Raw genomic sequence first — 144,179 nt, forward strand, 5'->3', positions numbered from 1 at the left:
TAGTGTAATAGTAGTGCTATTACACTACTGCTTTAAAACAGTTTATAAAAGCAGTGGCAACTGGTGGGCCCCAGGACACACTCCATATACAGTTTTCAAACCATTTTTGAAGTGTCATATCCTGCTTGGTGTAGATGTGGCCACAGACGTACTGGAAGTCTTCAGCCAAATAATTGGCTTGTTAGTTCTCATCAGTATCTGAAATTCAAGCCCTCCATACCTTCTAATTGACCACTCAGGACTGCTAGGTCCTGACAATAGAGGAGAACCCCACAACAGCCAAACTGGCAACTTTCTTTCACTCAAAGAAGCTGGATGGCAAACGGTTTAGCTCCCTCAGCAACTGGATATTCATTGCCAGTGTCAGAAGCTTCACTACCAGGAAAAGTGCATACATTTTTATTTAAATTCTTTTTAGCTGTTTACATTGTTTTAATTTTTCTATGTTAAAATGTTTACACCGCCCAATAGCTTCATAAAAATGCAATAAATAAATAAATATTTTTATTATGTTGCATTTTGTATTTTTATGAATAAAAAGCATTACATTTGATGATGTAACTTATTATTCTGAGTAAATGAAATATATGGGAAATACAAACTTGTACATTTAGACTGAAATCCTTTATAATTCCCTTTGAAATCATTGTAGGAACTATTTCTCAGTAGATATGTATAGGATTGTGCTGTTAGTTTATGAATTCAAGTAGTATGCTATTATTAGACTCATTGTTTGCTAAGCCAAATGTTGGGGTTCCCAATTTTTAAAAAAAATTCAGAATTACAATCCCAAATTTATTTCAGGTCAAAGTTTTACTCCTTTTAAATACATATTTTTATGAAAAGCAACAACTCATAAACAATTTTACATTGTGGGAATTTAGGCATTAATCACAGTGGCAAAACCCACCAATTGTCTTTGGCCATCTGGGAAATTCTCATTCCTGAATCCTAAATGCAAAATTTTCTACAATGTTCAGGAAAGGCCAGCCAGTAGAAAGTACATAGTGAACACTAATTCTTCATGGAAGAATAGAGTACAAAATGGATCCTTGTAACTATGTCTTAACTCCACCCCCACCCCACCCATAGACTTTCTACATAAAAGGGTATGCATATGTATTGATTTTAAAATGCTGGAGCTTCTCATTGAAAGCTCACCAGTCCTATTCAGTACTGAACGGGGGAACTTTGTACTTAGAATAAGATCTCTTCTTTGTAAGCTATTGGGACTAAAAGCCTAGGAACAAGAAATATTTAGGAAATTCTATTTCCTGTTAAGCTGTTAGCAAGATTTTAGCAATACTTAGTTTAACAACAAGAAATGTTTTTAATGTCATTTTATGCAAGTTATATTTTAATATACTACTACAAATATATTTCTAATAAAAACTAAAAATGAATCAAAAGATTGTTCCCTTACTAATTCTTGTTAGTACAAATCCAAAACTAAATCCAACTAAAACTAGTTTTGGTGTGTGCTTTGTTTCAAAAGTATTAATCAGCTATGGGTAGTTTACTAGCAGCAGAAGTTTTCTTAAATACTGGAACCAGTGGAGGCTGTTGACTCTGATGTCAGTGGGGTGGTGAATCCACTCTGGATTTCAGACAGAATTCTAAAGCAGCTACCCAAGGTGTGAAGCAGCTTGGGTAGCTTTTTCAGAGTTCTGCCTGAAACCTGGAGTGAATTCACTGCTCCACTGATATCGGATCCACCAGACTCCACTGACTGGAACTATGCTTTGAAAACAATCGGCAAAAGCCAAATCCGTAGCTGTAGTCCAAAACATCTGGAGGCACCAGGTTGGGGGAGGCTGATAAGCATCTTGATTATTCCGTTTTGAATGTTGCTACTTAGAGCTCCATCAGATGAACGTTTTCTTGCACACTCGTTACTGGGCACTCATGGATTTTCATGGGTCCCTCTCACAACATTGTCTGCCTTCTTCATGCCTCACGTCCCTTATAGCCTTCTTTGCGTGACAAAAACACACCCCAGTATGAAGCAGCAGGATCAAAACAGCCCACTGAATAGGCCACATGCAAGTTGTTTACTTCCTCTTTCAAAAGAGGAAGTAATGAGGGATTAGCACGAAGGCAGAGAAGCTATGGTAAGCAAACACGATTTTCTCCTGTGTGATGACACAATTAAATGTAAATCAGAATTAAAGTTATTATTGCTAGCTATCCTCCTATCTGTAACTAACTTCAGACTGTTAGTAGTTTTTGGCATTGTGGTGGAGTGATATTTTGAAGGTCTAATTGCATTCTCAGTGAAAATTAGTTTGATAGCATAACTAGCATCTCAAGACAGCTATGAAGGAGGCATGCAGTAGCTTGTTAATAACCTCCTTTCCAAAATAGTTTTCTGTATAGAATTGAGAGAGGCAAGAAGGATAAATAGTTTTAAGTGGGTCATAGCAACGAGTGAACAAGACCAGTGTACTGCTTTCAATAGTAACTAGAAATACTAATAATATCACAGCCCTGGAAGGGGTATATTAACTAATTCAACATGCAAACAAGAAGTAAGACCAGCATAAAAACAGTGTGCACTTAAGTTTCTAATTACTGTTAGCATACCCTGTCCCAGCTGCTGCAGCTATTTAACCTGACCATACTGAAGCGCGTGCGCGCACACACACAGAGAGTTAAACTTATCTTATTTAGCATACTTAAAAGCTGTTATTACAGAATGCCACAAAATGAGCCCATCTTAGTAACAAATGTTTCCCATTGCCAATTCCATATTGCAAATATTTGCTGCCTCAGTTTTTATCAACTCCTTTGTCCTCTTCTCGCTCTGCCTGACTTTTGCTGGTAGGGCATAGGATAGGCAGAGGGCTCAGAACTGTGAACCCTCTATCAGGATTGTGTTTTAAAGGTAGCATTGTATCACATTCATGAGGACCATTTCTCAGCCATTTCACCCACCTTGAAATTGGCAGTTTTGTTTTGCCTATATTAAAGGGACAAAGAAAAGGTCTTGGGGGGGGGGGAGAGAATTGAAGTGACCACCATTTTGTTTCCCCCAGAAAGCCCTGTTCTGAGGTGCTTTTTGAATTTTGGGAAATTCAGAATGGGTGCTGTTGTAAGGGGCGGGGGAGTCTGCCTCTTTGCAACTCCTGGCCACCATTGTAGTGGACAGCAGTTTAATAACTACAGAAAAACTCTTACAGAGTGGGCGGATTATTCCTCCAGCAGCTCATTGTGTTCAAGAGGTGAAGTGTTAGAAACTCCTCCAAAGAAAAGGCAGTGACTGAAACAAGCTTGTTAAATATATATATAAAGTCACAGTGTACTTTTCCCTGCAATCCTATTTTTAAACCTGAACTGCCTGGGAAAACTTTTTTTTTTTTTTTTTACATTTGGATTTCTTTCTTTGAAATAAATATATAAATGATATCATGCAAAAAGTTGCTTTTTATTTGAAAACAGACCCAAAGGTTTAACAGGCATCCCATGCTGTTTTGGTGTGTGTGTGTGTGTGTGTGTGTGTGAGTGAGAGAGAGAGAGAGAGAGAGAGAGTGAGAGAGAGAGACTGACTGACTGACTTTTGGTGGCTCTGAGTACTCCAAGATGTTGAATCCTACATTGTGTTATGTGATATCTGCCAGCGAGCCAAAGACCTCCCCAGGCAAACTGAATAGACTGCTTTAACGATTGCCTACACCTACCAGACCTTGGAAACTACTCTTCACTTCATCACTGACTTACATTGATTGTAACGTAAGACCACTATTTTGGGCTAATTTCATACCATAATCATATCTGCCTTCAGCCAAAGAAACTGCCGGGTTGTTTCTAACCCACATTTTCCATTTTTGTGGCTGGCTGGAGGGGCTTATCTCAGATAGAGGGGCCCAATTCTCTGCCCGATTCTAGCAGGAGTTGCTAACAATATTAAAAATAGAACTCTGTCTCTCCTCTGTTCATCATCCTCCAACCGATGGGCAGATAGAACACACTAATGCTACCTTAGAACAATACCTCTGTTATCTGAATGATCAACAAGACAACTGGGTAGCCCCCTTGTCTCTGGCAGATTTGCATATAACAAGGTGTTCCTCCATGCACCAGACCTAGCCAACTATGGCTACCACCCTAAGACCTTTCCCTAGTCCCTTGGTCTGCTGCAGGGACTTCCACCAATGACTTCTTAGAGGAATTGCACTTGCTACACAACCTACACTCATGGAAGCATAGTTTTAGTATTGCTTAGCCAGCCATGTAGACAGGAATCCAATGGTTTGTTCACCTTCATTCTCTAGAGTCAAGCTATTGGGTTCCTTTGTTTACAGCCATCCTCAGTCTATCCAAAGTCATTGCCATCTGTGTTCCCTCTTGAAGTCTATAACTGCCCTTGGGACCAGTCACCCAGCAATCTTCTGAATAGTAGGACCCAACATACACAGCTGACCTGCCATGCAATTGTAAAATCCCTCTGGTTTTCCCTTGGCTCACAGCCCATTCCTTGTGATCCTGCCTAGTGCAACCATCTCCTCCTTTGACACCATACCCTTGTTTCCAGGACCTGAATTCCACTCTTGCTTTCATTACCCTGCTGCTTGGTATACTCTGATAGAGCTTCACTACCCCGTGAAACACCCATTACAACTTTCAACAGGGTTTCCATTTCAGTGGCACAGACCAATCGCATTGTGAGTTCGAAAGATCTGCCGGGACTCCCAAGGGCATTCCCTACTGCATACACAACCACAGCCTTGGGACTGCTCACCTTTTGTAGGCCTTTCAGGATTCAGGAAGCCATCCTGAGAAAGTGGTATCACTGTTATGAATAATAGAAAGTGGTATCACTGTTATGAGTTATTGACTTTAAGCACAGTGATCTACTCATCTGGTGGTCAAGCTGGGAGCGCAGGACATTGTGCTGATGTATTTCAAGGTCTCAAGCCAAGCCCCGTCTGCTTCTCTTCCTTGCCTCCTTTCCCTAAGTTCACCTGCCTCACTCCGTCTTTATTATATTCTAGATCTCTGGAACTCTGTGATTATGCCATTGCTGTGTACCACAGGCTGGAGGTCTCTGAACACACTGACACTCCTATTTGGATCCATAAACTAGAGTCTGACTGTACCCTAAGAATCTGGCAAAAACTCAGGAAAATTCCAGGCTTCACTGGCATAATCTCTAGTAAAAACAAAAACCTACTGTCCTGCAATACAAATTTCTTTCTACTTTAGTTGACTATTCAACTATACAATCCATTTTAAAGGGTGTGGGTGGAAGCTGTAAAGCCAATGAAATTTGGCTAGTTCCTTTTCTTGGGCGTGCTACATTTTAGATTTATTTCTCACAAGTGTAACAGGCTGGAGAGAGAGGGAAAGCAGAACAGGAAGCAGATTAATGAGTATGGATAAACATGGCCTCCTCAAACATGTGCTCAGAAAGCAACTGAATGCAGGAGTGAGGCATGGCTATTTTAAAGCAAGAGTTGAATTGGGGTAGTAACAAATAGCAGCTCTCCTGGCTTTCTAAATTTAGGACAGCTGTACTTGCTTTCCTGAAGACATTCAATATTTATGCAACTTATAACAATATCATTTCCTACAAATTCACTCCATGTAATTTGAAGCATGTTCCCATATATGCACAGTGCAATCATTCTGAAAGTAGACTTATTCTATTATTATTATTATTATTATTATTATTATTATTATTATTATTATTTGAATTTATATACCGCCCCATAGCCAAAGGTCTTCACCCCCATTCCCTGCAACTTATTTTTGGTATTTAGATCCTTTTGAGTATCGTTCCTTTTTGTAAGCGTGTTCCTGGAACATTTTTAAACTCATTTGTTTCAGGGTCAATTGTGCCACCACAGACTTACAACTGCAGGCAGCCGTTTTACCAATTTTGATGGAAGAAGCTTGTTTTGGTTGCCTAGCAACTCTGAGACATACACACCAACTTGGAAGTACTTGGTGAGCTTGCACTGCGGTTGAGATGATAGCCTCAATGTATTTCCTGTTATTTCCTTATCCTATCAATTCATGGCTAGAAAAATGGAAAGGAATGAAACAATATGCTAGCTAGTATTGTCTTGATTGGGGCCTATCAGTATTAAGAGAACCTGACCACCTGTAACTTGGCACCTTTCTGCAGATGCTTTGCCCTTGCATATGAGTGCCATTTTTTTAGTGAGTGAGCCAGCAGAAGCAAAGACCTGGCAAGAAAACGTTACAAACGTATATAGTCTGGCTAGTTGACAACTGTGTAGGCAGTAAGATTTAAAACAGATGGTAAATTAAATATTTTAATTCCCGAATTCTTGCTACATGCTAAACACTTGAAATAATAAAGCATTTTTTTAAAGTTCAAATGAAAACAAACGTGTTTATGTCTGTCAAAAATGGTTGTGCTGGTTGAACTCTCAGAATCTGATTCTTCTGTTGTTGAAATCAATAGAAACGTTAGGGGAGTGCCTATTAGGACAGAATTATACTCAGCCAAGAGACTATTATGTGGCATATATCCACAGAAAGATAAATATATCTGCTTTTGCAATAGTAAAAGCAACTGTGGAATTTATAAAAGGCATATTGTTAAATTAAGCAAGTATCCTCCTGTATGCCTCCCGTAGCCTGACTGCTATCTTTTTAAATATAGCAGCCAAAGGTCACAGATGCCATAAGTACTTCTGATATATGCATTATCTTTGTCTCAGGACATATCTGCAAGGGTTCCTCTTTGGGCACAGAATGTCAGATACACATACTGTCCTCATTGGCCATGTCTTTATCTCTACTGATTCCCCAGCTACCTGTTCTGCAGTTTGGACTTAACTTACCCATTTTGCCTTCTGGCAGTGTCCTTATGCCTCTTGGTTGGCCATTTCCCCTGGCCTAAAGATATAGGAACACTGCATATATTGCTATGTTTGTGCACCCCACTTCTGAGAGGTAAGAAGTTTCAGGGGTTCCAGCATTTACTCAGACTCCAATTTCCTGAGAAGGAGAATATTGGAGACTTGTTTATTCACACTGTTGAAGGTCTACAGCATTAGCAATCCAACATATCTCTACTCCCCCTGAGCAGTCTAGGGTTTTATTCTCCAGAAAGCCAAAATCAGCACTCTTCTCCATCTAATTCCCAACATTAGGGTGACCATATGAAAAGGAAGACAGGGCTCCTGTATCTTGCAGGTGTTGTTTGTATGCATGCAGCACCTGGTGAAAGTCTCTCTTCATCATTTAAAGCTGCAGGAGCCCTGCCCTCTTTTGTATCTGGTATAATAAGTTTAAAACAGAATGAAAACAAAAGAGATAACCAAGATAAAAGGCGGCAGCAGTACATAGATCTAAAAATGCCCAAACACTAACACAGTATTACAACACCGCCCCTTCCCACAAAGAGTCCAAGGAAGCACACCTGGCTGTCCTATTTTATCCTCACAACAAGCCTGTGAGGTAGGTAAGCCTGAGAGATAGTGACAGACTCAAGGTCACTCAGTGATCTCCATGGCTGAATGGGGATTTGAACCTGGATCTCCATAGTCCTAGTACAGCATTCTTTTCCAGCCTTCCCCAACCTGCTGCACTCCAGATGTGTTGGGCTGGAATTCTTATTATTACCAGACAGAATGGCCATGGTGGCTGGGGATGATGGGAGTTGCAATCCAATACATTTGGAAGGCTCTTGGTTGAGGAAGACTAGTCTAGCCACTACACCACAATGGTTTCATTTAACCATTCAAGCAATCATTCATTGGGTCTGGCCCAGTATCACTGGGTCACTTTTACGTGTTTTCTCCTCTTCTCATAAAGAATCCCTGTGTTTTATTGTAATATAACATTTCGGAGAGAGAGAGAGAAGCTTACCTCCCTTTAGAACAGAGGAGTTTTAGAATTAAGGCCCCAGAATTCAACCCTTTGCCTAAAGGGATACCTCTCTCTCTCTCGTTAGATCAGATTTTGCAATCTATTCCAGACCACAGTGCACCCAAAGCAGAGAGCACAGGCATCGAACAAATCAATAGCTCCAGGTGACTCATTCAAGTTTGCCAAGCCACATGCTGCAGGAGAAAAATAATCATCAAAGGAAGATGCAGGAATTGTACAAATGGGTTGTGGTAATTGGTGGAATATTGTAACTTTGCATGTACCTTAATTTGCATGTACCTTAATTTGTCTATAGAGAACTCAAAGCCTTTTAAGTATGTTTTTTAATTAAATTGTTCAACCAACCTGGGGCATGTCATGCATTAATTAAACTCAGCCCTTCAGACTGAAGATGCAAAGCGAGAAGGCCTGAGCACAAAACAGGTGGCAAGGAATGAGGACAACATGCTAGGATTCTTTTACCTAACACATGTCTTGACCGCATTCATTAGAAAGTGGGGTCCATAGATTTCAATACCTTTCTCTGCCTAGCATCATGACCCACAAAGTGTTTCACCAGCCAAACCTGTGGGCAACAGCTCCACAGAATTGTTAGTGCTACATGAACAACTTCTACCTGCTGAGGAGAAAATTGTTGCTGAGACTTTAATTACACACTTCACTTTTATTTGTAGAGTTCCCCCATTTAATTTTCATGCATGTAAATATATTTTCCCTACAACATCTTTCATCCCTTAATTATTTAGTGGAAGCCTGAATCCTAACTCCCAGTGCAATCCTAACACCGTTGGACTGCCATCTGAAAAATAAAGGATAGAGTGGATGTACCCCTCTGCTGAAGGAGAATAGTTCTGCCAGGGTGAGGGGGAACATTGAAGCCCCCACCACCACCACCACCACACACACACTATACCCATAGAAAACTATGTGTGCATAAACCTACTGCCAGAAGTAGACCCCAAAATAGACGTCGTCTGCCTCCTGTGTGCCTCCCGCCCCTTCTGGCCTTCCTAACGCCACAAAAAAACACCCAGAAATCTGATATATATTTTTAAATGGAAGTTGCCGCTATCTCCTGCTGTGTGCAGGAGAAGCAGCGAGATCAGAACAGCCCACTGAATCGGCCACGCGCACATTGTTTACTTCCTCTTTTGAAAGAGGAAGTATCAAGCAATGAAAGTGGGGGCGGAGAAGTGACCATCTGATGGAGCTCATATACTTGTAATGTAAGGTATCTTGGGGATGTTCATACCAATTACTCTGTGCACTTACTCCTATATCACTCCTTTCTCAATTAGCGGATAGTATTACGTAGCATTTTTATGATGGGTATAATAAACCATCTTGGGACTTCCCAAATTGAAGAGTGATGTATAAATGGATCAAATAAATAAATAAATCAGAGCTCCCACTTTTTAAAACTCAGCTACCAACACATCATCATAACTAAGTGAGAAACTTCAACCAACCCTCAGACACTGGAGAAGAATAACTAGTAGCGGCATGGATTCCAAGGAGCTTAGGCTGCAAGTCTTCTTCTGCTCATCCTCTCTTTTACATCTGTCTTAAGAAACTTAAAGAACTCATAACTGAAGATGTAAAATAAATAAATAAAAATGAACCTTAGCCTCATGCAAACAGAGTTCGCCTTCCTATACTTAGAAATGCCTTCTTTGTGCCTGGCTCTGAAATACGGTACATGTATGTTGCCAGTGGTGTATTCTTAGCCTTTTGTAAAATTCTGGCATGTTTATGAGTCCTACCCAATTCATCTTAAAACTTTTTTATATTGGAAAGAGACGTGTGGATGAAAATGTCAGCTTTATGCTTCATACAAGAAGCAAAGGGCAACTCTGTCTTTAAAAACTAGGTAAAAGAGGCAATTAGAGCGGATGACCTTGTCATACATGAATTCTGGCTGAGATGAGATACTGCTGAAAATCCTTGCTCCGTACAACTTTTAATTGAACAGTAGTCCTTGCATCTGATCATCTAGATCACAAGCAACATGCAACTAGTGTGCATCAGAGCCAAACACAGCCTAGAATTCTATATGCTCAATAAAGAAAGGGCCTTTCTCCTTCAACTAATGGACTATCATCACTTTAGTGCTATACCCTGGAATCATTTCTGTAAGAAGAGGAGATGGGCTAGACTGGAAGCAGTTCTAAATAGCGATCTTGGTAAACATTTTATGGCAGCATCCTTTCAAGCAAAGGATAAAGTTCTGATTTATTTTTGAAGGGGGTAGCAGTAGTAGTTTTTGTTTTATGCTTGATTACTTTTGCATTTTTAAAAATTGTTCATGGATTGGTTGTCAGCTGTCTCAAGTGCCTCAGAAAGTTAAAATAAAATGGTTTTTAATAAACGAACAAAACAAACAGGAAATCCCTTTATGATGTAGCGTAACAAAAGCAGGAACAAACTGGAAACCACAAACTAAAAACACGTCTTGCTAAGGGAACGCAGCCTTAAGCTGTCAGAGGCAGCAAAGACTTTGTGTAAAATAAAGTATATTTTTTTTTAAAAAATGAAAGGAACTGTTTAAATAAATTATAACAGTCTGCCTGAAGCAGCATTAATCTGACAGCAAGTTGCTGTAACTAATTTGTTTTAATTAGTAAGAATAAGGACCACCATTTATTTTGCTTCTCCAATTGGTTCACTCATCATCCTGCAGTGACAGCTTTTTAAGAACTCATCAGTGTTCGTGCTGTAGTTTTAGAATGAGAGAGAGAGAGAGAGAATGGGAATGTGTGTGCACATACTTGCATTGGGGGAATATGCATTCCAGTATTCATTGCTTTCCCCCACTGCTTCACTCCTCAGTTCCCTAGGAAACTATTTATAGAAAGGGAAGATGTTTTAACTTGTTTTTTAAAGCTTCTTTTCATCATAGTGCTGACTTCTCCCAGAGTCAAATAAATGGAGAGAACCTTCTCTTCCTCTGCTTGGATCGCATGCAAACACACACAAGAATATGTTTTAACTATGCTGTCTGCCAGGAACAGCTGCTGACTCTAAAAAGTATAGCTGCTACATGTTCCAGCCAAAAGTAGATTTGTAGGCCCAACAAGTTTCAGAATCACTACCTCCAATGATCCACCAAATGCAAGTAACATTCTAGTGACTCCTATTCCGATGGTGGATCATTGTTATGATCCATATATATATAAGTATATAAGATATACTCTGAAGCCAATCCCAGATACTGGGTAGAAACAACAGGAAACATTTTTGCCCCATGCCCTACTTGTAAGTTTTCTAGAGATATCTGGCTGGCTGCTGTTAGGAACAGAATGGAGCTAGACAAGAAAAAGGAGAAGTGTTTTCAGACAGTACCACAATATAGCAAACATGACTTCTTCCTGCACCCTGCAATTAGGTTATTGAATTAATTGCCCCAAGGTGTGTTGATGGTCACTGGGTGGGATGGGTTTAAACAGAGATAATGCTGGAGTTCAGAAGTGGGGGACTTGTAATGTTGAACAGAAGCTCCCCCACTCCAAACTCATTACAAGCCAACCCCAAATGCCAATTAAGTACAAGCCGGGCTTGTGATGTGTTTGCTCTGGTGCCATCACTTTCCTCCACCACCCCAACTGCCCTGGTGCCATCACTTTCCTCCACCACCCCAACTGCCCTGGTGCCATCACTTTCCTCCACCACCCCAACTGCCCTGGTGCCATCATTTTCCTCCACCACCCCAACTGTCCTGGTGCCATCACTTTCCTCCACCACCCCAACTGCCCTGGTGCCATCACTTTCCTCCACCACCCCAACTGTCCTCGTGCCATCACTTTCCTTTACCACCCCAGCTTCCCCAGATCTATACGTTCTGTCAAATCATTACGACCCCATCATGGTAATGCTATATCCCTCTTGAACATTTATACCTCGTAGAGCACACAATGACATTTGTTGCAGTATTTTGGATAATGTGGAATGAAATGCAGGATATAACACCATGAAAGTGGTATATGGAATGTGTAATGTGTCCCAACAGTTATCAGTGCGCTTCAATACCACTATAAAGCAATAGTGTAGATCTAGCTCTGGTGCCATCACTTTCCTCCTCCACCCCAGCTGCGCCCTTACTTTCCCCCAAAACTTACCTGGTAGGTTCTTCAGGAATAGGGAAGCCTCTGAGGACTCCATCCTGCTCTAGCATCTCTAATGGCAGCATGCTGCCAGGATGCTGGGAAAGGAGATATTTGGGTACTGAGTACTTAATCTGATATCAGGCAGTCTCAGGGTTCTGCATCTTCTCATTGAAGAAAGACAACACTGCTCTTTGGTTTTGGTGGTACAGGCTCAGACATCTGAGGCCGTTCAATCTGTTCCCTTTTCCACTACTGCTATGTAGTACACTACTTGTTGGCTCTCACCCAGTCCTTTTTGCTAATTCATATTCCAAAATGCATGGTAGCCAAATTCTGCAGGTCCTCACTGTACCCATTAACAGGGAAACAGAAGAAATGTCAAGGATGGGAAAGTCAGCCATTTCTGCTGTCTCATACTCTGGCAGAATCTGCACTACTGCTTTATAATGGTATTAGTGCACTGACAACTGTTGGGGCCCATGATTCATTCCATATACTGTTTTCAAACCGCTTTTAAAGAGCTCCATCACACCAGTGTTTGTTGGTTTTTAATATATATTTTTATTTTCTAAACTTCCCAAACAATACAAACAATTCAGTATAAAACACTACCCCATAATACACAATAATACATACTAAACAATTTAATAAACATATATTTTAACTTAATTCCATTTAATATAATCATTGATTAACATTAACATGTTCCCCCAACCCCAGGATCTTATTCTAATTTCCAAAATCTCATTACTTCCTCTGGAGGTGTTTTCCTTCTCCCCTTTAATAATACAAAATCTAAAAACTGTTTCCATATTTCTTCAAAATCATTTGTTTTTATCATTCCTCTTCTGACTCTCATATTACATGTTAATTTATCGTTAATAGCAATATCCCATATTTCTTTGTACCAATTTTCTATATGATAAAACCCTTGAACCTTCCAGTTCCTGGATATCATTAATCTAGCAGCTGTTAACAAATTCGTTATCAATTCTTTTGTCTCTTTATTACAATTCAATTCTCCATACACTGATAACAATGACACAGTTGGTGTCTCCTCTATCTCCATTCCTATAATTTCTTTTATCTCATTAAACACCATTTCCCATAATTTTTGTACAAATTCACATTCCCACCACATATGTAAATATGATCCTTTCTCTTCATAGAATCATAGAATCATAGAATAGCAGAGTTGGAAGGGGCCTACAAGGCCATCTAGTCCAACCCCCTGCTCAATGCAGGAATCCACCCTAAAGCATCCTTGACAGATGCTTGTCCAGCTGCCTCTTGAAGGCCTCTATTGTGGGAGAGCCCACAACCTCCCTAGGTAACTGATTCCACCGTCGTACTGCTCTAACAGTCAGGAAGTTTTTCCTGATGTCCAGCCGGAATCTGGCTTCCTTTAACTTGAGCCCGTTATTCCTTGTCCTGCACTCTGGGAGGATCGAGAAGAGATCCTGGCCCTCCTCCGCGTGACAACCTTTTAAGTATTTGAAGAGTGCTATCATGTCTCCCCTCAATCTTCTCTTCTCCAGGCTAAACATGCCCAGTTCTTTCAGTCTCTCTTCATAGGGCTTTGTTTCTAGACCCCTGATCATCCTGGTTGCCCTCTTCTGAACACACTCCAGCTTGTCTGCTTCCTTCTTGAATTGTGGAGCCCAGAACTGGACACAATACTATAGATGAGGCCTAACCAGGGCCGAATAGAGAGGAACCAGTACCTCACGTGATTTGGAAGCTATACTTCTATTAATGCAGCCCAAAATAGAATTTGCCTTTCTTGCAGCCATATCGCACTGTTGGCTCATTTTCAGCCTGCGATCTACAATAATTCCAAGATCTTTCTCGTTTGTAGTATTGCTGAGCCAAGTGTCCTCCATCTTGTAACTGTGCCTTTGGTTTCTATTCCCTAAATGTTGAAGTTGTCATTTATCCCTATTAAATTTCATTCTGTTGTTTTCAGCCCAGCACTCCAGCCTATCAAGATCACTTTGAAGTTTGTTTCTGTCTTCCAGGGTATTAGCTATCCCACCCAATTTGGTGTCATCTGCAAATTTGATCAGCGTTCCCTGCACCTCCTCATCCAAATCATTAATAAAAATGTTGAAGAGCACTGGGCCCAGGACTGAGCCCTGCTGCACCCCACTCGTTGCCTCTCCCCAGTTTGAGAAGGTTCCATTGATAAGTACTCTTTGAGTCTTGACAACCTCTCCAATATAATGCTGAGTTTGTCTTATTTATCATATTTAATTTCACTGGGGTTAGGTACCACCTCCAGACAAGCTTGTAATCATTTTCTTTTATCCTTACAGACATGTTTCTCAACACTCGCTGTTTCCATATCCCTTTCCAATTCAGTTGCCCTATTTGTTCCTTCAAATCATTTTCCCATACCATCCTACCTATGCTTTCCATCTCTCCCTTTTCCACTAATATTCTATATATTTCACTCGTTAGACCTTTTATTGGTTTATTTTCTCTTTTCTCATTTTCTTTTTTTAAAATCAACTCCTCAAACTTATTAATTCCTCTACACTCTCCATTATCTTTTAACCATTTCTTCATCCATTGTTCTAATTGAATACAATTTAACCATGATATATTTCCCTCTTTTAATCTCTCCTTTATTTCTTCCCTAGTTTTCATCCTTTCTAACCAGTCTCTTAACTTCATTACCTTTCCTTCTTTTAGACTTTTTCCCAACCCTTTTTTTAAATTTTCCAGAAAGTTCCTCATTATTATCACTGGTGTTATTGGAGATATACTCGGGACTAAGTCCTTTTTATATTTTCCCCAAATTTCCCAGTGATTTTTTAAAAGGGGGTTCTCTATTTCTTCCCCCCATTTTTTAGCATAATCTCTAAAAATATATATTTTCAAATTTTCATTCTATATCATCTCCCTTTCTATCTTCCAACCAATTTAAATCTCCTATTCCTATCATACTTTCTGCCACATGTCTCAACCTATTAGCTACATAATATAACTTTAAGTTTGGGAGCCCTATCCCTCCTTTTTTCTGCATTACATACCAACTTTTTTTAAAAAATTAAGTCTCGCCTTTCTATCTCCCTTACAAAAATTATTTACTATACTTTGCCAACTTTTTAATTCTTTTTCTGATATCTTTATTGGCATCATTCTAAATAAAAAAAATATTTTTGGTAAAATCCTCATTTTTATAAGGGCTATTCTTCCAAACCATGATAAATTTATCTTTTTATATTTCTCTAATTTACTCATAACTTCCTGTTTCAAACTGTTTAAATTTTCCTTTTCCATATCTTCTATATTCCTAGTGAGCCTGATTCCTAAATATTTAATTATTTCTTTAACTTTCATATTTTTCTCTTTACTCTCCCACACCAGTGTTTTTAAAACACTCTTGACATGCCTGTTGCCTGGTTTTGCAGCACGAGACTCACATGATTTCGTACCCATCCTGCTGTGATCTTGCTGTGGTCGTGCCGTTTCCCACTCCTCTTCTGTTTTATTTTTGTATGTGGAAAATTAGGTTCTTTTTGCCATGTGCGACACCATCACTGTTCCGTTCCTGTGTAATTTCCTTTTTGAAACTATTTTGGATCATCCCGATTTTTCTGCTAGGGGTGTGTCTGTGGAAGGGCATGTGTGTAAGGCGGTGTTGCTGACGAAAGCAGATGACAGGGTGGTTCTTCTCAAGCGCGCCATTTCAATTTCCTTTCCGCATCATTCTCCTTGGGAACGCCTGCTGGATTGTTGGTATGGAGTTCACTGAGTTGGTCCATCGTACTTTCAGTCTTCCAACTCGATTTATAAGGATCTTAGGTAAAGCACTGTGTGTTCTTTTTGTCCACACCCTTTCTCCTAAGTTTTACGGTGCAACAATACTGTTGAAAGGAGGATAGGTAGACCAGTCCGTGGACATGTGAGTGGTTGACTTTCCCTAATCCCTTAAGTATGCCATTGCATCATTACACCATTTCAACCTATCAGAATTGCATTTGATTGCATTTGCCAGAAATAAAAAAAATAAAACACGGGAAGATAAGATTTAGAGTGGGTAAGGAACCCACCTCCCATCAAAGTCCCTCCCAGCCACAACAACCAATGAACTGCAAGGGGAAGGAGAAGGGAGGAGACAGGGCAGTAGGTTAGCCATGCGAGCTCCCCCTTGTCCTAAACTTTACAGTGCAACAATATGACTTTCGCTAATCCCTTAAATACACCATTGCATCATCACACCATTTCAGCCTACCAGAATTGCATTCAATTGCATTTGTGCAGAAATAAAAAAATAAAACATGGGAAGGCAGGGGAAGGAACCCACATCCCAGGTCCATCTCAAAGTCCCTCCCAGCCACAGCAGCCAATGAAATGCAAGGGGAAGGAGAAGGAAGGTGACAGGGTGGTATGTTAGCCATGCGATGAAAGGATGCACCAGCTGAAATAGCGCTTAAATTGTGCAATAACGCATACACATGAAAGTGATCAGCGCTTGACGCGGTGTTGGAAGGGAGGCAGATCGTGGGAACAAACCAGGGGGAAAAACATGATGTGATGGAGCTCTTAGTGTTATATCCTGCCAGTAGTGGATGAAACCTTTGCTTAAACTGACATACCCTATATTTATTTATTTGTTACATTTATATACCGCCCCACAGCCGTGCTCTCTGGGTGGTTTACAACACTTGAAAACAGTAAACATTAAAAAAGTATACAAAATTTTAAAAACCATCAGAAACATATAGACAACAATATAAAAACATGATCCATTTAAAAACAACAGTTCTTTATCTCCTTTGTTTTCAGAAAAGATGTTTGGTGGCTTGTATTAACTGTCAATGAGATTTTAACATTTGTTTTATTTAGCTTGATTTTAAAATGACAGTTTACTGTGTGTGCCAGTTTACTCCCCCATTGTAACCTGTCTCAAGGGGAGAAGAGACTAGAAGACCAATAAATAAATGAAACTCTCTAGAGTACGTTGACAACTCTGTGCAAAGATCACTATGAAAGATCTCTTTCTGTCACCCTCAGCCTCCAACCCTACACATCTTAATTTTGATCTAGTACAAGCCAAGCACTTTTAGTTGACAGATTGATATTGGAAGCTTCACAAGGTGGGCTGTGTCCTATTGATATTGCTCTACTAGAAATGAATCATAAGTCTGGATTATTATTCCTAAATTGCTCAATTTCCCATTGTGTACACAATGTGGATACATAGGCTGTATAATATGAATGATAAAAGGCAACTGTCTGTTGACGTATACAGCGATGAATTATGTTGAAGAACCATTTTCCCCTGTTGCTTTAATATTTGTTGTATCCATAGCACTTGTCAGTTTTCTTAGCAAATAGCACTCTCATGCTGCATCCCCATGTGATTTGTCAGTCCCAGAAAAATGAAAATAATATATTCCAAGCAGAGATGTTAAGCAGAGACATTCCAATCTAGTTGGAGGCTATATTTGCTGAATAGATTTTCCTAGTGAAAATGGGCCGGTTCGCAAGACTCACCAAGCTCACCATGGGTAATTTAAGCCATGATGAGCCATGGTGTATGCCAGACACATGGGGCTGCCATTATGAATATGAAACCTCTAATGAGGTTGGAGCGTATCATTCAGAAGAGAAACTTGGAGGCTAGATTCAATCTTCACCATTGCCTTTCTCCAGCAGATAGCTGATCATTTGAGTTATAAATCCCTTTCATGTATATTATAGTCCAAGTTTGGCTGTTATAGTCAAACAACTGTTATAGTCCAAGTTTGGCTGCTGAAACTAAAGTAGGTTTAGCAATTGTGCTATCACAATGAAGTAAGCAGTTTCACAGGCTGCCTATCAACAACTACAAAAGTGAGAATATTCACACACACTGGTAACAAGTAGTCCTTTTAAAAGTCTTTGTAAATACCCAGTCAGCAGAATCTGAAGGTGAGAACATCATGTATCACTGCCATGATTCCAGTGATGGGGCTTTCTTACTGAATTTAGAAAGCAGTATGAAAAGGAAACTTAGGCCTTGTTCGGACGACACAATAACCAACGGGGTGGTTGGGTGAAATGATGCAACTGTCTGTTGAATTGATTATTGTGTCGTGGGGACACACACAATGGACACACAACTGTCAGTACATTATTTTGTTCATTTAAGCAACACAGAAAAACAACGGGCTGCTCCGTTGCTTATCAAATAATCAATTGATTAAAATGTTGTGTGGAGGGCTCCCTCCCCCGTCAAGTGCACTATTCCATTGTCCATAGAGTTCTCCAGCAGGAGTGGCCAAAAACACCCTGACTGCTCTTGTGCAGCCAGCAGAGCTTGCAATGGCTGATGGGATACGGCTGAGAGGACTGAGGGAGGAGCACCAGCAGCTCAGAAGGATGCGGGGACTTTCAGACATGCGATGGGGGGAGGGGCAACATGTCGTGTAGGGAGTACTAGCAAAATAATGCACGGTGAGTGTGCTATTCCCCCTTCTGTTGCCTAATATGTCGTCCGAACTCGGCCTTAGATTTAATATGCTTGTCAACAACCCAGAATTAATACAGTTGTTTACACAACCCTTCTATTGCATCTGTATTACTCAAGGGAATTTACAATGGTAAGTTCACAATGTTGGAATTAAATAACAAAATCAAACAAACAGAGGAAGACCCATAAATAAAACAGTCTTCAGATAAAACGTTAGCTACCTGGTAAGCCAAAATGCTGATGGGTGTTGTTTTTTAAAAGTCTTCAATAGCCAGTAGAAGACAATCAGAGAAGGGCCCCCATGAACTTCATGGAGCAAGGTGTTCCATAATATTGGTAGAGCCACCAACAATGTTCAATGTGGACAGAAATTTATTTATATGGAAGAACGTTAAGTTGGCCTTTTCCTGCATTCTAACGTGAATAATGGAGGCACAGGTTTACCAGCTTAGTCACAGTAGTTATATACTACCTCCAAGATCAGAGGCAACATGTGTCTGAATATAACTTGCTGGAAATACTCCTGTGATAGTCTACATATGAGCTCTGCTTTGTCTTCTTTCAAATAACACAGCTTAATTCTTTCATCCATCTATCCAACACTATAAAATCATGTTACAGATGGTTAAATCAGATGGTTACTGCTGCCCACAGGGAAAGCAACAGCAGCAAGCTTTTTGAAAAACTATTTTTTTCCTGAGACCTTTAGATGGCATTGTAGAGGATACCAATGAAGAAAGAAGGAATATAGCACAATGTAGGCAAAGCCATAAAAGAATACAGAAAATCCTCAACATAGGGGTAGTTCTTCAACTTCTACTCTTCAATTCCCTCTGATACAGATTTAAAGAGGTTGAAATCAAATGTAAGATTCCAGATGACGTCCCACCGCTGTTGGGGGGCCAAGGCTCTTCAAAAGCCTCTAATTATTATTTATGTTGTGTTTTTAGCTCCTGAAGGTTTTTATCTGAAACACATTGAGCTAATTAAAGAAGAATTTATTAAAGAAAAGATGGTTTTTATGAGCACCAGAGCTTGACCCTCTTTCTGCATCTGTATTGTGGTACTTTCCTCCTCTTTTTTCCTCTTCAAAAGCCTCAGCCTTCCCCAACCTGGTGCTCTCCAAGTGTTTTGGACTACAACCCCCTTCATTCCCAGTTATTAACCATGTTGGGTGGGGATGATGGTACAGTAGCTGCAGTCCAACACATCTGGAGGTCACCAGGCTGAGGAAGGCTTCTCCACCTAATAAGTTGGTTAGTCTTTAGGGTTGGTTAGTCTTTATTATTTTTATTTCACTGTGAGTGAGAACATCCCTATTCAGGGCTCCAATTGCCATTTTATAATCTCCAGAACTGTCTAAATGTAACAGGATCACCACAATTCCAAGTCCCACATATGAGCCTCATACACACACAGCTTCTGATCTTTTCTAAACGCTGCTGTTAATCTGTGGCATCCATTTTTGGTTTCCTTGCAAAATTGAGATCTGAGCACTTCACGAAGAGTGTTTCTTCTCCTGCTTTTCTGCTTCATAACCTCTTAAGTGGCACCATAGTATAGTAGAGTTGTATAAATATACTGGAGGAAATGGCACTTTCTTTCATGGTCATCATTAAATGCTGTGTTTTCCCCGCTCTAAAAACAAAACACCTCACCAGAAGTGCTGGTTAGACAGAGAAGCAAAACTGCAGGGCCATGTTGTCTAAAGAATTTGTAAATATCAGTGAGGAGGAAATGATGAGTGCACAATAAATGCCTTGTGTAGAAAAGCCCTCTGTCCATGCAGGCCATGTGTGTGTATGTAGCAAACTGCTCACTTTGTTGAAGTAAATCTATGTAGGCAGGCAAGCACCACTTAGGTACCTTATATAGTTCATCTTTTCCAAATTTGATTTACCCTGGCAGAGAACTGATTCTATAGATCCTTGGAGCGCACCCTGCAAAATTTCAGCCCCACAGCTATGGAATTTACCTCCAATTACTGTCTGGAATTCCCAGAAGAGCAGCTGGAATGCTTTAAGAGCCAGCAGATTTCAGTTTGCTGCCACCAAATAAGGCTCAGGTGTCAAAGGCAACTTCTGCTGCTCTTTTAAGGACAGAGACATCGCTTTAAAAGAGCCTCACAAACATTCATATAAAACCTTTCTTCTACCAGTATTCAAGCAAGCACATACGCAAGAGATATATTAACCTTACCAAGAGAAATAGTCTAAAAGGATGGTAATAGTTTCAAGCCATCTGTTCATCTCAAAGCTTACATGACATGGGACTGCTATACTGGATAGGGTGACCATATGAAAAGGAGGTCAGGGCTCCTGTATCTTTAACAGTTGTATAGAAAAGGGAATTTCAGCAGGTGTCACTTGTATGCATACAGCACCTGGTGAAATTCCCTCTTCATCACACCAGTTAAAGCTGCAGGAGCCCTGCCCTCTTTTGTATCTGGTCACTCTAGCTATACTATAAAAGAGGGCAGGTCTTCTTTACCAGGGAGTAAATCCAGCATGGAGTCTCTGGGAATGCACCTTCACTTCCTTCTCTGGCATCTTTGCACGGCTACACTTTCTTTCTTTTAATCAGAGGACCATTATTTGTTTTCTCCAATGATCCACGAAGGCAATTCTTATGTTCTCACTTTGCACTGATAATTCTACTCCATTCTGAGAACCAGTGTGGCACACATACCTGGTGCCATGCGATTATGGAAGTAGGTCCCACGTGTGATCTCTGCACATTCACACAAATACATGCATAGAGTTAATTTGCACAGGACATGCATATTAACTCTATATATGCATGTAGGCTCAGTAAATATTTTTGCCACCCCTCTGCCCATTGAGTAGACCCATTGAGTCATAAGTATATGTCTTAACAGGGCTCACCAAATCATAGGAATACTTTCTACACCAGTGTCTCCTGTCCTTTGGGGCTGCTGCCATTGGTGTGGAAAGTAGCCACATGATTCAGGCAGTACATCAGTTAAATAGCTGCAGCAATCATTACATGAGCAGCGACAGAATCAGCTACCCTTTCAAGAGTTTTGTGTATCAGTTTCCATAGTACCCAACCACGCTGCATTAGCAGTATATGAATCTTGAGGGATGCTATTCAATCTGTGTGATAAATTGCATAATATTAAAATAATAATTTAATAACGTCATCAGGCCAGGTGTGCAGCTGGCGAAAACCAATATTAGCGGTGTCAACATTCTGCTTCTACAAAGTGAATTTTCTTTTTGTTTCTTTTTCCTATCAGCTTTCTTCTGATGCAGCACCGATGAAACCACGGCAGGATCTACACTACTGCTTTATTATGGCTTATAATGGTTTTGACAATTGTTCATGCCCAGGACACATTCCGTATATCATTTTCAAAACGTTTTTAAAATGTTATATCCTGCTTGGTGTAGATCTGATATCAAGCAGGCTTGCTGACTTGAAAGCAGCAAAGTTGTGCCACCTAGTGGGCGAAAGTCAGAATGATTACTGTACTTCTGTGCCCATAGTGCATGCAGAAGTCCATTCATCTGAATGGGGTTTAACAGTGGTGCAGAATTACAGCCGTAATAATATGATATATTTCTACTTTCGGCATTCCTAAGGTGATACCACTTTTGAAAATGAATTTGTCCTGGGCATCAACAGTTGATTCATATATTATAGAACTGTCCCGAAGTTCAAAAGTATTAGGGAACAATATGTAGGTGCACAGGAGAGCTATGGAAGAGATGAGAGAGCAGCAGAATCTTAGCTGATGTGGTTCTGGGGATGTGGGATAGAGGGGATGCTTGACAGATCACCGGACTGAACTGTATATGGATAAAAAGGTTCTTTCCCTCGGGCGAGCCCACCCATGAAGCAGGGTAAGGCACCTGCATCAGGCAGCGCAGCAAGAAGAATGGCAAATTGCACCACTCTGCTCCCCACCACCCCTCCGCGTACCATGCGGGCCCACCACTGCGGTTCCAGCTGGTGTTCTGGAAAGTACTGCCAGCCACTTTCTTGCCATGGCATTTGCCACAGCAAGAGAGTGGTCAGTGGGGCTCTGTAGGGTTGCTGCCCACCCTTTCCTTCCGTTATCACATGCGGCCTAAAGAAATGGATGCGGAACTACACAAAAGATCACTCAGGTCTTGCAAGACCCCCACGACTGCTTTTCCTGGCTGAGCAGCTCTCCAAAGAACTGATGCAGTGGTAAAGCTAAGGGGTGCATGAGATAGTTTCCCCCCCCCCCCCTGGCAGTAGCACATTTTCTCTCTCGCCTCAGGTGACAAGCAACCTCATGCCAGGCCTATCTTCCACTCTAAGGAGGCTTTAAGAACAGGTGGTAAGAGCATGTGAAAATTATTTTTAAAGAACTAAAATAATGGTTGGACATATCTGGCCCACAAAAATTGAAGGAATAGCTGATTTGTTAGCACTTCTAAATTTGGCATTGCTAAGGGCTTTGTTTTTTTTAACTGACTATTGTTCTCATGCTTTCAAAAGCAACTTGATTTTCAGAGATGCATTGGTGATGATGCTTAAGTTATAGTGAGTTGGGAAATGCTTCACCTGCTGAATTCTACAGATCAAGCTGTTTTTAGAGGCACAGGAGCAGGCTACATCAGGACAGGGTTTGTTGTTGCTTTTCCATTGGTCATTTGGTTGCCACAGAACAGGTTGGTGAAGTATATTGACTTTCAGGAAGGGAGCCGACGATACTGGTTTTAGTGAAAAATATTCTTGCTAAAATTAGGGACACCATAGTAACTTGGTAGGTTCAATTTCCATGAGGATCTTGTAATTCCACTGGAGAAGACAATTATTTGCCTGATTCAAATTGATTTTTTTTCCATTAGGAGAAAAGAAAAGAAAAACTCAGGGATTGGGATGTACAAACTTTTGTGCCAGCTAGTCATGGGTTTAAGCATGGGTATGTGCATCCATATATCTCATTCGATAGACAGGGACATTCACTGAATGCACATCCCATTGAAAGCAATAGAGCTCTTGCATGTGAATGTCCATCTAGATTTATGCTTGCAGTTCCTAAAAAAGAAAAGAAAAGAAAAGAGGATATCTGAGACACTCTGTAGTGTTTCTATGGATATGAGAGACAATGGGATGGAAAAGCAAAGTATTTGATGGAAATAAAGGGATATCTTTTATACATCTTTCCTAAAAACAGGAAGCACATTGTTATCTTTATTTCAACATTTACTTTGGGCAGGATTACTTAACGTTAGCATAAATATATCACTTAGCATATGTGGAAATTGAGACTTCTGATCCAGGATGCATCATCTGTATATTTCGTCATCTAGAAAGAGATGTGTGATCTCTTACTGAAACTTCTTAACAATTTGAGAAACACACAATTACATTGGTTTTCTTTTCACAAATTTTCTACAAGCCTTTTAAAAAAAAAGTTTAGGGAAAAAGCAATACAAAACAATTACTTTCAGTTACTCTATTTTTTTATTTTAAGATCAAGCATTGCAAACCATCTGGCATTTACCGGTGCATTCAGTTCTGATAAATCACTGCACACATGTGCCTCCATCCGTGATTTTTATTTTTAGACCTCGCAACCTACTTCTATTTTTGATAACTGAAGCCTTGAAAATAGGGGTGAAATTGTGTGAGAAGAGAAAAGCAGGCAGCTGGAGAAGGCAAGCAGGGATAATGCAGAGATGGGATGGCTTACAGGTGCAAAGAGGTTGCTATGATTGATGGCGTATGGATTGTGCTACATATATTATATTTCATGCAGGTGGGGAAAATAATACTCCTGATAAATATATGGGTGGAACACACACATTTGGATGACAGCACTTGCTACCAATTGTAGCTCCTTTAGCAAAAGAAAAGCAATGTTAATCTCCAAAAAAACCCACCAACCCACACAATTGCAGTTTCGAAGCACCTACCATGGCAACACGTGGGAGGGATTGAAAGTGGAGTATCCGGCCCCCAAACTTGGCAGCATCAGGTTACACAGCCATTAATGCACAGTAAATAGTGACTAATGATGGGGCTAAGTATTCCCCCCCCCCCTTCTGTAATGCGCAACTACAAAGATACAGACTATTGAGTCTTGGCATTTAAAGTACATTATTTGCCATGCTTTGGTTCACCAATGGTACCTGATTGTTTCCAGGCCTACTGTTTGTAAACACTCATTTGGGTCTCGCCTCCAACCCTGCATCTTTGCGAGGCTTCGCACATGTGCAGCTGAGCAAGGTGGAGAAACATCACAGCAGTGATGGAGGTGGGATTTGCCCCCAAAGTATGCCCACTGTCCTAACCCACATTCACCCCACCAATGACACAGGCACTGGCGGTGACGATGCCCAAAGTAAACATACACAGTAAAACGCGACCACGAAAATGCGCAGCTTCAGGAGGAAAACCATGACGTGGCTGCAAATGGGTGGCTGCATCATGTGTCCAAAGGTGTGCAAATTCACAGCCATGGCAGGGCATATACCCTGTACAGATATGTCCCAAGAAACAATAGAAAATATTAAAAAGATGAATGAAACACTAGCACTTCAGATGGTAGTCAAATGTTTTTCTTTCTGATCCACTGCCATCAGAGGCATGTTTGATGGGAACCGGAGAGAGGATCTTCTTGGTGGCTGCTCCCAGATACTGGAACTCCCTGCCAAGGGAGGCTAGGGCCACAGCTAGACCTAAGGTTTATCCTGGGATCATCCAGGGTCCGCCCCTGCCTGAGCACTGGATCCCCTGTGTGTCACCTAGATGAACAGGTTTGACCTCTGGGGGACATCTACACAGCATTCCGAAGGCGCCCTGAAGCCCCTTGAGGGCGCCCCAAAAACACTCGTGTAGCACGTACCGGGCGAGCCGACGGGCGAGGAAAGGGGAGGGCACCTCCCACGCCCCTGGGACCGCGCAGGGGCCGCCGCCGCCGCCCCTTTCCTCGCCCGTCCGCCCTCTTCCCTCCCACGACCCAGCCCCGCTGCTGGGAGCTCTCGCAGGGCCTGCTGGCTAAAGGGAAACGGAGCCAGGAGCAGCCCGCCCGCAGTCTGCGCTGCCGAAGCACGCCTCCTCCTCCACCTCTTCTGGGGACGATTAAGGTACGTACTACATGAGCGTTTTCGGGGCACCCTCAAGGGGCTTCGGGGCGCCTTCGGAATGCTGTGTAGACGTGGCCCTGGACAATCCAGGGATAAACCTTAGGTCTAGCTAAGGCCTAGGTTGCCCCCCTCTCCATTCCAGCAGGCAAAAATGTGTTTGTTCTGGCTGATTCTGTGAGGTGTCCACAGGCTACTCTAACAGTACAATCCTATACATGTCTATTCAGAAGTAGGTCCAATTTATGGCGTATAGCAAGGGTGGCCAACTTGTGGTTGTCCAGATGGTTGGGCCTACAGTGCCCATCAACATAGCCAGTGATGAGGGGCAGAGAGAATTGTAGGCAAAAACAACTGCCACAAGTTGCCCATCTCTGGACTGCAGCAGAAGACAAGGTTCAATTATCAAGGCCAAGCTAGATGCTCCATGATTAAAGCTCCTAATGTTTTTTCCCCCCTGCAGTGGCAGGCTAGGGAGGCTGATTTGGAAAGGTTCCACAGTGAGACCCTCTGTTTAACCCCTTGCCCGCACACCAATTTTCTGATACACATTCTGGTTCCCGGCAAAGCGGCTATTAGCTACAGAGGGGAATATATAAAAACAAAATATGACTTTGTAGCTAATTGTATGTGTATTGGGAGAATCAGTGTGGGGCCAAAGTGTATTCCTGTTCCAAGCCAGGAATTGCTTTTTGAGAAAGAAAACAAGATCAGAACATAAAGGCACATCTAGTTTGGCACACTTTTTTTCTTTTTTCTTGAGTTCGCTCTGGGATTTAATATGAAAGACATAATGATCCTGTTCAGACAACACACTAAGCCACGGTGGTTAAGCATTTTAAGCTAAACATTATGGCTTAGTATGTCATGTGAACCATTCCTAACCATGGTGGCTACATAACCATATTTTAAGCATGTCCACTATTTGCTGCAAAAAGGCCTAACCATGACTTAGTGTGTTTTCTGAATAGGCACAAAGTAATCCCGCCCCCCCCCCTTTTTTTTGCTTCAAGACTACAGTACACAACTCCGGTATTATTTCACTTTTCCACCAGCCCCATCCAATTTCTCTCTTATAGGTATGAGAAGGGCATACCTGTTGCCATGCAGTGATAAAGATAGAATAAGTCCCATTTTGTGTTCCTTCAGAAGAGCTGCCATCTAAGCTCTCTTTATTAGTATTTAAGCACACCATTGTACATTCTTGTACTCCCAACAGTAGAGTGCACTCTTCTACAAGGGAAAAAACCACACGTATACAGGCAATATACAGGATAATATATATCTTTGGAACTGACTTCCTAGCAAGAATACTGTTTTTCAAAGTGGTTATACAGGATGCAAGGAATGAATACCGCTGTGATAGAAATGCTGTCAGAAAGTGATTTGCATGACTAAACAACCATTATACTTGTTAGACAGATTTCTGACTGCTGGGTGGTGATGTCTGTGGTTACATGCAGGGGAAGTCGCGGGCCTGCTTTCGGATCCCTTGAACTATGCCGCACTCCCACACTTGCAGCACAGGATCTCGTCCTGCTGGGTGAGGAAGCCCTTTCCCACCAGGGAGCTGGCACATTTGCTGCACTGAAAGCAGTCGCTGTGCCACTGGCGATCCTCAAACGAGATAAAATTGGCTCCACCGAGAGCTAGGAGAAGAAGACAGGAGATGAAAAGTGGGATCAGAAAGGCATTTCGCTTATGCTCTAGTAAGCAAAGTTCTTCTCTCTTTTCTCCTGGAAAACCTACCCAGATTTCAGAGCTTAAGACAAATGAACAAATGAAGTGGCCTTATATTGAGATAAATCACTGTTCTACCTTAGCTGGTATTCTATCCTCTTGCTCCAAAGCATGTGATTTAATGCGGAGCCTATGGGTCTCATGGGCATAGATTGTTCAACATTTCTGAGATAAAAGTTCCCCAAGTGGAATGAACGTTAGGGTTCAGGGTTCAGTCCAAATCACACATCCTCACCCCTCAATTCTGGCCATGTTATCAACCCAGCCTTGTACCATGTTCATCAAGGGCTTCCTCATTAAATAAAATGTTTTACTTATCATGAGCATTTTTCCCAAATGGGGAAACTAGAAATAACTCAAGAAGTTGATGCATTTGTGTAGTTAATTGAAAATCAAACTTGTTGACATGAGCTATGACACAAGATGATAATGCAACCATTTATTCAAATTCAGCAATAGTATGTTGGAACACATACCGCTTTCTTCATTTTAACACAATATGCTAATCCACATTCACAGTCATGGGTTGCCACAGTTCATTGCACTCCCTGTGCATGTTGGAGCACATGCAATAGAGTCAGGAGATGATTTTCCAGATTTCACATACTGAGTACATTCTCCCAGACATTCACTAGCACATGTTCACAGCCCCCAAACCATATAATGAGTGCAGTTGTTTGCATAAGCTGAAATGAGAGTTTCCATGCTATTTGAGAGAATATGTGCCAATATGCTATCTTTTGTCAATGGCCTGGTTCAGGCAACATGCTAAACCATGCTGCTTAACCACAAAATGGTTAAGGGTGTGCAATGCATTCCCTTAACCATTTTATGGTTAAGCAGCATGGTTTAGCGTGTTTTCTGAACCAGGCCTCTGTGTGTCTTTTTCTCCTCTACTCACTCATATACTATTTGATTTATGATTGCTAGTCCTGAAGGAAGAGTCACCAACTATGGTGTCAGAAGAGATGGGAGCAGCAGCTAGGGACAATTCAAATCCTGGGGAAGCATCCAAAAGGTTTTTGCATAAAATTGGGAGAGGGCCTTTTCCCAAAGAGAGTAACATTTGGGATTGAAAATGGGTATGAGGCTCCCCAAAGGAGCTGTGTTGAAGGAGGCAAGAGTCTTGTTTTATTGAACGTGTGGTAACATCTGCCAAAATCTCTCCCCAACTTTCTGATGTTATTGCTATAAGCATCATGACTGAGAGGGGTTCCTGGGCAAGTCCAGCCTCCTATACCATGCACTGTGTAATGTTGCCAGGTAGTATGGAGAATTTAGCTTTGTATATAGACTTCTTATTGTTGTGTATTTTAACTGAATTGTTTTAGTGGCTTGGACAGTTCAATTGTATTTTGTTATTTTATGTAAGCTGCTATGAGGATCCTTCTGAATTGATCGGTGGGGGACATCTACACAGCGTTCCGAAGGCGCCCCGAAGCCCCTTGAGGGCGCCCCGAAAACGCTTGTGTAGTACGTACCTTAATCGCAGACTGTGGGTGGGCTGCTCCAGGCTCCGTTTCCCTTTAGGCAGCAGGCCCTGCGAGAGCTCCCAGCAGCGGGGCTGGGTTGTGGGAGGGAAGAGGGCGGACGGGCGAGGAAAGGGGCAGTGGCAGCGGCCCCTGCATGGTCCCAGCAGTGTGGGAGGCGCCCTCCCCTTTCCTCGCCTGTCCGCTCTCTTCCCTCCCACGACCCAGCCCCGCTGCTGGGAGCTCTTGCAGGGCCTGCTGGCTAAAGGGAAACGGAGCCTGGAGCAGCCCGCCCGCAGTCTGCGCTGCCGAAGCACGCCTCCTCTTCCTCCTCTTCTGGGGACGATTAAGGTACGTACTACACGAGCGTTTTCGGGGCGCCCTCAAGGGGCTTCGGGGCGCCTTCGGAACGCTGTGTAGACATGGCCTTAGAAATGAAATAAGCCATGTACTATAACTTATAGAGTTGCAGTCACTGACCATAAACTTTTTGGATAGAGTGGGTTATGCATCTAAAATAAAGAAGTTAATTGTAGACTAGCACATTTTTATGGAGTCAAGTGTCTAATTGCTTGAAATTAACTTTGCCTGTTTAAAAAAAATCAGAGTCAGCTGTGATGTGGTTATGTTTGAGAGAGGGATGGGGAGACTAGATTATCATAGCAGGTTGAATTTCCCAATTTGTTTCTTCATTTCTTTCTTTGAATGGCAGGATTAGCAATTAGTTGGCAACATTATTCCTCAGAACTGGGGCAGGATGTCATTCAATTTATTTTTGAGGTCTTAAAGTAATGGTCTTAAAGTACTTTTAAAATAGCCTCTGAGTGTTTGCCAAACCTTTAATTATAAGCCATTTAAACACAAATATTTGAAGCCGCTTTTCCATAGCTGGCAAAATCTGTTCTTCAGCTTTGGGAATAAATGTTCCTACCATCAGACATACAAAATGCCTTCCATGCCTTTTTTTTTTAATCCCATATAGGGTACATAGATTTCCACCCCATCAAATTCCAGCTGCTATTAGTTGTGCTCCTCCAGTGTGTGTGTGTGTGTGTGCGTGCAAGAGAGAGAAAAATGGGAAAGGGGGATGACTCATTTACACTTTGACTTGCTTCAAACATTTCTCCATTTTGTAAGTTATTTTGATTCTCGGAGGCCTGTAACTGTAGGGTGACTATATGGAAAGGAGGCCAGGCCTCCGGTATCTTTAACAGTTGTGGAGAAAAGGGAATTTCAGCAGGCATCATTTGTATGCATGCAGGACCTGGTGAAATTCTCTCTTTGTCACAACAGTAAAAGCTGCAGTAAAAGCTTGACCAGATACAAAATGGGGCAGGGGTCCTGCAGCTTTAACTGTTGTGATGAAGAGGGGATTTCACCAGGTGCCGCATGCATACAAATGACACCTGCTGAAATTCTCTTTTATCTACAACTGTTAAAGATACAGGAGCCCCGGCCTCCTTTCCATATGGTCACCCTATTAATTGATTACCTTCATTTTGCAGTTGTACTTTTCCAGTATTGAAGCACATTTCAATGTATATCATGGGTTGGAAACCTGTGGCCCTCCAGATGTTGTTGGACTGCAACTGCCATAAATCCAAGCCAACATGGCTAATACCGAGGAATGTTGGGAGTTCCTCACCTCTGGTGTACATTAAGAACAGCAGCTTTGGGACAACTTGACAACAGTACTATTAAAGGGTGGACATATACATGCCCAACTTGTCATGGTAAGTATGTTGGTGTTATTATTATATTTGATCCCATACTTCCTCCAAGAAGCCCAGGGTGGCATACATAGGTTTTCTCTTCCTTTATCCTCACAATCATCCACTGAATAGGTGAGGTCTGAAGGCGAAATTAGACATGATGCTAAATGTGTCATTAGAAGAGGGCCTTCTCTGCAGTGGCCCCACACCTGTGGAACAAACTCGCATCATAAGTCCACCATGCACCATCCTTGCAGGCTTTTAAGAAGGCCTTAAAATATATTATGTTACTGTGGCCTTCTCATGATATGAGTACTGCTGTTGCTGCTATTATCATTGTTGTTGCTGGTTTTGTTGTTGGCTTTTATTGCTTTTAACTGCTATTTTATTGTGTTTATGTTTTTATTGCTTTTAATATTTTAACGGGGTATTTTAAAATGTATTTTATTGTTGTAAGCCACCTTGTGGGGGTTCTGCCTTGAAAGGCAGCCAAGAAATGTTTTAAATGAATAAATAAAATTGAAAGCACATCACATTTTTAAAAAATTAATAGCAGACGCAGGAGATGTTTTTCACTGGCACCACAGTCTGTGGGGAATGGAGGTTCAACCCTTCCCTCCTCTTCAACCACAATCCCAAAGAAAATCTTCCCATGCTGCTATGAGCCTTACAAAATAAACACACCCCTCTCATTGGCACCATCCATGTCTTGATAACCATAGTTGTACAACATGGGTTTGATCCATGTGTAGTCTTGTGTAAATCAATGGGACTTAGGTTACTTATGACTAACCTGCCCCATTGATTTCAAAGGGTGTACTCTAAGCATAACTAAGTCTGGATCCAACTCCATGACATGGAAGAATTCTGTTTTTTCTTTGTATGGTAGTCTTTTGTCCTGGTGTTGGAGCTAGATCAAGATTAGTAGAATGCAGAGATGGGTCATTTTTTTAATTTAAGGGCCCACCGGATAAGTTCTGTTTCCTTGGAAGATTTCTTTTAAACATATGTTTTGTTTGTTTCTTCTTTCTGGTGTCTCACAGATGAATGAAACTAAAGATAAATTGACAATGTCCTGAATATTCAGTAAAACATATTTTTAGACTACAGTCTTTAAAGCTGTCCTACCATTCTAAGTACATGTGTGGGATATAGTCTACTAAAAATAATGTAACACTCATCTGTTAAAAGGCTAAAATAAGAACCTGCTTGAATATGTATGCCTCTTTGCTGGAAGTGTAAATATCACATTGCCTAGGTGATTCTATCACCTATGGAACCAATATATAATAGCAGAAATAGAAATTAACATTTAAAGTGCTCCATTGATTTATATTTAATTAAAAAGACAATGGCATTGTGTTCTTTACTTTGAAAGCAATGCACTTGAGGTTTACTTACTTGGCTTGTCTTTGAAGTTAAAGATGATCAAAATGAATAAATAATTTCAGTTCTAAAAATTGATTCCTTCAATTGGTCAAACACAGTGGAAGTAGCTCCTTACGCAAACTGCTATCTGTGTTGAAAGCTATAGCAAAAATCCAGTGCTTGAGCTTCAGCACTGAAGCTAGAATGCCATCAGGGGGGGCAGGGGCTACCCAGTGTTTTGCTCTTGTGTCCCATGCTGGGAGGAAGCTGTGGATGAAGCCAGAACTAGATAACACAATAACTTGAAGAAAAGGGCAACCAAAATTATCAGAGGGCTGGAGCAACTCCCATGTAAGGAAAGTTCACAATGTTAGAGGGTATTTACTCTAGAAAAAGGGTAAGTCATGATAGAGGTGTGTAAAATTATGCATAGTATAGAACAGGGGTGGGGAACATATGGCCCCTCCAGATGTTTTGGCTTATAACTGCCATCATCCCTAGCCAGTATAGCTGATGGTGAGGGATGATGGGAGGTGTAGGCCAAAACATTTGGAGGGCCACAAGTTACCCACCCCTAGTGCAGAGAAATGGATTAGAGACGTGTTTCTCCTTTTCTCATAGTCCTAGAACTCAAGGTTATCCAATGAGACTGAATATTCAGGCCAGGAAAAAAAGTACTTTTCCACACAGCACATAGTTAAACTGCAGAACTCCATTCCTCAGGATATGATGACTTAGGTGGCGTTAAAAGGGGGGGGGGGTTAGACAAATTCATGGAGGATAAGACTATGGATGGCTACAAGCCATGATGGCTACATACAGTCTCCAGGGAAGGATCTACTACTGCTTTGACGTGGTTTATAATGCTATTGATAATACCATATACAGTTTTCAAAGTGTTATATCCTGCTTGGTGGAGATCTGGCCCGGGATACCAATAGCTGGGGAACAGGCATTGGGGGGTGCTATGCACTCATGTCCTACTTATGGGCTTCCCATAGCCACTGTGAGAAATGGCATGCTGGCCCAGATAGGCCATTGGTTTGATTGAGCTTATCTCTTCTTGCCAAACCCCTTATCTCATTCCTTCTTAAACCTCCATAACATGTGGTACAACTGACCCATGTCACCATGTCTGGTATATCTCCACTCCAGCACTGAATCATTTGCTGCCATTGGCAGGTCAGGTAAACACAGAATATTGTGATGTCAGATAAATTGCACTAGATGTAACAAGAGGACATAACAGCAACTACATTTTTTTGTGAAAAAAGATAATACCTCCCCCCTCCTTATTCAGTTTTTAGCTGAATCTCATTATATCCTCATAATTGTGGAAATAGTGCTGCTTCCTTGGGATCATATATAGTAGTGGTGGATATATAAGATCACATATATTACAGGGAAACATGGGATTGTTTCCCTGTTTTATAGGCGATCAGTGAATAGAGCGTTCCACCATGTTAAGGCGGAACTGGGGAGTGGGTCATTCTGCCATTCATAAAATGGAAAGTTTTCACCAATCTTTCTGAAAATAAGACCTGCCAGAAAGAAATGCTGGTTTTACATATCCTGGGACTTTCAAGAAGATTGGTGAAATATTAAGGGAAGGATGGCAGTTGAAAACACAAAAGAAATAAAAACCTCTCTGAGTCAAAATTACACTCAAAACAGCTGTTGGCGACCATTTTTTTGGCACCAGGTTGGGGAAGGGCTGCTGTAAACAAAAAAAGTTAAGTAGGTGGCCTTAAGTTGTTCGTCAACAGTTTTCCACAACCCCACAGCCACCTCTGCATATCCTATTCTCCATCCTGTCCTCATGGTTTATGTCTTCTTTGGGAGAATGAGAATTTCACTGGCACTTTCTGCCTCCTTAGGGAGGATGTGGCGTTATAGGCCTGTGAGCCTTAACTCCCAATTTCCCTGCTTTTTGGAGTTTGGTTGAAAACTGTAGAGCCTTAACATTGTTTTGTAAACCGTAGGGTTTTTGTTTATTGAATATATATATAGGAAGCCCAGGTGCCATGATCAGTGTCTCACCCTCTGTGGGGCACTGAAAACGAGTGCAATTTGGACACTTCAGGCTTTATTAGCAGTTTGCTACAGAATTTCAGTAGCAGTGAGGTAATGCTTTGCCGACCCTGGTGGTGGTGGTGGGGCATGCACCAAGGCAGTGAGGGGCACATGCTGCCCACCCTTGATATATAACGTAGTAAGAGTATTACTCTCCAGTTCATCATACATTTTTAAGGGCCCAGCCCACAAAGAGACATCATCAAATCTGAAGTAAGGAGCACAAGCGCCAACCGGGGGGGTGGGGGGTGGGGTAAAGCAAGTTTACTGGTTGTGAAAATATCAGTCATATGTCAATAACTGGATAGTTCATAGTCACCTGTAATGGGCTTGGTGCAGGCCACACACTTCTTTGCATAACGTCTGCTGAAGCAGTCGAGGCAGTATGGATGTTCATCTTTGGAAATAAACCGCTGCTCTGCAAGCTGCTTCCCACATCCAGTACATAGAAAGCATTCTTTGTGCCATGGCTGGTCATGATAAGTCACTCCGCCAGAGGTTATCACCTAATGGATGCAATAACAGCACTAGGAGCTGGATGATGGACTCAGAAATGGTTGTAGAGTGCAAAATTTACTAATTTAGGTCAGTAATGGTTAATCTTCCACGGCTGGTTTCTAAAATGAGAGATGCCTGCTTTGGAGTCAGCCCTCTGATGAGGAAAAGCTCTCTCCTACACTTTAAAACAACGGGGAGGCACTCTGTACATGCTCAGAGCATTACTTTTAATTAATGTCCTATGTTTATTTCCCCATAGGAGAATGGGTAATTTATTTGATGGGATGTCCCGTATTCTAAAGTTGATCCTTGGTACAGAAAAAGGATTTCAGAGCTCAGCCCCATGTCACCTTCCCTGATACTTCAGTTCCTACCTAATTATTTATAGAGCAGTATGAAAATATCTGGCATAAGGATGACCTATAATCCAAATTCAGATTACATGAAGACTGGGAAGAACGAAACCGGTGAATTGCACACCAGTGCAGACCAGGATTCAAGGAGGAACTCAAAGAACCTTGACACATTCAAGTCATGCTGATTCTCCCTACTCTAGTGCTGTCAGCATTGACCAGCTGATCACCTCTGCCGCGGGGGTGGGGAGATGAGCGGAGTGATTCAGTTCTCCTCCTCCCCCTTCTCTCTTGGCGATGAAATGCTTTCAAAGCTGAGGATCAGAGTCCTTGTCTTTCCCAGTGCAACAACCATCCCCACACTTTTTCCATTTGTGATCTTACCTTTTTGCAGGAGTAACAACACTGAGCAAACTGCTTCTCAAAACAAGGCACACAATAGTTGTCGTCGTCCTTGGTAATCAAAGGCTTTGTTCCTAGTGGTTGCCGACAATGTTGGCAAACGAAGCAAGCTTCATGCCAACAATTTCCTTTAAATTCCATTTTACGAGAACCTGCCAAGCCAGTCACAAATTCAGTCAGTTTACTAGATAACTGGGTGTATTTTATAAAGATGTTCCCAACTCAAGATGTGACCATTCAGACGTTCTTTCTCCATTACTCATTCCTAAGAATAGCACAGCAGCACACATACGCATCAGTACATTTTCCACTCAAGATTTTTTATTTTTTTTGCAGGGATGGGGTAGTCAAACCAAAAAGGTCAACACAAAATGAATCAAAGTTTATAAAAATATTTAGGGAAGAAAATCCACCTGGGTTTATGTACTGCCTTGGCAAAAAAGGTGATATAGAAACATTAATTAATAAATAAAATCACTTTCTACTAAGAAGGAAAATCATAATACATGTGGATGTCTCTACAGTTTACCACACTGGCTTCAAAAAAATTATTTCTATGCTTCTGATTTCCACAAATTTTATAACTTTATACAGTTTGTGCTTTCCCTAGTTAGAAAGAAGACTAAGATGACTTAGGTAAACCAGCAACATTTTGCAACTAGTTTACCTCTCCTTCAGTGAACTGCGTTCTAAGAGTAGCGTAAATAGGCCAAAATAATGCATAATGTCAACTATTTTCAGTTGAGTGAGCTCCACATTAGTTAATTGGAACTTTCCAGTACCACCTCTTCAAGGGATTGATAGGGCATTATTTGAAATTGCCGTATAAGGGATGCCTCACAACTCACAGAAAGGAGGAAGGCAGATCATGAAAACAGCTCCCTTGTGTATGTGTTAATTTAATACAGGGAGAGTATAATGAAAACAATGCGGTTCTAATCAGCTCAAAGTCCTGCAAGGCATAAAATATGGCATCTTCTTGAGTGAATTAAATGCCTTTTCAAGACTCTGGCATCGTAAACTGAGAGGGTCAATACTGCATGATTGCATTGTAGCTTCACAGTGGATCCACAAATTATCTTATTACTGTACTTTTCCTGCACCAGTAAACATTGTTAGTGAAGCCTGCTATCCTCCATTTTATTCCATTTAAAATAATAGAAGAAAATTGCCATAAATATGTTATGATCTGAAACCAACCTCTGCTCAGATATAAGCTCATTAACAATGCACTTCAAAAAGAGAGAAGTTGAGAAAGAATTCCTTTCTCACTGGATCTTTGGGAGTCCATTTTGTGGCCAAAAATAAAATAAATTCGTCATAGACATGGAAAATGCTAGAGGCTCTTTCGGATGTCTCAAAATGTTGTGCCACAGATTTCAGGGGACAATATTTGGTCTCACAATGTTTGATGAGGTAGACTTGCTGTAGGAAACAGCTATGCTATGGGCTTCTGGCGTCACCCATTTCTCACCTTGCACATTCCGCAGCATAACATGGAAACCATTGTTTTAAGTGGGTTTACAGGAAGAAAAGGCACTGCTGGGGAGGAATGGCTAGCCTTTCTGGTATTTGCAAGAAGCCATTTTGATTTGTTTTCAGCTGTGGAAGCTGTATATTTTTAATTAACTTTATATTGTAAAATAAAAGAAAGGCCATACTGGTGATCCCACTGGAATGCTAGAACAGGGAGCCCTCCGTTTTTTGAAACATAATGTTCATTAAAAATCTTTTAGAGTTTTAAACTTTAGGAAAATGCATTGAAAATGGTGTGGAATGCATTGTAGAAGAGTATGTTCATGGGGACCAGTTAAGCACAGGAATAATTTAGTGATACTAAATCAATCCATGCCACTATGGAATTGGAATGATCTCCCCAGAGAAGCTCGCTGGCCACTTACGCTGTGGTTCTTTTGGTGCTGGGTGACGATCTCTTTTTGTTTCTTTAATTGTCCAGGTTTTCTAGTCCTTTGGTTTTTAAAATCGTGTTGTTGTTGTTGTTGTTTTGATACTGCTGCTGGCTTTTACCCTGGTTTTTATTTTAGTTCTATCTTGTTTTAATTTTAAAGTTTTTATATTATTTTTTAGTACGTTATCATATCTTATGGCTTTAAGTTTTGTTTTGTGAACCACCCCTGAGAGCTTGGACTATTGGCCAGTGTAGAAATGTGCTAAATAAACAAACAAATAATCACATCCCAAAGAGCTATATAAAAAAGAAGCAGCATAAAGGAGCGTGGAATGTCACAAAGGTGGGTGGTTTGGACAGCAATCAGCAAACTCTCTGTAACTCTGTAAGGACGGCGTGATACCTGTGCAATGAAGCCATTTTCTGAACTGGGCCTTGGATCAAAGAAGACAGTTTCACCTTACTCAAGCATACTTCTGCCTGCTGAGTTCCAATAGCCAATTGCTCAAAGTTAATTAAAAGTGCCATGCAGCCCTGTTTATTTAGTTAGCAAGCAGCAGCAACAACGTTATCTTACCAGGCATAATGGTCCTCTTGCAGTGGAAGCACTTTGATGAGTACTCATTAGAATAACACTCTGTGCACAGCAGGAGCTCATCTTTGGCAGCGAAGGGTTTCTCGACCAGAGAGTGACGGCACTTGGCGCACTTGAAGCAGGCTTCGTGCCAATGGCAGCCTTTATAAGCAAGATCCTTGGAAGCAGATGAGACATGTTAATGAACACCATTTGCGTCCTTGGAAAACATCCAGTTGGATAAAATCAAATTGAAAGGCATGATGAGCCTCTGGCTTCAGAAGCGTGGTCCAAAGTGACCTGAATATTCTGACCAATGTTCTGTTGTTTGGCTCTGATTTATTTTCCTGAGTTTTTCTTCCTGATGCTGCTCTGGAGAAAACTGTATATTTGCCAGAATGAAGAAACGGATATATGGTCTGTACCCCATTGGTTCATCCTCCCAACCCAGAACTAGTTCCGCCCCCAATTTTGCTCATGAGGCAAAGTACCCCACTGCAACCCACATAGGAAACTGCCTTCAACCAAATCAGACCATCAACCCATTACACTCACTATTGGCTTAGTTTAGCCAGCCCTACCATTTGGCAGAGTGAGGCAGTTGGCTCAGGTGGTAGATGGTGGGAAGCAGGGAATGGTGACAAATTGTCGGATGATAGCGCTGTGTGTGTCAGGCACCCTGCCCCATATGCTCGGTTTTGGTGAAGGAGGATGCCCCACTATCACCAGTGTGGCATTAAGATTGACCGGCCAGTCTAATCAGCTGTTTTATTTATTTATTTCATTTATATCCTGCCTTTTTTCCTCCAAGGAACCCAAGGCGGTGTACATAATCCCCCTCCTCTCCATTTCTATCCTCACAACAACAACCATGTGAGGTAGGTTGGGCTGAGAGCCTGTGACTGGCCCAAAGTCACCCAGTGAACTTCCATGGCTGAGTGGGGACTAGAACCTGGATCTCCCAACTCCCAGTCCAACACTCTAACCACTACACCACAATGGCTCTTCCATTCCACACTGGAATGGGGGAGGGGCAACCATCTTGTTCTTTGAATCAGGCAGTGAAACATCTTTGGTCGGCCCTAATTTGTCTATGCTGACTGGCATTAGCTGTCCAGGATTTCAGACAGGAGTGTTTCCCAACTCTGTCTGGAGGTGCCAGGGATAGAACCTGGGGCATTTTCCATGCAAACCAGGCAATCTTATCACTGAGCTAAGGCCCTTCACCTAAGATCAAGGACATAAGAATGTAAGAGTTGCCAAGCTGAACCAGACCAACGGTCCATCTAGTCCATCATTCTTGTCACACATTGGCCAACCAGCTGCCCACAGTAAACCCACAAATAGGACACAAATGCAACAGTGGCCTCCTGCCCGAGTTCCCCAGCAACTGGTGCACACAGGCTTACTGCCTCTGATACTGGAGGGAGCACGCAACCATCAGCACTAGTAGCCATTGCTAGCCTTCACCTCCAGGAATTTATCCAACTCCCTCTTAAAGCCATTCTAATTGGTGGCCATCACTACATCTTGTGGTAGCAAAATCCATAGTTCAACTATGCGCTGCAAGAAGTATACATTTCTGTTTACACGCCCCACTTTACTGTGGGGTGTGTAGTTCTAATCAAAATTCTGCCGGAGATTTAAAAGAAAAGGATGAGATAAACAAACCCAAAGAACTGGAAGTTTGTTTACTTTTGATTGCCTCTGTTCCCAGTAAACTGTCATTTCTGTGATGAGTGGGGAGGCATTAGGAGATAAACAACAAAATTAAGTTGTCATTTAGGGAATAAAATATTTTAATCCAAACACATCTTTTTGGAGGTATCTTGCTCGAGGAGACAGTGTTATTACATAAAAATGATAAATGTCACTTGTTTCTAGTGAAACGCCCCTTGAATCTTTGCAGTTACAGTGGAGGCTGCCTTTAGTATCGAGCAAGGGAAGTAATTTTTCACTGGTGATTTGTCAGCGGAATTTATTTTAAAAGTTTTGCTTGATCTTATCAGTTGAATTAAATCCAAGATAGAAAAGGAAATCAGCTCTGTAATCGCTCTGGAATGAGTTGTTAAAACAATACAACCTACTACCGTTTTAAAAAATCAGATACTAAAGAAAGCAGCAATATTATATGGAGGTTAATGCAACAATTTCACATCTCTCTCTATGTATGAGGCTGCTGAATACAAATGATGGATGAAACCACTGCGTCTGTTGGGAGACTGCAAGCCATTAAAACCTTCTTATCCTTCCTGGAGCTTAGTATCACCAGCCATCCATTCGTCATTTTATATGGGTGCCCCGACCCCATCTCTGCACAAAACCTGCAAATGTTAAGGGTGGAATTTTGGGGGTGTGGGTGCATTGTACATCTGGCTGTATATTAATGCATAGACAAGCACCTCAATTAGCTCAACATTGGACCACATCTCCCTCCGAGCAAAAATGAACACTAGTGGTGAATCTTCATTATGATGAGCAGTGCTGAGTCATTAGCAGCAGGGACGACTCCAGGGTGGACGGCCCCATTCTGGTACCCTCCAGATGTATTGGACTACAACCCCCTCACCACCACAGCATGCTGGGTTGGGATGATGGGGGCTGTAGTCCACCACATTTGGAGGTTGGGAAAGGCTGCTCCCGGGAGTAGCATTGGGTAGTTCGCACCCCACCGAAAGGCTTCTTCATTTTCTATCTCAGAACAGTAGCATAGTTTCATGACACACAGCAATTAATTCTCAAGCACTCTCAGTGAATGAATCAAACATTTGAAAAGCCTGAAGATCAAAATAAGTGATGCCCACTTTTCCTTTCTTCTCTAACTGCCAGTTCATCAAGAATAAGCCAATGAAGCTAGTTGAGAAGGATGTGGAAGCTTTATGGCTGAGAGGCCTGTAATTACACACACTGCCAGCTCCACGTTTTTGAGAGCTCGTGGGCAAGACATCTTCCCATGGTGCCCAGCCATGGTTCACTTTGCATTTTGCTTCTTTTAAAAATCTATTTTAATGTGCTTTTATTCTGTTTTCATTTTATTTTGTCTTGTATACCACTCTGAAATTTTGAATGGGGAGCAGTATATAAATATTGTAAATAAATACAAATGAATGTCCCCCCTCCCTCAGTGAGCCTTCCTACTCACTACATTGTCACCAGCTGCTATTGCTCCTCATCCTCTTTCTCTGCTACCACTTACTTGCTTGACAGGCAGAGAGCCAGTGAGCAAACATGCCGTGGACTCTACAGTTCCTCCTTCTCACTGCCATCATTGCCTGGGGCAGAGGGAGAGGCAGGTGGACAAGAAGGTTGCAATGATGAAGAGGAGCAAGCCCAGGGGGCTTTTGTCAGTGCCCCCCTGCTGGGGTATGGGCTCTTGGCAAGTACCCAACTATGTCAAGCCTTGGTGCCATCGTGGTAGCACACGGTGCCTATTCTGAGGGAAGCTCGGAGGACGGCAACAAGAGAGAGGGCCTTTTCTGTGGTGGCCCCCCAATTGTGGAACAATCTCCCTGACGAGGCCTGCCTGGCACCCGCATTGTTATCTTTTTGGCACCAGGTCAAGACTTTTCTCTTCTTTAGCCTGGGTTTGGTTTTGTATGTTTCTGTGGTTTTAAATTGTGATTTAAATTGTTGTATACTGTTTTAAAGTGTTTTTATCCTGTGTAAACCACCCAGAGAGCCTCAGCTATGAGGTGGTATACAAATATAAACAACAACAACAACAACAACGTTATCTTTTCGGTGCCAGGTCAAGACTTTTCTCTTCTCCCAGGCTTTTAACAGTATTTAACAGCATATGCTGAGTTTTTTAACTGACCCCAGAATAGTTGTTTTTAAATTGTCTGTTTTTATTTGTATCTTATGCTTTTTATGGTTTTAAATTCTGTATATTTCTTTTTAATGTTCACTGTTTTTAACTTTTGTAAACCGCCCAGAGAGCTTCGGCTATGGGGTGGTATATAAATGTAATAAATAATAACAACAACAAGAAGAAGAACAGTAGTAAATTATTCAAAAATCCTGGTTCCTCCAAATGCATTATTCTAGAGTTGCCCCCGACCAGCGATTAATCACTTTGCCCATACTGTAAACACAATGGTTCTCTCTTTCTGTTTGAGCTGGATAGATGAACCCCTGTGTAGAAACTAATTGATGCTTACCTTGGAGTCACATTCAATGGGCTTCTTGCATTCCTCACAGAAGTTAGCAAACAGGCCGTCATAGCACTTGACACAGTAAGCATTCTCTTCTTTTATGGCATACTGCTTCCCAGAAAGGGAGTCCATGCAATGATAGCAATTAGTATGGTCACTTGCCATTTTGAATTCTTCTTGATGTGTCTAGGGGAGATAAATACATTTAAAAGGTTGTTGTTAAGTATTAAACACTTGTTTGCAATGGTCAAGATGCTTCATTCTAGAACCTCAAAACTCACTATGACCTCATAACTGCCTTATACTAATCTTAGTGAAGGAGGAAAGTTCTGTAATATGTAGATCATCTGTTTAATGCTGTTAAAATCTAAACCAACGGAGGGTGTATTTTTGAAACCTCTGGTTTACAATTGTAAATTGCAGTGTGAGAAGGAGAGAAAGCAGCTGGAACAACCTTGAGCCCTGAGGTTCTTCTTGAAGGTTTTGTCAATAACTATGTCTTTTACAACATGTGCTTTTCTTGGAAATTCTAGTAAATTGACCAATCTTTTAAGGTAAATGATTTTTCAGAGTGCTGTAGATTTGGGATCAGCAACTGGAGGCTTCTGAGCTTCTTGTCTGGCTTCTTGACGGATGCTAACTGCCACCTCCCTCAATTGCCAACACAGAAAGTTAAAAAGAGGCATGGAGGAAGTAGCATTCATGTTCATTGAACTTGCTGGCAGATCACTACTGGGGGTGGCGTGCAAGGCGTGGGCCCTTTTTCAAAAGTGGTTCTCCAGGAAAACATGTTGCTGACCATGGCTGTGGATTAGTTGCATATTCTACTTGTCCCCTCGTATTTTTAGCATGTAGAAACTGGGGAAAAACACATTTGAATAAACATCCAAATTTTAGGGGACAACAGATCTTCTGCAGTTTGTAGGCAATCTATTTTGGTCTGGCCCATTGGACCAGAAGGACTTGGCTAAAATTAGGGCATCATTCCTGAGAATGAGGGAAATAAAATAAAAAATGTTCCCAGTGAAGCTGATCACAAAACATCTGCTGGATTCATTGAATTTTGCCCCCAGGAACGACACTGTGCAGAGAATGCTGGGAACAAATGGTTATTATGGATTTAAAGTAAAGCTATGTGGAAGAGAGAAAATCAATCAAGTAGTATATCATAGGTATCATTAATATGTCATTGATACCATAGCAGCACTTTTTAGGACACAACATGTAGGTGACCAACTTGCGAAGGATGACAGAGGATATCAAAATTACTCATCGAGACCTTTTCTACTATTCCCATCGTCCAATTTCTACATTCATCTCCAGATGAATCAGAGTCTATATTGTGGTGTTGGATATTGGACAGTATCCAACCATGTCAATCTGTGAATACAAATTATGTTGCATTCGCATAAGGGACCTCCAGCACAGTGCCAGCAGTGTTGGCTTATGCCATGGGATTCTTCAGAAAACCCATCGGCTAATGCTAAATAAGTGGTCAGAGCTTTCTTCTTAAAACCCTACATATGATCCTTTCTTGCTTTGACCCTAAGAATATGAATCAGTGCAGTTCTGTGTACATCACTCACCCTTGCTGGATCAATGCAGGCAGAGTGGGAGACAAGATAGATTTCATCTGTGTGTCACAATGACAGAACTCTTGCACATACCTTATTGAAATGAAACGGAGCTGTTGCGCAAAAGAGCTTCCTGTTGGATTGTATCCCAAGAGGAGTGTTGTTTGCAAGATAAATAGATAACAGTATGTATTTGTTAATATTTGATGCTGAGAAATAGAAGTAATATAGACTCCCCTGCTAAAAGGAAGTGTGTGACTCTGAACTCTTGAGTTTTTAATTCAATTCCCAGAGGGTTTGTGGAATGACAGAGAGGGGGAGGAGAAGAGGAAGAGGAGGATGGAATGCTGATCTCAGACCAAAAATAGCGACTACTTTATCTGGCACAAACAGTGGAAAATTTCTCGTCCCTGCGCATTTAAAATCTTTGCATTGAAGTGATTTGCTGTGTCTCTAACAGTGCCAAAGCTCTTTCTGCTGCCCAAACTGACAGACAATACAATCCATCAAAACAATCCATAACGTCCATAATATTCTTTGAGGATTAAACAATAACTCATGGTCTACTTTTAGTGTTCTGCAAGGGCTATTTCACTCTCAAATAACCTCCATTGCCTGGGTTCTGATAACACAACAATCCATTGCAACACTTGGCTGGGGCTTGCATGTTTAAAACGGTGGACAGCATGCAACACAGCTTATCACTGGTAAATTAACCCATGATGGGTTGTTGTGTAAACTAGCCCAATGTACATGAAGCTCTTTGACCACTTGGAAAAGCTAGGCAGATATCAAGTATTAAGTGTTTTATGTCTGCGCTGTACTAAATTATAGTGCCAAGGTTGGCTTTCAGGGAGATTGGGATGGGGAAGTTCTCTTCCCCTTCCCCCAATTCAGTTTTCTAGCAAATATTCACCATATGTCTGGCTAGAACAGCAATTCTATACTCTGAGCAGCTACCATTATTATCCATTAAATAGGTGTCTATGCAATATATGCATACTAAAGATGTGTGTGTGGTATGTATGAATGAGAGAGAGAGAGAGAGAGAGAGAGAGAGAGAGAGAGAGAGAGAGACTGAACTACATGTACTCCTTTACAGAGAAAGAGACTGAACTACATGTACTCACCCTTGCTGGATGAGACCAAAGGCCTCTTTCGTTCAGTCTTTTGTTTTTATAGTGGCCCACTAGCTGCCTGTGGGAATCTGACAACAGGACGTGAATGTCATAGCACCCTCCCGCTCATGTTTCCCAGTCACTGGCTTTGAGAGGCATATGAGCTCTGATACTGGAGGTAGCATGTAGCCAACATGTCAACCAGCCATGGATAGCCTTATTCTCCATGAATTTGTCTTATCCCCTTTTAAAGCCATCCAAGTTGGTTGCCATCACAACATCTTGTGAAAGCGAATTGCATAGTTGAACTATGCACCTTTAACAAGGTATCTTTTCTACATTAATATCCTAACAAAGATTGTTTTCGTGATGACTTCTGACTTTAGCTCTATATTAAGTAAGAGGAAAGAAGGAAGAGAGGAAAGAAGGAACGAATGCCATTTTTAGCTACAAGACCAGAACAGCCTGGAAAACAAGAAGTTAATGACTCATTCCAGGACTGTTCAAGGCTCTGTGGTGTGTCTATAAGAGACACATCAAAATGATTAACACCTGCCGCCTTGCCCTTGCTGTCTTCTACCCCCAGTAGATAAATAAGGGAGTGAATCATGCTGTTGAAATGGAATCTTTTCTGATGCTTTGATCCTAATGTCTAAAGAAACATGTAGACTTTAATTTTGCTGGAAGCTAGATTTTGTGTTTGGGTAAATCAGATAAAAAGACTCCAGAGACCTGCCGCTATGCACATTACTGTACTAAAAGGTTAAGCCCAATGCTCTCTTTGTTTGGTTGGTTCCTAAACACAACATATAGTGACTCACTAAATGGTTGCCTACGGTCGTGTAGAACCAGTGGCTACAAAGAACACTAGGGTCAGACCAATAGTCCATCTGATTCATCATTCTTACTCTTTTTAACATTTAACAAACATTCTAAATCAACATTTTAAGAGCATAGTCTACTAAAAGTGGAGTCCACCCATCCATCCGCAGATAACTGCTGTTGGCCATTAGGCGTTCAAAATATAAAGGATGTCGTAAGCATTAAGATGGCTGCATCAAGATTCCTTCTTATTTGTGCCAACACCATTCAGAGTATTGTCTGCCCTCTTTTATGTCTTAACTCTTTAAAGTTTAATAGCCCTGTTTGAACATAGCTTACAAATTTTTGATAACAAATGGTTAGGTTATCCCCCCAGCCTAGTTTGAGATAAAGCAGACATGATTTATTTTGTGACCTAATATAACCTTACAAAAATACACAAAAAGGGACATTATCTACTAAACAGTGTGAAATGTCACCATGAAGCCTTAAAAAACTCATCTGTTAATCTTCTTTCTCGTGTTATGATTGATTACTTGACCTAGTCTGTAAAAAGAAGCAGAAGAGGAACCCAACCCTCCCAAGAGAGCAGCTTTTGCTGTTGTAGTTATTTTTTAAATAACACCTTAGACATAAAGATAACCTGCATAAGCTCCCATGGAGTAACGACTTACACTTGGGAGAAACTCTGACTCTTGACTGTTTATATGCCTATTAGATATGCAAAATAGTTTGCACCATTCTCCCAAGTTGGGAGCTAGAAAACATCTACCATTTGAGAAAACCCCTAAGGGCCATTCACATAACATGTTAATCCAAATCAGTGGTTGAGTGTGGGTTGTTTTGAACTGTGGGTTGCTTGTTGAAATGTGGCTTAGTGTGTTGTCTGAATGCAGCATATTTTCCACAAGTGGGTTATCATGCTGCCTGAATGGAGTCAGGGTGGCTTGTTAACCCTGCATTTTAGCTTCTTAACAATCCTGAACAAGCCAGCAACAAACCATGGGTTCTCAAGGTGGCTTGTTGAAGAAAATATGCCACACTGTATGGTTATTAATGCACTCTGGCTGTCAACCACTGAGTGTGAGCTAGTGTGTTGTGGGAACAGCACTTTAATTATATATCTGGAAATGTAAAATTGCATTAAGGTAGACAGAGATCTGAACAATTCTAAAGTAATCTTTGTACAAATTTTGTAGCAAAAATGTAAAAACATAATCAAGGGTCACAATATTGTTCCTTCTCTTTCTATATTGTCCTCACCCTATGAATTTAGTTTTGATGGTAAAATCATCCAGCAAAGTCTGCATATCATAGGAATGCCCATCCTTTTAAACAGAGGACAGTCTTCTATTTCAAGGACTGTACAGTCCAATTCTGGTTTAATGATTAAGGACCATGAGAAATGTTCCCATCAACCGTTACCACATGTACAGGCAGGCAACACAGGTCATCTATTCAAAACCTTACACATCATGGTGAGATATAGATATTTCGATTTAAATTATAAAATTGGATCTATGCATATCAATTAGCATAATTTACACAAATCGCTATCCTCTTTTGTCCTCTTTTTTGGGATGCATTTCCTCTTTTTTGGCAATTCATAAATGCCCAGTCATTAAACCTATTGTGCATACACACTCCGTGTGCCCATAGGATGCACATGGAACCCCCTTAGCTAAAAGGGTTTTCTAATTCACTTTACTAGGAGGGTCAGCTCTATGCTGGCCAATGGGTATACTCATAGAGCTGACCTCTCCCACTTATGTGACTAGATAGACTGGATGCATAAGAGCTCTCTGTCCCTATCACAATGCACACCAAGTGCTTGGGATCAGGCTGACAGAGGTACCCAGGTTTGCTGGCTCTCTACAAAGAAAAAAAATATCCGAAGAAAAAATACATTTAAGAATCCCTCCCCCCCCCACTTATTTAGGCTGTTATTGCATCTGGCACATAATTTTTGTGTAGAAATGCATAGGACAAGTCAGCGAAGATCAGAGAGACGTATTTGAACAAACTGATTTTCTCTTTCATTAATACAACGAAGTCAATATTTTCTTTAGATTTCTACAGATTATGCAGCCTTAAATCATAGTGGCTTGTATGGCAGCAAAATGAAACGAAATGACAAAATTGTTAACGACATGACAACAGATTTATAGATGCATTCATTCTAGCCAGCTTTGGAAAAATATCTTGATAAATGTCAAGTAATCATGCAATAAGAAGAAAAATATGAGAATAAACATCAGATGGGAACAAACCAGACGTCAGAAAAAATTCTCACTGAAAGTATGTGAAGATGTAAGACAAGGGTCCTTAACCCTTTTGGACCCATGGGCACATTTGGGAATTTGAGAAACTGGTGTGGGCGCCAACACAAAATGGCTCCAATGAAGGATGTGGCTAGTCGCATAATGCCTGCTGTCAGGGCCTGGGTAGCAAAAGAAGCACGGGGAGACAAATAGCAATGCTGGAGGCTGGGAGGGAGGGAAAAGAGCAAAACAAAGGGTGAGGTGGGGTGGGGTAGAAGAGAAAGAAAGGGTGAGGCTGGGAGGGAGCTGCTGCACCCGTGTCCTGCTTGTGGGTCCCTGGTTGGCAGCTGGTTGGCCACTGTGTGAACAGGGTGCTGGACTAGATGGACCCCTTGGTTTGATCCAGCAGAGCTCTTCTTATGTTCTTAAGAGGTTAGAAATGGGGAGAAACAGTGAGATAAAGGGGTGAGTGAAATAGCAAGGGTAGGGACTAGGAAGAGAGAGAGAAAAGAAGGTGAAGGATGGGAAAGGGAAATAGTGAGGAAAGGGATTGGGTGGAGAGAACTAGCAAGACTGGAGAGAAAGAGCAAAGGGGAAACCTCTGTGTGGGTAGAAGAAGATTGGTTGGGGCTAGGAAGCAACTCTTTCCTTTTGTTCCTGCAGAAGGAAGTCTTATGCAATGCAAGTGTGTGTTTTCCTGGATTTTTTTTTTAAAAGCCAAAAACTCACAAAGGGCCAATGCAATGAAGGGCCTTCCGATGCTCAGAAGGCACAAATGCTCTGAAGGACTGCGATCTGAAGACATAGGACACAAATGCCATGTTGAAACTAAGTGGTACTGGGGCTTGTTGATGCCTGGGTGGGTGAACAATGGGGCATCTCCAAGCTCCATGAAGGAAAAGAAGTGGAAGTTAAATAGTGATCTGAGGATCAAAGAGCTACTTTCAACTTGTGCCTTTCCCTGTCACCATTCTTGATCTTTAAGAAAGTTCTTAAGATGTCTCTGCTTATCAAAACTGCTGTGTTTTGATTAATTTTTATGAGGTTTTTTTTGTTTTTGTTTTTTTTGTTTTAAAGGCTTGCAGTGGCTTTGTTATAGCTCTTTTGTACTCAATGCAGATTGAAAGGCAATCTAAAATTAATAAATTGCCTTAGTAATGATCAATCCAACAATGATCAATCCAGTTAAGGCAGAAGTTGCTTCGAGAGCCAGTGTGGTGTAGCAATTAGAGTGTTGGACTAGGACTTTGGAGATTTGGCTTCTAGTCACCTCTCAGCCATGAAGTTCACTGGGTGACTTTGATCCAATCACTTAGTCTCAGCCTAATCTATCTTACAGGGCTGTTGTGAGGATATAATGGAGAGGAAGACAGTGTTAGCTTCTTAGGGCTTCTTGGATGGAAAAAGAAGGGATATAAATTTAACAAATACCCCTGTTCCTGCCTTCTTATTCCTCACGGCATGGCCTGGACTGTGGATTGGGCTTACAGTTTAACACTCCAGGAGATAGAGATGGGGCATAATCCCTCCCTCTCAGTTTGTTGCACTTCAGCCTGCTTTTTGGTCAGCTCAGCTCTACTATAGATAGATTAGATAACTATCTAATTGAATTAGTGGCAGAGCCCGGTAAGGGACCAAGGGGGAGAGGGGCCTTACCTGCCTCCGTCCGCGGTCCATCGGCTTCTTCAATTGAGCCCGCAGTTCAGCCAGGAAGTCTGGGCCGCAAGTGCGGCCTAGACTTCCTGGTTGAACCGCGGGCTCAACTGAAGAAGCCGAGGGACCGCGGACGGAGGCAGGTAAGGGAGAGGAGGGGGTGGTTTACCGGGCCCGCATGGGCGACAGCGGCAGGGCCCGGTAAACCCCACTTACCTTTCCGGCGGAGCTCCGGATCGGGGCGAAGGATCCGCCTTCACCTCGATCCTCTTTGCCACGCTCCGCCGGCCCCCCAATCCTCTTCGCCTCCGCCTTAAGGGGAGGCGAAGCACCCCGCTCCGCTTCTAATTCGCCTGTCCGATTAGAAGCGGAGCACATCCCTACTGAAATGCACTCTACATGGGGCTGCCATTGAAGATGACTCAGAACTTGCAACTAGTGCAAAATGCAGCAGCTAGACTGCTGACTGGAACATCATATAAAGACCATATAACACCAGTCTTAAAGGAATTGCACTGGCTGCCTATATGCTTCCGGTCAGAATTCAAGGTGTTGGCAATGACATTTAAAGCCCTAAGCGGCTTGGAACCTTGATACTTGAGCAAGCGCCTCTCCCTATATATGCCTGCCCAAGATTTGAGATCTGTTAGGGGAGCCCTCTTTTGTGTCCCATCAGTACGAGACATACATGGGAGAGGGCTTTCTCTGTTGTGACATCTTTGGACGTCCGACTGGTGTAGTTCATGTCTTTGTTTTGGCGCCAAGTTAAAACATGGCTTTTATCAAAGCCTTTGAGGGCTAAATTTGCCTAAAGCTGCACATAGCTTAAATTGTTTTTTGTTTTAAATTTTTTACTGCCTTGACAATAGATTGATAGACCAATCTATAGATCAACAGATGGATAGATATATAGATATGTATTTATTTTTGCTCATACTATTTTGTGTTTGTTGCAGTTGAATTCTGCTCTTCCTCCAAGATCAGAGGTGTTCTAGTCATATATGGAGAAAGAGCAGAATTCAATTGCAACGGACACATAATTGTAGGAGCATATAAATTAAAATACAAATTTACTATGTAAGTCACAGGAACTGCCCAACACATTTTGAACGATTGCTAATGATTACTTCCTTCACCAGGCTAGACAAAGTACTGGACATCTGAACAGAAAACAACTGAACAAAGAACAAAATGCACAATTTTAAACTTCTACAAGGATGAAGACATCAAAAATAAGGAATTGGTTGAGGAAAAATGTGTCCAAAAGTGCTGTTCCACCTTATAAATTTGATTAACATTGGAGTTTTAGACCCATTAATGTAGAAGTAAATTCTATTATTTCAGTTGAAATTTGTGCCAAATAAGTGTGTTTATTGTGGAATGCAAATAATGTATAAATAATAATTTTAAAAGGTTGGATATAGGATCTGCCTTCTGTGGACAGGTGCTTCCTCTTGATTTTGGAGTATGTCCTCCCTCCCACACCATAGCTCAGCCCATTCAGCAAGGTCCCCTGACTCTGCGTAGCATTTTCAGAGGTCTGGTAGGGCTGCTGTGAAGAGGAGAAGGCAGGAAGGTCCACTTCCCCCAGCCAACTTGCACATGCCTATATCTGGATTCAACCCATAAATAATAATCCTTCATTAACAATAGCCTACTTGGACTGAGAGTTAAGTCCCATTGAACACAAGGAACTTACTTCTTAATACATATGCATAGGATTGTATTGCACATCAGGTCCGTGAAACGAGTAGACAGGTCAGAGGATAAGCCAGGTTAATGGAGTAATTATAATGGCGTTGACCACAGATCATTTCTGAGAATGATCCCATTAACAAACTACCACACAATGGTTTCTGAGATTCTTTTTGTCACAAGTAAATGAGCTTGCTTGAATTTGCTTAAATTTGCAGAAAAACAAAAGCAAGTGTCTTCATATTGATAGTACATAACTGTATATCGAAATTAAAATACTAATAACTGTATTTAAGGATAGCTTAAAATGTATAGTGATTGGTATGAATATAATTTGCAAGTAACTCACAATGTTGACATATAATTTGGTAGTTGTACTTCTTAATAAAGTTCCAAATATAACCCCACTCCCAACCCTGCAGTTTCTTTTGGAACTTCGAAGATCCACATAATCTTTCTTGGCACATTTATTACTAAATAGTTCTTCCCACTTTAATGCGTATAATATTTTTCATTTTCACTCTTTTGACATGGGTCTATATGGTAATATAGGATAAAATTAGTCATTAATATCTTAACATTTTTAATGATTAGCAGGTAAACATATTAGACAGAGCAAACGTTACTAAATACTCACTTTTTTTAAACCAGTTGCCTGTCACAACACCTGGGGCATCAAAACAAAGGTAAAATTTTTTTTTAGATATTTACACAGAAACAAGGCATCCAAAAGAAACATTCGTAGTCCGCCAAATCTGTTTTGTCTCTGATGAGATTTTTCGGTTTTGGAGAAAACAGCCAAGGAGGTCACTTCATTTTCTTTAGACCTCAAAACAGCTGGATCCCTTGCTGTTTTTGTCATGTACAGCTTGCACTTTGGAGTTAAACATAGATCATGTAGGAGGGGCTTTGAAGAGGCTTAAATTTCAGGAGGGGAGGAGACGTTTCAAAGATCTAAAAGTATTAGAAAAGAAATCACAACAGAGGAAACGGACTTGCTCTTTATTGAGCTCACCCTGAGATAGCTGTGATCAGATGGAGCGGTGCCCAGATGTAGTTTCTGCCCAGGCAGTACACAAAGCATTTTCCACCAGGAAGACTTCCAGAAAGAACACGGTAAGGTCCAAAGCTAGAATTTCTGAAGTTACACTTGGGTAAGCTTTGAAGTAGATATCTCACAGCCTTGGTGTTATGATTCTAGCTGGGTAAATTGGGCTGTTACTGGGAAATTACGAAGAATTCTGATTTCTGTCATTCTTGAAGGGCAGGTTGTTCACAAACCATCTTGTGATGGCAGCCCCATGTATTCATGTTGCAGTGTCACTTGGCTATGGCTCATGGCACTGAACTGGCAGCAACAATGCTCAGCACAGCTAATGAACTCCATACATTGCTGAAGTTCCCAGTTAGATACGATGGGCAAAGCAGAGACTGATAGCTGCATAACAGGCATGTAAGGTTTCAGCATGTGGTGGTTTTGAAAACTGCTTAAAAGTTTGTCTGCAGCCTCCAACTATATGTGTTCACATCCCAACCTCCAACCCTGAAACACTTTAGAATTTCATGCAAGTTTGGAATTTATGGGAGATTTCAGACAACTGCTTTTCTGCTTGTTTACAGATCCTATGTAGTTTTAAATCACTACAGTGTAGTTCTGTTTGTCTGATGCTATCCAGTCCCTAAACCAAGAAGTTAGAAAATAGATGACACTTAGTAAAAATATAAAAGGAAGCCTTGAACGTTAATGCAGTCATTTAATGAGCTCATGTAATGAGTGTTACATTTCTAAAAACACAACTGTAGAAGGGCTACAGATTCCTTTACACATTTGGACTATGTGTGGTCCCTTCTGGTTGCAGATATATAGCCCTAGATATGTTTTGGAGAGCTTTAATGGTGCTCTGATTCAAAGGTTCTTGCACTTTACTATGCAGATATTTACTTAATGAGACAAAAAACAGTGGGTTTTTTTTAAAAGAAAAATAACACCTATTTTATTGCCCCCATATTCCCATTACAAAATGTTCACAAACTTATTGGGAAATGTTACCTTTTTACAGGAACAGATGCAGAACGGAACCAACGGAGAGTAGGATAAAAGAGAGTTTTCAAGAAGTAAAGCAAAGACACTGAGGTAGGCAGAGCAGGGAGGAGCATAGACAAGTGGAAAGAAAAAGGACTTGGCATGAGATGCAAAGGAGGCCTATGTACAAAACCCAAAATGGGGCAGAAATCTGAAGTGAACAATAAAGGGAAGAGGACCAGGCTACAATGAACTGGGATCCATGTGTGGGGAGGAAGCTAATGGGAAGAAATTAGAAAGCGAAAAAGAGAAGGAAGAAAAGTTTGTCACTGTAACGACTGCCAGGATTTGAAACCCAATCAGTTTCAAAAGGATTCAGTTGGGTAGAAGACCTGTTTCCACTTCAAACCCAGCTGCCTTGACATCATTTTATTTCATTACCTGGCTCTGAGTCAATCTCCATGAGACAAATCATGAATGCAGAAGAAGCACTGAGTGGTGGTGGTGGTGAGGACTGGAACCCGGCATCAAAACGTGCATAGCATTCCAGTATCCACAAAAGTGGTTTATTACTGTTGCAAAAGGACTTAAAATTAATGGGAATCAACAATGCATTTTGTTAAGCCAAATATCCCTTATAGATTAAAGCTTGATTTAATGTACATCCCTAATTCAAATCCATATAATCACAAAACGCAGCAGGGACAGTGATAAAAATAAGGGTTACACTTGGCACGAACAGTAACAATCCACTCGCCCAAACCCTCATAAGAATGCTAAGTACAGGAACATAATTTCTCAACAAAACGAAGGCATGCATAAAATATGAGCATAGGAACTAATGATAGCCCCCTGAACAAGGTTAAAATTCTGTAACACTGATAAGAATATTACAAAGTTCCAATCACAAGATATACTGCTGAGCACCCATTGCTAAATACACCACAGGTGAATCTAGCAATGGGCAACCATAGATCTTATTTTAAAAATTACCTTTTAATGGGCCATACGTTAAGAAAAAGCATGTGTGATGTGCGCCTTGCCTTCTAAGGAACATCTAGTGATTATCTTAAAACTTTGCTCTGGTTCGCAAATAAAGGTAACCCATGGTTGATTTTATTTAACCCATATTTGTTGCCCTACCCAGTGCTTGTCTGGCAGATGATTGAACAAACCATGGTTTGTTTTCTCAATCCCTGGGTTGCTTGTTTTCCACCTCCTTCGCCAACTCCCTCTCTGTATCCCAAATGTCTTTGCAATGCTATAGTACTGGCATGTAGAACAGCTGCTTTTGTTTTTGCTTTTCCTTGCTACCTCTGCAGCTTGGTGAAACAATCCAGTTTTGTGCTCACATCTAACGATGATGATGATGATGATGATGATGATGATGATTATATTTATTTGTATCCCACCTTAAAAAACCAATTCATGGTTTAAACAGCCCAGAGTTCACAATCCAACAACTAACTATGGGTTTTCTTTTTGAGTTGTTTGTGGTTAACAAGACATGGTTCCTTGGTGTGGTTGCATTCACACAATGTGACAATCCAGAATTTAACAAACTCTGGATTAAAAAAAAAAAAAACATGGTTAAGTGCTATGTGCGAACCACATTCCGAACCATTCCTATTTTTAGTAAACTGGTTTTGCCATTATGATATCCTTTGCAACAGCACTATATATTCTTCATTTAACATATTATAAGCTGTGTTTCAAAAAGACAACCAGTGACATTTCATTTTAAAATTGTTAGTAAGTTGGGAAGAAAAATACATAATTCAGGATGCCTCCTTCTGTCAGTGGGAGGTGTCTGATCCAGTTTTTTGACTGACTAAACAGGGGAGGAAGATTTTTTTAGATTCTCCCTGCAGTCCCTTATGTCCCCCAAAAATCTGCTTCGGAGGATGGGGGACACTCCAAAGGTGTGGAAGAGGTGATGCTAGGGGCTCTACAAAGAGGAGTCAATCAATGAAAATTGCTTCACCTTCCTTTTTGCCAGAGGGAGTGTTCTGAACAGAACTTCACTTGGTGACGTAGAACTCTGGATTCTTCTGATCACAGAATTAAATAAATCATTCAATCCTCAGATCTTACAACATTTTTAATGTAAAAAAGCATTATCCTTTTGGGCTATTTTGCATTGCATTTTGTTCTACATTATTAATGCTCAAGGAGTACTTGAGTTCACACATACTCCTACCACACCACCAGCAACTGCTGTGTATTGTACTATAGTATTATTACAAGCAAAGCTTCTAAAATCCAAAGATATTGCAGGCATCATCAACAAGGTTTGCCTCGATAAAAATATTCCGACTCTTTGAAAATCCTGAAGGAGTTTTATTAAGACATTCATTCCTCTGTTACAGAAGATTTTCTGGGCCTCAGAACAACATCTTTGATGGCACCAGACAGTTCTTGGAGTTCTTTTCGGATCGCTTCTATGCTTTCTTCTGCATCTACGTTATTATCCACTGAATCGTCATCGCCTTGCCCAATTTTCTTATTTTGACTTATCAGCTGTTTCACTACTAACCCTTGGTATTTGACAAGAAGAGAATGCTGATCCTGAAAATAATAATAAAAGGGACTATTAAGAAGACAATCAAATGGTGTCATATTAGTTCAAAAATAACGGAAGAATCTGCAATGAGAAAACAATTGACTTCAGAGCATAATTATGTGTATAATTATTAAGCCTGTGTGTAGGATCAAACCAAATGAGACCATTTTAAATTATCTCTCTCAAGTGTCACATAATATTTACAGCTCTTTCAGTAAGACCATTCAACTACAGAGAAATGTTACATAGTATCCTCAGCTTTTAAATGCTGTGGACAGCATGCATTTTTCTCTCTTAAGCTTATTTTACTGTTATTTCCCTACAGAATTCACTACATGTGGTTAATTATAATCCCATTATGTGGGAACGAACTATCTAAGGTAGCTGAAAACACGCATTTAATAGCACAAACCTACTCCTACTCCTACATACCTACTCCTAATTAAATCTCATTAAATTCAAGGAAAGTGGATTATGATGGCAGGCAGGCATAGCAATCTAGAGTGGGACCAGGGAACAGCAGAGAGAGAGAGACAGGTCTACTGCCACTCCCCAAGCAGTTCTGGCTTCTGTTGGCCAGGGCAAGAAGGTGGAGCTTAGGGGTCCAAGGTTTGGGTTCATTGGTTGGATCCATAGGACTGCTGGCACCCTTCCTCCAGAGCACCCAGAAAACACCCCTTTTGGGGCTTTCCACCGGTGATCACTTTCTGCCATATAGTGGGGGCTTCCACTGCAGCAGAGTCCCTCCTGCCTGAGTGGAGCTTCTCCCCAGTCTCGACTACATCATACCATGTTCCAACCATCAACAAGGGGGGGGGGGCAGGTGTGTTAAGATTGTACTTGTATGTCATGCGCCACTCAGGGTGAATGAGAGATTGTCTTAAAGGAAAATAAAACAAATACAAGGTAAAGATATAAAACACTATCAGAAGAAAGAAAGAAAATAGAGAATAAAATACCAATTAAGGGAAAATGCTACAAGAAGCTTCTCAAACAAGATTGCCACAATGGGGGATGAAACAGAACTGAGGGTTTTGGAGGAACCCGTGAGGACATGTGCAGTAGGCGAGTATTCTTGCCGAAAATGGCTCAGTTATAGAAGTTTCCGAAAGAAGGCTCTGTGCAGGTGTAGAGCCTGTATGTGTGATGCACAGAGATCACAAAGAAGAACCTTTGCTTTTCAGTGGAAATACCTCTGGGATCTTTGTACTTAAGAAAGTAATGATCTGTGGCACACATCGTCCTGGTGCATGAAGCATACAGTGCGTTGAGAACTGGAACAGCAAGACTGATGTCAGGTGGAGAACAAGAGCTGGATCTTCTGTGACTTTCAGGTGTTCAATCAGAGCTTGTCTATGTTGGAACAGGATTTGCCTAAGGTAAGAAACAGGATATATGTTTAAGAAAGGTTTTTACCAATTTAATCACTTGCAGATTTGGGGTTGTTACAAAACCATGTGACCTTGCAAACCAGGTTTTGGACTTGGACCACAAGCCCAACCATCACTCCGTCAGTGCAACTTCAGGAGAATAAATGCTTAGGTTCTTAAAATATTCAGAGACTTCAATATCCCTTTTGTTCCAGAAAGCATTTTTCAAATAATAGAGTAGCAATTCATTTCAATCCTCCACATATCCACTCAGAAGTAAGCCCCATTGAGTTCAATTAAGACTTACTCCTAGGTAAGTAGGTACAGGATTGTGGCTCAATGAAAGTAAGAGCAAGATCCTGTTAAGTGTTTTCTTATATTTTTAAAGACACAAGACCTACCTGCATGGCTAGATGAACACTAAGAAAACTAAGGTCATAACCAAAGAACTGGAAAACAATATTCTGGGGAAACTGATTTCCATATAACAACCAGTATTATTGTATACCACACTATTGCTGCAAGCATCAGGATTAGTCCACCAACAATGAAGCAGAAAATTTTGCTCTTCCCCTTTGAAACAGTGAACAACTGTACAAATCTTAAGTAAAAATAGTATGTTGCACAAAAAATAATGGTTACCTTTCTTTCTTCTTATCTCCCTTTTTCACCATAATATCACAGGCTTCTGCAGCAGCATCAAGGCAGGAAACAAACTCTTCTAGACTCTTCAAAAATAATGGGGGGGGGGAAGGTTATTCAATTTTCAGCAATTTCCCCTACTGTCTAAAGTATTCTCATTCATACAGAAATAAAAAAGGTAGCCCAAGGAGCAAGTAAACAAATCATGTGTAATTAGAGGGTCAAGAGACAATGACCAGGTTTGGACATGCTGCAGCTCGTTTGTGGGTTATTCAACCCACAATGAACCGTGGTGCCCATGGGTACCATGCTAAATATGCAACCCCTGCTACAGCATTTATATAGTTTTAAGAGTGTTTAATCTATGGTCTGTGAATTGGTATTTTTATTACTTCTATTTTTGTTATTGAATGTATGATTTTTATATTGTATTTTGTTTTTTAATCGTTGTGAGCAGCAATGGATACTGAAAGATGGGATATGTTTAATATAAAACAAATAATTAAAAAATAAAATAATATACAAGAATTTGGATAAATGGTATTGGAGAAAATTGGACCACATCCCTAAACCTCAAAGTTGCTTTCAGTTTCTCTCTCTTTCTTCTTACCCATTCCATGTTATAGGAATGTTTATAATCTACCAAGTAGTCAACTGAAGAAAAGGGTATACAACAATAGAAAAATATAAATATATGCAATGCCATTTCTTACATTTGGAAGGAAAAAACATTGCTCAGGATAATGGTGGAAATATTCTGTTTAAACAAACGAATGAAAACTAAACTTAATTCATCTGGATCCATTCATAAGCAAAACTACATCTCCTTTAAAGTCAAAGTGAGGTTTTCCACTGAATTCTGTAAGAACTCACCTAATGAACTCTTCCTAACGTGAAATGTTATGACAATCCCTCGCCCCCCCCCCGCCATCCACACACTTGAGATATGAACACTGACCTTTTTGCTCCACTCTTGCTTCCCTACACTTCGTTGCTTATTCCCATGTATGAGTAAAGTGCTAATTGTCTGCCTATTTTGAAACTGTTTATTAAGGAAATGAGTTAAGAATACTTCTTCACACAGCACATAGTTAAATGATGGAATTCGTTACCACAAGATGTAGTCATGGCCACCAATTTGGATGGCTTTAAAAGGGGGTTAGATAAATTCCTGGAGGAGGCAGCTATCAACGGCTACAAGCCCTGATGGCTATGTGCTACCTCCAGTATCTAAGGCTGTAAGCCTGTGTGCACCAGTTGCTAGGGAACATCGGTGGGAGAGTGCTGTTGCACCATGTCCTGCTTTGTCGGTCCCCGCCCGATGGCTGCTTGGCCACTCTGTGCACAGAGTGCTGGACTAGATGGACCCTCAGTCTGATCCAGCAGGGCTCTTCTTATGTCCTTACGTTCTTAAATAAATTCAGAGCAATAAACGGAATGAAATTATGCTCATTTACTATAGAGCAGAACTTACCTTGCCATTTATAGAAACGTGGAGTTTTGTTAAAGGACCTCTTGTCTCTTCCGGTAATGTACTTAAAATCTTTTTCCTCATCTATTGGGGTTTGAAGAAAGATGAAAACCATTGAAAACAATCTTCAAACTTATTTTAGTAATTTAAAGGTCAAAGAGTTTACCAAGTCTTCTTAGAAATGCCCATTTTCATCTACAGGCTGGTGTGAGGGTAGGTGCATGTGGCAAGCCTACTCCCCTCACTCCCTCTTTCACCCCTGCCCCTCACATCTTGGAGTAACATAGGAATTGTAGTAGTGTCATAATAAACTTGTCGTGTATGCATGTACTATTCTGGGAAAGTGGCAGCAAAAATTATGCTTTATCCTGGGTGTGTGTGTGTGTTTGTGTGTGCACAAATAGCAGCAACTTAATTCCAAACAATAAAGTCAACTTAGATCTTTGTAAAAACTCAAAAAACCCACAATCCTAGTACAAAAGTGCAAAACATGTAATCATCACGGTCACAGGATTTGATTAATAGGAGGCAGCCAATGTGAATGCCTCTTGTCACACGGATGGAAAAAATGCACATATGGGTACTTGTTTATTTAGTACTTCTGGCTAATGCTGGAGGTCACGACCAAACACAGAGAAAAGTGGTGTCCTTTCAAGGTATGTAGATGATATGCAAATGAGCAAATGTCTTGGTAATCAACACCCTACAATTATTTAGGCAACTATGCGGCTAACAAAATAATATTAATGTACCTCAGTTGTAATGGCAGTGTAGTCTTCTGCTGCCATCATTAGATCAGCAGCTAAGAAGTTGAAAATAAGATTGGTGATGTCTGTACAAACTGTCTTCAGCATGTGTTTGGCAATGTTACTTTGTGTCTCATCTGCAAAACAAAATTTCTTTAATTAAAAAGCAGGTTTATATACCAGCTTATAACATTAGCAAATCTACACTGGCCTCAGTTCACAATAAAAAATTTCTGCTTTCAGGCCATAATGCACAACTTCCCCTGCTTCCAGCTGCTTTTACCGGTGTAAAAATATCCATGGCATGAAAAAGCATGAAAGGCTTATAAATGTTACTGGAAAGGTCAGACAAGAGCTTTCAAACTAGGCGATCTTGCTTCAAGTAGAGAAAGAGAAGATTAAACTAACTCTTACAGGCCACTCAATTTGGACCACAAATGGCAGAACTCAATGATCGTCGACACAAAAATAAAAATATATGTGGACATGAAGAGGTTGGATGGGAAGTGAAAAGAATGGAAAACCAAAACTGTAAAGAAAACGTTTTAAGAAAAAAAGACGGCAGTATATCAAGGAGAAGGAAACCAACCCCTCCCTCCCCCCAACTCAGCTAATTAACTAAAAAAGACCTATGCATGAAAGAGAGGGTTACACACGTTGTCACAAAAGCAGACACATTCCAAACCACTGTACCACTGTTAGCTAGGATTAACCAAATGTTTTCTTTTTATTCCTGTTTTATAGCTAGAAAAATGTGGAAAGATCACAGTGAAGCAACAGTACACACACTGTTCATATCCCGGTATTCATCGTAAATTTCTCACATGCATCCCTAGTTCAACTCTTGTTCTTCAGAGTTCTTTGTAACGAACAACATCCTAGCAGAAAAGCACTGAACTGTAAATTTGCTTTGAACAGAAATGGTTTACTGCACCTGTAAAATGCTTTGCTCCTTTTTCAAATAACCGGATATTATTATACAAGTTGGAAACCTCTTCCTGCAAGTCCTTGATGGTCCTTTTCCTACTTGCTCCCGAAGTAGTAGAAGTTGAAGACATAAATACAGAACGCAGCACTTCCTGGTACCTTTTCGTTAAGGGCCTAAAGAACAGGGGGGAAAGATGACATTTAACACAGGTCCAATCAGGGAATGCTCATGCCAGAATATGTGAGGCTACTGGCAGAGATGCTATTCCAGGGGAGCAAAGAGCTTTTAGTAAAGCAGGGTGAGACATTCAGCAAGGTACAAATCCCCAGACTTTGACACATCCAGTATTAAAGTTTGTAAAACAGTATATTTTAAGAACTTCTGTGTCAATTGCTATTATTATTATTATTTTATTATTGTTGTCTCTCGCTCATGGCAGTTTTTCTAGACAGACATGACGGGCATTGCCAAGTCATGCTTGCTTTTACAGATTCAGGAATTTCCTGGCAACTGAGCATGATTTAATTATGACTGCTTTCTGGATGGTGGTGTGGATGTATTTGGTAGGCCCAGTTTCTGAAGGTTTTCTGTATAGTTTTTTTGCTGTGATGCCAGTAACTGAGTTGACTAATGAAATAAAAGTGACCTTTTCCTGTTGCCATAGGAACAGGAAATACACCAGTGGCGTCTTCTTCTTCTTCTTCTTCTTCTTCTTCTTCTTCTTCTTCTTCTTCTTCTTCTTCTTCTTCTTCTTCTTCTTCTTCTTCTTCTATGTTCCCTAACACACAGAACCTAAGACTCCTCGAGGTGGTTCACAAAAATTAAAGCCCTTAAAATTAAAGTAATATAGAACATATACAGGTTTAAAACAGTAACTATATCATTGTGCATCACAGTAACTATATCAGTGTTCTCAACACAGAGCACTCTTTTTTGTTTCTTGTTTTTACTGTTGATGCAAAGGGCAGGGCCAGCTCCAGGACCGAATTAGTCCCAGGTAAGGTGCCTTCCACCACCATCCTGTCAGCCCACCCTATGTCAGTGGGCATTCCCCCACTGCAGCCCACCTGGAGCTGACACTGGTACGTTTGCAAAGTCTCCTCAAAGTGTGCTAGATGTTATGTGAGGAAAAAAGAAAAACAAGGACACACAGCAACCCCTGCCTGCTGAACAGATTCCAATTTACAATTTGGTTCTCCAGACAGGTTTTGAAAGCAATCCCATGTGCGTCTACAAACAGAAAACTGACAAGGTAATCTTTTGGAGGGTCTATCTATCAACAGAATCTGACAGGTGTCCAGGATAATTATGACATAACATTCTGATTCACTTAAGATATTCCATGAAAGTCTGCCTGAAAATGGCAAATGTTACAGTGGCCCACCCGAGTAATATTACAAGCTGCTATCAACCATAACTATATTTATTAAAATGCTGAAACAGGCTCCTGCCATTCCAAGTAATATGTAGCTTTCCAAGAGGACCCACAAAATGGAACACTGGGATTCTGATTCCTCCTTGGCTCTCAGTTCGGGGCACTACAAGATGAGTTAAGTACAGTTTAAGACCAACCCAAGATAAATTAATAACGTCACCTTATTAGATGATCGACGAGTTCTGTTATAAGCTCTTCAGGACAGTCCCTTACATGTTTTCTTAAAACATCCTCAATCTCTTCCAGTGACATAAAAGGGATCTCGAGGTGCTTGCTCCTACCTGTAATGATACAACAAGCCTATTTTTTAAAAAAAAATTCCTTAAACTCTCCCTTGTGGAAGAGGCTATAGGAATGTTACTGTGAAACCAGATGTGGAACATGACTGTCTTCTTTTCAGGACTCCTCTAGGTCACACAAAAACAGCAGCTACTGAACTTTTTCAAAATTACTCTTGCTTATTCATGCCTAAAACCTAGATTCTCTGTTGTGAATTCTTGCCAGAGCGCTAGATTTTCTCTCTGATTTTGTGATGGATCAATCAAAAAGAAGTTTGGAAACAGCACCAATAAAATGGATTCCCCCCGCCCCCCTGAGAAGTGGCTTATTATATCGCATGGTCATTGCCATTTGCTGTACCTAATGTGCCCAGATACTTTTGTGACATAATTCTTTGATGTAAAAAATCAATACAATTTGAAATATTCATATATATATGCTTATGTTTTTTCATATTCCTTTCTTTAATACTTGATCTGGATGACCATTAATAGACTTCCTGCAACCATTCAAATAGTTATCTTTTAAAAATCAAACAAACTGGTAATCATACTAATACATTCCATATTTTAATGGGTGATGTATGCCTGTATATACTCACATGAAATAAATGTTTATATAAAAATAATGTAAAAACACATCAATACTAGAGTTACAGAAAAGCAAGGAGAGGTTAGTTTAATAAAAAGAAATAGAACTACAAACTTGTGCCACCTGGTTGTGATTCCTCATCGCTGTCAGCATCCTTCCTTCCCTTTTTCTTGCTTTTCTTAATCTTGATTTCTCTGGCATTTCCACCACCACCGCCACCTCTCACACTTCCAGTGCCCTCTGGTGGAAAAACAATTAGATTAGCATACAAAGTATTACTGAATCAAGTGATGTTTTCACAAAGTCAGAGAAATCAAACTGAGACCCTTGTCAAAGCAAACTGGGGAAATGGTAATGCCGAACATATTATGTATGGAAACCACAAGAAATACTGTCGCTTGATGCATAATAAGGAGGGGGGGGGGAAACCACCCTTGGACCAAGAGAACAGTAATCCAATATTTATTCTAATTTCCACTTCAACACTAAAACAAATGGAACTATATGAAAATGAGACTCCGACTTAAATTAAATAGAGCTTGTGGTAAAATAAAAGACAGCAACATCCACAGCAGCCTCCATAATCATACACTGTTTTCAAGATGAAAGGAAATGCATTTAGCTCTCTAACAATGAAATTAACAAATTCCAGTGATGCTGAAAAGGGGAAAAATATCACATACATTTAACTATTACTGTATGCATTTTAAACAGAACTAACTATCCCCTGTCATCTTTATTTAAAATAACCTTCAATCATCTAATCAGAACACTTAAGCTACAATTCTAAACCCACTTCCTTGGGAATAAGCTCCACCGAATGCAACGGGTCTGACTTCCAAATAGACAGTGATAAAATTGTGCTGGGAGTGAAGGGTTTCTGAAGACACACTTCACACCGGAATAAACGTCAATGGTATAATGAATAAATGATAATGGTATAATGCAAAATTCACCTGCATTTTTCACCTTAACATAAACATTTTGTATTTATTCTTCCATGGGTACTTTTTCGTGGAGGAAAACCATTATGTCAAATCAGCTGTCTACCCTCTAGTAAATGTTGTTAAATACCGCTTAGCATAAACATCATCACACAATTCTATCTCTGGCTGATTCACATTCAGTCTAATCTAAACACTCAGTGCAAAATCCAAAGTCATGTGAGGGGCTGTGAGGAGCCCCCAACCCTCTAAAGCAGATTTTGAGGGTGCGTCGGGGACAACAGGTAGGAGGGGGGAATTACACCCCTTTCCACTGATGGTAGCTGTTCTGATGCGAGCCTGAGTATAAATTAGTTTCTACATTGCAGCGAATCCTTTTTATCCTATCACTTGTAAAACGAAATTACCCAGTTGAATGGGCCACAATCATATAGTTTCCTGGTCATGTACCCCATTAAAAACAGAGGGGCTTGATTCTGCATCTTGCTGTCAGGTAATACAACCCCCACCAACACAACCAGAGTCATGTGGTTTTATCAACTGAATAAGCAACGAGTACAATGCATGACTCTTAACTTTGCATAAATGCACATTTGAAAAGAAAAATCATAATACAGAGGATAAGAGAAACTGCTGTAAAGAATATAGAATATATTGATGTAAACATTTTATTTAATGATAGCTTTAGAAACTGTCTTGAATATTGCTATCTATAGAGTTGCTATGGCTATCATGCTCTAGAAAAATCTGGTCTCTTGGGGGGCTTTCTTCATCAATATGGTTTTCATGTCAACACAAAGCTACTTTCTCACTGTATAAGTTAATGTCCTCTCCCAGAAGAACCTCCCCTCATTGTTTCTGATTAAGTCAAGCCCTTATGATGGGCCAAGGACTATACAAATAAGTTGCTATGCTGTAAGAACAACAACACTTTCATGGAGTTTTAAGGAGCAACAAAAGACAGTTTATCACCCTGAAATGCTTACAATCTAGATTGTGGGGATGATGACAGAGGAAGAGAAAGAGAATGAGAGGAAATGGAAATGAGGTTGAGGCCAGTTTCCAGATGCATTTTTAAATCAAAGCACAGTTCCATTAAAGCTGAAGTTGTTGTAACATACAATTTATTTCTTTTATTTTTATTTAAATGCAGTGGTATCCCGTTCTTGAACTCTGAGGGGTTAAGAGTGCTTACCATCCTGTATTCCATGTTATTTTCTCAACTCACTTAATCTGTGGGAGGACCTGGGCTGTTGCTTAGGCAAGCTCATACCACAACAAACAAAGTCATCTCTAAGGTACCACAGCACTTTGTGTATCTTCTGTAATTATCCAGGAGACTTATGCAGCTAGGTACTATTTCATTATCATTTTGACCCCTTACTCCTAAACAAAGTTTGCTTCAAAGTAGCTTAAGCCTAAGCATGTCTTTGTCATGCTCTGCACCATGACGAGATTGATGGGGCTATGCAGATGGTGGTGAAAGGCTATGTGTGTGTGTGTGTGTGAGAGAGAGAGAGAGAGAGAGGGGGGGGGAGAGAGAGAGAGAGAGATGAAAACATATGCCTGTGTGGTTTCCATTGCTTTCTGGCTCTCATGGCTTCCCATAAACAGGAGTCATAAAAGGGACTAAGACTCCATGGGTGAGCTCCCATATTCTATGAAGGACGAGCTCAATTGCTCCCCATCTCCAGCATTACAGCGTTTTCACTTCCGGCCACAGTCAAAACCAACACTAGCTAGCAAGTACTGTAAGCAATACTTTCTCATGTCAATACCTTTGTCTCTATTGTCAATGCTCTGAGTAGTGGGGGGAGTAAGTCCTTGCAATGCCAACGCAACAACCTCACCTTGCTCTGCCCCATCCTACTAGCAAGTACTGAGCCAGCTTTAAAGAAACCAGAGAAACTCTAACCAAAGAGTTAGCCCCCACTTTCCCTACCTGTTGCTTTCTTCCTTCTTTCATCCTTTTTATCTTTTTTACTTGAAGATATATTTTCCGTAAGAGCAGACTGTTTCAGGTCCTCTTCTGTGATTAAGTGTACAGGGTTATTTTTCATTTCCTGAAATGAAAACCATACCGGTGTTCAGTTATATCTGCTCTATGAGGACATCCTACGATACTTGAGGTTTTTGATACTATCACGGATAATGCTTTTCATTCAGCCTCTAGTCTCCAAATTGAAGATAGCTTCAGCTGAACTACATAGATTCTAAATCCAGACAAGGATGTGCTGTAGCAATGGTTCAGCAGCTGTGTGACTAGCCAAGAGCCACAAAAAACTCACAGCCTTGGTGTGCCCTCTGTATTTCCTGAAGATATGAAGCTTCCTCACACTGAAGGTGACACCTGTCTATCTACCCAGTATTGTCTATTCTGGGGGTCAGCAGCTTTCCAAGGCACCAGACAGAGGTCCTTAGGAACCGTTACTAGAGATCCCCTTTAACTGGGATCACCCCTCCTGCATGCAAGCACGTGCTCTAACACCTAACTATGAGCCATACACACACACAAAAAAAAACACCTTTCCACTCACTCAGATCTCTCTGCTAAGAAAGACATCTGTATCTATTTCTTGGTAAATAATTAATGCTTTCATAATCTTGAAGCTTGGCTGCTATACAGTATTGTAAGTAGGTTGGTCCCTGAAGACCACTTAAACTAAATGCTCTGAATAGCTACAAGATGGTAGTGGTCTTCTCCCTTTTGGGCACACAAATCCCACTATTACAGTCTAAAGTGTTTTCCCACTCCCCACATACTGGTATGTATACTATTTTTAAATAGTATCCAATCCCTGCACCAGACTCACAGGATTTAGCAGGTATCTAACTGCTGGAGACTAGAAGGTAACATCTGGACTGCCCTACCTGGGGACTACAAAACCATTTAGGAGCATCTTTCAGGAGGTGTAACAATACATAAGCAATCATGAACCCTCACAATGACAAATTACTATATTGTTGTTGTTGTTTTCTTCTGCCTTGTGTCTTTTGGTAGTGGCAAAAAAATATTCTTCTGCCTTTTGCTAGCAGCAAAATATCATTTCAGCAATACATTTCTATGGCACTTTTAGAATATTCAAGTGCTTTACCAGTTTACCTTGTGTTAGCTGTCAGAACAAACTTGCAAAATTGATCACAATTCTTTCTGTTTTGAAAAGTGGAAAATGGAGAGAAAGAAAAGGTGTCCTCAGAGTTCACTGCTGAGTAGGGCTTTGAATCCATTACCCTGATGCGCCAAGGACGATTTGTGCATGGAAACAAGTCGGCATGTGCAGATTGCTCCCACTTCAAATGTCAGAGGCTGCGGGGTCACACAGATCTGTTTCCTATGTATTGCTGCCTCGGTTGTGTATATGTGGTTGATTCGTGGTTCAGAGATCTGCAAGGGTGCTTGCACACTTTTGCACACAAAGAACTCACCCCCCCCCCTTTCCTCCTTGTTGTGGGTGGTTCACTGCAGACATCTCCTCCTCTGGCAATGAATCATTTGTTTTGTAAGACCGAGAGGATGGTACTGGGGAAGGGGAATCTCCAAGTCTAGAAGCATTATACCTCTGTATACCAGCTGTTAAGAACAGGGAAGGGCTGAAACCTTCCTATCGGCTTAGAAGCTTCCCAAGGGAGCTAGCTGCCAACTTCTAGAAAGACAATTCTGAACTAGCTACACCTTTGCTCTAATCCAGCAAGGCTGTTGTGTCTCTATGACAGACACATACTCAGCTAATCTCTGCATGAGGAAGCTCATTTGTCAGGACCAACCACAACACTATCATCTTAGACGTTAAAGTTATCCACTGGACTATGCCAGTTTTGACAGGAAACATTTGCCAAGAAATACACATTTCATAATTCCTTTTCCTTCTCTTTTTGCAGGGCATTCTCCCCTGCAGAGAAACTTTATATAATGAAACAGACATACAAAATATAGAAAAAGTGCACAAGCTTTTCTTTGCTGTAGTCTTGCTTAAAATGTACACTTAGATATAATCAAATAGACAAAGCTACCGTTGTGTTCTTGATTAGCAGCAGGAAAGCCAAGAATCTGACTATGGCCTGGTTCAGACAACACGCTAAACCATGTTGCTTAACCACAAAATGGTTAATGGAATGCATTAAGGTCAATGCATTTCGTTAACCATTTTGTGGTTAAGCAGCATGGTTTAGTGTGTTGTCTGAACCAGGCCTATTACTGGTTTGGGATATGAAATATGGGCAGAGAAACGTAAAGAAATGAACCCATCTGATGGCACCCCAACATTCCCTCAAAATGCTTTGAACAAATCTTACAAAATAAAGCTCCCATTTAATTCCAAGTAAAATGCAATGCAAAAATGGAAAATGCAAAAATGGACTTGATGCTGGTTCCACAGACAATTCAGATTAAAATACAGGGATACCTTAAGAAGATGTATTAAACCCAGGCCTGCAGAACTTGTCAAGGTGAATACAGCTTTCTAGCCAGGTAAGTGGCCCATCAGGGGCTTAATAAATATCTTGACTTTGTTGTTTGCCTTTGACTGTCGAGCGGGACAAACACTTGGCAGGGCGAAATATTAATTGAAGTACAGAGCTTGGTGAACCGTAGCTCATGCAACCCTGTTCTAAAACAATGTACTCAGTAACAAACCTTTTCAGCTTTCTGGTGCATAAGATCAGTAAACAAATCAGCACAGCTGTTGATAAATTTTTCACTGACTACATTAGTGTCACCAAAGACCAAAGTTGAAGGTTGTTTGCTGAAGGATCTCATCACTTGCTGAAGCAACATGCTGGCGTCTTCAACAGATAATGAACTTGGAAGCAGAGGCTGGGGCCGAAAACAAAAGAAAGCAAGAGTCACGTTTAAGTTCATATTTATTGTTCAGCTAAAGTCATTTGTATATATGATACCTAGTATTCATCCTGGTACAGAATTCAGCAGTCTGAGAAGAATCTCATTTCATTTTAAACACAACATAAAATACAAACAAATTTCTAGCCCTTATTAGCTGCAAGGACAAGCTTGATATGGGTGCACAGTGCCTAGTGAAATCTCAGAAAAATATGTGGGGTAGGTGGGCTTGGGATTTAGTATCTTGCATATCTTTCTGTGGAAGGATAATAAAGTTATGCAATATATCACTGGATTAATCTGCATAGTTTATATTATCAACTGCAGAAAGCAGCATCAACTGGCACAGAATTTAGGCTACCATGATGCAAAATCCGGCCTTTCTGCTCATTTAATTCTCTCAAGTGGCATTACATTCAATCACTCAAACCTGAGAATGGGCCAGTATTGATTTGGAAGAAGTTATGCTCTGACATTAGGGCTTAATAATGAGGCCCAGTATTGGGCAGAAGGCGGGATACAAATAAATATAATAATAATAATAATAATAATAATAATAATAATAATAATAATAATTTTCAAGTTGGAACAAATGAGACTGGTGAGTGGTGATCTTTCAATGGTTTTAGCTTTTGGAAATTCCAGTCTACTTGCAGTAGCCACTGCTTTTAAGCAGTGACTATCAAGTGTTCAATGCTGCTCTAAAGAATTGTATTAAAAGTTTTCTTTGTCGCCAAACAGGAGCAGATTGAGTCAAGCCACTGGTCCATCTTGCTCAATATTGTCTATACCAGTTGGCAGTGGCTCTTCAGGATTTGGAGATGGCAGAGATTGAATCTAGGGCCTCCTGCAGGTGAAGTTACGTGCTTTATTATTGAGCTACAGACCTTCCCCTAACACAAATCCAGTGGAAACAAAAAATAAAGGAGCATACCACTATATCCACCCATGTTCCAGAGCTGATGGCTTCATCCACGGAGGCCTCCACCTGATCCACCATTTCCTGACCAACACAAGATGCTTTCAGAAACAAGAGCTGCAAGGACTTGTATCTTTTCTTTATGTAGTTCACTGGGTCTGGGATGCCAAGTCTGGACAACGCATCAAATTCTACAAAATTACAGAAAGCCCTTGACTTTGGAGAAAACCAAAACATTTGGAACAGGGGTGGGGTAGAGTGTGAAACTTGCCTCTCAAAGGATACCAGCCCCTCCCTTCATAGTTAACTAGGAAAAGACCTATCTTGTTGGGTTGGCAATAGTTGGAGATTACGATAAATCCAATCACAGGCATTCTCCCCATTAGGAGACGCTTCCCTGACCTTGGCTTCCTGCAAGGAATGGGGTAATGGGGTAACGGGGTAATGGGGATGGGGTGGAGCTAGGGAGAGGTACTTCTCCTGCTCATCCTTGCCCATAGTTGCCATGGGTGGATCAAGCAACAGACCAAAGCTTCTTTTCCAGACATGGCTTTGCTGCCTCTTACCCCAACTGACCAGTGCCTCCAGGCCCTGAGAAGGAGGGTAAGGAATGCTTCTTTCTTCCAAGCTAGAAACCATGTTTGACATTGGGTGATGGCAATGCTCTGCATTGCCTTCTCCCCAGAACCTGTGTCTAGTGCAGCTCTCCACAACTTGGTGCCCTCCACAGGTTTGGGATGTCAACTACCATCTGCCCCAGACAGCATGGCCAATGGCCAGCAAACCTAGAAACTGTAATCCAAGACATCAGGAGGGCACCAAGATGGGAAAGGCTGTTCTGGGGACTTTGGTGGTATGGAATGTTCATAAAATTATGAACATTCCTTAGAAACATCACGGGGGTGTGGGGGTTGCTTTCTTTTCTGACACTTTTGCTATTGGCGGCTGAGCCACCTAGAAACAATAGTACTGAGCATGTTCTGCCGCCCACTGTGCGTTTTCCTTTCCTCCATACAAAGGAACGGCAGCTAATCATCCCTATAGGAAAAAATAAAAGGACGTGTTCAGGAACGTCTTTCCCTTGGTGACTCCAGCCATCAAGAATCAAACCTCCTCCTACCTACATAGTCAGATCATGGGTCCTGTTTCTTGTTCATGCAACAATGGCATAGAAGGTTGAGAACTGGCATATGAAAGTGAGATCCTGGGTACAAGAAAGATCCTGGATGCAAGTTTCTCTTGAGAAGTAGCTTCCAGAAAGAAAAGTTTGTTCAAAAGAATTACTTACCTAAATAACCATTTTGCTTGAAAAACGAATCCACCCAGTTGCTCTGAGTCTTGGCATAAATGTCAGGGATAAACACAGCCTTATCTTGTCTTCCACCAACCACTGTGCCTTTCAGACGCCCAGTATTGACAAGTTCTTCCAGCACAGCTGATTAAATAAATGAAACATCCACTGCATCAGGTTTTTTTTGTTAAGCACTAACAATATAGTAGTTATCATCACAATCTGGATAGATGCACGCACACCTACATTTCATGACTGAACTTTGCTCTCACCTGCTCCTGGTAATAAAGCAGATATAGCATTGTGTTTAAACAACCTTAGATGGCTGGGAGCCTGGTTCTCCTTTCTAGATTTGTTACATTTAGTCTTAAAAGCGACTAGAGTTTGGGAGCCTAAGAATGTTTACAGATATCTGTAACTTCTGTATATAAAAGTCGTAGGTTTTTTCCCTTCACAATATTTTGTTATACCCATTATTAATTAATATGATTTTGTAAAGTGGCATGTCTGCAACCAAACATCCATGACACCTAGGAGGGGGAAGGGATGGCAAAGTTATGTGAGGTTCTTTATCAAACCCTCAAAACTAATAGGAACCAAGGGTTTAATGTGGATGTTGCCATCATTCTGGACAGTTGAAGGTAAGCAGGTGGCCCACAATAAGATGCATGACATCAAAGCACAATGGTCTCCACCCTACAAGATCCTTTCAGCATCAAGGACCAGCTCCTGATGGCAGTGGAAACGTGGCATGTGTTTTCTAAGTCAAATTCCACACCTCCGTCCTAAGAATCATTTCGGTGGTGAGGAATCACCAGTTAGTTGTCTCTTCACCAATTAAAGAATCTCAGTGGGAACAGACAAGTACACCTCTAGGGACCTGCTTCTTCTCAGGCCAATTCCCTTCTGTTTGAATGTTCACAGATTCTAATGTGTTGCTGTTTCTCCTTCTATAACAACAACAACAATAATATCTCTTTCTCGTTCGTGACTGTTTTTCTATACTGGCATGACAGGTTTTGCCAGGTCATACTGTCTTTTCTGATTCAGGAATTTCCTGACAATTGAGCATGTTTTAAGTATGACTTTAGTGTGGATGTATTTTGGTAGGCCCAGTTTCTGAAGGTTTTCTACATAGTTTTTTTGATGAGATGTCGGTGACTGATATGACTACCGGAATAATTGTGACTGACTGATGTGACTAACAGAATAATTGTGATGGAATTATTATTATTATTATTATTATTATTATTATTATTATTATTATTATTATTGCATAAATTGCACAAAGCAGCTCACAACAAAAGTACAAGAATACATATGAATGCACCATTACAATAAACAGTGTGATACCAATTCATTTCAAAACGTAATATAACAAATCAAACCAGGAGCAGGCAACCTTTTGGCAATTTGAGAAACTGTCCTGGGTACCTCCACAAAATGGCTACCATGGGAGCCATGGCTAATCACACATCTACCCAAAAGACTGAGGACAAAGCAGGAGTAGGTGCTGAACCCAAACACTCCTCTCCCTCCCCCAGCTTACCAGACAGAAGTGACAGGAGTCTCTTTTATTGCCCCTCCTCCTTTTTCAGCGGAGGAAACCTGCAGAGGAAAGCCTTCATTTCCTAAGAATGTCCCTCAGCCCCATGTGTGGCCCAGATGTATTCATAGGAAGTGGAGATGGCAGTGGCTGCAGAGCCTCACTAGGCTTTGAAGCAATTCTAGCTGTAGTTAAGAAAATTTGTTAATTGAGGAAAGTGTGACGAGTAGGCTAACTCAGTGGGCACCAAGAATGGTGCATGGGGGACACACTGGCCCTTGCCCCTGGGTTGAAGCAATGCCACTGCATTGAAGGCGGCAGCCACTGTGCTGGCACCACGGTTCCTCTGTTTCCTGTCAAGGATAGGCGACATTATCTGAGGCAAATAAAGGGCACTATTTTAGGCTTAATTTGACAAGAAAAGAATGTAGAATAAAACCCCAAGGGCTCTTTGTAAGAATATGGAAGATGATTTGGGGCGAGACAGAAGGGGACAATTACCTTCCTGGATGAAGCAGTGAACGAGAACTGAGAGAGCACCAGCCCCCCTTCACACATAAACCCAGAACCCAGAACATAGAACCCAGATAGCCAATGAAGTCAGACCACTTTATTTTTTTAAAAAAAAGGTGGGAGGGGTGGGACACCTTGGCAGGCACCAAGAAAAGTGAGAGCTGCTGGCAGTGGGTTTACACAATACTAAGTGGTCTGACTTATTTTCTTACTGGAAGCTGGGATTGCTGCAAAATAGGTTTCTGTTAGTACTGAAAACCGTGGGTTCAAAGGAGTTGTATAGTGTGTTGGGGCTCAGACCCTACCTCTCCCTCCAGTCAATCTTTGGGGCACTTTACTTGTTCTTTGCCATGCCTCCCATGGCAGCCATTTTTGTGGTGGGAAGAAGGTACAGGAAAGCCTAAACAACAACAACAACAACAACAACAACAACCACCACCACCCCTTAGTGATGGTGTGGGCAGCCAGAAAAAGCTTGGTACTAGAATATATGCAAAAATAAATGCAAAATAAACTGGGGAATAAAGTGGATAATGGGGAGAAGGACAAACAAGCTAGAATGTTCTGCAGCAAGCAAGAGCTGTAATTATTAAGGAGACACATAATAAGGGCTTCAAAAGGGTTTTGGTAACCAGGCCAGGCTGTCACTATGAGGCACTATTAAATGAAAGGTAATCAGGCAATGAATGATATAAAGAGGATGGTTTATGTTCTGACATATACAGCTGAGAGCATCACAAAGACTCTGGCTCTGTTATTACAGGGCAAAGGCTATAAATACAACCTCTGAGCCATTCATGTCTTTACGGCTTATGTGAATTCTCTACCCTTGCCTGTGCCCCATTAAACTGCTGAGGACAAAACAAACAAACAAACAAAAGATTACAAAACTAGCGCTGCACGTTTTCTTTCGTCCTGCTCCCGTGACCATTTCAATGCTAGAACTTTAACTGGCGGAGGGATAGAGGACCTCTGAAGAGAGGATGCTATCTAGAGACCTCTCAAGGTGTGAGTATGCTGTGTCAGAGCTATTTATCTGAAAACAGTATAGACAGAAGCTGCTGTGTTGGTCTTCCAAAACAGGATAAACAACGCAAGGAAGATGCCTAGCTTTCAAGAGAAGGGAAAAGAAAGAAAGACAGAAAGAAAGACAGAAAAAGTCAAGCAAGCATTCAAGTTTTACAGATTCCTTCATCAGGCTGGAAAGATATCTATTTTAGTCAGCCATTGAGCTGTACAATTCCCCCCCCCCCATACGCTCAATAAAGAGTCCTATTGCAAAGTTGCCCATCGATACCTCACCCTAGGTTGCTTGATTTAGCACTTTCAGAAGATTCATTACCAACGCTAATTTCACTATGAAATTCTCCAAACAAAACTCACAGTAAAGAAGATGCTCCTGAAATCCATGCCGAGTGATTAGGTTAATTATTGGTGTAGGTCTAAAAGAGAGAGATGATATACGTGGAAGCTGTATATACATGTATGCATACATACACAACCATTCAGTACTTCTATTTATTCATGTCAAAAACAAACCTTTTGAATACTGGAATAATTACGTAAGCTCTAAAATAAAGAAGAACTGGCTATTTTTCTACTCCGAAAATGTTTGCACAATCTATTCTAACACCAATGGCAATTATTATTACCATATTTCTTCGATTATAAGACACCATCGATTGTAAGACGCACACTAATTTCAGTACCACCAACAGAAAAAAAAACCTAAGACACACCCACGATTCTAAGACGCACCCCATTTTTAGAGATGTTTATATGGGGAAAAAAGTGTGTCTTAGAATCGAAGAAATAGGGTATTAACATTTTATCTGCAATGGCAAAATACTGGAAATGTGTGGAAATCTTGGGGGGGGTGTATGGGGGGGATTTCAGTGCTTGGCATAGCTCCATACGTCTCCCCAGGATTGTAATTACTTCCATTTGTGTAAAGATTTGCCCCACTGGTGCCTATGGGTAGTATCCAATGGTGTCCCAGCACTAGCACTAATGGACACCGTACTATTCCAAACCAATACTTGCGCAACGTAACTAGCACAATGTGGGAAAGCTGTGATTTGCCACTGAAATTTGTGGCAAATTACCACTTTTTTCTGTTACAGAAGCCTTGGCTTATGCTAGCACAACATCAATAGTGCTAGTGGGAGTGCACCATGGATCTTTCCCATATTTGGTAAAGAACCTGCAAGGCAACAGGTAAGGGCTTATGGAACCACACCAGGGACCGCAGGCAGTGTGGTGCCCGCTCCCAGCTTTTCCCTTCCTCCCCGCAAGTAGCGGGGCTCTTAAAACAGGCACGCAGCTGCGCGGGGGCAGTCCGAGCCCATCAGGGGTGGGAGCGGGAACAGTTCAAAGGTGTTTTTTTTTTAAAAAAACTTACAGGCACTTGAGCGCAATTGCGCGATTGACTCCTCCTTCATTAAAAAAAATGGTGGCCACGACATCCCTCTTCCCTTCCAGGATGTTGTGCAGCTGTCTAGACGCTGGGGGAGGATTGCAGAAGCAGGTAAGTCCGCGATCCTCCCTCCTCCCTCCCTCTACACCCTTAGGTGTAGATAAGCCCCTAATCTTGCAGGAACAGTATTAGTGTTTGCTTACCTAGCACAAAGACTAAAGTACCAAATTATCTCAATTATGTATCCAATACTACGTACATTTCTAAACACATTTATTTATTTATTTCTGTACATATACACACACAGACACACAACACTGCCCCCCTCTCCCCCATGCCACCCACACGCCTAGGAAAAATGTCATCTAGCTGCCACAACCAAAAAATGCTAAGTTGACTTACCGAGTAATGGCACGGAAGAGGCCGCGAATTCGGGCTCGATGGCGTGTAACAAATGCCTCTGTGAAAATCACCCCTCGGTTGTCCTGATCAATCTGGCCATGGATAATTTTGCCCAGACGGATGGAAAATACCTGAGAACACAGCAATTAATTGGATTATTTATTTATTTATTTATTTAATTTCTATACTACTGCATAGCCGAAGTTCTCTGGGCAGTTTACAACAATTCAGAAAAATATAAAATACAACATAATAAAAATAGCCTACAAAAATTTAACATAAAAATTAAAACCATGTAAACAATGAAAAACAATTTAAATAAACAATGTTTCTCTTAACAGACATGTTCTAAAACAGCAGACAGAGATGCCTCTATTATTATTATTATTATTATTATTATTATTATTATTATTATTATTATTATTCTGCCTTTTGCCCAATGCTGGGCCTCAAGGTGGCTTTACAAAGTTTAAAACATACATTGGGGGGGGGAACATAGTTTAAAATACACAACAAAAATTATAAGACATTAACATAGAATTTATACCACTAAATGCCTGGGAGTAGACAGTAGTCTTCACCTGGTGCCCAAAAGATGAGTGTGGGCACCAGGCAGGCCTCACTGGGAAGCTCATTACATAGCCGGGGGGTACCGCCGAGAAGGGCCTCTCCACTCAGAGGGGCCCCCCAAAGATGTTGATTGTAGTGTCTGAGTATGTTCAGATTGTTCCATCATGTATTGCAGTCCTGAACCATGTAAGGCTTTCTAGGTTAAAGCCAGCACCTTGAATCGGGCTCAGAAAATTACAGGCAGCCAATGCAAGTGGGCCAGAAATGGTCGTATATGTTCAGATCTTCTAGTTAGTAATCTGGTGGGCGCATTTTGCACAAGCTGCAGTTTCTAAACAGTCTTCAAGGGCAACCCCCATGTAAAGTGTACCGCAATAATCTAACTTGAAGATTACCAAAGCATAGACTACTGAAACTAGGTTAGCTCTGTCCAGATGGAGGCATAATTTGCCACCAGCTGAAGCTGATAGAAGGCACTCTGTGCCACTGAGGCCTCCTGAGGCTCAAGTGACAGAGATGGCTCTAGGACGACTCCCAAGCTACGAACCTGCTCCTTCAATCCAGAACATGTTGCAATTCTTCATCTGGTCAGAAAAACCACCCACTTGGGCATTTCAGCCCTGTCTGTATTAAGCTTCAGTTTATTACCTCTCATCCAGTCCATTATTGCAGCCAGGCAATGATTTAGCACAGCCACAGCCTCCTCTGGTGAGGACAAAATGGAGAAATAGAACTGCATGTCATCAGCATTACATTACCTAGTATTACGTAGGTACTGTTGACAGGACCACAATGTATTAGTTAATTTTTGTGAACCGTCCAGAGAGCTTTGGCTATGAGACATTATAGAAATATAATGAATGAAATGAATGAGATGTATTATAACCTGAATTGCTCACTTGCCTTGTACATCAATTCAGGAAAATGCATTTTTCCTTACTTTTGGCTGAACACTGTTTTCCCCACACTGTGGATCAACAAATACTTCCAATTTCTATGTTCTAATGAAGTGGTTCCCAATTGGGGGTCCGTGGCACCATTCACATATTCACCATTCATTTCTGGAGTCCACTGACAACAAATTTCTACCAGAAGTAAAATATAAAATCACTGAGCACCTGCGACTAGCTTCAGAGATTGCTTCCCTGCACCTAATCCTGAAAACTCATGGATAAGGAATCCTTTTGAATGTGGTGATGTACAAACTAACAACTGCGGAAGAGCAAGATGCACTTGTTGTCGTGACTTGTGATGGTTCACTGAAATCATTTTTCAAAGAATACAGACTGGATCAATTCTGGGTGACGGTTTTTCCTGATTATAAGAAGTTAGGTGAAAAAGCTTTGAAACATCTAGTTCCCTTTTGTTCCACATATCTTTGTGAACAAACATTTTTGACATTTTGTTATATGAAGAACAAGCATAGAAATCGGCTCGATGTTGATCCAGATTTGAGATTAAAGGTAGGAAATATTGAACTGGATGTGAAAGGGATTGTTCGGGACAAAAAGAGGCATGATTTCTCTCATCACATTTAGGTTTAGTAGCTGCTAGACATGTCATAATTTGTTCAATTGTAAACTGGACATTAGTAAAATTAAATTCGTCTTTATATTCCTAACTAAATCATTGCCGTTTTTGCGTGGTAATATCACAAATATTACAAATTTTATGGTCTGTTTTTTAGTATACCTAAAATCCTTTGCTTATTAGGGGCTACCCCCCTTATTTTCTCCAAAAAATTGCTTCACACAGGTAACTACCATAGAGATAACAATTTTTTCAAAAGTAGGGGGTCCATAGCTTGGCATTTGAAAAACAAAGGGTCCACAGTACTTAGCTAATTGGGAACCACTGTTCTAATGGTCTGTGTTAAAGCAATGGCTAACTATCACTCTACATAAGTGCAAGAGCTATTTTGGTCTTTTCAGAGAAGTTTAATGAAGCAGATCAGATAGGTGCTCATTTATATACTTTAAGGCATTGCTTCCCATCCCAGTTATTAGGCATGGTGGCTGCCAGGAAATTAGATTCAATATTGCAGTAACTATATATAGCATTAAGAAGCAAAATATATGTATATTAGATCAGTTAAAACTTTAAGCCTTGTAAGAAAACAATGTTGCCATATGAAGAACACCATCTAGGATATATGACGACGATCTCCACAAGTATGACAGCAATGGGAACTGAAGTATTACATACTTCAGTGAAACATGGTCCATTTTCACATGCACTACCTGCTTCAAGAAGTCTCCTGGAAGGTCATATGCCTTGCACAAGTCAGATATTTTCACTTGGCCAGATTCCTGTAACTTGTCATTTGTTTCTTCCGCTATCTGATCTAGATAACACCTAATATGAAAGCAGGAATAAATATTAGTACAAAAGTACCAATTTGCCTTGCATATATGTCATATTGCTATTTATTAATACTAACTATATTTCACTGCACAATATAAAAGCTTTAGCTAGATGTCAGCTCATACTATAAAACTTAAAGGAGATGTGATCCATTTGCCTCAAATAGAAGTTACCGTCAGGTTTAATATTCTTAGATAACTGATAAAGGAAATATAATTATTTACATCAGTGGCGCACTAGAGTCATGATGTTTGGTTTCTTGATACAACAGTATCCCAAGAGACTCATTTCTGCAGTATGGAGTTCATAGACTAGTTTTGGCTTTTAAATGACATGGCCTCCATACTTAATATCAGAAGCAAGTTAAGGTGTCGAGACCATGGTAGCAACAGAGCACTGTATAAATGCAAGATATTACACTGTGATACAAGCTGCTCATTTTTAGACATGTCATTTTGACCTGAGTTCATAAAAGCAAATCTATTTCCTTCTGCCAAAGATTCAAAAACAAGAACTTCTACACTAGCAGTTCTTAAAGGGAAGCAAGAAGTAAGAGTTCCTTGCAGTTTCTCTCTTTGCCTTTCAAAATACCTATGTAGTGAGTTTGATACCAGAAGAAATGGTGAGGAGTCAGGTCAGGTGTTGAATTTGCACAAGTGTGCAATATGCTGTTTATTAAATGTATAAATGCCTGTTTAAAGGGCAGTTTTATTTTACTAAGAGTAGGACATGTATATATTGGATAACTCTGTAAGCTTCTTACACGGGAGATTGGTATCAAGCAGGCACCAATCCACATGTTAATAAATTGTTGGCTATCTGATACTGATAAGGGTGTAATCCACATGTCAACAGTTAAGCAGCTGCCTAATTTCCTGTCTGCTTTACTTTTCTGTCTTGCTTGGGCGATGAGGAGGATTTCTCTCCCCCACCCCGCCCCAGGGTTGGAATATTGGCATCCCTTGGTCAAAAGGATAAATTATTATCTTGCCTGCGATGTTTTGGGCTTGTTCTGGGATGTCAGAAAAGGGTATAAAAGACTGAACCGAGGCTTAACCCATTTGGCTTCACTCCATTGGGGAATGTGCACAACCAACCTAGAGAACTTTGGGTTCTAGGAACAAACTCTAATATGCTGTTGATTGGGGGCCCAGCAAAAGCCAACTCTGTTGGAGTTGCCAGCTCCATGGGCTGAAGAGATGTGTGAACTTTTTTTGTATTCTTATTCTGCATCCATTTTCTATCAATAAACTGTCATTCCTTTCGCAAGGGATCTAGTATTACTTTGGTAATCCAAAGAATCTACTTTGATTGGGCCCTGAATAATGCAGGCCTCCAAAATAAAACAACCAGAAGCCAGACTCCTTGCTACCAATGCTAGAGATTTTCATCTATCTCCAGTTTAGATACTGGACAGAAAAAGGACACAAAATCACTATTTTTTCCCTACATTTTTTGTTTCTCATGTTCCCTCTTTTAAGTACAAAATCCTATGTATATTTAGACAGAAAAGAAGTCTGGCAACTCCTAGCGTGGCTGGATAAGGAATGCTGGGAGTTCTAGGAGTTTTTCCCATCTAAATATGCATAGGATTGCAGCATTAGGAGTATTTTGATCATCCATACGGTAGTATAAGTCTGTGTTCCTTCTCTGTTCCTTAGGTTTTTCCTCATACAATACAGACTACAGGATGAACCATTTGTCTTTGTGTCAACTGCAGCTAAGAAGATTTAAATGTTTTTCCTTGAGTTAGGGAAATTAGAATACGACTCTAGAACAGTGATTCTGAAACTTTTGTGGGACTTTAAAGTGCACAGCTTTGGCTAGTGGGCGGTATAAAAATGCAAAAAAAAAAAACCATAAATAAGAATGAAACAATCTTTTGGACATTTATATATTGCCTTATCTGCTAAAAAGCTATCAGGGCAGTGTACAACCGTTTTAAATGTTAAAACAATAAAAAACAATGACATTAACAACAGTAAAAACATTAAAACTGCATATTTTAAAAGGCTAAATTGACAAGATATATTTTCACACACTTTCTAAAGGCCAAGAGACCCTTTCTAAAGGCCAACCATAGTTCTTGAGGTAGAACAATCCATTGTTTAGGGGCAACATAGGAGCACAACATGTGCATGACAAACAGGCTTCTGTGAGTAATGGTATCCTGAACAGGGCCTCTCCTGCAGATCTTAATAACAGGGTAAGTTCATAATAACACAGGAATTCCATTAGATAACCAGGTCCTAAAAGTTAAAATCAACACTTCGAATTGCACCTGGAAAGCAATTGGCAACTAATGAGAGCCAGTGTGGTGTAGTGGCTAAAGTGTTGGACTGGGAGTTGGGAGATCTGGGTTCTAGTCCCCACTCAGCCATGGAAACCCACTGGGTGACTTTGGGCCAGTCACAGGCTCTCAGCCCAACCCACCTCACAGGGTTGTTGTTGTTATGAGGATAAAATGGAGAGGACGATTATGTACGCCACCTTGGGTTCCTTGGAGGAAAAAAGGCGGGATAGAAATGCAATAATAAATAAATAATGCAGGTCTTTCAGGACAGGTGTAATATGTGCTTTAATATGCTAAAAGCAGTGGAATCCACTGACTTGCATCCTCGGTCATAATTCATAAAAATGGTCTCCATTACTCTTATTCTGTGTTCATCACATTTAAAAGTCTGTTATGATTTACATTACATTTAATTTCCCTTGAAAGAACTTACTCATCTAGAAGTTGTCCCAGAACTAGTTGAACTGTCCGGTCTGATTTCACAATGTCATTAGCACGATTTTCAATATGGAGCAGATCTACGTTTACTACCTAGGAATTAAAAATAGGTTATTGTCTAGAAGTCAATTCATTCCCTGCTGTTAAAATTATCTACTTCCAAATTCTTAAATTATTATATACTAGCTACTTTTCAATCACTCCGATAAATAAAAAGTATCTTAATTGGAATAGAAATAAGAACGTAGGAAGTGCCATGCTGGATCAGACTGAGGGTCCACCTAGTCCAGCACTCTGTTCACACAGGGGCCAACCAGCTGTCGACCAGAGACACACAAGCAGGACGGGTGCAACAGCACTCTCCCACCTACTGTATGTACCCTAGCTTACTGCCTCTGATACTGGAGCTAGCACATAACCATCAGGGCTAGTAGCCATTGATAGCCTTCTCCTCTAGGAATTTATCAAACCGCCTTTTAAAGCCATTGAAATTGGTGACCATCACTACATCTTGTGGTAGTGAATTCCATAGTTTAACTATGCGCTGTGAGAAGTATTTCATTTCATTTGTCCTGAATCTCCCACCAATCAGCTTCATGGGATGACGCTGCATTCTAGTATTATGGGAGAGGGAGAAAAATGTCACCCTATCCACATTCTCCACACCATGCATAATTTTTTACACCTCCATCCTAGCCTCCTTTTTTCCAAGCTAAATAGCAACGCTAAAACTAAAACAGCAATCAAGACAAGTTAACACAGAAAGTAAAATTTCAGTAAAACATCTAACCATTATGAAAGGCTTCAATTTACTTGAAGTTTGGGGAACAGAAAAAGGTTAATGGAGATGAGGTATTAATCAGTGATCAGACATTTTTATTTATACACGCTCTGACATTTAACAAGGAATGAGTAAAAAAGAAGAAAAGAAAGCCCAGCTTTCTTGATAGGTTAAAACAGGTTTCAAATAAATTAAAAGAGTTTGATGGAGTACTCTCAATATGAATAAAAATATTTGATTGCAAAATTACAAAGAATGAGAGCAACATAATGGAACCTAAAGAGGCAATATCTACTGTTAATAAGAACAAAATACACTTTAGCAGTTAGAATATAAACATCTATTCGGCAAATACTTAACGATACACCATTAAAAACAGTTGTAAACGTCAAATTGGTTCAATTAGGCACAGTTAGGAGAAATAAAAAATGTTTATATTTAAGGGAAGTTACCTGTTGCAAATCAACAATGTTTACACGACCTGTAACAATATGAAGAATATATAACAAATAGGTTTAAAGATATTTAGGTACAGAAAATACATTTTAGGGCACAACCCCACCCATGTTTAGACAGGAAAAAAATCCTACAACTCCCAGCATTACCCAGCCAGCCATGCTTGCTGGGGAATACTCAGAGTAGTAAGAACGCAAGAAGTGCCATGTTGATCAGACCAAGGGTCCATCTAGTCCAGCACTCTGTTCACACAGGGGCCAACCTGCTGTGTTTCTTGCCTTTTGGTCCAATTACATGTAAAGACATCTATCCCGCTGCATGGAATGAAGCCAAGCCATTTCTGCAGAACTCTTTACAAATATCTGGACCAGTATGAGTTCAGTTGCAGAGCCATCACCATCAGGAATGGTAAAGAGGGCAATATTTCCTGCAATCCAGAAGTATCTTGATTGGGAATTCTGGTATGTCTGGAATTTATTTCACTTGGCGTCTGTATCAACTGGCATCTGTATGAACTGCACTGGGTGGGAATAAGCCCCACTTTCTGTACATGAAGCCTGCTCTTGGCCATGTACAAAGGAAGTTCTACTTTTTGTAACATGAGGGCAATAGTCATGGACAATGGTTTCTTCTTAAAACTATACAATAGAAACAGTGCTCATATTATGGACATGAAAATAGTCTTTACAATGAATTATCAAAAGGGTCCAGACCTTTGCCTCTATTCATGTGCTGGCTCAGTTCAGACAACGTGTTTCTCAACTGTGGTTTTAGAACTCTACGGTGGAGTTTTTTGGGAAAACACTCCATGCTGAATATCCACACTGAGCAGAGGGGAGTTCCTGCACAACTGTTGTGCTGCGTGTTGTGTGGAGGGCTCTGTGGAGTTTTCTGTTGCGTTGAGTTGACCTTTCCCACTGGCTAGAGTTCCCTGGCAAGAACGGTGAAAGGAACAAGTGCTGCTCTAGGAGAGTCACCAGCATTGTTTCCCCCCTCCCCCAGCAATAGATGATGGGATACCATCAGGAGGACCAGGGGAGGAGAGAGGGCGGAGGAACCCATAGACAGTGGGTCCCTCCACTGAGGTTATAGACAGCTCTGTGACATCAGAAGGGGGAGTCGGGAGATCTGACCCCTCACAGCTGGCATGGAAAGAACCATACTGCCTTGCCTCCAAGGTCAAAAAAGAGACCTTGAAGAGGGGGGGAAGGGGGTGCTTTGGGGGACAGGGAAGGAAGGAAGGAGACTGCAGAGGCCAGGATACAAGCTATCCTGAGGCCTCCTCAGGCTCCTTCCCTCCGCCTCCAAAGTGTGGTCGTGAGCCCCTCTAGTGAAAAATGCAGGGTGGGAGGACGGCGAGATGAAGATTGCCTCTGCCGCCCCTACTGCCCTGCATTGGATGATTGGAAGCCTCTGTGTTTGGGGGCTTCTGATCGTCGAAGGTGCAACCCATGGAACTGTGCCCTTAATCTTGACAATGTCAGCAAAACGGTTTTTCTCCTGGAACAACTAGTCTGTCCACAGTACATCATATTAAATAATGTGCTATAATTTAACAGTACTAGGACAATGATTCTTAAATGTCTCAACAAGGAAAATACACATTTGTATGACATGTTAGATTTACGTCAAGTTTTTATTTTCTACATTTAAACTTCTAAGTGTGCAATAAGCATACAGAAAAAGTCCTACAACTCCCAGCATTCCCTAGCCAACCATGATGGCTGATGAATGCTGGGAATTGTAGAACTTTTTCTATATACACATGCATACAACTGCATCTTCAAAATGATTTTCTTAAATATTTACATATTATATACACACACTTACCACCACGAACATGAAGTTCATCGCGTATCTCTCTGCTAATCTGTGCAGGAGTAATATACTCTTTTCCATCAAGAGTATGCACTACTTCCAGCTGTTTTTCAGCAATTAACTTAGAAACGATCTCTATGCAATTACGTTCCGACAGCCTGCATCATAAAGAACAGACAAAACACCTTACGTGAGTCCCTGAGAACTTGATTTTAAATAGGTGGTACTTTGCTACTAAAACAACGGTAAACTATAGCAGCACAACTGCAGATTAGAAAACCATTGTAACACAATGGTTAGAAAACCATTGTGTTACAGTAGCTCCTGCTAGCACAGCAACTGTTTCCAGGTTAGATTTATTTATATTTGTACTGTTGGGGTCTGCAGTAACTAATTACTATGTAATTACTAATTACTATGTAGTTACATAGTAACTAATTACTATGGTATGCGTTTAGCATAAGATATGCTCTTTGTAAATCATACGTTCCATCGTTTGGGTAGATTCAAGAAAGGGTATTTGCCCATTTTAAAGTGTAAAGCAATGGTGGTGCAAACAAAAAACCCTCTGACTTTGGGATAGAAATATTTGGTTATTGGCAATAACAAACTGTAATATCCACTCTGTGGCACTGACAAGGCAAAACGGCTAGAAATATTCTGTGTATTATTTTGGAATTCCTTTTTGCATTTTCGTTAACAGCAAATGTGAATATAAGAACAGGCGAGACTTATATAATTTTGGCTCAAGGAATGTAATTTAATTTGAATGTTGTTCCCGTTTTTATTATAACTTGTAGATTTTAACATTATTATAGCTCCTGACGAAGGACAAGCAGTCCAAAACGTTGAGCAGAGCACATTTGGATATAAAGCAAAAAAACAACTTTTATATGATTCCTGAAGCACCAGAGCTTGCCTCTTTTTAGCGCTTTAGATCTAGGATGTAAGCAAGCTATCCCTTAACATTGGAGACTTCCGAGGTTTATAGGTTAAATAACAAATATGGATGATTCTCATTATGTTAGTGGTCTGCATCTATTTATTCCAGATTAATATTTGGTGCAAAACAAGTATCAAGATATACTTCCTTGAGGATCAGGAGTGAGGTATGGCATTGGGGACTGAGAGGGAATGGTGTTAGGGTGACAATATGAAAAGGAGGAAAAGGCTCCTGTATCTTTAACAGTTGTATTGAAAAGGAAATTTCAGCAGATGTCATTTGTATTTATGGAGAACCTGATGAAATTTCCTCTTCATCACAACAGTTAAAGCTGCAGATGCCCTTCCCTCTTTTAAATCTGCTCACTCTAGTATAGCTCCTGCAGCTTTAACTGTGGTGATGAAGAGAGAATTTCACCAGGTTCTCTATATATACAAATGACACCTGCTGAAATTCCCTTTTCTATGCAACTGTTAAAGATACAGGAGCCCTGTCCTCCTTTCTAGCTGTCCCCTTGCCTACATGCTGGGGTGGGGGAAGAGAGAATCCTAAGAAGCACTTTAAAGCCTAGCACAATGTCAGTGGCACAAGCTTCCTTGGCATACAGTCCACCATCAGACACATGACTCTAGCCCATGAAAAACTTATGCCTCCATAAATGTGTTAAGTAGGGTGATCATATGGAAAGGAGGACAGGGTTCCTGTATCTTTAACAGTTGTATAGAAAAGGGAATTTCAGCAGGTGCCATTTGTATGCATGCAGCACCTGGTGAAATTCCCTCTTCATCACAACAGTTAAACCTGCAGGAGACCTGCCCTCTTTTGTATCTGGTCAGGAGGGCAGGGCTCCTGCAGCTTGAACTGCTGTGATGAAGAGGGAATTTCACCAGGTGCTGCATGCATACTAATGACACCTGTAACTGTTAAAGATTCAGGAGGCCTGTCCTCCCTTTCATATGGTCACCCTACGTTAAAGTCTTTTAAAGCAGCCTTTCCCAAACTGGTGCTCTCCAGATGTGTTGGGGTCTCCAGAAGAGGGGGGGAGTCTTGTAATCCTTTAAGGCAACCTCCCGGAGGAAACCAGCTTGTTCAGACAACATGCTAAGCCACAGGGGTTAAGAATTTTAAGCTAAATATTACAGCTTAGCATGTTGCGTGAACCATTCCTAACCATGGTTGCTACATAACCATGGTTTAAACACGCTCACTGACCATTTCCTGCAAAAGGGTTAGTGGCCTAACCATGGCTTACCATGCTGTCTGAACAGGCCCTCCTTGTGGTTTTCACCGGCTGTTGCTGACTGACACTCCTACCCCTTTGGAAGTTGTGACCTGGGAAGGCCTCTCACACATCCATTTCCTGCAGCTCTTGCAAATGTTAAAGGTACAGGGACCACTAATAACAAAAACACATTTGGGTCTGGCAAGTTGAACAGCCTCTCTATATCCTTTTTCCGACAACAATGTGCTTTTTTCTCCCACTTTTTTTATATTCTCAGTATTTTTACTTTTCTTGTGCTTTTTATGTTCTCCGTTATGGACTCCTTTGTTAACATCTTTACGGTAGTATGTATCTTTGCAATGTTCTTAGTTGGCCCCGTTCAGAAGACACCTTAAACCATGGCTTTAACCACAGTGCATAAAGCTTTTTGCCTTAATCACCGTGGTTAAAGTCATGGTTTAAAGTGTCTTCTGAACACAGCTCAACTTTCTGGCTAACCCACTGTACTTAAAGCTGTGGTTTAAGGTGTCTTTTGAACGGGGCCATTGGCACCCTTGTGTGTGTGCCTGCAAACAGCAAGCAAGCACTGCACCCATTTTCCGGACAGGTTTCTCTCGGTAGGATTCGCTTGAGTGTTTTACACTGGAGCCAATCCCAGCGTCAGTTTCCCTACAAAGGTTGCTCCCCGGCCTCTGGCAGCAGCTTAGTACACAAAGCCCCAGCCCATCTTTCTCCGGCATGACGATAAAGCGGTGCGAAATGCTGCATCCAATTAACAGCATCCTGACGTGCAGCTGTTAACAGGCGAGCAGGCGTAGGACCCATTAGGAAAAGGAGAAAAAAAGAGGGCGGGGGGCAGGCAACCCTATTTGAGGGTATTACGGTAGCACTGATCAGAGACCACCTACAGAAGCCGGAGAAGGAGCGCGCTGCTCATACACGCATTACGGGCGCTGACTAGGGGTACAGAGAGTTGAGGAGGGGTTGCTATAGAACCGACGAGCTTCGGTGGGTGGGTGGGGGGAGAGGGGCGGCGCGCGCATGCGGGGGCGCAACTCCACTTCGCGAGGGGCTCGCGCCTAGCTCCGCCCCCTCGCCTCCCGCGGATCTCCCCGCTCCCCTCACCTCTGCGACGCCTGGGCGAACTGGGCGGACTGAAACTGCTGGGACAGCTTCAGAATCTCTTCCCACGTCGCTGCCATCGCGGCCCCGGGTCCGAGGAGGGGCGGGGAAGGGGAAGAGAAGGTGACGACGGTTGACAGAGTGGGGAGAAAGGGGCGTGCCCTGGGAAGGCCTGCTAAGCTCACACGTCAGCTCAACAGCCGTTCTGGAGACGGGGCGCGGCGAAGGACAATTTACCTTGTCTCCTCGCACAACGCGACCTTCGTCCGCCACAGCGCCACCTGCAGGAGAACTCGTTCCGCGTGGCAAGAGGAACTGCAGCAGCAGCGGAAGAATGTTAAAGCTCCGTCTCTCTCTCTGCGCGAAGAATCCCTTCTTCAGGCGTCTGTGCGCCGCTACAAAGAGAAGGGGCGGGAGAGGCAGAAAAATGTTGGCAGCCTGCGCTGGGTACTTTTCTGGCTCTTGGCGTTTCCCAAAGCGACCAGTCTCCAACACGGGGTTGTGGGAAATAATTTTCCTTAAAAGAAGCGTATGAAATAATGATCATGCATGCTGCAGAAATCCTGTGCTTTTATATATTTAAAAGGAATGAGTAAGCAGAGTCAGGATCAGGACGTGATTATCGTCATCGTCGTTATTAACGAAGGGTTCAAACCACTTACCTGGAAGAAAACCCTATTGAATTCAGTGAGATTTACTTCTGAGTGAACGTGCATAGGATTGCTCTCTAATAGGTCAACAAATTAAAAGGATCCTACACTTAGATTTCAGTGGGCAAATAGTTTCACCAATTTCCATGCTTGAGTTTGACAATGCTAGTCTCCCTCCTGCTGGGAGGAAGGGGCAGCTTGGATTCTGCCCATTTTTCAAAACCAGTGGCTGGTCAGCTAGGGCTTGCACATACAGAGGAGGGAACCTGATCTTTAGAGGGTGATCTACTTCACCCTGAAGCTTGCTTCCAGACTAAGGTTACCTCATTGAGGCATTGGGGTGCATCGTTGTCTAAGATATCCCTTTGTATACTGAAAGGCTTTATAGAAAGGATTAATGGCACAGTAGTACGGAGGCTGGCTGCCACATAACTGCACAATTTCCATTATCAGGATTTTCCATGATCAAAAATGCTCACATAGGGTAAAGCGATAGCACTGTATACACTGCCAATTACCACTTGTTATATTCTGCTTGTTCTATGCTACATTACTGTTCTAATTTATATATTCCATGTATATCCTTGCTTCCCTCCAGGGAGCTCAAGGCAACACAGCAACCCTATGAAGTAGGTTAGGCTGAGAAATAACCAAAGGCTAGGCTAAACAAAATGTTTTTTATGACCTGCCTAAAGCTAAGCAAAGATGGGGTCAATCTGACCACCTTAGGGAGCGAGTTTCATAGTTAGACTGCTGCTTCAGAAAAGGGCCTGCCCCATGTCCCCACCAACTCTCCTCTATTGATTGTGGGACATGTAATATGTAGCTAAAGAAGAACAAAAAAAATCTGTAGGTTCATATGGGTGGAGGCAGTCTTTCAGATATCCTTGGCCCAACCTGTTTAGGGATTTATAGATAAGAATATATTTGGGAGTGGAACTGTTCTCCAATGTCACATGATCATTATTATGACCATCTACTATTAACTTGTTTTTGCAAGGTCATACCCAGAGAAGAACTCATTGGCTACTCCACAAGTGGGACAATTATTAGAATAAACAACCACATATATTAGGGCTGAGAAGGGTTAATGAGAACTGTGTTGTGTGGAATAGGTATGCACTTTTGTCATTTAGTCATGCTAAATGTCAATTTGTCTGCTCTTTGGAACATAGGAATCTGCCTTATACTGAGTCAGACCCTTGGTCCATCTAGCCCAGTATTGTCAACAGAGTTGTAGTAGCTCCCCGGGGTTTCAGGTAGGAGATCTTCCAGTTCTACCTGGAGATGCCAGGGACTGAACCTGGAAGCTTCTACATATAAAGCCTGTGCTCCTACCTTTGAGCTATGGCCCTTCCATGCAAGAAGGTTCAATGTGACCAATAGATGGAATGCTCAGATAAAACCTTGCTTCTGGCTTACCCAGGTGTAGCCTGCTTGGGAGTGGAGGTAGGAAGAAATCCCTTTATGTCCAACTGAAGCCACCCAACTCTTCCTAACTCCCTCCCCCCACCCTGCCATTGCATGATCCTGTCTTGACCTGGAACTGAAGTGAGCAAATGACACTGGCAAAGCATTTTCCCTCTATAATATATGCTCAGGACCTGAATAGAACTGAAACAGCCAACTCCCCAAATAGGCAGGGTGGCAGTGCTAGCTCCAGGCTTTGGAAGGCCCTTTGTAAGACACCCTCAGTGGGTCCTTCTTTCGGGCTTGTCACCAGGGGGGATTCCACACGTTGTACTGAGGGCGCTTCCATGCGCCCCCAAAGCGATTGTGTAACTTGCCTGGAGAAGAGACGAGGAAGAGGCGTCCTTGCCGCCGCCGCCACCGCCACCACCCACCTACCTCCGACCCAGCCGGTTCGGAGAGCTCAGCAGAAGAAGGCAGGGTGGAGAGCTTCCGCTTTCCACCCCGCCTTCTTCCGCCGAGCTCTCTGTCCCGGCCAGCGAGGAAGTAGGTGGGTGGCGGCAGCGGCAAGGACGCCTCTTCCTCGTCTCTTCTCCAGGCAAGTTACACGATCGCTTTGGGGCCGCACTGGGGGCGCATGGAAGCGCCCTCAGTACTACCTGTAGAATCCCCCCAGCTGCTGCTGCACCTCTTCCTTATCATTGCTACCACCGGCTTGATTGACAGGCAGAGAGCCAACGAGCAAATAGGTGTCATCTACTGCTCCTCCTCCTCACTACCAGCATCGCTGGGCCAGAGCAAGAGGAGGGTGTACAAGCAGGTTGCAACGGTGAAGAGGAGGAGCAAGTTGGGGGGAGGGCTCTTGTCAGAAGTCCCCTGCTGCGCTGTAGGCCCTCAGTCGGTGCCTGACCATGCCAACCCTTGATGGTAGCCCTGCATGGTGGTGCATCCTTCAGTTTTTGCAAACTACAGCTAGCAATATAAACAACTAGTTTGTTCGGTTTCTTTTCTATTTTACAGCTATTTTTCGTGCTTTATTGGCAATAAAGATCACAAAAACAATTTAGTCTCTATACAGATTCGTAGAGCAGTGGCAGATAGTGGATTGATTTTAAAAAGTCACTATGTCAGTATTGCAATGCTGATTGATAGTTATTTGCAAAATAATAATAATAATAGCAGAATGAATGCAAGTTTAACATACATTATACGTTTCACCGACTGTACCATATTGATTCACTCTGGGAAAAGTAATTTGCCGGCCCTAATTAGAAACAATAAAGGCAAATTCCAAGTTACTAAGGTTGTCAGAGTGAATCAATGCTGTAAGTGTGAAAAACTATGTTACAAAATACTGTAATACCTGTAGGGTAGTATTTGCAGTCACTGATCATTCATATAGGAACAAACACTCCTAGCTGCTTAACTGAGTATGAGTTAATGGAACATAATGCCAATTCTATTTACTCCTGTTCAGAGCTACCGAGGGATTCATCGAGATCCATGAGATCAATTTCTGGAGAACTTTACAGCAGTATACAAAGTTTTGATAACCAATATGGTTAGTTTCAAAACAGGTTGATTGATAATTTGTTTCACTCACATTTTTGTTCAGATTCTTCTGCATAAGCAGATGGTTGCCTTCTGTGCCCACTTCCTGTGCTACTGAAGATGGCCATTTGGATACTGAATAGCTACTGTATATTGCACAACTGGATAGTCCAAGTCCCTGTCCATTTCACAGCACTCATTTGTTCAGTTCAATTAATCTGTTATATTTGTGGCCTGTAAACTAGCCAAGGTGCTGAGAGTGGTGTTTTTTTTTTTTTAAATATTACTATTATTACTATTATATTTATTTGTATCCCACCTTTTGCCGAATATTTAGAGCTAGTGTCAGATATTATGAGGCAAAGTTGTATTTTATACTGAAGACTTCACTCTGGAAAAAGTTAAGTTAAGCAGGTGTCTTTCCTCTTTATATGCATACGATCAAAATTCTGCACAAGGGCAGAACACATTTGGTAACAAGAAAGATTGAATTATGTGATCTGTTGCTCTAGATAATTTGACATCATGTTACATCCTAGCTCTTCTTCTTCCAAGTACCCCATTGCAAGCCAATTTGTGCCACTAAAAAGGCCTCCTTTTGTGTGCTTTAGCAATCAATAAAAGTTTATTGAATAAGTCTTCGGACCATTTCACACACAGTAAACACATGTTAAAAATGAACAATAAATACAAGAATCTTAAAACATGTTGCTAACTTTTAAAAAGTCTACAATTGAGGTAATAAAATATTTTTAAAAGAGAAAAGTGGGATAGGCTCTAAGGGATAGGATACTGGGGCTGACTTAATATGACAAACATTGTCCTCCATCTTTCCCATATTGCTGACTACTTTTGCCCATGCGTCCTGCAATTCTTCCACATTGAGAGCATTACCTGCTTTTCTCTCTGTCAGGCCTTCTTCCTCGGGTATCTGCTGCAAGTTGATGGCATTGACGAATCCTTCCTTCTTTTTCCTTTCTTTCTTGCAGGCCTTCTTACAAGTTCGGATCCAAATTTGAGTTTGGGTCTGGCAAGTTGAACAGCCTCTCTATATCCTTTTTCCGACAACGATATGCTTTTTTCTCCCACTTTTTTATATTCTTAATATTTTTACTTTTCTTCTGCTTTTTATGTTCTCCGTTATGGACTCCTTTGTTAACATCTTTAGTATGTATCTTTGCAATGTTCTTAGTTGCCAACCAAACTTGTGCAATTCTTTTATCAGTTATTATATATTTCTGCTTCTTCTCATTGGAAACAACTGTCAGCTATCCACAAGCCACACTTTCCTGTGCCTTCTGCAAAAGGGCTTGAGAAAAAGCTTGGAATAACACAGTTTGTGGGGTACTTGGTGGTTAGTGCAGTAAACTGGGTAGAACATTTTTGGTAAGCAGCAGCTAAGCCTAAATGGCTGGGGATGTGTAAGATATAAATATTAGCTGCTTTGAAAACCAATGAACTTTTGTTTGTCCCTTGACTCTAAATGGTCACATTTTGGGGGGGGGGGTTAACAATAACAGTCAATTTCCACTTCCAGCACAAAATATTGCAGTTTGAGATTGATAAACAAATGGTCAAAGAACACCTAATTTCCTTGAATGAGTTCAAATCCCCAGGGCCCGATGAACTGCATCCAAGAGTAATGAAGGAGCTAGCGGAAGAACTCTCAGAACCTTTGTCTATTATCTTTGCGAAATCATGGAAGACGGGTGAGGTGCCGGACGACTGGAGGAGGGCTAACGTTGTCCCTATCTTCAAAAAGGGCAAAAAGGAGGAACCTGGGAACTACAGACCAGTCAGCCTGACATCCATCCCTGGGAAAATTCTGGAACAGATTATAAAGAAGTCAATCTGTAAACACCTTGAAATCAATGCAGTGATTACTAGAAGCCAACATGGATTTGTCAGGAACAAATCCTGTCAGACTAATTTGATCTCATTTTTTGATAGGATAACCTCCCTTGTGGACTGTGGGAATGCTGTGGATATCATATATCTTGACTTCAGCAAAGCTTTTGACAAAGTACCACATGACATTCTGATTAACAAACTAGCTAAAAGTGGGCTAGATGGAACAACTATTAGGTGGATCCACAGTTGGCTACAGAATCGGACTCAAAGAGTACTTATCAATGGAACCTTCTCAAACTGGGGAGAGGCAACGAGTGGGGTGCCGCAGGGCTCAGTCCTGGGCCCAGTGCTCTTCAACATTTTTATTAATGATTTGGACGAGGAGGTGCAGGGAACGCTGATCAAATTTGCAGATGACACCAAATTGGGTGGGATAGCTAATACCCTGGAAGACAGAAACAAACTTCAAAGTGATCTTGATAGGCTGGAGTGCTGGGCTGAAAACAACAGAATGAAATTTAATAGGGATAAATGCCAAGTTCTACATTTAGGGAATAGAAACCAAATGCACAGTTACAAGATGGGGGACACTTGGCTCAGCAATACTACAAATGAGAAAGATCTTGGAATTGTTGTAGATCACAAGCTGAATATGAGCCAACAGTGCGATATGGCTGCAAGAAAGGCAAATGCTATTTTGGGCTGCATTAATAGAAGTATAGCTTCCAAATCACGTGAGGTACTGGTTCCTCTCTATTCGGCCTTGGTTAGGCCTCATCTAGAGTATTGCGTCCAGTTCTGGGCTCCACAATTCAAGAAGGACGCAGACAAGCTGGAGCGTGTTCAGAAGAGGGCAACGAGGATGATCAGAGGTCTAGAAACAAAGCCCTATGAAGAGAGACTGAAAGAACGGCATGTTTAGCCTGGAGAAGAGAAGATTGAGGGGAGACATGATAGCACTCTTCAAATACTTAAAAGGTTGTCACACAGAGGAGGGCCAGGATCTCTTCTCGATTCTCCCAGAGTGCAGGACACAGAATAACGGGCTCAAGTTAAAGGAAGCCAGATTCCGGCTGGACATCAGGAAAAACTTCCTGACTGTTAGAGCAGTGCGACAGTGGAATCAGCTACCTAGGGAGGTTGTGGGCTCTCCCACACTAGAGGCATTCAAGAGGCAGCTGGACAACCACCTGTCAGGGATGCTTTAGGGTGGATTCCTGCATTGAGCAGGGGGTTGGACTCGATGGCCTTGTAGGCCCCTTCCAACTCTGCTATTCTATGATTCTATGATTTAAATTCATATTAAATCCTTATTTTTGGAAGGCATTAAAGTGGCAATCCTTTACCCACTTACCTCAATGGGTCTTACTTCTGGGTATATAGGATTTTACAGTAAATCCTTATTTCTCTATTTGGATTGGAATTAAGGCCAAATGTACTAAACCACTTTCCTAAATACACTTCCACACTCTAATGTTGTGTCAAATTGCCTTTGATTTTGTTTCTGGAACATGTTGAAATGAAACAGGGCTTTACTGAGACTTTATTTCCCCTGATTTTGTGAATACAACGCCTTTTCAGCAGAGGAAAGATACATTTTTAATGCACTTACGCTTTTGCACAGTTTGAAATAAAATGTATTGTCATGTTAGTCGGATATGTTTAAAAATATTAAAGCTGGATTATCTACCTGCAAGTCATCATGCAACTAAATACTTGACTGAAGAAGCTAGATCTATCTATCATGTATGGAACAAATGATATGGAGATATACAGTTTTAATGTTATATGAGGCATTGCATTTTTATTAAAGACTCATTACAGCATTGCAATTACCATATGGTACTGTTTACTTTGACTATGTGGCTTCACGACATGACTTCTAAGAAACAATAGGAGCAGGTATTTGCAAATACACCATTACATCTTTTGAACATTTGCAAATATTTAGCCTATAAAGAAGTATCGTTATGTTTCAGTCCTTAACACATACATCATGATCTAATTAGAGTATTCTGTAAAGTGTGTGTGTGTTATCTGGAAAAGGAACCGTGTGTGCAAATGGGGTGACAAATGCATTTCTTTCAAAAGTCAGATTCAGGAGCCAGGGATGTGCATTCAGCAAGTAGATCTCCCAAGGGTTTCAGTTTTATACAATAATCTTATGTGTGACAGCGGCTCATTGTATTTGGCATAAAGTTTCTAGCACCAATATTATGACAATGTTAGTCTGGTGTCCGACCCCAGCACCATCCCAAGAACTGGCTCTCCTGTACTGGTGTCTGTGTCTGTCTTTATTCCCCAGCATATCCACCTTGCTAAAGCAGCATCTAAAACAGCTACATAACACCCCCCTCGCCCCCGCTCCCACCCTCTAAACTCCTGCCAGCTGTAAAGAGCGATAAACACTCACACTCACATTCCACCCCATGCTGGTTATTTAAAATAGCTAGAAGGTTTAAAAAGAAAATCCTAAAAGTGGTTATTGCAGACTTCAGATTTTCCATGTCAGCTGGAAAATCTTTTCCCCCTCAGTCCTCATTATTTGCCAGAAAAGTTAAATCTATTCCAGTTTTGCTATTTTCCCTTAGGTTAAATGATGTCTGCATTGTGGCTGGATATCAAGTTCCAAAGAAGGATTTTAGAGTCCGGTATGTGGCCTCTGTGGCTTTACTCTTACAGATGGAACAAGGAGGGCAAAATACGTTTATGTGAGCTGTTGCATGAAGGAAGCTGTTGCATGAAGTCAGCAAAAGGATCAGTGAGGTGGAGAAGAATGCAGAGCTCTTATAGTAGTGCAGCTGGCTGAAGATCTGAAACCACAAATGAAGTAGCTGGCTAAGATGTTGGAGGGAATAGAGTTCAGCTCCTAAGTAGGTCACAGGTGCACATCCATAAGAGTAAGGAGTATACCTCACCCACTGATCTCATACACACAAAAGCCACTGACTGGGATCCACTGCATTTAAAAAAAAAAAAAAACAGCTGAAGAGGCTAAATGGGCTTTCATACATTTTACTGAACCTGAGAGGGAAAACATACTACTAATGAAACCTATACTGAAAATGCAGCTCTCGCAACATTGGCTTCATCAGACCCTTCATTTAGCCAGGAAAAAAAATGCTATAATTAAATAATTGTGATGCAGAGGAAAAGGTGTGCTGAAGCATGTATGCTTCCAGACACTAACCCATGTGGGCTTTCCCCTGGGCTGTAGACTTCCTGAACATGGGATAAAAACAACAACAGCCCAAGTCTTTGAGTGATCTATTTGCTGTCACAGGAATTGCTGAAATGAGCTGGGCTTGGCTAAGACAGGCTTGCAGAACCAGTGACCCAGGGCTTTGCTAGACCTACCGGGTGTTCCGTGTTTGAGGAGCGGTGAAACCGGATTTTCCCGTTCAGGTGTGACGCCTCATGATCCACACCTTCTTTGGATTTGCACGGTATTGGAGAGGGCTGGTTGCGGAAGTTTGCTCCGGTTGTGCTGCTGGCGCCTCGAGCACGGGTTGCGCAGCCACACCGGCCTGATTTCCGTGGGGTTTTTTTTCCGCTCGCCGCACGGTTTGCGCAAGTCTGAAAGACTGCAATCGGCGTAGATCGCTAGCGCAGCCGTCAGCGCTGCCGCCGCTGCCGGCACCAGCGGCGGCGGCGGCAGCTGAAGTGCTGCTGCTGCTGCTGCATACCACCCCCCTCAGGCTGGGCAGAGGGGAGCCAGTTGACATTGGTGGATGGCTCACAGGGGGCGCGGCCAGCGAGTGCCGCTGTTGAGGGTCAACATTGATGCTGTCACTTCCTGATGGGGGTCGTGGCAGGTGTAATGTGACCCGAGGTCAGTCGTCTGCATGGGCACTCTGTGCCTACATCTCCCATCATGCCGGTGGAGTGTCGGTGGCGATGACCGCCTCTGTGCCAAGCAGAGAGAACGGGGCTCGTCACTTTCCGCACCACCGGAGGTCCGAAAGTTCCGTCAACAGCCTACCCCCGTCGCTGCCCCCCCTAGCAAATGCAGTCGGAAGGACAGGGGAGTGTCTTGAGGCATTTTATGGGCCTCCAGGGCAGGTGCCCCCCCCCTGGGCTGATGGTACCTTCACCTGCTGCCGCGTGGCCGCTGGAAGATGGCCAGCCACCCTTGCTTGTTGCCCTCTTCCAGCCGTGTACCCACACCAACAGGCACACAGCCCTTAATGCCTGGACCGTCCCCCTCAGTCCCCGCTGGCCTTTACATCTTCCGTGCAGCGTACAGCACCGCCATTATTCGGCCACTGTGCCTGCCCACCACGAGGAGTCACCAACTTCCCATGACTGTGGGATGCCCGCCTTTCCGAAAAGTGACCCACACAGAGGTTGAAATAGAAAAAACAGGCGCACATCCCCCACCCATCCCCCACACCCCCCAGCAGCTCACCAGCCACTTTTCCGGTCCTCCGTTCGTGCGCAAACTGTAACTGTTGGAATAATAAAAAAAAGCCGCTCCGCTCCGCTGCCCCAGCTGCGGACTGGGTGCAAATGGCGGAGGCGGCTTGACCGAAGCCGCTGGCCACTCCCCTTAGCACGCCTTTTCCTGACCAGTGCTGACCACGGCGGAAAGCGCACTGACCTCACATCCTCCCACACCTCCACCTCCCGACTCCAAATTAGCGTGGGCCGGCAGGAAAAGCCGCGCTTAAACTCACTTTTAAAAAGACGGGATAAGGAGGCTTCACCACAGGATGATGACGGATCCTGGTGAACGTCATCTGGATCTGTCGACACGACTACGGTAGGTAACGCGCGCTACAGCCCCGTCTAGTAACGCCCCCACTTAGCCCAAGTGAAACCCACTGTGTTTTTGATAGGTGCTTCCTAACTTCTCGGTTTTTGCAGTTCCAGCTTGGCAGGTAGGGCCTGCGACAGACCATCATACATGGCTGGAGGTTTGTTCTCCTGTCGGTGGCTCACAGGTTGTGCAGGCCTATGTTAGAAGGACACTTTGAGAGGCATGTTTTTAAGTGCTAAACCACATCATAGCATCTAAGTTAAGGGTTGTCACCATGCCAAGGCTCCCATCATCTCTCACCATTGGCTATGCTGGCTAGGGCTGATGGGAGTTGTAGGCCAAAACATCTGGAGAGTGACATGTTGCCCACCCCAAATCTAACTGAATAAGGCGGCATGCTGGTGGAGGGATGCTGGGAGTTGTAGGACCTTTTTGTATCTAAACATTCATGGGAGTGCTTCCCTAGGCTTCTTTTTGAGGAGTGCTGGTCCTGGTCTAATCTTGTAGCACTCCTCCTGGATGCATACTTTGGCTGAAGAAAGTTGCTGTGGTGACCCAACAGTTCTTTTTATGAAAACATCCAACTATTCAGGCTATAGTTATCTTTCCCCACCAGCCTCAAGCTGTAGACTATCATTGTTCCCCTCGTAATTTTCTGCCGAGGTCTCCTTGCCTGTTGTACAACACAGGGGACTGGCTGCTGAGAGAACATTGTACTGATGCTACAGGCTCTGTATGGAATTCTTGTAGTTTTGTCTACAAAGAGCCCGGCAGCACCATTGGGTTGGGGTGTGGGGAGAGGAATAGGCAGGAATCAATGCTGAATGGTACAATAAGACTTTGAAAGCATTGGTCTAAGCATGTGGGTGGGTGTCATTTCGGTTCTGCTTCAGGTAGCAAAATAGCTTGTTCCAGTGGTAACATCGTGTTCCCATATGTACAGCATTTGATTTCTTTAATGTATGCTACTGAGCATGCTCAGATGCCATGGTGCCTGCACCCTCAAAGTACCACAAAATGAAGTCTGGTTCCTTTTCTCTGCCCTCACGTCCAATCAGATTTCATCGTTTCACTTATACGAGATAAATCTCAATGCTGCGCCATGACTTCTTCAGCACCCAAATCAGTGTGAGAAATACACAGTTAGACTACAACTGTGTTTATTAAGCAAATGCGGTGTGAAAGACCTGCTGAGCTGGCAAAACGGGAGCATGCTCAGTCTCTGCCTGTGTCAGTGCCCTTACCCTGCCTCTCCTGCTATCAGAAAACAAGATCTTTATCCCAAAATAGCTACAAGTGTTAAGAGGTGTCAGGTATATGATTGGAGTGTTATTGAACATGCCTGAAAAGAGGGGAAGAAGATTTTTTTTATCCCCCTGTTTCAAGACTAAGCTGTATTAGCTAAGACTGGGGGTGGTGGGAGAGGGGTAGAAGACCTTTAATTATTCTTTGGTTTGGAATTTCATATATGCTATAGTTGAAGGGATAGTTGCTCTAGTAGAGGCTGGTACAGAAGTATGCCTTATCCAATCAGAATTGTTTCAGTTAGCCTGGCCTAACAAATTATAACAATGAAATAAAATAAAAAGGAGATTTAATGGCCTATACATCACAAAAGATTAGCCTGCTACTGAAATATGATAGGGTATAGAAAAAGGATGTTCAAGGACCATCTGAAGACATTGCCATTAAAGGCATCTGGTAGGGTAAGGAGAAATGATGTTATGCTGGCATTGCAAAGGGAAAATCGGCTTCACTGCTACATATTTTAAAGGAAGGGCCTCATACCCCATTCAGATTCTTGTTTAGCATCCTCAGTAGCTGTGAGTGCAGCAGCAAGCACACAACCCTCTCCTGCACTTGTTATTTTCTGGACCAGTTTGCAACTTGAAGAGGAGAAGCAACTTAGCTCTCTGAGAAGCCATTGAGCAACATTGACTAACTGCCATTGTTCTGTTTGAATTGCAGCTTCTGCTCCTCCCCCCTCCTTTTCAGGTACTTCAGGCCTCCAGTCTGCTGCAGTTTGCAACTTGAAGAGGAGAAGCAACTTAGCTCTCTGAGAAGCCATTGAGCAACATTGACTAACTGCCATTGTTCTGTTTGAATTGCAGCTTCTGCTCCTCCCCCCTCCTTTTCAGGTACTTCAGGCCTCCAGTTTGCTGCAGTTTGCAACTTGAAGAGGAGAAGCAACTTAGCTCTCTGAGAAGCCATTGAGCAACATTGACTAACTGCCATTGTTCTGTTTGAATTGCAGCTTCTGCTCCTCCCCCCTCCTTTTCAGGTACTTCAGGCCTCCAGTTTGCTGCAGTTTGCAACTTGAAGAGGAGAAGCAACTTAGCTCTCTGAGAAGCCATTGAGCAACATTGACTAACTGCCATTGTTCTGTTTGAATTGCAGCTTCTGCTCCTCCCCCCTCCTTTTCAGGTACTTCAGGCCTCCAGTTTGCTGCAGTTTGCAACTTGAAGAGGAGAAGCAACTTAGCTCTCTGAGAAGCCATTGAGCAACATTGACTAACTGCCATTGTTCTGTTTGAATTGCAGCTTCTGCTCCTCCCCCCTCCTTTTCAGGTACTTCAGGCCTCCAGTTTGCTGCAGTTTGCAACTTGAAGAGGAGAAGCAACTTAGCTCTCTGAGAAGCCATTGAGCAACATTGACTAACTGCCATTGTTCTGTTTGAATTGCAGCTTCTGCTCCTCCCCCCTCCTTTTCAGGTACTTCAGGCCTCCAGTCTGCTGCAGTTTGCAACTTGAAGAGGAGAAGCAACTTAGCTCTCTGAGAAGCCATTGAGCAACATTGACTAACTGCCATTGTTCTGTTTGAATTGCAGCTTCTGCTCCTCCCCCCTCCTTTTCAGGTACTTCAGGCCTCCAGTTTGCTGCAGTTTGCAACTTGAAGAGGAGAAGCAACTTAGCTCTCTGAGAAGCCATTGAGCAACATTGACTAACTGCCATTGTTCTGTTTGAATTGCAGCTTCTGCTCCTCCCCCCTCCTTTTCAGGTACTTCAGGCCTCCAGTCTGCTGCAGTTTGCAACTTGAAGAGGAGAAGCAACTTAGCTCTCTGAGAAGCCATTGAGCAACATTGACTAACTGCCATTGTTCTGTTTGAATTGCAGCTTCTGCTCCTCCCCCCTCCTTTTCAGGTACTTCAGGCCTCCAGTCTGCTGCAGTTTGCAACTTGAAGAGGAGAAGCAACTTAGCTCTCTGAGAAGCCATTGAGCAACATTGACTAACTGCCATTGTTCTGTTTGAATTGCAGCTTCTGCTCCTCCCCCCTCCTTTTCAGGTACTTCAGGCCTCCAGTTTGCTGCAGTTTGCAACTTGAAGAGGAGAAGCAACTTAGCTCTCTGAGAAGCCATTGAGCAACATTGACTAACTGCCATTGTTCTGTTTGAATTGCAGCTTCTGCTCCTCCCCCCTCCTTTTCAGGTACTTCAGGCCTCCAGTTTGCTGCAGTTTGCAACTTGAAGAGGAGAAGCAACTTAGCTCTCTGAGAAGCCATTGAGCAACATTGACTAACTGCCATTGTTCTGTTTGAATTGCAGCTTCTGCTCCTCCCCCCTCCTTTTCAGGTACTTCAGGCCTCCAGTTTGCTGCAGTTTGCAACTTGAAGAGGAGAAGCAACTTAGCTCTCTGAGAAGCCATTGAGCAACATTGACTAACTGCCATTGTTCTGTTTGAATTGCAGCTTCTGCTCCTCCCCCCTCCTTTTCAGGTACTTCAGGCCTCCAGTCTGCTGCAGTTTGCAGTTTGCAACTTGAAGAGGAGAAGCAACTTAGCTCTCTGAGAAGCCATTGAGCAACATTGACTAACTGCCATTGTTCTGTTTGAATTGCAGCTTCTGCTCCTCCCCCCTCCTTTTCAGGTACTTCAAGCCTCCAGTTTGCTGGAGGCACGAGCCGAAGGGCCAGAGCACAAGGGCTCTCGGCCTGTGGCTCTCAGCCGTGGGGCGAAGCCGGTCAAGCGGATCCTCTACTCTGGAGGAAAAACCCCAGCCACGGTCCGGTCGCTGCCTCTTTCTGATTCAGGTCACGATCTTCTCATTGTCTCCTCTCAGTTCTTTTCTCCTCATATCTGTTCCTTATGGCTCGTTCCAATCTCGTCTCTCCTAACTTAGTTCCTATCCGGTGTCTCCCCTCTTCTCAGCTGCCTTTTTCGTGTTCCTTATGGAACTGTCGCTCTCTTGCTTCTAAGGCCCCTGTCATCCAGGACTTGTTTATCTCTAGGTCTCTCCACCTCCTTGCTCCTTGCTCCACCTCCTTGCTCTTACTGAAACCTGGCTTCCTGCCCATGATACTGCCATCTCTGCTGCCCTCTCTCTTGGAGGACTCTCTTTCTCTCACACTAGTCGCCCAGAGGGTCGGGGTGGTGGTGTGGGTCTTTTATTATCTAGTTTGTGCCAGTTCCAGCCTCTTTCCATTCCACCTTCACATTGCTTCTCCTCTTTTGAGGTACATGTGGTGAGGCTCTTCGCTCCACTGCGACTGCGGGTTGCAGTTCTGTACCGCCCCCCAGGCTCGTCCTCAAAATTTATCTCTGATTTTGATTCGTGGCTGTCCTTTTTCCTCTCTGACAACTGTCCTACTCTTATCCTGGGTGATTTCAACATTCATGTGGATGACCCTCAAGATGCTGCAGCTCTACGATTTCGCTCATTATCTTCCTCTTATGATCTTAAGCTTTGGTCTGATGCACCCACACATTCCCTTGGACACTGTCTGGATCTTGTTCTCACTCGGAATTGCTCTGTGTTGGACTTTTCTACTGCTCACTTTCCGCTGTCAGATCATCACCTAGTTTCTTTCAATATTACTCATAATCCTCCTCCTTCATGTCCCGCTTCTCGCTCTTGTCGTGACTTGCAATCTATCAATTACGAGGCTTTTTCCCAGTCCCTAGCCTCCTCCCTTCCTTCTGTCTGTTCGGCTGTCTCCTTGGACTCAGCTGTCTCCTTCTTTAATTCCTCCTTATCTTCAACTCTTGATAATCTTGCTCCATCTACAACTCGGATAGTTCGCCCTTCTCAACCCCAACCGTGGCTCACCTCTTCCCTCCGCTACCTTCGCTCTTGTTCCCGGGCAGCTGAACGCCTTTGGCGTAAGACCAGGGACCGGGCAGACTTTGTCCATTACAAATTTGTACTTTCCTCTTTCTCTTCTGCCATCTCACTGGCCAAACAGCAGTACTACTCAACGCTGATCCAGTCAAATGCTAGGCATCCTCAGCGGCTCTTTGCGTCCTTCAATTCTCTTCTGAAGCCTAATCCGCCATCTCTCCCCGCCTCTCTGTCTGCTAACAACTTTGCCTCTTTTTTCAATGCTAAAATCCAAACTATCCGCTCTGATCTGGCCAGCTCCGCTCCTCTTCCGGTTCCTGTTCCTCATCTGTCAGCTCCTCCTGCAAATTTCTCTGCGTTTCCTTCGGTCTCTGCGGATGAACTGTCTACAATACTGCGCTCTTCGAAGCCTTCCACTTGTTCTCGTGATCCGATTCCTTCTCGCGTCTTTATTAATCTTATTCCTGCTATCCTCCCTTCCTTGCTACATATTATTAATCTTTCTCTGTCCTCTGGTTCATTTCCTTCTGCTTTTAAACATGCTACAGTCTCTCCCATTCTCAAGAAACCTACTCTTGATAGGCTATCTCTGTCTAACTACCGACCTGTCTCTTTGTTGCCGTTTGTTTCAAAGATCTTGGAGCGTGCGGTCTACTCTCGCTGTCTTGACTTTCTTTCTAGTAACTCTGCTTTGGATCCATTTCAATCTGGATTCCGTCCTCTGCATTCCACCGAAACAGCCCTTACTAAGATCACCAATGATCTCCTTACTGCCAAGTCTAAAGGCCATTATTCCGTTCTTATTCTCCTTGATCTAACTGCAGCCTTTGACACGGTTGATCATGATCTTCTCTTAGATTCCCTTCATGACCTTGGATTTTGTGGCTCTGTCTATAACTGGTTTGCCTCCTATCTAGCGGGTCGCTCTTTCAGCGTGTTGGCTAATGGCAGCTCGTCTTCCTCCTTTCCCCTTTCAGTAGGGGTTCCGCAAGGCTCGGTGCTTGGCCCGTTGTTGTTTTCCTTATACATGTTGCCCTTGGGCAAGCTTATTCAATCTCATGGTCTCCAATATCATCTGTACGCCGATGATACACAACTATATCTGTCATCTCCGGAACTTTCTCCTGATGTTCACGATCGTATCTCGGCATGTCTTTCAGATATCTCAGCTTGGCTGCTTCATCGTCGCTTGAAGCTTAACATGGCAAAGACTGAATTGCTTGTTTTTCCTCCTAAACCTTCTCCTCATCTCTCATTCTCTCTTACTGTCAATGATGTTACGCTTACTCCGGTCAAGGAAGCTCGTAGCCTTGGCTTTATCTTCGACTCCTCGCTCTCCTTTATTCCTCATATTGAGGCAGTAGCTAAATCTTGTCGATTTTTCCTGTATAATATTGCCAGGATTCGATCATTTTTGTCTGTCTCTTCTGCCAAGACGCTTGTTCATGCACTGGTTATTTCACGGTTGGACTACTGCAACCTTCTTCTCTCTGGCCTTCCTTCTTCTCACATCAGCCCGTTGGTTTCTGTTCACCACTCTGCCGCAAAGATCATCTTCTTAGCACGCCGCTCCGACCATGTTACTCCGCTTCTGAAATCTCTTCATTGGCTTCCAATTCACTTCAGAATCCAATATAAACTTCTCCTGTTAACCTTCAAAGCTTTTCACGGTCTAGCTCCTTCCTATCTCTCCTCTCTCCTCTCACACTATTGCCCCGCTCGTGCTCTTCGCTCCTCTGATGCCATGTTTCTCGCCTGCCCAAGGGCCTCTACTTCCCTTGCTCGGCTTCGTCCATTTTTGTCTGCTGCCCCTTATGCCTGGAACGCTCTTCCAGAACATTTGAGAACTACAAGTTCAACCACAGCTTTTAAAGCTCAACTAAAAACTTTTCTTTTTCCTAAAGCTTTTAAAACTTGATGTTGTGCAGACTTCTACTGTTACTTTCTACTGTTAGTTTTTCCCTACCCTGTGCCTGCTTACCCTTCCCTGTACCTGTTGGCATTCTCTTCCCCTCCTTATTGTTTTACTATGATTTTATTAGATTGTAAGCCTATGCGGCAGAGTCTTGCTATTTACTGTTTTACTCTGTACAGCACCATGTACATTGATGGTGCTATATAAATAAATAATAATAATAATAATAATAATAATACAGAGTGAAAACGGAAGGTCTTGTGGAAGGGAAGGGAAAAAACAATAGTATTTTCCATTGACTTGCATGTAATCTGAACTGTAGACAAATTGATCTTCATTTTTTTCTTAGTTTTTATTATATATTGCTACATGTTTCCTGGTGTTAGATTATTAACTTTTCTTTTTAAAGCTGTATCAGACTAATTTAAAAGCTGGAGTGAAGCTGCTGCTAGAGTTTGATATGAGGATTAGGGAAACAAAATAAGAAGAATTAAAGTGAGCATTTATGCTTTCAGCCTTCTCCTTTCTGGAACACATCATGCTGTGAGTTAGGGGATTTGAGGTGTCAATTCTGGGATTTATATTCATTTTAATTCCCTATTAAATTGAACATGTTTTTCACGATTTTAATTTTCCTCTGGAAATAAGGATATTACCTTACATATGAGTTTAAAAATAGAAGAAGTGGAGACCTGCAATACATTGAGGTGGTAAGAAGGGTGTGGAGGTATGCATTTGGTAGCCGCCACCATTGCCCACTACAAGTATACAATGCAGAAACACATCATGTATTTCAAATAAATAGAGATTGTGTAAGGGTGTTCAGAAAGGTAGATTTGGATCTACTGGTAGATCTCTGGGTGATTTGAGATAGATTAGCAAGGATTTCTGTCTCCCAGTTGTTTAATGTAGAAATAACAAAATGACTCCCATCATGGCCTAAATTGTAATAGTTCTGAAAAGAACAAAGCTTGGGATAGAAGTGGGTTTGTGAGTGGGGGGACTGTGGGCTCCCTTCAGTTTTGATACTCAAGTAATAATAATTCTGGATTCAGTTTTTTTTAACTCTAAGTCTGGCTTTTGCCCCTGGCTCTGGTTGGTGGATCTCAGGGTTACCTTAAAAACATAGCTCGCAAGCCTGAAGTATGTCCATGCCTTATTTAGTGATAAGGCAGAGAAAACCCACCCACCCCTCTGTAGGTATATCACTTACCTCCGCATGGCTAAACTGCACATCCCGCCATGCTCCATGCCCAGAACGGGTACCTGGCAGCAGCTCCATTAAAAACACTGAAAAAATAGAGAAAGTCTGCGGCAGCAAGAACCTAGTTGGAAGTGGTGGTCTCTCTTGACAATGAACTCAATGGTCGCTGCATTTTTAAAGTTTTATTTTTTTTCGCTGAAATGAGGCCAGAAACCTATGGAGCTCCCACCAGATAACAGGAGAACCATTGTGGATTTCAAATAACCCTCCTGCAGCAGCTGGGTAGCAGGCATGGTTAGTTCACCCATGACACTGTTGATCACGTTTTTGAACAGTCCACGGTGGGTTAGCATGTCGTCTGAATAGGCCGTTAGACTGGGTTTACACAACACACTAAGCCACACTCAGTGGTTGAGTATAGGTAGTTGTTGAACAAAGGGCTGTCATGCTGTCTGAACACAGTGCATTCCCCACAGGGTGTCGTATTAACCATGCATTGTGGCTTATTTTTCTTGAACAAGCTGTCTTGAGAACCATGTTTGTTCCTGGGTTGTTCATGGTGATTAACAAGCCACATTGCATAGTTGTCTTAAATCTGGGTCCTGATCCAGCCAGGACCCACACTAAGCAGATACAAAGGTACCACTATGATTCGCATCCACTTGTGTGAAAGAATGATGATTTATTGATAGAAAATGGTTGCAGATAATAAAAGTAAAGATAAGTTTACATTCGCTCTCCCAGCTCTCAGCTGCAGTCACTCTGGTTCCTATGAAGTGATGGGTGTCCCAAAGGGTTGTTTAGCTGAGCAGGTGGTCCACCTTCCCCCTCTCAGGTGAGAACAAGTAGCAGGCCAATCTGCCCAGGATTTTATAGGGCTTGTCTCACTGAGTTGAAGACAGTCAGAAGGCACACACACACCTCGCTCCCTCCACCAAGGAGGAGAAAGCATGAGGAGGACTTTCTTTCTTGGCAGGAAAGACTGTTTCTCACAGCATAGAAAGAAGCATCTTTATCAGCTAAAAAAGTACGTACCATGCCAAGCAACTATTGTGCATTGTCTAACTTTTGTTAGTAGCGAAAAGGCTGACCTTCACTTAGCAGCTGTGAAAACTCTAACATCAGAATTGTTGCCAACTGCTCTAGTAAATTAGTATACATATGCTCTTAAACACTGCTTATGACTTTGTGTAAGTTCACACCTGACTCCTAGTCATTCTAAATCTGAAACTAAATCCAATACAATGGTTAATTGTGGTTAACAAGCCACATTGCAGAAAATGTGCTGTGTTCAGACAAAATGATAATCCACGGTTCAACAACAACCCATGGTTCAACAGCAATCGACACTTAACCACTGAAAATGGGTTAGTGTGTTGCATGAACCCAGCCGTAATGTTCAGGCAAAATGCTAAACTGTGGTCAAAATAAAACAGAAGCCAAAGGCTGATGAACTCATAGTTGTGAGAGAGGAGGATAGGGAGTACGCAAGCCTGAAACTCCCCTTGACTTGTTCACATCATGCTAAACTATGCTTTAACACAAGGTCTGAACACAACCAGTGGTTTGGAGAGCCATATACCCTTCCTGGGTTTCTCATTCTTCTGTAGAAAGGATAAATAATTACATGGTCATTATTATTTATTGTTGATTATATACTGCTTTATGAATACAACCCTGTAATGTAGGTAGGGAAGTACAGATTTTGTAAAATTAGTTTTGTCTGTTGTCGCAGATTGTCAGGTGCCTTTCTGTTGTCCACTCATTGATGGACTCTCCCCCCCCCAATTTTCCAAATTTGCACAAATTTGCATTTGCACAAATTTGCAAATGCACAAATCCCCCCAAATGCATATTTTCATGTTTTAGCCTTTGGTGGAAATACACCTTTTTGACTGGTGGGTTTTTAATTTTATTTTATTTTTCTACAGTTAGATTTGTGTAAAATTCCAGGAAAAAAGTCCACAATTCTGTAGAATCTGTGTGACTCAGAAAAAGTCAATCTGCTGCAGAATCTATGGGGTGGATTCATAGAAATCCAAATTTATTTGATTCCATTGTGGAGTTTGCTGCCTCCCTAAATATAGGCCATATTATTATCACTATATTGCAGACTGGGCAATGATGCTGAGATAATCATATGATAATAATTGCTGGCTGGGGCGATGGAAACTGTAGTCTTTCACATCTGGAGAGCACCAGGTTGGGGAAGGCTGCATAGTATTTGCTGCTTAGCATACCAGAGTTGTGGGGCCACCCAGAGCAGTGTGAATTCCCCCACAGCTCAACCCAATTATTTGTTCTTGCATCTGCAAACTTTGTTTATAGATGGTGCAAAGGTGGTGTGAGGGCAGAAGAGAAAAGGAACGTAAAGCAGAGGTCCTCAAACTGGTCCATAGATGACTGGAATTCTACAAGCTTCATTCAGAGTCCATGGAAAGATTGTGGAAAAGTCAAGAATATCTATACTTGGCCTGTGCATGAATTATGTTTTCTGACAACAGAGATTGAGGTAGTTTTGACTAGAGCATGTACCTGTGCATCTTGTTATTTTTTTATCACTTGCCACCCTCCAGTCTATATATAGAAGAAGGATGAATATTGAACTTGGCTTGAGGCTGATGAACATTCCACCCAGCTCACAAAAACAGGCATAGCCATTGCATTAGAAAGGGCCAAATGTCTGTTATTAAAATACGGCAAATGTATGTGCTTTGATTTGTAGAACAAAAAAAGTTTATTAACTGGTACATCAAGTCCCCCATCAATTTTAAAGTGGTCTGCCGGGGGGGGGGGGAGTTTGAGAACTCATAATATAAAGCATTTTATTTATTTATTTATTGCATTTCTATACTGCCCAATAGCCAAAGCTCTCTGGGCGGTTTACAATTTTTTGCATTTTAAAATACTATAACAGCAAAATGTTAACATTTCCCCTTTATTTTATTTCTTTCATCTTTCCTATTTTTTATATCATTTCTATACTGCCAAAGCTCTCTAACCATTCACAAAAATTGCAACCGGAAAATATAATATAACAAAAACCCAATATAAAAAATCTTTAAAATACAAAATTTCAAAACAGTTTAGAACAGTGGCAACAATACTCCCTTTTACAACCCTTTCATAGTGAATGTCTTGTTTTGTCTCTAATCTTCTGTTTTCTTCTCTCACCTCCTCATACAAATTCCTATGTGCTGTATTTTCTTTCCATTATGGCCAGGGCTAATTATGTAATATATAGCTGGGGAGTAAAATTGCTTAGGGAGAAGCCTACTAATTAATAGGATTAATTTAATGGTGCCACAGATTCTCATGGGTTTACATTGTGGAGACTATGGCAATGAATTGCTGCTGGCATCAGAGGCATTGTCTATAGTGAAAGAACCTGGAATGTTTTGTTCTGTGTTTTATTTGCTTCTCAAAGTCAACAATAGATCTACGATTTTGGGAAACCGAGGCAAGACATCCTCAGAGTGTTCCCTAAACCTGGAAGAAATGGTACATGTGTGTTCCAACTGAGCATTCCTTCACGGTGCTTTTGACATCCTTGAGTGTTTCACACAAATTGGAAATAGTAGCATGCTTGGAATGGTGGAACTTTTACAAGCCTTGGGGACACTGAATATGCCCAAGCCCAACACCTTCTGGAGCTGGCCCTCATCGGAAGCCTACAGCATATACAAGCCTTTCCAACGTGGAGCCCTCCAGGTGTTCTAAACTATAACTCAGGAAGGGCTGTAGGTTAGTGTTAGAGCACCTGCTTTGCGAGCAGAAGGAACCAGGTTCAATCCCTGGCTTCTTCAGACAGGGCTAGGAAGGAATATTGTCAGAAACCCTGGAGAGCCACTGCCAGTCAGTGTCAACAATACTGGGCTAGAGGGACCAATGGTCTAACTTAGGCCTTAGCTAGACCTAAGGTTTATCCCAGGGTCATCCCTGCCTGCTCCCGGGATATCCTGTGTGTCATTTACATGAACAGGGATGACCCCGGGACGATTCCGGGATAAACCTTAGGTCTAGCTAAGGCCGTAGTCTAAGGCAGATTCTTATGTTCCTGACTCCCATCATGCCTGACCACCTGCCATGTTGGGAATGATGAGAGTTATAGTCTAAAACATCTGGAGGATGCTAGATTCATTGGGAAAGACTGGCATATACTATTCCCTTGAAGAAGAATTATTTGAGAAAGCACTTTTCTGTTGGTGAATGCTATGGAACCAAGTCAAATAGTCTCTTATCACAGTGATGTATAGTCTTAAAAAAAATATCCAAAGGAAAAATACGGATCATATTCAAAGCATTTTTGAAGAGTAAAAGGTCCTAACAACACCTAGACGGCAAAACACCGCTGCAGGAAGAGGACATTTCATATAGATGGGAGAACCACTCCAGATATGAAGTTTTGGAAAACAGATGTGGTTTAAAGACGGAGGGAAAGGATTTGTATTTTGGCTGCCTTGGAATTAGAAGCTTTGCAGCAGCAGCCTAAAAAGATTCAATTTTTTTTTGGAAAAATTATTATTGAGGACAAACAGCAACTGTATTCAGCGTTTGAATTATAGTGGGAAAGGCAGGCAAGGCCTTTATGAAATTTACAAGCCCTACCCCAAGATTCTCCTTCAGTTTTAACCAAAACATCTCTCCCCATAACTTTGTTAAAACAGTAGCTACAAAAGAAAAGGAAGCAGTACCTCTGCCCTTCATGTAATTTGCGTACTGCGTATTCTGATATCAGCTTCTATTTCTTCTCAACCTGACCCTGCGAAGCTCTCCTAGTTTAATCTCTGATGAAAACTAACTCTGGAAAGACTGCCCTGAACAGGCCACTGATGAACAAAGGGAAAGAAAAATAATACTTAACAAGAGGAAATGACCCTTATGTAATTCTTAATTTCCAGGTCCATCTCTATAATGAAATAGAGTGAGGGCTCATCTATACCAAGCAGATATTCCACTATGAAAGTGGTATGAAAGTGGCATATAAAATGCAGGAGTCACACTGCTGCTTTATAGTGGTATTGAAGTGCACTGACAACTGTTGGGGCCCATTGACACATACCATGCTTTCATACCACTTTCATAGTGCTATGTCCTGCTTGGTGTAGATATGTCAATGGGCCTCAACAATTGTCAGTGCACTTCATTACTACCGTATTTCTTTGATTCTAAGACGCCATCGATTGTAAGACGCACACTAATTTCAGTACCACCAACTGAAAAAAAGCTTTGATTCTAAGGAATAATAAATGACCTGTGATTCTAAGACGCACCCTGTTTTTAGAGATGTTTATATGGGGGAAAAAGTGTGTCTTAGAATCGAAGAAATACAGTACTATAAAGCAGTAGTGTGGCACCTGCCTTTTATATACCACTTTCATACCTATGATGAGCCCTATGATGGATATTGTTTGGGTTCCATTAAAGGACAGCAAATTTGGAGTGATGTGTATTGCTTTAAAAATAATAATAGAGGAAGCATTGGTAGGATTTTCTGCCTCAGGAGCCAACATGAATTGCCCTGTCCATATAAACTGCCTGACAACCAAAACATCTCATTACTCATATAATTTTGCAACTCAGTCCCTAAATGTCTTACTGCATTTGACATAAGGATCTAACCCTAACGTAGCGGTATGACTTTTTCACTGGATAATAAGAAATTCTAAGTATCTGGCTTTCCCATCTATTTTCAACCTTGCAATTTCAAAATGTAATTTAGGCTGCAATCTTATGTGTATTTACCTGAGAGTAAGCTTTATTAAATTCAATGGGACATGCTTCTGAGTAGACATGCATAGGATTGCACAGCTAGAATGTGAAATTAGGAAAAAAATGAAATGAATAAGGGAAAGGGCAGTGATCAGGAAGAGAGAGCAGGTGTGTGTGTGTGTGTGTGTGTGTGTGTGTGTTTGGGGAGGGAGGTTTTATTTATTTATTTACTTACCATGTTAATGTTTCTTGCCCTTGATCCAGACTTCTGAAACTAGCATTAGAAAGTATTACCTTGCTGTGGTTGTAGCTGCTCCTAATTGAAATCTATAATTCCATTACAGATGCATCCAGACACATTTAATCAAACCATGTCCTGTTGTGCAAATTGAGATCCAAGTTCACAGCTCATCCCTAAACATACTCGGCATGAGAGCTCAAGCCCTGAATAGAAGCTTTGTAATGAATGTTGCCATCTCCTTCAGGTCAGCTGGGAAATTGAGTTGCCACTGTTAGCTATTTCTAAAGAATGGCAGGGTAGCTCATTTTCCAAACTGCCTTTTGGATATCTAAGTAGGTTACCACATGTGGTTCCTTATTCTGTTGCATTTGTAGTGTTTTGCTGAGGAGGAAATGCTTGGCCATAATTTCTTCAAGATTTCGCTGACAGCTGGCCAGCTTCCCTCCCTCAATTCAAAATGTGGAGTAAAAATGGCAAAATGGAACAGCTATCAGTAGCTCCCCATGGGTTTCTATTATTCTGGAAGCCTATCAACTGAGTATCACAGAGCATACTTTTCCTGCAAAAATTATCAAGCAAGAAAAACAGCAACACTTTGGCGTATTTCTGTTTTCCTCCACTGAATCCCATGCCTAAGCCAGTGCTGTTCATTTAGAATTCTTCTGCAAAAATATGCAGATGTACGTCTTTAGTTCAATGTGAATATTGTTATTTTTTCAGATTTCATTCCTTTGTTTATTTTGTGATAATGGACTCTAGATGGCAGCCTGGATGAGTGGATATTGAAGCGATATAAGAAAAGCTTTTTCGCTCCAAGCAAATATATTCAAACATTTAGTGACAGAATTTCCTTCCTGTTTCACTGTATTACTCTTTTACTGCCTTTTGGGTTTTTTTTGGGGGGGGGCTCTAAACATACAATAAAAATCCAATAAAATTATTTAACATTTAAACCTAAAATTATCTGGCTGTATATGTGGTGTATTTTGATGGTAGTTTGGAGTGTACTATGACCTTTACTTTCTTTCATAATAAGAAATGCTGAGGGGAAATTCTGTGGAGCAGGGATGTCAAAGCGTCACTGAACCATTCTGCCAGCCTCAGGCAGGAGGGCTTAGGACAGCCAGTAAAAAGGGAGGAAATGTCTTCTTAATTTAGAACAACTACTGGTCCAAACGGCCACCAGTGTGTCTTTCGTTTGGGGCTAAATCCCAGCAAGTTTATTTGGAAGGCAATGCGTTTGGGGACATTAGAGTATCGGAGGGCGTATTTGTCAGTTTGTCATTGTGGCACTACATAAATATGTTGTTCTGTGGTGATATGGAGCATATCAGAAGCCTAGGAAGAGAAAACCCCCAAACCTAACGCAGATAAATTGTGACCCAGAGGATATCTACCTCTTTCTATATAAAGGGTTGTTTTTAAAAAACACATGCTTCATACAAGTGTTTGAAGCTAATTCTCATACAGGGAGCCAGAATTAGCCACATCTACACTAACACATCTAATTGTGCTGCCATGCAATGTGTGAAACAGCTCTGGGGAATCAAATAAAAGGAAATGAATCCAAGATAGAATGATGTCTATGTATTCCAGCCTCTAGGCAACTTGTGGGCAACTTGTGGCACTCTAGATATTTTGGCCTACAACTCCCATTGTCCCTCACCATTGGCTAGCGCTGATGGGAGTTGAAGACCAAAATATTCAGAGGGCACAAGCTGACCATCCCTGCTCTAAGTGGAAAGAGAGTGCAGACAGCAGCATGCTGGTCCCTTCTTCCTACATTGATTCACAGCTTGAGAATGAATAAAGGCTCTTTCTCCCTTGTGAATGTTGCCTTTTTCTAGTACTTTAGATATACAGTCTGCTAAATTATGACTTCAGTTTTAGTGGCAAGTTGGAACACAATGCAACTTTACCACCAATTCAGCTCCTTCCATTTTATTTACTGGTACCAAGTATATAAACTAGGCTTGCAGTGCTCTGATATCATTTATTTATTTTATTTATTGCATTTCTATACCGCCCAATAGCCGAAGCTCTCTGGGTGGTTTATCATTGATTCTAATCATTCATTTGACTATTGTTTTCAAGCTAGAATAGATGAATGAGAAGAGATTGGTTTGATTTGGTAGCTTCCCAGCACTGGGCAGCAAAATGACTCATATTCACTGTGAAATATATCACTCCTCCTCTGTGATAAATAATTATTCATTAAATAAAAGTAGCACCACCTTCACAATGTACAGGATCTACACTACTGTTCTAAAACGGTTTATAACAGTAGTGACAATTGTTGAGGCCCAGGACACACTCCATATACAGTTTTCAAACCGTTTTCAGTGTGTCGTATCCTGCTTGGTGTAGATCTGGCTGGTGTCAGTTTTAAGAATTTGATTCAGTTATGTAGCAGTGCGCATTTTAAAAACACACACTCAAGTATGGATTTGAGACAATATGATATAGAAGGAGGAGTGGACATATATTGTTAAATAGGTTTTATGAATGATTTCAATCTAGAAGAAAAAGCACATTTAGTGGATTGTCAAAGGCATTACATTCAAACATTTATCAAGCACAGAGAAAGGAAAACCAAAGACTTGCCTGCATAAAGAATCAGTTTGAAGAATCATTTCTACAGTATCAACCCAGAGTAAACAGATACTGGAGGCAAGGGGGGGGGGGGGAAAGCTTTTTTTAGAGAGTTGACAATGTTTTATAAAATGTGTGATAGCAACCTCAAAAGGTAATGCTGAAAATACACCCCGAAGTATCACTGATTCACAACTGGAATGAATTAGAGTTTTTGCTTTATCGTGAGTTAAATCAGATACCAGATCTATTAGATAAAACTGATGTAAATTTGTCTTTTTTCCTCATTTAAATGTTATAAAATGATGCATTTTCAGTTTAAAGGTTGTATAAGTCAATGTAAGCCCCCCGTGTATGAAAACGGTGATATCTAAATATTATTTGTGCAAAGGAGAAAGTTATTTGAAATGGAAATAAACATTCTCATTGATATTGATTTTATATTCCAATTCCAATCATAATCATCATCACTACTACTACTCTTATTGATTAAATTTCTTAGATGCTTTTCACAGAAAAGACTCAAGGCATCTTATTACAAAAATTAAAGCATATACAAATTTTAAACAATTTAAAACCACTAAAAACAACTAACAATAAAATAGTGAAGCCCAGAAAAACAACTAAATTAAGAAGCCCATCGCATACTGTCAAATGCTGCGGAGAAAAGTATTATACAAAGGATGATGACGTTAGTGCCGGGTGGACCTCACTGGGGAGGGCATTGCAGAAGTGGAAGGGGGCACCACTGAAAATGTTCCCTCCCTTGTTGCCATCGTAAGACCCTCCTTCGGAGAAGGCAGTCAAAGGAAGGTCTCAGATGTTGGTTGTAGTGTACTGCTAGGTTTATACTGGAAGAAGTGCTCCATCATGTATTGAGTTAAGGATAGTTTTAATCTGTAACCTTAGTAATTCAACAGAGAATGTGTGTTTTTGTTGTTGGTGGCCTGAGAAGTTTTGGGATGGATCCACTTTATACCATTTCACCATGCAGCAAAGCACTCTCCTACATAGATATTCTTCTAATTTGTGTTGAGGCTGCTTTGACTTATCCTGGGGCAACATTTTCATTCCACGCTAACCACACTCACACCATGAATATTAGCAACCAGGTTGTTGGCTGTAAATGTGCTTCTTGAAAGGACATTTATATGCAGCAGCACCAACCAAAGAATCTGGCTCAGTTTATTGTTCTGTTAATAACACTACTCCAACAAGTTAGATTATAGGTACAGATTTATGAGTACACATTCATTCTCTAGTGACAGCCCCAAAGATGGCTAGATTTGGAGGTATGACTATTATATTTTACTTTGGGGGAAATGTATGAAAATGTAATTTACATAAGCTTGCCATTTTAAAGCACAGATGTTTTTTTTTAAAAAAAGCATTCAAATAACAATCATCTTACTGTAAAACAAAGCAGGGAGAGGAAGAGGAAATTTCTGTCACAGACAGAATTCCTCTGCAAGGATGCCACCAGCAAAAATGACAGTGTTGACAAAATATCCAGATGGTTTTATATTCTTCTTACAGCTACGGCCAAGATCTGAATAATATTTAACATATACCAGACTCCATTTTCATACATGTAAATTTAAAAAAAGATTCCACCCCAACTGTCCATCCTTCAAAAATCCTTCCTGCATTAAAAACTGCCAAAATGCCTAAAGACTTCTATGATAGTAGAGGTGGGCAAAGTGGGTATCCTCTGCCTCAAAATCTGATCTGGAGCTCCGTAGAGGTGATTCTCTGCCTCTATTTCAGAGCCCTCCCCTCTCTCCGCCTCGTCAAATTACCCACGAAGAACCGTTCAGTATTCAAGTAACTGGTATTAACAGAAATGATTACAGCACCCTCATTTTTAAAACTAAAGAGACAAAACTTGGCACAATGATAGCTCTTAAGGAGTGCTTTAGCCCCACCAAGTTTGAATCAAATTAGTTCATGCTTTGATTTTTAAAGGATTTTTAAATGGAAATTTACAAAATGCTTACAACTGTGTATTTTTTAGAGATAAATGGATGAAACATGGCAAGGTGATAGCTTTTAAGGAGTGCTTTAGTTCCACCAAGTTTGAATTAAATCAGTTTATACCTTGATTTTTAAGGATTTTTTTTTAAATTCCCCACTCCAGCCTTCTCCAACCTGGTGCTCTCCAGATCTATTGGATGGAGCCCCCACCCCTGCCCTACACTAGAAGCCCAGCCACTGAAATAAAAATCCTGTCTGTGCCTTACTCAGGTGCAGAAGCTTTCTCACTCACAATGCCAGCCAGCACCGCAGCACTTTCACACTGTGGAAATGTGGATGATTGACTTCTATGAGTCTGAGCAGAAATGCGCCCACCACCACCACAGCCAGAATCAGCAGCCAGTAGTGTTCCCCCCCCCCCACAAACACTGTGATTGGAGGAGAACATGGTCAGGGACAACACTGTGACTATTCCTATTGGTTAGCTACTCAGTGTCTACCAAATATAGAGATACACAGACACAGCAATGATGCCTGAAAAGCAGCCAGATAATTACGGAGACTTTAGAAGCATTGACTGGCCATGTCTCTGCTCTGAGTTTATTCAATGGGTTTGGAAGCGGCCAATCTCTGCTCTGGAAGACCGAATGCCCCACGGATGTTAGAGGTTACCAGATAATTCTGGGGTGGAGTGCACCCTAACCCTAATAGTTAGCAAGACTGGATGAGTCCAGAGACCGCAAACAACGCCTGTCAAAACTACAGCCATAGTAGAAGTATGCAATGTCTCTCAAAGCCACAGGACAATCAAGCAACACCTCAAAAGCCACAGGACAAGCAAACAATGCATCTCAAAAGCCATTGGCCAGTATAAACTGTCCAACACTCTCAAAAGCTGCAGGACAAACAATTAACATTTCTTAGTGTCACAGTTAAGTTGCTGATGCTCTCCAGGCAACAGCCCAGGACAAGCAAACAACACCTCTTTTCCTTTTTCCAGTGCTGAGAGCTGTTTGACTCATTGTTTAATGATTGGGCTGCTTGTAAGGGGTGGCGGAGGCTGTACACTCTTCTTGCAGCACAGGCCTAAGTGTAGCAGTAGCAAATTCTTCTGAATCAAGGTAAGTCACTGTTCTTCAGTTTTATTAGATGATACATAATTGTAATGCATTGCTTAAGTGTCTGTAGGATCTTTGCAGGGAAACAAGATGGGAAGAAAACTAGATCTAGTTGGCTCTGCCTACAGTGATCCCTTGGCTCTACTTACCATTAGCTGTTTTGCTATTTGCCCCAACAGCCTCAACAGATACCGAGTTCACCTGCAGTTCAGCATCCAAATAGCTAGGATTGGATCCAGACATAGTTACATTTTTCTTAAAATCCACATACTTTGTAATCAGTGAGTGTACTCTAAGTATGACTATGTCTGGGTCCAACCAGAAAGAAATTCTATTGTATATAAACAGAATTTAAAACAACTTCCACGCCTCCAAGGGTCAAACCAATTAGTTTCCAGGCAAAGTATAAAGTGTTGGTTATTACCTTTAAAGCCCTACATGGTTTCGGTTCAGGTTACCTGCAGGATTGCCTTCTCCCATACAATCCGCCCCACACATTTAGGTCCTCTGGGAAGAATTTACTACAGTCAGCCAAAACTAGCAGCAGTCTCTTCCAGCAGCCCTACCCAGTCAAATTTTAAGTTATTTGACTGTTATTTTAATATTATATTGGTTTTATATGTTTTAATCAGCTTTATGTATTTTATGGTATTTGTATCTAATGTTGTTCCCCGCCTCGATCCAGAGGGAGAGGCGGGTAAGAAATAAAGAAATTTATTATTATTATTATTATTATTATTATTATTATTATTATTATTATTATACCACATGTGATACCGCCAAAAAAAAAAGCCCTTTGGTATACTGGCCATCTATAAATCTATTCTAAACTGATCACAACATCACTATTGGAACAGGTTGAAGTACCACATAAGCAGTTGTCATTCTCTCTAACCTGCAAATTCACAGGATGTGGATTTTAATTAATTACCAACATTTCTTTTGTCTGGGACATCACTGAATTGGGGACTTAGAGAGATGTTTATCAAATGTAAAAGAACTTCTCCTGCTCAACAATTGACCTTTACTTATCATAATGGATCATCTGTTTCTTTGAAGTGTTAATCAACTCTACTTTAGCTGTTAATCATGTACAGGAAAACACAGGGTGAAAAGCGAGGTTTCCAGTTTGTCCACCCCCATTTTTATTACCTACCTTACCACAAAAACATAGTTCATGTGGGCTGGTTCTAAATTACCATAAAGCACAGAACTGAGTCCTGGAATGGGACTGAGTCATGAACAGAAAGTTCCATCAAGTCCAATATCATTTATTACACTGGCTACCTAACTAAGTGGCCATCACAACATCTTGTGACAGTGGATCTCATAAAGTAATAGAAAAATGCCAAAAACCGACGGATACTGAGTTCACCTGCAGTTCAGCATCCAAATAGCTAGGATTGGATCCAGTTTTTAGCCTATACCTTTTTAAAGCCAACTAAAGGTCACAACATAGATTTTCTCCTGGGGACCATAGGATTGTTCTATCCACTTTTCCCCCTGCCACCCCTGGAAAGAAAGTGGCACTAGGATAGTAACTCGAACACACTGCATACTCAGGTCAGAATCTACTTGCATTATGAAAACATGTGCCTGTTCTCAACAACGAAGCCATCTGACTTCTTTAGCATTCTCAGAATCATCTTTCACCAGTCCCACCATGGTCAAAAGGCTACTGCTACCTACCTGTGTTCCTATAAGCATTCTAGCACTCGAGCCACAATGATGGATGCTCCTTATTGCGTGGAGGGTTCCAACAAGTATGTGCTATGCAGATACTCAATGAAGGCTGCCACCTTATACCCATTGAATTCAATGGGGCTTACTTCTGAATAAACAGGTATAGGATTTCACTGTAAGACTACAAGCTGAGCACACTTACTAGAGAGGAAGTCCCATGAAGCTCAGTTTACCTTTTAGTAAACATGCTTAGGATTGTACTGTAAATGATTTTCTATTTTAAAAAATGGTGGATCTACAGTTGACAGCCATTTTCTTGTTCTCAGTGGTCCAAGGGGCACTGAAACCTGAAATAATCACAGTTTGAACATCTGCAAACCTATCTTCTCCTCCACATCATTTTAAGAATCTGACCATTCAGAGTATATCTATGCAAACTATCTAGTCCACCTTCCCCCATTTCTATTCCACCCTGCCTGATGAAGAAATTTGGAGATCTCAAAAGCTTGCAAATGTTTTGGTGATTTTTCCATAATAAAGGCATTACAGTACATGAGAGTTTGGTGTTTTTCTTATGAACAAGAGGCTGCTTCCCCTCTTTTTTTGAGAGGGACAGGATGGGTATGACTGTAAAAGAAGCAGCTCAAAAAAGGCTGGACCTAGAAAACCAACACCATAAAATCGGTATAAGCAGATAGCAGGGTTTCCTATAAGTCTGCTACCTGGTTCCTCCTACCTACCTTTCTTCCCCTTCATATCTTCAGGTTTAAACTCTAGCTCCCAAAATGGAGCAATGGAAAGAAATTGCAGAAACCTCCCCATTAGAGCTTCTCCTTTGTGAAAGGAATAGAGTAGCCAAATCCTGGGAAGGCAGGTCAAACATGACAGAAATGTGATGGTGGAGATGCTTGTGAAAACAGCAGCTGTGCACTCAGTTCCCCACTATTTCTAGGAGAATTTGCTGGTGTATGATCCTGTCATCATGGACATTCATCATTCCTTCACCCCAGCTCCACAAATCTGACTTCTGGTGGCAGAGATGGACTGAAGTTCATACTGTCAGGAGGAAACATGAAGACTTGATTGTAGGAGAACTTAATAATATGTGGTCATTTTTTCAGTAGCAGTCATACGTTTAGTATAATGTTTAATATGGTCCCGACCAACTTTAAATCCTGCTCATTACAGAAAGCAAGAAAGGGATCGGACAACCAATTCAGCAGCAGATTAAAAGGCAAAGGGGCAAAACTCTGGGTTGTGACCTGGCAACCCTATCTGGGTAGGCTTCTGCATTTGGACTTCTGTTTGGAAACAAAAGAATGCTTGTAGGGGCAATTCACTTTGCTGGATTGAGCCTGCCTGTAAGCCCCCTTTCCCAACCTGATGCTCTCCAGATGTGTTGGACTACAACTAGGCTGCCCGGGTGGATAGTCCTCTATTTGAAAGGCTGCCAGAGGATTATCCTGTATTTTGAAGGTGTCCTCTCTTTGCAGGGCTCTCCAGTCCAAGTCTTGTTTAGAGAGAAAGAACCATCAGAAGGAAGAGCTGGGCCTTGAAATTGCTCATCAGCAGCACCTGGATGGCAGACTGAAGAGGCACACAGGCTTCTTGTCCACCGTTTTCCACACTATGGTGAGATATACTGCATTTTACTTGAATTATAATAATAATTTCTAAATTTGCATAGCATACACAAATCAGTGACCTCTTTTGGTGATTCATACTTGGCCACCCTAACTGCAACTTCCATCATCACCAGCCAGCAAGAAGGACCTGGATCAGGTCTTTTATCCAGGAAGTCATCAGAACAGATTGTAAGCTGACAATACCATCTATCTATTGGGGTGCTAAGCACTGGAGCATTCTTATCCACAGTATAGTGCTCCATGTGAGGACCTGTACATCATTTGGGCCAATGGGTTCTGTTGTGTTTTAAACAGAAATATCTGGAAACCTTTTGGTAGCAAACTTTTGTGAAGCTGTTGTGTTTTAATGGACCCTTGCCTTCAGTTAAAAATAAAATACATACACACAATAGGTTGTATCCAATGTTAGTCTTACTTAGAGTAGATCCATTGAAATGAATAGGTCTTAAGTTAGACTAACTTTGGATACAATCCAATTTCATTAAGTTTAATCTTTTTTTAAAAAAAAATCTATTAAGAAATGTTACTTCTCAGTGAACAAGAATTGCTTATCAAAACAGCTTAAAGTGTTATACTGTGGCCACTGGAGTAATGCATATTGAAAAACCTTGGCATCCAGTGAATAAAAGTGCCAGAGTGATATAGAATATTAATAAAAACACTGAAGCTTGTCTCACCAGACAAAAAAATACAATCTTAGCTTACCTCGGTGAATGATGAGTCAATATTTATTGAGTTTCCTTTGGGGTAATATGTGACAGAAGCTACAGATAAAAAATTAAAATCTATTTTTATCATAAAACTTCAACCCCTATCCTAGGCCTGAAGGTGGAACGTGGTCAGCTCTGACATCTGTTTGTTTTCCCTTCAAGATGTCTCCTACTAAAATTAGAGCTTTTGGATCACTTCTTTTTTCATGTGATAGCAGCAATTATCACATGAAATTGCTGTATGAAATAGCTGCCTGTCACATATCTGTGGACATGGGCAGGTGCAAATCTATCAAGATCACAGATGTTTGTGTTGTAGAAAGTTGGCTCCAGTTATCCTTAAAACAGGAGTCTTTGAAAAATGTGGTAAAATGAAACAGAACATGAAAACCACTTTTACAGTTGTCTGAGATGGCAGTAAGCCATATAATTCTTGGCACAAAATGACAAGGCAGGTCGCATAAAGCCTTCGAGAACAACCATAGGATATTTTTGGTCAGGTCTAAGTAACAAGGAGTTCTCCTCAACGCATTTGAAGATTCAATGTAGCATATCAGAGAACTGAAACTCACAAATTAAAGTAGGCAGCTCAAGATTTCTACACAATTTTTATGTACCAATATAGACTAACTTTCCTGTTGCAATCCTTTACCATAGATAAGTCATACAATATTCTCATTTATTTCACACATTGGAATCCTGTTGCAGCTTCATTGCAATTAGTGGCTGTTGCATAGTAGCAGTTCAGAAAGAAAGGGCTTGCAGAGGTAATGATGCTGTAACCTCATTGCTGATAAAATGCTGAATTCAAGCATCAGACATCCTTACCCACCTAATGGCCGATCGCTAGTGGTCTCTGTGCTAATAAGACATGTGGAGGGAGGAACCCATGATCCAGTCTGAGAGCCCCTTTTCTTCTACATTCACAACATATTATTACAAGCTGAGCGAAGGAAGATAGATGCTTTTGAACTGTGGTGTTGGAGGAAAATTCTGAGAGTGCCTTGGACTGCAAGAAGATCAAACCAGTCCATACTCCAGGAAATAAAGCCAGACTGCTCACTTGAGGGAATGGTATTGAAGGCAAAACTGAAGTACTTTGGCCACATAATGAGAAGACAGGATACCCTGGAGAAGAGGCTGATGCTAGGGAAAGTGGAAGGCAAAAGGAAGAGGGGCCGACCAAGGGCAAGATGGATGGATGATATTCTGGAGGTGACAGACTTGACCTTGGGGGAGCTAGGGGTGGCGACAGCCGACAGAAAGCTCTGGCGTGGGCTGGTCCATGAAGTCACGAAGAGTCAGAAACGACTGAACGAATAAACAACAACACATCTAGAGAAGAAGATTATACTATATAGTCAGGGCTTCTTCTACTTGTTTCTTTCAGTGACACCCATTGGGAGTCTATTCAAATGCTAAATTACTTGGGGCCTGCATACATGAGTCCTCCGTGCCTATGCTCCACCATAACTTTTAAGACCAATCAGAAGTGTTCTCTTAAATATGCACCAAGTTGGATTGTCAAACGTGCACGATCAGAATGACCACAGAAGCATCCTTAATTTTTGCCCCTCAGCTGTGGAATTTTCATCGCCTGGGGTAATTATAGGCAAATCAGCCCACCTCAATCCAGAATGTGGTCACCTAGTATGAGCTTATTTTACTCAAATTTGAAAAAATAATTCATATTGTTTCAGAGCTTATCCTGAAATGTGGAGCACACCAGACTTCCGATGACATAATCAGGAATTTGATGGGACCCAAATACTTCTCTCCAACTACCTGCAAACTAAGAATATAAGAAGAGCTGTGCTGCATCTGACCAGAGCCCCATCTAGTCTGGCATTCTGTTCCTACAGGGCCCAGGTAATGACAGCTCACAAGGACATCAATATCGTAGTGCCATCCTGCTTGTGTTCCCTAGCAACTAGTATTCAGAGGCATGCTGACTCTGATATTGGTGGTATTATATAGCCATCATGATCAGTAGCCATTGATAGGATTATCTTCCATGAATTTGGCTAATCCCTTTTAAAACTGCCCACATTGGTGGCCACTACTACTTCTTGTGGTAGTGAATTCCATACAGTGTTATTGGATGATGCTAGGTTCTAATATTATAAGAGAGGATGAAGAAATCTCCTTCCATTTTCTTTTCCAGTTCTACAATATCCTTTTTGGTGTACAATGATCAGATTTGTATATTCCAAGTGTGGTGGCACCATTGATTTCTAAGAAGGCATTCAGATATTAGCAGTTTTATTTTCTATTCCTTTCCTAATGATCTGCAAAATGGCATTTGCTTTTTGCACAGCAGCTGCATGTTCTCATCATGCTTTGCACCACAAGCTCAAGATCCTTTACCTGGGGCAAATTTACACAGAGTCTTCGGGGCGCCTGGAGTGCACCTGGAGTGCGCCCCGAAATCAATGACGTAGACAGTACCTTAAGCGTTCCAAGAAGAGGCGGAGGAGGAGGAGGAGGAGGCGGCGGCCCCGCATCGCCCCTCGCGGGGACAGGGTGAAGAGTTGCCGGGCCCGGCGGTTTCGCCAGGGAATCGGCAGCGTCCTTGGCGCCGCCCACCTGCCCGCCGGCCTCCTGTTGCCGGCGAAAGAGCCACCCGGGTCATAGAGCTCGGCGGAAGAAGCCGGCGGCGGCTTCTTCCGCCGAGCTCTCCGACCCGGGTGGGCCCGGCTGGCTCTTTCGCCGGCAACAGGAGGCCGGCGGGCAGGTGGGCGGCGCCAAGGACGCAGCCGATTCCCCGGCGAAGCCGCCGGGCCCGGCAACTCTTCACCCCGTCCCCACGAGGGGCGATGCGGGGCCTCCTCCTCCTCCTCCTCCGCCTCTTCTTGGAACGCTTAAGGTACTGTCTACATCATCGATTTCGGGGCGCACTGCAGGCGCACTCCAGGCGCCCTGAAGTCTCTGTGTAGATTTGCCCCTGGTCATGAATGGATACATCTGGACTTGGTGATTTGTTTGTTTACAAAAGGCTCGTCTCTTGAAAGCCATTATTTGCCAGTTCTTCAGATGCTTTCCCTGAAAATATTAATTGAGGCATGAGTATCTGCACTGAATGAAACTTTTGAACCCTGTGCCGCTGCCTCCCATTACTGGCCATGAATGTAGCAAAAAGGACCTTGCAGCAAGGTCACTTTGTGAGGATTCCATAACTTCCTGGAAGTGTCTCAGTGCCAGGGGCACTGTGAAATATTTCCCCCCCTAGAGAAACTGACAAGAAACTGCAAACTCCATGGGTCCTTGCACCAGGGCAAGCGCATTATGAGACCTGAACTTCAGTGGAGTTTGGGTTCAGCTTGCAATGAGTTCAGAGCTGGGCATCTCTTAAGTTTTCCATTATGAGAAACACAATTTCCAACTTTAGCCCCATCACTACTCCTGAGATTCAGCAAAGCTTGGGCCTGTACATTACTCCAAAAGTCTTGAACATGCTTTTATTCAAATTGGCTTGGTACTTAGGGACAGGAAAGGATTAGTGTAGAACAATAATGATTACAAATAAATCAATTGGATTAGTCTCAAACTATACCCCTTGGCAGGTTAAGCATTTACAGTGGAAAAACCAAAAAACGATGACAAGAGCTGATGTTATTGGTATTAATTAAGGATGAGAAGGGAAGACAAAAAATCATTTTTAAAGATCTACCGTGGGCGTGTCTACACCTTAAGGGTGTAGAGGGAGGGAGGGGGGAGGATCGTGGACGTACCTGCTTCCATGATCCTCCCCCAGCATCCAAATGGCAGCTTGATGTCCCGAAAGGAAAGAGGGATGTTGTGGCCACATTTTTTAAAAAACAAACTAACAGGGGAGAAGAGTGCAATTGCACTCCACCGAAAAAGTGAGTTTAAAACAAAACAAAATTCCTAACCCACTCCCCACCCTCAGTGGGCACGGACTGCCCTTGCATAGCTCCATACCCATTTTAAGAGCCCTGTTACTCATGGTGAGACAGGGACGACATGGGAGCAGCGGCCACATGGCCTGTGCTCCTCAGGATGGTCCCAGGACCATGGAAAATTCAGGTTTTCCATGCTCCCAGATATCCCAGGGAAAGTCCCTGGTCGTCCCAGGTTGCCTTCGGGATCCCCTGTGCATCATCTGGATGCACAGGGATGATCCAGGGACTACCCTGGGATTGAGGGCTGGTGTAGACATGTCACGATGGCTTTCTCATCTTAGGTTGAAGGAAATAGTGCAATGCATATACAGCATTGTATCTAAATAATTAAAGCACAAGGTGGAAGACTATTTTATCTGCATCACAATAAAATGAATGACAAATTTTAGGTGGCTTTGATTTACCCTGTTTTGTATGAATCAAATCATATTACATTAACATCTGGATTAAAACTGTTTGGAAGATGAATGGTTTTTCAATCAAGACAGGCACAATAGAATGGCTATTTTAAACCCTTGGAAAAAGTACATTGGCACAAATTATTTCAGTATTTACCGTGATTGTTACCAGTTGGCCCTATTGGTGTAAATGGAACCATTTTTTTAAAAAAAAAAAAATCCAGCTGATGAAAATCAGCAGAATATATACAAAAATGACATTCTGTGGAGTCAGTTTTTAATTTTCCATCTAGTGTGCCAACTATTCTGCCATAGCCTTGCAGGCACTCACAGCCATTCATTCTATTCATAAGCCATATGGGCTATTATTCATCCGTATGTGATCCAAAATCAGTGACAGAGCGGTCAGCACTGGCATACATCATTATTCCCATTTTGGAAGGAAACTGACACACTGTTTTTCATTGTGCTATATAATGATGCACAAATTGTCCCAGATGCCATAAACATTCTCATAATTCCTTTTTTTCGCTCATTAGAGACATGGTTTAAGTCCTAACCTACTGTATGATTATTTAGCGCCTTGTTGCTATGCAAACAGTGGTGAAGGCAAAGAAGGGCAGCAATTACACTGAATTAGTCAGCCTACATTCACTTTTCATTATTATCTGCTTGGAAAATGTTTTCATAAGCTATGCATTGGAGGGGGGGGGACCCACATGTCAGAAATAACTGTCTTCTGTTTCTTGGGTTGGCTGCTGCGACTAGAAGGTTGTCCGAACAGGATGCTACTGCAAAGAATTTTTTTTTGAGGAAAATCCTATCATAACAAAGAAACTGTTTCTTTTAGCAATATTCAAGGAGCCAGTGGAGACGTTCTTAGTTAGCACATCAGTCAGGATTTAGGAGGACCAAAAATGGCCTGATATTAGGCCTTCACAGTGGTGGCAGACTGTTTTCTCAATACATAATTTTTTAAAATTCATTTTAATTATTACATTTCTATAGCTGAATAGCTGAAGCTGTCTGGGTGGTTCAGAACAACGAAAGCTATAAAATACAGCACAATAAAAATATCATTTTTTAAAAAAAAAAATTAAAGTACAGTATAAAACTGAAGTAAAACTAGCAGCAATGTAAAGATTTAAAATTGCAATAACAGATAGGAAAACAATAAAAAGTAAATAACTAAAATGCCTGGGAGAATAAGAAGGTCTTCACATGGAACTGAAAAGACTACAATGTAGGCACCAGGCAGACTTCTCTGAGCAGGGCATGCCTCAGCCAGGGTGCCACCACTGAAAAGGCCCTTTCTTTAGTAGCCACCCACCTCACCTCAGAGGAGAGCCTCTGAAGATGATTTTAGGATGCAAGCAGAATATCTACCTATAGCCTAAATGTAAAATTCTCAATCAAATATGGTGATACGATTACTATTTTTTTTTCAGATCCACTTTGGCATTCAGTTAAAATCCCTAGATGTCTGAAATACCTCCAATGGACTGAAAAGGTTTGGGCTTTTTTGGATGCCCTTTGTGCCTACAATGATATAATCAAGGCATGTCCTCCAGATTGTGAACCGCCCAGAGAGCTTCGGCTATTGGGCGGCATAGAAATGTAATAAATAAATAAATAAATAAATAAATGTTGTTCTGCCCTCCAGATATTGTTGAATGACAATTGCCATCATCCTATTGGCCATGTTGGCTGGGGCTGATACTAGTTGGAGTCCAACAACATCTGGAAGGCTACAAGCTTTACACCTCTGATGTAATCAGATGTATAATAGGACATATAGGACTTTGCATTATCAGCATCTTCTTATTTGAATCCATTCATGAGACCTGTTTGGAATGGAGGGAGTGTTTCCAATCACTAGACTAAATAAGGAATGTTTTGAGAACTGGACAACTGAAAAATTGTGGAGTAGAGTTTCTTGCAATACAGGATGCCAAATTTAAATTGAAATTGTGCCTTATTGCACCTTGGTTTTAATTTTTGTGAACTGCTCAGAGAGCTTCAGCTTTTGGCAGTATAGAAATGTAAATAAATAAACGTTCACTTTGAGAATGTTACTTGAAAATGAGATTATTATCTGCTTTACCTTTTCAAGAAGAAAATGCTTAAGCACCCAGCTTTTTAATTAGATAGGGACGGAGGCTAAACCACATTCCATATTTAGACTAGAGGTTTAGGGCTGACATTATGGATATTGTCTGTTTTTATAGCTCTGAAATATGTAAGGTGAATATCAAGTTAGGGTCATTACTTGCCTGACTTCATAATGAAAGAAAAACATTTGTGAAAGAATTGCATTTTACAAGTTGATACAACTGGGCTAGGTGAACACATGGTCTGTCATGGCATGAGGCGTTTTCCTCTGTTTCAAAAACCATTATAACTTCTATATTAAATATTGCAAAGGACAAGCTTCAGCTGGATTACTTAGCCCAACAGTCAACATTTCAGAAGTCCACATATCAGATTTTTCCAAGTCTGACATTTTGAGCTGTCAGCAGCTCATTTCTCTTGCCACATATTGGTTCTGCTGCGTTTCATCCCTGGCTCTGATTTCCTAATCCATCACATGGATGTGTTACTTTTAAAAAACGCCAAAAGCTTTATTGACTATACAATTCAATATTATACCAAATGTGGCCTTCAATTCTATTTATACTCACTAGGGACTTGCTATTGAACTTAATGAGACTTTTTTTAGGGTGGCCATGCATCCTCTTTTATAGAGGACAGTCCTCTGTTGGAAGGCTGTCCAGTCTAAGTCCACTTTAAAGATAAAAGATAACCATCAGAAAGAAGAGCTGGGCTTTGGCTCTGACTTCTCCCAAAAGAGGATCTATGTCCCATCTGGCATATGTGACAAACAGCAGAAGGGAGAGGAGTGCAGCTTGAGGTTGACAGAGATGACCACAGAATATCTAGGCATCTTAAATGAGTTCAAATTCCCAGGTCCAGATGAATTTCATCCCAGGGTGTTGAAGGAGCTAGCAGATGGACTTTCAGAACATCTATTCATTATCTTTGAAAAATCCTGGAGGGCAGGAAGAGGGCAAATGTTTTTCCTATCTTCAAAGAAGTCAAAAAGGAAGATCTAGGGATTATAGACTAGGCAAAATTACATTAATATCTAGGGATATTCTACAGATCTGTAGGGAATATAACACTACTGCAGTGATCACTAGAAACCAACATGGATTTTTCAAGAACAAGTCCTACCAGACTCGTCATATTTCATTTTTTGATTAGGTAACTTCTTTAGTAGATTGTGGAAATGATATGGACATAATATATCTTGACTTTAGCAGGGCATTTGACAAAGTACCCATGATATTCAGATTATCAAGCTAATTAAATGTAGGCTGGGTGGCAGTACTTATAGGTGGATCCACAGCTGGCTGGAGAACCTTGCTCAAAGAGTGCTCGTGAATGGTTCCTCATCAAACTGGATGGACATATTGAGTGGTGTGCCTCAGGTTTCAGCCCTGATCCATGTACTCTTCAACATGTTGATTAATGATTTGGAAGAAGTAGTCAGGGGAATGCTTATCAAATTTGCAGATGACACAAAATTAGGTGGGACAATTAATACTTTAAAAGACAAACAAAACTTAAAATGATCTTGATAGGTTAAAAGACTGGGCAGAAAATAACAAAATGCAATTTAACAGAGACAAATGCAGTTCTTCATTTATTAAGATCAAAACAAAAGCATGGCTATATGACAGGGGATACCTAGCTTGGCAACATTGCATGTAAAAAGGATCTTGGAAGATTGGAGAAGGTTGCTGGAAGTAAGTCCCATTGAGCTCATTGCCATTTAGTTCTGAGTAGTTATGCATAGTATTGTCCTGTAAGGGTGTTTTGATAAGTGATGTTGCCAAATTTCATAATTAGTCAGCTCATTGGCTGAATCTTGTCCATTCATAATGCTCAACTTTGTAGTGAGCCTGGATCAATGTACTATGAATTTGGAGCATGTATTGTGAATTTGGATTGATTATTGTGTATCAATGAATCTATTATGAATCTATTATTATGGATTTGGATGTATTATGAATTGGATCGATATATTATGAATTTGCTATTAGGTTCGGAATTGATTGCAATCTTCAGAGCATGCACAGTAAAGTAGATTCCTCTTACCAAATTTTAAATCATCCTTCCATGTAGACCCCCCCCCGCCCACAAAAATGTACCTCATAATTGCCACTGCCACCACAGCTATGCAAGGAGGAGGAGGACTCTGTGGGTTCCATCTTCCTACCAGTGATTGGCAATGGCGAGTAAACAGCACTTGGGCCATAGCTAGACCTAAGGTTTATCCCTGGATCGTCCAGGGGTCAAACCTGTTCATCTAGGTGACACACAGGGGATTCAGTGCTCAGGCAGGAGTGAACCCTGGATGATCCCTGGATAAACCTTAGGTCTAGCTGTGGCCTTGATATCATCACGCAGGCCAGGCAGGCTACATGAAAACAACCAATCATAATGCCATGCTGCACTGTGTGATTTCAAAACACAGTTACCATGATGCACCTTGATATTGTACATGTGCAAAAGCTCATATACATGGAACAAGAATCCGTATTAAAGGAGAACACTCATCTGAGCTCAGATGGACCATATGGCCTGGTTCAGACAACACACTAAACCATGCTGCTTAATCACAAAATGGTTAAAGGGATGCATTACGGTTAATGCATTCCCTTAACCATTTTGTGGTTATACAGCATGGTTTAGCGCATTGTCTGAACCAGGCCTTTGTTACTTTCTGAGTAAATAACAAATTCACTTGGGTAAGTTCGCCCATTACTAATATGATGAAGGTGGCTATTCAGTGAGAACAATTGGGAAGGGGGAAAAGAGAAATGTGTGCTGAGCCAGGGCTGCAGGAATCCTACATAACTCCAGGTGCCAATAAATAGAAATGTCAGCTCAAACTCAGTATTTTTCATATGCTGTAACCAGAAAAGATATCTGCTCCCACCCTGTTCTCCATACATGGGGGAGGAACTTTTTGTTTATTTGACTGAATAGATTAACATCAGGGGTCATCCAGGATTTAGCACTAATGGTTGCTTAAGGCTTTTGCAACTGTTAACTAATTAAAGTTACAAACATTAAAGTCAGAAAGTGATGGTGATTTCAAACATTAATGCTCTAATAAAGCAATACTTGACAACACCATGGAAATCTGCTCTAATGATTCCTTTCTCCAGCTGTCTTATACTAATCTAGCAATCTAGTAACTCACCCACCCCTACAACTTTATGGGTCACACTCTGAACAAAAGTAATTTCATTGCTCTGTGTCCCTTGGGATCATTGGAGATTTTCTTGAATCTCCTAGTTTCAGTTTAAACACTTACTTACACCCCATGTGGCGCTTTCTAATTTTGTTGATGTATTTATTTTCTTTGGTTCTTTTCAGTTCAGGGTTTTTCTGCATTAAAATATGCACTGCTGAAACATAAAATGAAGCTAATTTCAGTCATTGGTGTTTGTGTATTTTCAGTTCATTTGGTTCCTCATCCCAAACCTCGTTTGTCTACCCATGTGTTCTTATTCTACCGATGAATTGGCTTGAGACTTTTTTTATCACTCGGAAGACATCACTTAAGTAGTTCAACAACTCCAACGTTCACACACATACAGCTAGTATATTATGCCTTAGGCTAAAGCCTAAGGTCAGGTTTTTAATGCTGAAAGTTTATATTGCTAGATTCTCAGAATGTCAAAATGGAAGTGATATCAGAGCATTTGTCATGAGTAGGAACTCTTTTGGACGAGGAATGGGAGAAAGGCAGAATGACTGACACAGCAACGTGGGAGCAGGGAAATAGTAGGAAACAACCATCCTTAGCATTCTCTCCATACAGATTTTATGCAAGTGCAACAGCAGGTCTCCATTAATACAGAACACTGAGATCTATCTATGCGCCAAGCTTATAGGCTTTATGTCACTATAACTAACATGTCTTCTCCGAAAGTGTACTGGAAATTGTAATTTGATGAAAGTACTAGATATTTTCAATTCATAGAACTGCAGTTACTTTACAGGGTTCCCTGGAGCAAAGGAATTATTGTTAAATTGTCTATTGTGTAAATATGACCCCAAAGTTGCATACAAGGCCCTGTGACTACCAGGAAGCCTGTTTGGATCAGAGCCAGCTGTAAACCACATTTGTTATTTTTTCCTATCATTATGAGTAGAGAGGCACAGGGGAGTGTCTTGATATTTTTAATAACATATCTGACACATCATTTATAGCATCCATACAATGCCAGCATTAAGTTAAACTATATTTTCTGACATCGTGCATTTCTGACAATGGTGTCTGATAAATGCCTATCTTACAATTCTATCTATATTAGCACAGCTAGATGGAGAATTGAGTCATTTGTTCCATTAGTAGAAATGCCTTTTGTTGTAAGAATAACTTTTCACATACAATCCAGATCTCCTATATCTGTGGGAGGGTTCAGAGAAGTAGGATTTGCCTCCCAGAATCCTAAATTAATCCCCCCACACACACACAATTTCTTGATTATCTATCTGAGTTTGTAATTCTCTCCCAAATCATAGAAGCAAATGATGTGTTGCTAGCTTATTAAAGGTAAAATGGGATAAAATCTGAAATGAAGACTACTCAAGTAATCTGGGCATCACATGTCTGCTCAGACAGAAAAGTATTTTCATACTTCTGAAATAGATTCAAGCTTGGCCTCTGTCGAAGCCCCAAGGCATGGGATATGTATCAAATAGTGTGAGATTGTCATTCTGCATTTGAACATCATATAGATATGTTATTGATAAAAGGTTTCTCATGTTTAATTCAATGGTCCACATTGGCATCTGGGAATAAATGCAGTCTCTATGTGGGTTCAAGCTGTTCAGAAATATTTAGGTCATAAGAAGTACCTTGGAGTGAAAAGCTGCAAGTGCAGACTTACTACTATTGATTCTACATGTTTCTAGTTACTTATCTGAGTGCATTACAATATGCAGATCTCAAGATTATAAAGCCATGAATTACAGCTGCCAGGTCCAACTGGGAGATGTGCCATTAACTAACTAGTAGACCTCACAGCTTTCAGGAATAATAGCTTAAATCCTCATTTTTTACTAAAAGCTTCATGTAATCATCATCATCATCTGCTTTATTTGTACTATTCCTCCAAGGCCGGTCTTCTCAGGACCTATTTATTTTCCTTAGCTTTAGCATAGGCTCATTGCAAAGAAGTTGAAGTCAAAATCAACTAAAATACAAAGTTATGTTTTTGAGTCACGGGCTATTGCCAATGCCCAGATTTCCTCAGCAGTAGAGTAGTTTGTCTTTGCTAATTGTGAATAGTGTAAAACATGGAACTTCCTCTATAGAACACTGACCTAAGGAAAATCTTATTTCGCAATGAAATAATAATTGATTTCTGCTTTAGAAAACAAATTCAAGATGCCTCAGGATCCATGTCTGAGTTATATAATCTCATCTCTCTGAATGGCCTCTGGGGTCTAAATCACAGAAGCTCAGGTACCTCACAAACATTGTATACGCAATTAGACCTTAGCGCAGTTTTACTGCGCTGATAAATCAACTACTTGATGTAAAACTTAACCTCCCTTTTCAGCCTGTTATATAGGTGTAGTTTATGAGATACACTATGTTTATGGACTACATTACATGGCTGGCACCATATCATCCGATAATGTGAGAAGGGCAGAGCCGTTTGTTGTGGAATCACATGTGTGATGAAAAGGGTTAAGAAATCTCAACAAACAGTACCATAAATCTGTCTTCAGAGATTAAAGAAGACTCAATTGCAGAAGAAGTTAATTATATCACAGTCAGACCAATTTATGTATGTTTATAGGAAGTACATCTCATTGAGTTCAAGGAAGCTTACTCTCAAGTAAGTGCACCTTTCAGCCATGAGGTGTTATCTTAAACAGGTGTACTCTGGCATAAATTCTATTGAGTTAAGTCAGCCTTCCTCAACCTGGGGTGCTCCAGATGTGTTGGACTGCACCTCCCAGAATGCCCCAGCCAGCTGGGGCATTCTGGGAGTTGTAGTCCAACACATCTGGAGCACCCCAGGTTGAGGAAGGCTGAGTTAAGTGGTTGCACTCTCCAGTTTGCACTGCTTCGTTTTGTGTCCTTAGGCTTGGGTGTAAGCACTGCTAAACTCAAGGGCCTTCTTCTGAGTAGACATGTATAGGGCTGAGCTGTAAATGTTGCATGTACACTCATGGTGTCTCTGACATAATATAGGCTAAATATTATTCATGGATTTATTTAATTTATATACACTAGAAATTGGGCTCTACAAAATCTGGTTAAATAACGAAGTTATAATTAAATCCATTAACACACATCCAATTAAAGCACATCAGTAAGGAAGGAGTAAATATTCTGCAGTCAATTGTAAAAATATGCCTTACAATTTCAGAATTAAGTGTAATGTTTGACAGTTTTGAATTTTATTTGATGTATCTTAGGGTCACTGGAAACTATCAGAAAAGGCAACTTCATTGTTGTATTATTAAAACCCAATAGAACTATGTACTGATAGGTTTACAAACCAACAAAATTATCCTAGTGCATTGATTGCCCTGTTGGAAATGATATCAAACTCTGGACACATTCCTCTGCCAATATCAAAAGAATTTAGTGCATTAGAAATGCTTAGGCTGCAATCCTATGCATGCTTAGACAGAAAAAAAAGCCCTATAACCCCCCCTGTCAAAACATGCATAGGATTGCATCCTTAATTAGACCAATGGAGTTGTGCAATTTAAGACAGAAGGTAATTTGGATATGAGAAGCTACTACAAGATAATCAGATCAGCTGTGTTAAGCTACTAAAAAATAAAATAAAAAATTAAGAGTTTTAGAATTGTTCCTCTATATTGCTGGGTAGTTTTGAGAAAGTACATGAGATATGAATCCCATGCAAGTATTTGTAAAGCCTGCAAGCTATACACATTATAAAGCAGGGTCGACATAAATGTGCTACGTCTATCTCCCCACGTCCCATTCTCATTGCCCTCCCCCAGTGTATGTGACTGCATTATTTAGAAGCAGGATTGTGTAAATCCATGGACAGAGGAGGCTGCCCACTACAGACTGTCGCCCTTTATATGTTGAGGGTGATGAAAATGGGTGTTGGTGGTGGAGCTGGCGAACTTGTGCCTGCCCCTCCTCCTCCCTTATCGAGCTTACACACTTTGCAAACACGTGCATAGAGCTATAGTCGGCCTTGTAAGATTCAAATGAATTTAGGACTGCAATATTTAAAAGACTGCTTTTTCCCACATGAACCTACTTGCCCACTAAAATCATTAGTGGAGGCCCAACTCCACATTCTGATGCATCCAGAGTTCAGTTGGGACACAGCATTCTCAGCTGTGATGCCACAGATTATGGACCTCCCTACCCCAGGAGACCCAAGTGACCTGTTCTTTAAAGGCATTTTTGGTACATGGTCAAATCTCTAGTCTCTGCTGTGCCATATGTTCATTGGTATCCAATTTACAAACGAACAAAAGGCCCCTAACCAGGCAGCCTGCTGCTGCTGTCTTCCTCCTTGCCCACCTGGAAGTGCCATGCCCAAGCCTGCAGGATCCTGCGATGAACCATTTTGAAAGACAACCCCTTATTTACTTACATTTTGAGTAGCAGCAATCCAAACCAATCAGACACTGAGCTTTATCACGCCAGCGTTATACTGTGCAATCACTGCGAATTGCGTGCAAAGGACTCCGAAGTTTTCCAGTTTATAATCTGCTTTTATTGTGAAGTACTCTGAAGTTTTCCAGTTTATAATCTGCTTTAACTGTGAAGTACTCCCATGCATCCTGCTTTAATTGTGCTATAAAAGGAAAAGAATCAAGGTATTTTGCTAGTAGTTTCAAGCGAATCATTTGTTGTTTTCCAAACGGCCACTGGGGGTGCAGGAGCAGGATTTGATATGTTTAAAGAAAATGTAAACAAATGCTTACATCTGTGTAAGCTTTAAAGATAAAGATATCAAAATTGGCACGGTAATAGATATTAAGGAGAGCTTTAAGCATAACAAATTTTAATCAGATTGGGTCATCCATTGATTTTTAATGATTTTTTTACATTTTCCCCCTTAAACCCTTTGCAAAGGATCTTAGGAGTGTTGCCGCCTGGAGTGTGATTTAGCAACAACAACAGCTTACTGCTGTAGGGGATAATTTGAGGGAAACAGGTACGTGGGATGAAGCTAACTGACTTTGCGGGGGGAAGGAAACACAGCCATTGAGGGCACAGAGCCGCCATGTCAGGTAAAAATAATCCAGAGGGGAGAGGGATTTGGTGGATTTGCTAGCAGGTGGGCAAGTTGGGTAGGGGGCGGGGTGGACTTTGTGGGGGTGGGGCTTGCAGGCAGGTGGGTGGCAGGGGCTTCAGTGAGTGGGTGGGCAACTCAAGTGAAGATTCAGTAACGGGCAGGGGGCTTCAGCAATTGTGGCATCTGAGAGGTGGGCTGCTGGCTGCAATGGGACTTTGGCGGTGGACAGGGAAGCTTTGGGGGCAGTGGTGGCAGCAGGGGCCAATCAGCAGCACTGTGACAAGGGTGCATTGGAGTCCAGCGCTGGCCTTGATCATCACCATCACAACAAAAGAAAAATTCTACTTTTCTTCAGTTCTCAAAAGCTGAGAAGCAGGACTGAAAGTTCTTGTGAGCCTTTATATATAGTTGAAAATGAACATGAAGTCAAAGATGAGAAAGAACAGCTTCTTCAGTCCATGACACCTCCCCAAATTATGAACGTTTCCAAGGCCTAGTTTTAAAAGATAGTGATCGGATTTGGTACCTTTGGCTCCTTTCTATGTAACTTTTCTACTTTAATTTTACTTTAAAGGAGCAGGTGAAAGGCCATTTGGCACCAGCCAATTTGTTTTACTTCAGCTCTCTGAAAGGATCAGTGTTGCTTAGCAACCAGTCGTTCTCCCTGGGCGCCTGCACTGGACCATAGAAAGTTAAGAGTTTTCATGTCTTTGGCTCATAGCATCAACATAAAAGTAAAATGTCTTCAAATTGTTTTATCTTGATGTTCTGGTCTTATCTATTGTTTTATACTTGTTCTGAGCAACAAAAAAAATTAGTGGGATAGTATTTAAGTATGTATTTTTGTATTATGGACCATAACATAGTTTGTGCAGAAGCTCATGTGCACTGCATGCCCCCAAAATGCCATTTGTTCATTGATTATGCCCACAAAGCCACCATAAGAACCAGACAGGACAAATGGCTCCTGCCTCTTTGATATTAGGGTCCATTAGGGTGTATTTTCAAGAGGAAATGTTTGCAAACATTTAATAAGTAGTAAACGTACTTGGCTCTGCATAGGTTGGAATAGGCCTTAGTTTGATACAGCAAAGCTGTAACACTTGAACACATCATACCCACCCTTTCTGAAAGCTCCATCACACCTACACTTTTGCCCTCATATTATCCCCCTTTGTTTCCTTAGCGTGTGAAGCCCTGATCACTTACACCTGTGTGTTTTTAGGGTTCATGCATCTTTACACCTCTTCTCCCCTGCACACCTGCGAATTGCTATTGCATCTGCCTGCGGATCTCCTTCGTACCTCCCACTACACTTTATTGGTTGTTGGTGGTTGGATAACTCCCTGTTCCCCCTGCACTGACTGTGATGGACATAGGGATACTAGGTGTTGCTCTGCTTTTTCCTCGGCAGTAGCGTCTCTTGTTGCTGAACAGATTTGGGAAAAACAAGGACTTCTCTCCCCTAAGTAGTTTTGTGGATATCCCCTGTAAGTCATTAAGCGCCCTCCTACACATCTTTACTCGGAAGTAAGTCCCGGTTTGTTCCATTCTGCCCTTTAAGTAAATAAATAAATAACCCACTTACCTGAGAGTAAGCCCTGCCAAACTCAATGAGACTTACTTCTGAGTAGACTTGCTTAAACCTGCCCCCCGAAAGTAATAAATGAAACTGTTCCTACTAGGATCAGGGCCAGATCCTAGAGGAAAGAGAAAGAGCTGGTGTCCAAGCCTTGGGAAAGGGCACCAGGCAAACCTGGTTCCCCTCGCCCCCTTCCTCTCCCCGCCTCGAACGGTGCACCTTTCATACATGCTCCATCTGTCAAATGCACACACACATGAGCCCTCCATGGCTCTCTAGAACTGGAATATGTGTTTACTCAGAAGTAAGTCTCTCTCTGTTCAATGGGGTTTACTCAAAGGTAAGCCTGCATGTGACTTTAGCAGTTGAAATCAATGGGATTTACTTTTGAGTAAGGTAACCAGCAGATCTGTAGTTTATGAACTTGAAGATGCTCAGCTTCGCATGATCAAAGGAATGGAAGAGCGATCCTACAATTTTTCGCACTGGTGCAAAACAGAGGAAAAGAATTTAAGGGGGGAATTTAAAAAATCATAGAAAATCAAAGGATGACCTAATCTGATTCAAATTTGGTAAGCTGAAAGCCCTCCTTAAGAGCTATCACTGTGCTGATTTGGATCTCTTTATCTTTAAAACTTACGCAGATGTAAGCATTGGTTTAATTTCCATTTTAAAAATCCCTTAAAATCAAAGGATGATTCAATCAGATTCAAATTGGGCATGCTGAAAGCCCTCCTTAAGAGCTATCACTGTGCCAATTTGGATCGCTTCATAATAAGGGCACTACTGGCAAGGAGGGTGCATTTTCCACATTTCTTTTAAGGTGAAAATGCCTACTCAGGAGTAAGAAGTTCAATGGGACCTCTTCTTGCTCCAGAGGGACTGCTTATAACACACATGCAAATTTAATCCATAGATTCATTGATTAATCAACTAAAACTCCCTTTTATTGAAAAGGAGAGAGGGAAAGGGGATGGGAGAGAAGCTACGCAGCCCACTGGAGAAAAGGCACGCCCTTCTCTTTTGTCAGCAATAGCGCCCCTTGAAAACACACCCACAGAACGTCGGATTGAAAACGATGGATGAAAATACACTTTGAAGTGTGAGCAATGTGCTTTTGCATTACTTTCTGCGTGCCAAAATACGTTGCTAAGGTGGTGGTGGTGGGAAGAATCGCAATCACAGCAGGACATGGTTGGTGTCATCTGAGTCCTTTGCATGCAATTCACCACGACAGCAGACTATAACGCTGGGGTGATGGAGCTTTGAGTAAACCCATGGCCCCTGGCATCTCAAGGCATGGCTCTATAATGCAACTGTTGAAGTGAACCTGTCTGAGTGAAGCCATGCCCACTGGCATCCCTAGGCCACACCACACCCCTCCAGTCCCCTGAGGCAGGGCTGTCCCACAGCAGGAAAAGGCAGTGACCATATAACTCTGTCCCTCAGAATATGTGCAGGTTAGGAAAGTCTGCCATCTAGTGACTGAGTATGGTTTTGTTGTTTATTCGTTCAGTCGCTTCCGACTCTTCATGACTTCATGGACCAGCCCACGCCAGAGCTTTCTGTCGGCTGTCGCCACCCCTAGCTCCCCCAAGGTCAAGTCTGTCACCTCCAGAATATCATCCATCGATCTTGCCCTTGGTCGGCCCCTCTTCCTTTTGCCTTCCACTTTCCCTAGCATCAGCCTCTTCTTCTTCTTCTTCTTCTTCTTCTTCTTCTTCTTCTTCTTCTTCTTCTTCTTCTTCTTCTTCTTCTTCTTCTTCTTCTTCTTCTTCTTCTTCTTCTTCTTTTTATATAGCACCATCAATGTACATGGTGCTGTACAGAGTAAAACAATAAAATAGCATAGGCTTACATTCTAATAATTCTTCAGGGTATCCTGTCTTCTCATTATGTGGCCAAAGTACATCAGTTTTGCCTTTAATACCATTCCCTCAAGTGAGCAGTCTGGCTTTATTTCCTGGAGTATGGACTGGTTTGATCTTCTTGCAGTCCAAGGCACTCTCAGAATTTTCCTCCAACACCACAGTTCAAAAGCATCTATCTTCCTTCGCTCAGCTTTCCTTATGGTCCAGCTCTCGCAGCCATAGTTTACTACGGGGAATACCATTGCTTTAACTATGCGGACCTTTGTTGTCACTGTGGTGTCTCTGCTCTTCACTATTTTATCAAGATTTGTCATTGCTCTCCTCCCAAGAAGTAAACGTCTTCTGATTTCCTGGCTGCAGTCAGCGTCTGCAGTAATCTTTGCACCCAGAAATACAAAGTCTGTCACTGCCTCCACGTTTTCTCCCTCTATTTGCCAGTTACCAATCAAGCTGGTTGCCATAATCTTGGTTTTTTTGAAGTTTAACTGCAACCCAGCTTTTGCACTTTCTTCTTTCACCTTCATCATAAGGCTCCTCAGCTCCACCTCGCTTTCAGCCATCAAAGTGGTGTCATCTGCATATCTGAGATTGTTAATGTTTCTTCCTGCGATTTTAACTGCAGCCTTGGATTTGTCAAGCCCAGCACGTCACATGATGTGTTCTGCATACAAGTTGAATAGGTAAGGTGAGAGTATACAACCCTGCCGTACTCCTTTCCCAATCTTAAACCAGTCCGTTGTTCCGTGGTCTCTTCTTACCGTTGCTACTTGTTCGTTATACAGATTTCTCAGGAGGCAGACAAGATGACTTGGTATCCCCATACCACCAAGAACTTGCCTCAGTTTGTTATGATCCACACAGTCAAAAGCTTTAGAATAGTCAATAAAACAGAAATAGATGTTTTTCTGGAACTCCCTGGCTTTCTCCATTATCCAGTGGATATTGGCAATTTGGTCTCTAGTTCCTCTGCCTTTTCTAAACCCAGCTTGTACATCTGGCAATTCTCGCTCCATGAATTGCTGGAGTCTACCTTGCAGGATCTTGAGCATTACCTTGCTGGCATGTGAAATAAGTGCCACTGTCCGATAGTTTGAACATTCTTTAGTGTTTCCCTTTTTTGGTATGGGGATATAAGTTGATTTTTTCCAGTCTGATGGCCATTCTTGTGTTTTCCAAATTTGCTGGCATATGGCATGCATCACCTTGACAGCATCATCTTGCAATATTTTAAACAGTTCAACTGGGATACCGTCATCTCCTGCTGCCTTGTTATTAGCAATGCTTCTTAAGGCCCATTCAACCTCACTCTTCAGGATGTCTGGCTCTAACTCACTGACCACACCTGCAGGATTTAATTGAATGAAAATTAATTAATGCATTTTAAAAACCAAAATTACCCCAGGAGTCTTACCCCTAGGGTTCTCCTTAGAAGCAGTGCCATGTTTCACATTCTTAGTGCTATGATGCTGACAGACATCCTCTTTTTATTGATTAGAGTGACCATATTTTGGAAACCAAAATGGAGGACAATATGGCCACCCTCAAGGAGGCATGCCCACCTCAACATGCCCAGCCTTAGAAACAGAATAAAATGTTAGTGCAATTGGCCTACCTTAAAGGGCTGTTGTGTTGCTAAAACAGTTTGACTAAATGCTCATCATCATCATCATCTAGTAACCACTTTCCACAGATGAACATGCACAATTTAGGGAGGATGGCGAGAAGAGAGGAAAGACCAACCTCAAGCCCTACTTTCTTGCCACTGGTAACTATTTATTATTATTGCATTTATATCCTGCCTTTTTTTCCTCCAAGGAACCCAAAGTAGCATACATAATCTTCCTTTTCTCCATTTTATCCTCACCAAAACAACCCTGTAAAGTAGGTTGGGCTGAGAGTCTGTGACTGGCCCAAAGTCACCCAGTGGGTTTCCATGGCTGAGTGGGGACTAGAACCTGGATCTTCCAATCCAACACTTTAGCCACTTGCACCACACTGGCTCTCTTTAAATGATTATAACTCAGAAACACCTATATCTCTAGCCAGCTTCACTACTTCTACAGCAGCCTTCTTCAACCTGGTGCCCTCCAGGTGTATTGGACTACACCTCCCAGAATTCCCAACCAGCATGCTGGCTGGGAATTATGGGAGCTTCAGTCCAACACATCTGGAGCGCACCAGGTTGGGAGGAGGCTGATAGGAATGGCTATGAGAAACAGTTAAATGGGCTTATGGGCCGGCAGAGATTTAGCATAAAATAAAATAAATTCTTGCTTCAAAAGTAAGTAAGTAGGTGAGTGGTACTGAGTTGATAACATTAGTATAGTCATATGATATAAGAAGAAAATGATCACAACAAATGCTCTTAAAAGACCAAGCAATTTTGCAAATTGATCCTTGAATGTATTCAAGAGTAGGCATTACCATTCTACAGCTGAAAACTGAATAGCTCAGAAAGCTTCAACACAAGCAAAGAAGACCAAACTCTGCTTTTTCTTTCAACACTAGTGGATATTAATGTCTCAAACCAACAACAACAGCCAAGTCAAAAGGTGGCACCTCAATAAGATCACAACCTCCTGCTCTATTTCTATTATTCCAATATTTAGGAAGTTATTTATTTGTAACTATTTACAGTCAGTGTTAGATTACGATCTCTGCTTTGAACATACATTGAAAAAATGAAGGAAAATCCATCTTTAGGTCTTTCTTAAACCACCCTAAAAACAAGTTCAGCACCTAAGAGGTGTTAAGTTGTAAGATCCAAAACTCATAATCACTAAAACAGATTAAAAATATCATGGTACCAGTAAACTGTTGCATTCTCTATTTTGCCATGGCTCTGTTATGTGTGTAATCTCTTCTAGAGCCACACAAGACAACACAGACTTTAACATTTAATCCAGATGACAAAGTCTAAAAGTATTTAAAGTGGCTTGAGAAGTGATGTGTAATCGTCCTGCATCTGTGGGCTCTAGACACGTGCCATCCCCATGACATAGAAACAGCGCCCCCCCCCCCCCAAGGAAAGCACCACAAGAGCATCTGGTCCAGTACTCTGCCAGGGACGAGTACCCATCTACCCCAATGATCTTAATGAAAGAAAGAAATATCAGCAGTCCTGTTAGTTTGTGCTGCACAAAAGTAGAGACTGACTGACTGACTGACTGACTGAAAGAAAGAAACTCTAGGTCTCTCTCTCCCCCCACCTCAAATAAAATCCAAGATACAAAAATGACACAAACCAGATCCCAGACAAGAACACTTTTCAGGGGGTCGTCCTCTCCTCATCCCTACTTTAAGGAGGGATCTATCCCCTCAACAGACTTGTGAATCTTGCCATATGGAGTGTCCTGAATTCAACTGGGAACCAAGATGAAGCTGCAGGGAAGCCCCTTCCTGCCAGCTCCACCTCTTTCATGCCATCTCATCTCATGTTAACCCATAAAAATGAACCAGAGCTCTGGAACCCTTCGTGCCGCTGCAGGTGGGTGGTTGGTGCAGCTGGTCTTCCTCTGAGCTGCCATGGCAGCTGGCCAGCCATCATTCTTCTTGGAGCACACGTGTCCCATGCTTCTCCCAATACCCACAACCCCTTTCAATTTGTGCGAGGTGGGGAGGGCGTGCACACGTCTTCTATTTCTCCAGGAACTGCTGAGATCAGCTACGCTAATGACGTAGCACCTACGCCATTTGCGTAGCTGATCTGCACACTTCCGGAGGACACATCCGGAAATTTTTCTGGACATTTGGGAAGATTTTGAAATCTCCCCCCAGATCCCACTTGGGAGTGGGATTTCTGGACATATGTTATATAGAAATAGAAGAAACTGAAGCAGGTACTTTAATCATAGCTATTTTCAGTTACTCCCCATACTCATCCAAGAAATTAGATGTGGGCTAAAACATGGAGACATACATCTTTATCTAATCACATTGTTGTATATGGAGTTAGTTGTAGAGCAGGGCAGGCCTGTGGAACCCATGGACCACCCAAGCCAAACTCATAGCCCACCTGTCATGTTTTTGACTATCAGCCCCCTGTTTTTGTAATCACAGTATGGCAGCAGGTGGTTTTATTGACCTCTTTGTGGGCCATATACACAAATAAAGGTAAGGCACAAGGTATACATAGTCACAAGTAGGTCTGCAGTGGAGTTTATATCAGGGTGGGGAACCTCAGGCCTAGGGGCC

The 144,179-nt window shown here is 41.6% G+C and overlaps 2 protein-coding genes across 4 annotated transcripts; both read right to left on the minus strand.

Annotated features, from left to right (window-relative positions):
- Positions 1 to 26,693: 26,693 nt before the first annotated feature.
- FHL5 (four and a half LIM domains 5) lies at positions 26,694 to 51,884 on the minus strand. Of its 2 annotated transcripts, none has more exons than XM_063124863.1 (6): positions 51,527 to 51,884; positions 41,773 to 41,952; positions 37,616 to 37,790; positions 35,112 to 35,281; positions 34,196 to 34,382; positions 26,694 to 27,163 (listed from the first exon to the last, which is right to left on the minus strand). In XM_063124863.1, exons 2-6 carry the CDS (start codon positions 41,929 to 41,931, stop codon positions 27,012 to 27,014), a joined length of 843 nt encoding a protein of 280 aa, XP_062980933.1. In that variant the 5' UTR covers positions 41,932 to 41,952; positions 51,527 to 51,884; the 3' UTR covers positions 26,694 to 27,011. The 2 variants fall into 2 exon arrangements, with proteins under 2 accessions (XP_062980933.1, XP_062980934.1); XM_063124864.1 differs by lacking the exon at positions 51,527 to 51,884 and adding an exon at positions 43,434 to 43,561.
- A 3,347-nt stretch (positions 51,885 to 55,231) lies between these two features.
- UFL1 (UFM1 specific ligase 1) lies at positions 55,232 to 87,950 on the minus strand. 2 transcript variants are annotated; one of them, XM_063124866.1, is made up of 19 exons: positions 87,816 to 87,950; positions 84,538 to 84,683; positions 82,704 to 82,732; positions 81,466 to 81,563; positions 78,616 to 78,730; positions 75,806 to 75,936; positions 74,371 to 74,429; positions 70,926 to 71,072; positions 69,653 to 69,828; positions 68,515 to 68,694; positions 65,824 to 65,944; positions 63,061 to 63,177; positions 62,228 to 62,348; positions 60,639 to 60,805; positions 59,711 to 59,841; positions 58,962 to 59,042; positions 57,488 to 57,573; positions 56,669 to 56,849; positions 55,232 to 55,480 (listed from the first exon to the last, which is right to left on the minus strand). In XM_063124866.1, exons 1-19 carry the CDS (start codon positions 87,890 to 87,892, stop codon positions 55,265 to 55,267), a joined length of 2,379 nt encoding a protein of 792 aa, XP_062980936.1. In that variant the 5' UTR covers positions 87,893 to 87,950; the 3' UTR covers positions 55,232 to 55,264. The 2 variants fall into 2 exon arrangements, with proteins under 2 accessions (XP_062980936.1, XP_062980935.1); XM_063124865.1 differs by having other exon boundaries at positions 62,228 to 62,341; positions 63,048 to 63,177; positions 87,816 to 87,949.
- Positions 87,951 to 144,179: the final 56,229 nt, after the last annotated feature.

This window comes from Elgaria multicarinata, chromosome 4, assembly GCF_023053635.1.
Source record: "Elgaria multicarinata webbii isolate HBS135686 ecotype San Diego chromosome 4, rElgMul1.1.pri, whole genome shotgun sequence".
NCBI lineage: Eukaryota > Metazoa > Chordata > Lepidosauria > Squamata > Anguidae > Elgaria > Elgaria multicarinata.

Bases quoted from the DNA above. Each gene is read 5' to 3' on its own strand.
- FHL5 (XM_063124863.1), bottom strand. From the start codon at position 41,931: ATGGCAAGTGACCATACTAATTGCTATCATTGCATGGACTCCCTTTCT. The intron at 37,791-41,772 runs GTAAGCATCAAT...TCTGCTTCCAAG, and splicing joins CCATTGAATGTGACTCCAAG to GATCTTGCTTATAAAGGCTG. The intron at 34,383-35,111 runs GTAAGATCACAA...TGCATCCATTAG, and splicing joins GTTGTTACTCCTGCAAAAAG to GTGATAACCTCTGGCGGAGT.
- UFL1 (XM_063124865.1), bottom strand. From the start codon at position 87,892: ATGGCAGCGACGTGGGAAGAGATTCTGAAGCTGTCCCAGCAGTTTCAG. The intron at 82,733-84,537 runs GTAAGTGTGTGT...ATATTGTTACAG, and splicing joins TGAACTTCATGTTCGTGGTG to GTCGTGTAAACATTGTTGAT. The intron at 71,073-74,370 runs GTGAGTTTTGTT...TTATTTAATCAG, and splicing joins TCAGGAGCATCTTCTTTACT to CTGTGCTGGAAGAACTTGTC.